Source organism: Stenella coeruleoalba (genome assembly GCF_951394435.1).
Source record: "Stenella coeruleoalba genome assembly, chromosome: 15".
In the NCBI taxonomy this organism is placed as follows: domain Eukaryota; kingdom Metazoa; phylum Chordata; class Mammalia; order Artiodactyla; family Delphinidae; genus Stenella; species Stenella coeruleoalba.
Window position 1 is genome coordinate 51,425,318 of NC_137161.1, and position 120,681 is coordinate 51,545,998.

At 52.3% G+C, this 120,681-nt stretch overlaps 6 protein-coding genes across 21 annotated transcripts in view; 4 read left to right on the top strand and 2 right to left on the bottom strand.

Annotated features, from left to right (window-relative positions):
• Positions 1–9,361, bottom strand: part of SRRM2 (serine/arginine repetitive matrix 2) — an 18,352-nt gene extending 8,991 nt beyond the window's left edge. The window contains exons 1-11 of one of the 3 annotated variants that reach the window (XM_079943670.1): positions 9,167–9,361; positions 5,710–5,983; positions 4,708–4,815; positions 4,368–4,532; positions 4,114–4,191; positions 3,610–3,672; positions 3,494–3,526; positions 3,224–3,274; positions 2,968–3,060; positions 2,113–2,311; positions 1–813 (exon numbers count right to left, since the gene is read on the bottom strand). The exon at positions 1–813 is cut by the window's left edge and continues 5,867 nt beyond it. Coding sequence is in view for 2 of the 3 variants with exons in the window: in XM_079943667.1 (XP_079799793.1) it covers positions 1–813; positions 2,113–2,311; positions 2,968–3,060; positions 3,224–3,274; positions 3,494–3,526; positions 3,610–3,672; positions 4,114–4,191; positions 4,368–4,532; positions 4,708–4,815; positions 5,710–5,951 (1,845 nt within the window). In the remaining variant the exon portion in view is untranslated. Of the gene's footprint in view, positions 814–2,112; positions 2,312–2,967; positions 3,061–3,223; positions 3,275–3,493; positions 3,527–3,609; positions 3,673–4,113; positions 4,192–4,367; positions 4,533–4,707; positions 4,816–5,709; positions 5,984–7,069; positions 7,091–8,516; positions 9,126–9,166 lie in introns of those variants that run through there. The other 2 variants (XM_079943667.1, XM_079943668.1) reach the window with 2 other exon arrangements.
• A 20,487-nt stretch (positions 9,362–29,848) lies between these two features.
• Positions 29,849–37,532, top strand: FLYWCH2 (FLYWCH family member 2). Of its 2 annotated transcripts, none has more exons than XM_079943904.1 (3): positions 29,849–29,979; positions 35,589–36,020; positions 37,228–37,532. In XM_079943904.1, exons 2-3 carry the CDS (start codon positions 35,690–35,692, stop codon positions 37,329–37,331), a joined length of 435 nt encoding a protein of 144 aa, XP_079800030.1. In that variant the 5' UTR covers positions 29,849–29,979; positions 35,589–35,689; the 3' UTR covers positions 37,332–37,532. The 2 variants fall into 2 exon arrangements, with proteins under 2 accessions (XP_079800030.1, XP_079800029.1); XM_079943903.1 differs by having other exon boundaries at positions 29,863–30,091.
• An 8,234-nt stretch (positions 37,533–45,766) lies between these two features.
• On the top strand, positions 45,767–68,151 carry FLYWCH1 (FLYWCH-type zinc finger 1). Of its 7 annotated transcripts, none has more exons than XM_079945766.1 (10): positions 45,767–46,180; positions 48,347–48,461; positions 57,723–57,824; positions 58,607–59,041; positions 59,305–59,766; positions 60,797–61,240; positions 61,414–61,677; positions 65,295–65,564; positions 66,506–66,778; positions 67,936–68,151. In XM_079945766.1, the coding sequence occupies exons 4-10, from the start codon at positions 58,708–58,710 to the stop codon at positions 68,010–68,012; spliced, it is 2,124 nt and encodes a 707-aa protein (XP_079801892.1). In that variant the 5' UTR covers positions 45,767–46,180; positions 48,347–48,461; positions 57,723–57,824; positions 58,607–58,707; the 3' UTR covers positions 68,013–68,151. The 7 variants fall into 7 exon arrangements, with proteins under 7 accessions (XP_079801892.1, XP_079801893.1, XP_079801887.1 ...); XM_079945767.1 differs by having other exon boundaries at positions 65,295–65,558; XM_079945761.1 differs by lacking the exon at positions 67,936–68,151 and having other exon boundaries at positions 66,506–67,098.
• Positions 68,152–86,595: 18,444 nt separating this feature from the next.
• KREMEN2 (kringle containing transmembrane protein 2) lies at positions 86,596–90,510 on the top strand. 4 transcript variants are annotated; one of them, XM_079944415.1, is made up of 9 exons: positions 86,596–86,821; positions 87,060–87,234; positions 87,973–88,064; positions 88,163–88,287; positions 88,488–88,641; positions 89,084–89,416; positions 89,484–89,606; positions 89,689–89,767; positions 90,012–90,510. In XM_079944415.1, exons 1-9 carry the CDS (start codon positions 86,728–86,730, stop codon positions 90,220–90,222), a joined length of 1,386 nt encoding a protein of 461 aa, XP_079800541.1. In that variant the 5' UTR covers positions 86,596–86,727; the 3' UTR covers positions 90,223–90,510. The 4 variants fall into 4 exon arrangements, with proteins under 4 accessions (XP_079800541.1, XP_079800542.1, XP_079800543.1 ...); XM_079944416.1 differs by having other exon boundaries at positions 88,605–88,641; XM_079944417.1 differs by lacking the exon at positions 89,689–89,767.
• Positions 90,511–91,559: 1,049 nt separating this feature from the next.
• On the top strand, positions 91,560–94,232 carry PAQR4 (progestin and adipoQ receptor family member 4). The gene is made up of 3 exons (XM_079945179.1): positions 91,560–92,011; positions 93,380–93,601; positions 93,785–94,232. Exons 1-3 carry the CDS (start codon positions 91,846–91,848, stop codon positions 94,216–94,218), a joined length of 822 nt encoding a protein of 273 aa, XP_079801305.1. The 5' UTR covers positions 91,560–91,845; the 3' UTR covers positions 94,219–94,232.
• Positions 94,233–95,129: 897 nt separating this feature from the next.
• PKMYT1 (protein kinase, membrane associated tyrosine/threonine 1) lies at positions 95,130–99,431 on the bottom strand (the record flags this gene model as incomplete). Of its 4 annotated transcripts, none has more annotated exons than XM_079945175.1 (7): positions 95,130–95,316; positions 95,376–95,437; positions 96,339–96,496; positions 96,582–96,754; positions 96,888–96,994; positions 97,697–98,190; positions 99,081–99,431. In XM_079945175.1, 7 exons carry the CDS (start codon positions 99,429–99,431, stop codon positions 95,144–95,146), a joined length of 1,518 nt encoding a protein of 505 aa, XP_079801301.1. In that variant the 3' UTR covers positions 95,130–95,143. The 4 variants fall into 4 exon arrangements, with proteins under 4 accessions (XP_079801301.1, XP_079801303.1, XP_079801302.1 ...); XM_079945177.1 differs by having other exon boundaries at positions 95,130–95,255; positions 95,351–95,437; XM_079945176.1 differs by having other exon boundaries at positions 95,130–95,255; positions 95,339–95,437.
• Positions 99,432–120,681: the final 21,250 nt, after the last annotated feature.

The window sequence follows — 120,681 nt, forward strand, 5'->3', positions numbered from 1 at the left end:
AGACCGAGACCTGCCCCTCCGGGCTGGTGTTCTAGACCGAGACCTGCGCCTAGTGGGTGTTCTAGATCGTGACCTCCGCCTGGCAGGTGTCCTAGACCGAGATCTGCCCCTCCGGGTGGGTGTTCTAGAACGAGATCTGCCCCTAGTTGCAGGGGATCTAGAGTGTGACCTGCCTCGTCTTGCTGACCTAGACCTGCCTCTTCTCTGTGTATTTCTGCTCCTGGACCAGCCTGGTCGCTGAGGAGACCTAGAGCGGCCACGTCGCTGGGGGCTCCTAGATCGTCCCCACCTCTGTGCAGACCGGGACCTACGCCACTGAGGTGACCGGGACCGAGAATGACCTCTCTTGGTAGGGGTTCGAGACCGAGACCGCCCCCTCTTAGTGGTAGGACTACGGGACCTCCCCACTCTATGAGAAGGAGTATGAGAATGTGACTTATCCCGTTTTGTTCGGCCATGTGAGCGACTCTTGGATGCAGGAGAAGAAGAAATATCTCGGCGGGACCCAGGAGCTGGTGTAGGTTTAGGACTTTCAGGGGAAGAGCTGGCATGCCGAGAAACTTTGGTAGGTTGAGGAGAGGGCGGGCAGCTCTCTGAAGAAGATTGGGGAGGTTTCTCAGGAGACTTAGGTGGTGAATGGCCCTGGGCTGGAGAAGCCTCAGAAGGGGGATTCACTGGCTCCTGACTTAAGGGGGTTGTTGCAAGGGGTTGTGGGGAGCCGCCATATTGCTCAGCAAGGAGCAGAGTGGGAGCAGGTAGTTCTGGCCCTGTGCTGCTCCTTTCCGGAGAGGGGCTAGGTTGAACTGCAGATTTCTAAGAGTGGAAAAAAGAGTAAGGATACGGGTATGTAAGCACCAAAACTTCCTATCACCTGTAAGATCCCAACACCCTTTCCTATGAAACTTTTCCTCTATGCACCCCATTATACCAACTGGTCCTTTTCCTCACCACAGGCAGTCACATTCATTCAATAACAAGAGATCACTATAAAACACAGTGAGAAACGTACGAAAACAGAATCTACAATCTTGAGTCTTCTATCCAGAGAAAAAACATAATGCAAACTAATGTACTATATTTCACAACAGACAACCATTACAAAATGCTGAGTGCAAAAAAGAAGGTATTTTTAAATGGAAAGATAAAGCAGTTTCCCAAAATGACTGACTTCACTCTTAAAAAATATCTATATTAAAATAAAAGGAAAAAAAACAAAGATTTGAGTACGTGACTTATGTGAGTAAGAAAGACCAGAATGAAGTACAGGGAAATACAGAAAGAGACCAAGTTATAAAAGCTTTAAATATTAAAGTCAAGAGCAATAGGAAGTAAATTAAATTTCTGAGATGATCCAACTTGCAGTTTGGAAAACCAACTCTGGGTAACATGGAAAACAGACAGGAGAGCTACAAATTTAGCAAAAAGCAATTTAAATTATACTGTGACTGTTGAAGTAAGAAAACATGATTAGAACTTGAATTTTTTTTTTTCCTTTGCGGTACACAGGCCTCTCACTGTTGTGGTCTCTCCTGTTGCGGAGCACAGGCTCCGGACGCACAGGCTCAGCGGCCATGGCTCACGAGCCTAGCCGCTCCGCAGCATGTGGGATCTTCCCGGACCGGGGCGCGAACCCATGTCCCTTGCATCGGCAGGCGGACTCTCAACTACTGCGCCACCAGGGAAGCCCTAGAGCTTGAATTTTAATAGCAAGTATAAAACAACAGGTACTGAATAGATCTTTCCAAAGTTGTGTTTTCAGACTGCAAGCAGCAACCCAGTGTGTTGCAAAATTTTAATGAGCCACAACCAGCATTTAATGAAACTGATACTAGAGACACTATAAGTAGTAAAGTTAGGTGTAGTTCAAAAAATTTTTTTTGTTCCAGTTCTATCAACTTGTAAGTACAAAGAAGACAGTGATGTAAAACTAGCACCCAGTAAAGTTTGAAAGCCACAATTCTAAAGGATTTGCAAATGAAAAAGAGAACTTTATGAATAACTGAGAGGAATGCAAAAAACAAAACCGGACCTTACTTCTCCCTTAACTTCACACACCTATCCTGAATCCACAGCCCTGCAAACCAAAGAATATCCATTAACTCAGGAACATACCTCCTTCTTGTCTTTATCTTTGTTTTCATAAGGGCTGCTAGGCTGCTTTGCAGAAGGCTCCGGGCTACTAGGCTGCCCTATGTTGGTGATACCTGGTTCCCTGGATGGTACATCTCCCTCCCCTCGACGCCCCGAAGCAGGGGAAGGACTTCGCCCAGTCAAGGTAGTTGTATGGGTTTTAGCTGCAGCACTTCGAGACCTGAGGGAGGTAATTGAGGATGGGAAGAGGAAGAAAATCAGTTCAGGGGAGAACAGAAAACCCCCTCCCCAGCTCCCATCCACCTTTCTTCAATATAACCCTCTTCCAAAGAACCTTCTCTTACTCACAGGATTCAAGTAACTCATATTGAAATTCAAGTCCAGTTCACTTTGCTCCTTCTCTTCTCAACATCAGTCCCCAAAAATGTTCTCCCTCTACCCCTTTATATTTACCTCCCCCAAACCTCCCAAAACCCTCCACCCAGTCCATTCCCTACCCGCTTCATTCACAACTCACCTCTGAGCCCACCTCCTTCAGGAAGCCTTCCCCGATTAAGGAAGCCAGGGTAAGGATTCCTTCCTCCCCCAGACACCACGAACAAACCACCACCCTCCCTATTCTGGCAGTCCATATATATCAGAACAAAACAAAATCACAAACAAAAGAAAACAAAAAACAAAAAACAAAAAAAAAAGAGAAGGGGAAATGTATATGTCTGTCCATCCTGTTGCTTTAGCCTGTCAGCTCCTAGAGGGCAGGGACCGTGTCTTCCGAATGGTCTGTGCAGCGCCTAGCACACCGTGGGCGCTCAATAAATATTAAATTGATTAACCCACAAGTCCCTCTCCCTCCCTTCCTCCTGGACCACCCCTTACCGACTGCGGGAAGTATCTGAAGAGGAAGCAGAGTCTGCAGAAGTTGAACGGTGCACCCGTCGGCTCTTGGGGGCTGGTGTTGTACTTCGAGACCTGAAGGAAGACCACCACCACAGCTCAGGGTGCTGTCACACCTGCACTGGGTTCCCCTTATCCACCCTTCAACCTTTTACCAGTCAGGGACGTGACTGATTCTGCCCTATCCCCAGGTGGCACTCATCTACTCACTAAGCAAATTCCCCTCTAATTCACTCACCGCTTCCTCTTCTTGTCCTTAGATTTACGTTTGCTCTTTGGAGTAGGAGACCTGAGAAATAAGGCAAAATTATTTAAAATAAAAATCATTTTTAAAAAAAGAAATAAAATGAAAAGTAAAATGGAAAGAACTGAGTTACTGACAGTAGGAGATCAAGGAACTGAGCTTTACCCCAAGGGAAAAAAAACCCTAAAGAGCCAGCAAGGCCATCAAGCAATGGCTCACTGCTCCATGTGCCACTATGTTCCCAATGCCACAAAGAGCTCTTACCTATGCTTCCTTTTCTTGGATTCAGATTCTGACCTGTTGGTAAAAAGTAAGTAAAATTATTATTTTTTACCTAGGCCTGGACTCACCAAACCTCTCCAATTGTTCCCAGCTCATACCTGTGCTTCTTCTTCTTAGAGCTCTTCTTCCTCTCTCGTCGAGGAGAGCTGCTCTCTGACCTGCTAAATGTGGGTTCAGAAACAGGTCATTCAGCCTGCCTCCTTCTCTGGCCCACCCACTTATAATCCATCCCCAAAAAAGCTTCTAAAGCACAGAACAACTCCAATAGCACCAATGTGCCGATCTAAGCCCAGAACTTATTTACTCTCCAAGAGGCGTAGGTACCTATTATATAGCAACAAACCCCAAAATGGAAAAAACAACATAACTCCAAAATGCTGCTGATCAGTTTTTCAGAGGTACAGAATCAACCCTTCCCCACTGAAGCAGCACACATTATTTCTTCTACCAGGTGAGACCTGAATGGTAACTCCCTCTTCCCTGACTTTTCTGACAACTCTCTCCTACTTCCTAGAAATAAGAATACTCTATTTCCAGAGAGAGAGAAAAAACATGACAGGTTTGGTCCTCTGGCTACTAGAATAGCTTTCCAACTAACTTACCGTCCTCTATCTTTCTTCTTTTTCTTCTTCTTTTGCTTTGGGGTTGGTGAGCGAGAACTGCTAGACTCCCGGACAAGGCTGAGGAAAGATGAAAAACGGCAGAGATGGGTGCTAAGACAAACTTTCTTAGACATTTCAACTTCAGAAAAACAAAATCTCAAGAATTTGAAAAGACATAGTCCACACACAAAAAATGGAGCAGAGTGCTTAGAATTAGGAAGAGAAACTGACACTGGCTTCTTGGTCTTGTGTACCTGTAAGGTTTGGGTGGCTCAGGAACTGGTTGTTTAGCTTCCCGAGCACGACGCTGAGGATCAAAAGAGCTGCCATCCACATAGGAATCACTGATGCCAAAGGCAGCTCGGAGTCTCTCGTTCTTCTTCTCATTCAATTCTGCCAACTGGTGAGTCTCAGTTACCCTAGAGGAGAAAAGGTCAAAGGTCTAAAGGAGATAGAGAACAAAATGCAGAGTCATATTCACACAAACAGCCATGAGAAAATGAAGACAAGAGCAGGGAGAAAGTCCAAACTAAACAGAGAGAACAACAAAAGCAGAATAAAGTCCAGAGAAAATCGAGAGAGGGAAACACTCACGCTGGCCTCTGCCCTGGGGTCTCCTCCTTGCCCCCAGGGTTCACATCCTTCTCCAGCAACATGAGTCGAAAGGTCGCCACTTTTTCCTGAATTTGCTGTTCCTCGTACCTGGAGAACAAAAGCCTTCAGGGTTAGAGGTTGACTAGACACTCTCCCCAGTCCCAGGTTTACAGTTCCCTCGTTCCCAGCAGGATCCCTTCCCTTTCCATGCACACATACAATTTTTCACTCACTGTCACCCAAAGGGCCCTTCTATTAAATCCTGCTCTTTTCCTGTCATCTTTCTTCCCTCCACTGACTACACCCTCTAGAACAGTGGATTTTAAACATGCTACACTCCAGGGGCCAAGAGAGGAAAGTTAAGCAGGCAGAGTTCCAGGTGTTCCTCCCCAAATCCAATCAACAAGAACAAGTCTTTCATTTCCTGGGATTCCAAAGGAACATGCATTATATGAAACGGGCGCCACTGCTTAAGTTTGAAAACCACTGCTCTAAAAGGTTTTCTACCTTAATAGGTTCCTTTTCCAAAATCTCAATTCCCTATCCAACCCATGATCCCTTTTATCCGGGTATTATTCCAATTCCTGTTTTCCTGCCTTTGCTACTGTCCAAGCCCTCAATCCTTAAATCCATTTATCTTCCTTTTCTCTACCAATGACAACACATATCAGCTTACCTAGCTAGCTCTTGTCTCTTCCCTGGTCTGCTTCCCCACCTCTCCCTTAAAGCACATATTTGCTTCTCAATGGCCCCCCTCTTTCCCCATGTGCCTCCATCTAAATACCTCATAAAAGGCTCCCTTTTATATCCCAGACACAGGTTCCTCACCTCTCACTTTGAACTGTCCCTTAACTCCTTTCAATCCGCTAGCTCCTTTACCTCCTCCCCTCCTACAAGTCCTCTCCAGGCCTCTTTCAACCAGCCCTAAGCTCCCTACATCCCACCTAACTCCCCCAGCTCTGCACTCACTCAGTGCTTGGCTCTCCCCCAGCCCTCCCTCACCCCTGCTCTTCCATCATCTCCTCCAGCTCGAGGCATCGCAGCTCCACGCGCCGCTTGCGCTCGTGGTCCAGGATGTCAGGATTAGGCCGCTTCACCAGGGCAGCCTCCAGGCGCCGCAGTTCCTCCTCTCCCTTGTAGTCAGGCCGCTCACCGCGGCGGCCCCGCACCAGGGACAGGTTGCGCTGGACGTAGCCGTTGGTGCCGCTGCCCCGGGGCGTCGGCAGCCCGATCCCGTTGTACATGGCCCCGTGCCCGGGGTGGGGCACCACCGCTCCTGAAGGGGAGCGGGGAGACACGGGTCAGGCCCCTGGCCCCAAACTAGCCACTTACCACCACCCAAATCCCTGCTCTTCTTCAACCCTACTTCAACATGTCTCTCCACACTAAACCTCCTTTAGCTGCATAATCCTCCTGGTCTCCTAAAAAAACCTGTTCTTCATCCTTCCAGCACTGCTTTCTTTCCACCAAATCATAGCCCAGCTCTTACAGCCTTTCCCCACAATGTGCAAGAGCCACTCTTGTTTTCACCTAGCTTTCCTGTTTCCACCCAAAACAAAGATCCCATTTCTCCCAAATTTCTCCACACACTCTCTTTATTCTCCTTTAGCCCCAATATACACAACTGGTATCTTCACCAACTACTCTAATTCCTAACCCTGGCAACTGACTGAGGCCTCCAAACAGGGCACAACAAACACCAAACGAAGATCTGTGGCACCCAAAGGCCTGCAGTCCAAGTCTAGACTCTTCAAGAACTGACCTAAGCATTTCAGGCTACCCTGAAGATAGCCAGAAATTATGAATACAATCTGACTGAACAGCCCCTAGATATCCAAAAGGTGGCCCAGGCTAAAGGCCAGCATGCACATCAGAAACACATGAACTTTGGATATGTAATCCTCTTATACTTCACCTCTTAAGTAAGGGGCCATTTCCAATCAACTATCCTGACTAATAACATATTCCTTCAATTTCCTTCCCAATAGGATTTCTCACATGGTTTGTGGCTCACCGAACTCTCACTAGCTCCTGTAAAATATTACATTTTCAACTCAATGCTCTAAATACACCAAACAAGCCTCCTCTGTTCCAACTGTCCCCATACCTTCTCTACATTCCTTCCCCTGCACTTACAAAACCCCCACTCTTCATACCTCACTTTCATTAACGTCAAACTGTCAACTTTCCCTAACAGTCCCGTTATCTCATTTCCTAGTTTTTCTCTTCCAGGCCGTCCTTAACCCTCTCATTATCACGTGCCTCCTACCAGGTTCTATCCTCTCAATCTGTCCCAACCCCAGCATGACTCTGAAGAGCCCTCTAACCCTAGTTTTACTGATTAGATTTCTTGGCTACGTACACTCTATTCCTTTCTCCAGCTACATGTACTCTGTTTTTTTCTCCAACTCATCCTGTCCGAGATAGTTTCACATGGGGAAATGTGTGAGGGAAAATGATCCCAGGAAAGAACCCAAGGAACAAAGTGGAGAGATTAGTGAAAGTAAAGGGGAAAAACATAGAACTGGATAAAAGAAAAGGCTTCATTTTAAAAATTCTGAAAGAAACATCATACAAATACCTGGAAGAATGTACTGAAGCCCCCCCCCCCACCCCATACAGGGAGATGCTGAATGAAAGGGAGCTAGGACAACTCTAGAACAGTTTGGAGCCCCTTACCCCCCAACTCTAAGGCTGGGTCCCTGCCCAATCCCAGTTGCAGACTCTAGAGATCTGAAAGCAAAACAAAACGAAATAACAATACTGGGTTAAAGGAGTGACAAATGATGCTAAATCTATGAAAGGCAAGTGGAACTGTGCAAAGAAATGAAAAATTTCTTTACAGCACAAGAAATTTTCCAACCCTCACTTTTATTTTCTCAAATTTTCTCCTCCCTATTCTAAAGCTAGGCCTTCTTTGGCTCTCTATACCCTACCCAGTTTCTGCTTCCCTTGCAGAACGCTTCTGACCTGCAATCAATTCTTCAGCTTAACCATTCACCCACACTTCCATACCACCTCACACAATAATCCTCCCACTCCCTGGAAAAGGATAACCAGCAGCTGCTAAGCAAAGGATATTAAATCACAACAGACTGGAGAACTTTTACGGAATGAGCCAAAAAAGAAAGAAAAACAAAACCCAAACAAACAGAAATACCACAGCATCTAAGACAGTGCTCAAAACACTAAAAGGATGGATGGACCAAAAAGTGTATTAACAACACAAACACAAATCACCAAAACCTAAATAAGGACACTTAAACTGGGGTCCAGGACTGTGGGTATGCAAAAATCACCCAAGCTAAAAGCTGACAGTAAAAGCTGCAAAAAAAAAAAAAAAAAAGGCGTTTTTTCTGTTGGAAAATTATCACGATGCCCAACTAACCAGGCAGAAGGGGGTCTTGAAATTCAGTATTATAGTATTCAAGAAAAAAAACGCACCAAAAAGGGAGGAGAGTGTGCAAGAAAATGGACAAAAGTAATAAGCACAACAAGCTCAGCACTGGGGCACTGTAGTAGCTGAGTAGACACTATGAAACCCCAGAAGCTAAAATACTAGCTCAGGAAAAGACCTAGACTCACACTCAAGAGGAAACACAACTCTTCAATTTTTGACCCAGAAGATATCTTAGAAAAGCGTCCGAGTGAAAACCAAGGCCTAGAAAAGTTGTGTGCGAAATAGTGACAAAAGTCCAGCGTTTTCTCAAGGAAGGGCTGGCAGCCTCCTCCCCAGCCGTAACACAACTTTGGGGGAGACGATGAAAAAGTGCAAGAAAGAAAGGAGTATGTGATCTGCCTTTACATACCTAAACCAAATACGTAAATTTTTTTTGAAACGTTTAGAACCCTTCTCTTCCTAATACCTCATGACACACAGTAATGAATCCAAACTGCCTAACTCTCCCGGACATCTAGTTCAAGGCCTTCTCTGCACTGGCTGAGCGGCCAAGGCCTATTTTCAGCCTTGAGAAATGGGGGAGGGGGCTGCGCGGCGCCCCATAGTATGGGAGGCTCCGGGCCCGACCCCAGGCCCCCGGGAGGGACGGGTAGGCCGGACGCCGGAGAAGCGCGGGGGAAAAGAGCCGGCAGCGGGCCCCGGACGCCGCAGCCCCCTCCTCGCCGAGAAAATGTCGGCAAAGACAGCTGCAGGAGAGCCTCCTCGCCGCACGCGTCAGGGAGGCGAGAAGCCGAGTCGCGCGCTCCCCCCTCGAGAGCGCGCGCGAGCCCGAGTGCAGTCGGCGGCGCGCGCCGTTGCCATGGGGGAGGGAAGAATAAAAGCCCGCGCGCGACAGGAACCGCGAGAAGGGGGGAGGGGAGGCAGACCAGCAAGGACGTCCGCGCGCGAGCTAGGGGCGGCGAGCGCGCGTGCGCGCGGCGGCCTGAGCCGTTCTCCGCGCGCTTTGGCCTTGCGCCGGGGCCGCCGCCCCTCCCCCACCCGGCTCGCGCGCTCTCTCACCCGCCGCCGCCGCCTCCGCCCGCCGCCTCCGAGGGGGAGAGGTGCTGCCGCTGCCGCTGCCGCTGCTCGAGCTCCTGAGTCCCTCGGGGCCTGAAGCCGCCGCCTTGCCTCGCCGGCCCGCCCGCCTCAGCCAACACCGCCGACTCCTCGCTTCCTCCGGGGCCGCAGCGGACTCCGACTGCGCCACTCGCACCCCGCCTGGGCCGCGCTGCACGTCAGCACGACCAATTATGTGCGTCAGCACGCAGCTGCGCGCGTCGCAGGGCCTGCCGGGAACCGTAGTACGCCCCCCGGCCTTGTGCGCAGGCGCCAAAACCGCACCGGGAAGTGTAGTTTCGTAAGGCCCGAAGGAGGTTCAACTCTGTCGTCGAAGAACTACGATTCCCGTCAGCCAGTTGCGAGGAATGCCTGGGGGGCGGACCGGAGCAAACAACGCATTCCAGAGACTTTCCACTAGGGGGCGAGAGGACACAGGGCCTAGCGACGCTAGCGCTCTCCTCGGCCTCCCGCCTTCCACCCAGGTCATCCTGGGAGTTGTAGTTCTAGCGTGGCATGGAACCCGTACGTAGCTTCGCCCTCCCTGCCCCCACACGACCGCCATTTTGTCTCCCCGTGTTGGGAGGCGATGAGCCCGAGCCCACTGATACAGCTGTTTGCAAGTGATCGCAGGCTTCCTGGGGCGAGCCCGGGGCCGCGCCGCACCCGTCCTTCTGCACCCAGGAGAACCCGCCCCCCAGACCCCGGCCAGCGGACACCCGCGGAACCCCAGAGCCCAGCTACAGGCCCAGGGCCTGAGCCAAAGGCTGAGCCAGGAGGCTGTGGTGTTCGCAGCTTCCAGCCGCTGAACCCGGCCGGCTGCCCCTGGGGAATGATTTTTTTTTTATGATCTCCGAGTAAGGCGCCCAGGCAGCGATGTGATTTTCGCCTACAGAACCTGGGACATGTTATATACGTCGTGGCCGGGCAAAAACGTTACAAACACCCTTAAATTTTTCACCCTTCTGCAGAATGTCTTAGGTTAATGGTTTTAGTCCGTTATCTTTGAGCCTGAGAACCAGCCAGTCTCCCTCAGAGCAGACTTTGAAGAAGCTGGGCTTCGCAGGCAGGCCAACATTTTAACCTGACCTTGAGCTCGCACTCAGCAGTCCTGGTTATCTCGAGGGTCTCGCACCCTAAACAGGACCCAGCACGTGGCAGACACATAATGAACTGTGGTCCGTTTGAGTTTGATTGTGTTTAATGTTAGTTTTCTTTGTAACCAGGGAAGGATAAAGTCATCTCAGACGCTGTAACTGGGCCACCCACCACTTGGCGTAGGAACTGTAGCTTCGGTGTACGGTGCTCGGGATGTTGTAATCTTGCCTCTTTGAACTGCGGCAAGTGCTTCCATGAGCTGGATGAACCTTTGGAGTAATTTATGGCAAAGTGGCAAAGCCTGTGTCTTTTCTGGGCCTAAGCTGGTGTTTCTGAGGTTGAGGGTGAAGGTGGTGGTTTCTTAAAACCCACCACCTTCAGTGAGACCCTTCCCTGTAATCAAATTCCCAATGATATTATTCCCTGTATTTACTGAATATTTTGTGCTAAATTCTGTACATGAATCACTGCAGTTAATAATGCTCGTGACAATCTCCTTTTCCTATGGGGAGAACTATGAATTCCTTTACATATCCACAGCACAGTTTTCAAAATATGAAAAGTAATGTGGAAATAATACTATAATCTACAAACCTTATATAGAGGTGTTATCAATTGTTCTGATAATATCCTTAATAACAAAAGAAAATTCAAAATCATGCATGTTGCATTCTTAGACTCCTTTAACATACTATAGATACTCTTTTGCACTTTACTGTTTTTCACTTAGCAATATATCCTGGAAATCATTGCATATCAGTTCACAGAGATGTATGGATGGACTTTTATTTAACCACTCTTATATATGAGCATCTAAATTGTTTCCAATATTTTCTAATTACAAACCATGCTGCAATGAGTAACCAGGAGCATATGTATTTTCATATTGTTAGGGGGTATATCTTCAAGGTAAATTCCTAGAAGTGGGATTGCTAGGGCAAAAGGTAAAGACAAATGTAGTTTTGTTAGTAAGGACAGAGTCCTCTCAGTAAGGGTTATACCAGTGTGCATTGGCAAAATATGGGAGGGCCTACTTTCCCACCACCTCACCAACAGAGTACATTTCTGTGCTTTTCCATTTTTGCTAACCTGATAGGTGAGAAATGGTATTCTAGTGCAGTTGTTTTGTGTGTGGTAAAATGCACATAAACATAAAATTTACCATTTAAACTATTTCTCAGTGTACAATTCAGTGGCATTAAATACATTCACAGGGACTTCCCTGGTGGTCCAGTGGCTAAGACTCCTCGCTCCCATTGCAGGGGGCCTGGGTCCGATCCCTGGTCTGGGAAATAGATTCTGCATGCATGCCACAGCTAAGAGTTCACATGCCGCAACTAAAGATCTGGCTCAGGCAAAATAAATAAATATTTTTAAAAAAATAAATATTTAAATACATTCACAATGTTGTGCAACCATCACCACCAACCATTTCCAGAAGTTTTTCTTTTTTTTTTTTTTGCGGTACGCAGACCTCTCACTATTGTGGCCTCTTCCGTTGTGGAGCACAGGCTCCGGACGCGCAGGCTCAGCGGCCATGGCTCACGGGCCTAGCCGCTCCTCGGCATGTGGGATCTTCCCTGACCGGGGCACGAACCCGTGTCCCCTGCATCGGCAGGCGGACTCTCAACCACTGTGCCACCAGGGAAGCCCTCCAGATGTTTTTCATCCCCCAAACTGAAACTCTGGACTCATTAAAGACCAGCTCCTCACTCCCCCCTCCCCCCAGCCCCTGGTAACCTCTATTCTATCTTCTGTCTCTATGAATTTGCCTATTCTAGGTACCTCATTGTATGGTCAGGCCACTCGAGATGGCTGTTCTCTTGCTCTCTGTATATTCCCCTGCCCGACCAGTGCCTGCTTCACCTATATCTTAAGCACATGACTGACCTTCCTACGTACTTGCCCCAGGCCCCAGCTAGTGCTTGTTCTTATCAAAGGGGCAGTGAGGGGCGTGCCCCTATAACTGGTAATCAAACCTCCCACCCCTCCCCACAGAGAAGACTGCCATTATGTCCTGCCCCACCCTCAGCTGCACACGGTGGGGAGCTGCTCCGGGACCTTGCTTCAGACATGTAAGATCCCCCCTATCCATTATTATTATTTGTGTGTGTGTGTGTGTGTGTGTGTGTGTGTGTGTGTGTGTGTGTGTAAGCCAGCTTTGTTTTTTGAATTTTATTTTTTTATACAGCAGGTTCTTATTAGTTGGTGGTGTGATGAATTAGGAGATTGAGATTGACATATATACACTAATATGTATAAAATGGATAACTATAAGAACCCCCTATCCATTAAACCATTGATGTCTGTGTTGATGAATCCGGGCTCTTTCTTTGTTCTTAAAGCTAGGCAAGTGCAGGCCTTGTAGGCCTGTTGTGTGTAGCCCAACACTCATAGGGTGGAATCATAAAATATCTGTCCTTTGGTATCTGGCTTATTGTACTTAGCATAATGTCTTTAAGGTTTATATTGTAGCATGTATCAGAATTTCATTCCTTACTATGGCTGAATAATATCCCACTGAATGTATATATACCACATTTTGTTTACCCATGTGTTCACTGATGGACATTTGAGTTGTTTCCACATTTTGGCTATTGTGAACAGTGCTGCTATGAACATTACTATGCAGGTCTCTGTGTGAACAAATGTTTTCCTTTCTAGACTCTAAAGGTGGACTCTTCTCCAGGCTCCCAGCCTCTGGGCTTCCCCTCCAACCTTCATGGGACCTCCAAAAAGATTTTTAAATTTTCCTTTGAAACTTTATTTGTATCCTACAGTGTGGTAGGTTGACTAGTGGCCCCCCAAACTTCATGTCCATCCAGAACCACAGAATGTGACCTTACTTGGAATAAAGGGCTTTGCATAGGTAACCAGTTAAGGATCTCCAGAAGAAATCACCATGAGTTTGGAGTGGGTCTTCAATCCAGTGACTGATGTCCTTAAAGGAAGAGGAGATGCAGAGATGCACAGGAGAGGCCATGGGAAGATGGAGGCAGAGATTAGAGTGGTGCAGCCACAAACCTAGGAATGCCAGCAGCCACCAGAAGTTGGAGGGTGGGAGGCTCTGCAACACCTCAATTTAGGACTTCTGGCCTCCAGATTGTGACAAATTCCTGTTGTTTTGTGCCATGCCGTTTGTGACATTTGTTATGGCAGCCCCGTGAAGCCTCATCCATATAGGTAAGCCATAGTCATTGTAGAAAACGAGAAAATACAGATAAGCGAAAAGTCAAACCGCACAGAGGCAATTCCCTGCCCCCAGAAACAACCACAGTTAACACTTTAGCGTCTGTGTCATCAGAGTAAGATTTCTAAAATGCAACCTTCTGAAATGCTTAAAGTTCTCCCAAATGCCTTCAGGATAAACTCCCAAACTCCTTAATAGGGCCTCAGAACCAGGCCTTTTTGTAGCCTCTTTTCCTTCTACTTGAAGAAGAATCAACGTGCACACCTGCCTCTGCTTGTTCCCCCAGGCAGACAGGCCTTGCCCGTGCCTTCAACCTCTGATTCCCTGGCCTCCTCGCAACACCCCAGTGGAAGCACTCCTCCTTCTGGAACTTAAGCTGCTGGACCACCGGAGCCTGAGGTGCTGGTGACCTCTGGGGCAGGGGTGAGTGGAGCCTCTCCCACCTCCACCTCTTGATTTCTGGACCCAGGAATCCTGGAGCTGCCATTCCACCCAAGGCAATACAGACCATAAACAAACAAATAATAGGCAATTACCAATCATGGGAACAGCAAGGAGGGTGTAAATGGGGTGGGAGGGCAGGAGGTCTAGAAAAGGATCTCACCCTCCCTTCCAGAGGGATACCAGGCCCCAGCAGGAGGGCAGCTCCCAGGGCTGATATTGAGGCACACTGGGCCAACTGTGAGGGTTTCCAACATGGTCTTTTGATCTGGAGGCCCCCAGTCCCAGCTCGCCCCCTCCAACAGGCCTGTAAGCATGGTCCTGGCCAGGCCTGGTAGCTTCCAGGCCCTGTGTGGGCTCGATGGCCTGGCTGGGACCAGGTAGCCTCAGCTCAGGTTGAGGGGGGCACACACCAGTCAGAGTGTCTGCCTGAGCAGCCTCCCAGCAGCACTCGGCCCCCGAAGAAACCTCGGATCCAAGGCCCTGGAAGATGACCCTGATCTTGTGCCCAGGACAGGACCCTGATAAGGGAAGCCCTTCCATGGACAACAAGGGTTGTCCTGGTCCCGAGCCTTCACAGGCACTGCCTCCTTCCCTGTGGCTGGCAGTCCTTGTGCAATGCGCCCTGGCCCAGGGCAGCACCGTGCTCCCCATCCCTTCCTTCTCGGGGTGGATGCTCTCCGTAATTTGGGGGTTTCTAGAGCTTTTAAAGCACTAACTTTATTTTGTTAGGACTGCATATTTAGTCTCTTTGGAGAGGTTAGCAGTTGAGGCTTTATGAAAATTCAGATGAATTATGACTGCCAGACGTGGCACTTTTTTTTTTTTAATTTTTGGCCATGCTGCATGGCATGTGGGATCTTAGTTCACCAACCAGGGGTCAACTGACATCCCCTACAGTGGAAGTGTGGAGTCTTAACCATTGGACCACCAGGGAATTCCCCGCCATTTTTTATTTTAAAAAATACTGAGGAAAAAACCCCCAAACACTGAAAAGTAAAAGATCAACCAAAATCCCATCACTTAAAAATTATAAACATATTTTATAAAAATATAAAGCGGTACTCCCCCAACTGGTACCCTCACACTGCAGAGCCCCCAGAGCCTTGGTGGGAGCCGCTCCCTGGAGGGGTCACAGAGTGCCGTGCCGCCTGAAGATCAGAAGGCGACATCCATGCATGCATAGTGTTGGCACAAGTTCATAATATGAAAAAAAAAGGGAAAAAGCTAAATACCCATCTATAGGATATTAGTTAAAGTAACGGTGAAACAACCTCATGTTAAGAGAGGAACTCTATTCTCCTGGTTGTCAAGGCACACGTGTCAGGCAGCCTGCATTCTCCACAAAGGTAGGTAGTTAGATGCAGAGATACAGGGATGGTGGGTGGTGGACGGCAGATGGTAAGATGAGTGGCATTTTGTATGTGTCAGGGACCCTGGGCCCCCCCCTGCAGGACCTGTCCCCAGGAAGCCTCAGTCTCCCTCCTGCTAGCCCTCCCCAGGACACCCCTTGGTCACTGCCCTCCCAAGCCCAAGTATCACCTCCTCCAGGAAGTCTCCCAGGACTGAAGGCTCCCAGCTGCGAGCTCCCAGGGTAAGCATCTCCTGCCAAAAATGTTGGCTCCAGGGATTCTAATGAGTATGAGCTGGGGGCTACAGACTGAGAGGGCAGGGATTGGACATAGGGGCTGTACTTAAAGCTGTGCTTACACAAGGAGCTCAGCCTCCTCTCCAAAGGGCTCAGAACTGTGGAGTCTTTGGCCCCACTTCCTGCAGCTAGTGGCCCAGTGCCTCTACATTCCTCCTCTACCAGCCACATGGGAAGCCTGCCCAGGAGCTGGGTGCTCCCTCTCCCCCTCACCTGCACCCACGGTGCCCTTAGTTGTCCCACAACTAGGTACATCTTAAACACTTTTATTGTAGAGCAGGTGAAAGAGAAAATGAAATGAACCATCATAGCCTCAGAAAAATGTCACGTGGTTTCAGTGAAGCCACTGTTTTTCTAAGAAGCCATCATGGGGACACAGGAGGGAGGAGCAAGGAAATAGCACGCCCAAGTCCATTTCCTGTCCTGGCCTAGCTATAGGCTAAGAGCCAGAGAGGAGAGAGCTTGGCTCTCTTCAGAAGGTGAGGACCTGGTGCCGGGCAGGGGACCAGGGTGGGAGAGCTGCCCCACCAGCATGTGGGGGTACCTTTGAACTGGCTAGGGAGTAGGGGGAATTGGGCAGGGAGTGTGAGTGGGGCAGGGGAGGGAGGGTGCCAAGCTGCTCCTTCCTCTGCACCCAGCAATCCCTGGGGTCCCCCACCCCACTGTCACCTGCCAGAGGACCATCCCCCTCAAGTCAGCTCCAGGCTCGTCCCATGGCATGTTCTCAGGACCAGAGGATCCTGCTGGGAGCAGTGAGATGGGGGAGGGGGGCATCAGGATCCTGAGCAGGAACAAAATTTCAAAATTGCCTGGTGGACATGAAGAGGGGCAGAGTGGGGGCGGGGGTCAGGGAGCTGCTGGTGGGTGTTCCCAGATGACATGGGAAGCAGAGGAGAGGGGCCCAGTGGCCAAGCCTGGGGCTGCAAGTTGGAGGGGGCAGCTGGAGGAGGCTGAGGAGGATGGGCAAGAGGAGAGGGCAGAAGGGAGGGGGCCAGACCAGCGGCTGCAGGAGCTCCCTCAGGAGACAGTTTCCTGAAGTGGGTCAGGGTACAGGTAGCCATGAGGGCTGACCCCAGGGGAAGCTGTCACCAACCATAGGCCCGAAGGGGCCCTGGGAGGAGTCCAGCCAGAGCTGTAGCCTAGAAGGAGTGAGGCCAGGAGCAGGAGAGCCACTGGCTGAGTGGGGCGAGGCAGGACATGTGACCCTCCTCCTCTCAGCTCCAGCCTTCTGCCGCTGCCTCCCCTGTCAAAACCAGAAACCAGAAACCAGAACTGCAGAGACCCAAGGCCCTTGACAGAGCAGGGATGTGGGGTGGGTGGAGGGAGCAGGCGCTGTGACGGCCCCTGGGGTGTGTTCCCTTTGCGGCTGGGGAAGGTGGCTCTGCAGGGCTGTGGGGAGGCAATGGGCCCCCAGCCCAGAGTCCTGAGGGGGATGTGAGCATCCCCAGGCCTGTGGAGGGACTCCTGAGCCCAAGGCCCTGGCCTCAGCCTCTGGGGAGGGGATCCCTGGGGGTCTTAGGGGAATCAGAGTGTGTGGGAAGGAAGATGACTAGGCATGTCCCCGCCCCACACACAGGGGTGAGCTCTGATACCTTGAGAAGATGGTGGCAGGAGAGATGCCCATGGCAATGGCCATCAACATGTTGAGAGACATGTCCCCCCTCGCAATCAGCCAGGCCTGACCAGGCCCAGCGGCCAGCTACCAGGACAAGAACAGGACCCTGGTTGCTTCCAGGACAAATAAAGTCTCCAGGGATGGGGGGAGGGGGAGGGGGCTGCTTCCCCTGGACTGAGACCCCAAGACATCCCCAGCTACAGGCCAGGAGCTTCAGGGGACCTGAGGGACCCCTCAGCCTCCATCCCCTGCCAGGGGTCCAGGCAGGTCTGGAGCCGTGCTTGAGGAGCCAGAGGAACCCCCTGCCCCCAGACCCTGGAGCCTGTACCTGGCTCACCTGGAAGCACTCCCTGCAGCCAGCCCTGTCCCAGGTGCCACCATATGTCCACTTGCTTCCTCCCACCAGCCCAGGGGGTGGAGGGTGCCATCTCCATGAGCTGTGAGGAGGCAGAGCTCCGAGGGGCCAAGTCACTGCCCTGAGGCCACCAGATTGTCACTACAGAGGGTGGGGCAAGGCTGGCATCTACCTTGGAGCCCATTCTTTCTGCTCAGCTGGGGAGGGGGCATCTCGAGTGTCCCTGTCTTTTCTCTGGTTCCTGCCCCCGTGTCAGCCTGGGACCCTGAGCCCTACAGTCCCCTTACTGTCTCCATCCTGTGGGGTCACCCTGCCCCGTTTCCTCCGGCCCTGAAATTAATGGCCTCCGGGTCGGCAGTGTGGCACACTGTGATAATAATGATTGACGGGATGGCCTTATACAGCTGGATGAAGAGCAGAGCAAGCTGGAGCTTGCACCGTGGGAGGTCCCAGGGTGGCCAGAAGTAGGGGTCAGGGAGTGCCTGAGTAAGAGGGAGGCCTGGGCATGGTTTGGGGGAGGCACAAGTGAGGTGGCGAGAGGGTAGTGGGAGACCCCCTCCCTTGGCCTGGCCGCCCCACCCAACTGGCCACCATTGTCCTCCTCCCATGGTCAATTCTGGGCCCTGCCTGACCCCACCCCCTTCTCTTGCAGGTAAAAATGAACAAGAAAAAGAACCCTAAAATGTATTGACAAGAATCCTCTCCAAGCCCCCTACAGACAGGAGAGCCCACCTTCCTGGGGATGGGAATGCTGTGAGGCAACATTTTACCATTGAGGTATGAACAAAGTCAACTTGTGGGCAAAAATAAAAATTCACTGAATGCACATGTATTCAGTGCCTACTGTGTGTGCCTGACTCTTTTCCAGAAGTGGGCTCCAAATCCCAGGATTCTGGGTCCTTTGAGGCCCAGCTCCAACCCTAGAAGCCCTGGGCCCTCCCCACCCCTAACTAGCCCTGACCTGGCCCTTCATCAGGGCTGTCTGGCCTGGGCCACCTCTCAGCCCCAGGGAGGCTCTATGGGGCCTCTGTGCCCTGAGGTCCTGAAAAGGGAAAAACACCCTGCTTTCCCTCTCCTACACTCACAGTCACACACCAACACTTCTCACACCAGATGTGTGGGATTTTTCACACCCACCAATTTTCCAATTTCCTGTGGACACCAACTAAGATTTCTATGACTTAATTCTGACACTGACAGAATTTAGCACTGACCCCACATTTTAAAGGCTCAGTCCTACAATACTGCTCCCACTTCAGATGCCAATCCCAGGTAGTGGGTCCCCAGATTACCCACAAACATCTGTCTGACTTGGCTACAGATCATGTGTTCCCATGACCCCCTTCTTGGGTTTAATAATTTGCCAGAAGGGCTCACAGAACCCAGGAAAACAGTTTCCTTACTAAGATACGGGTTTAGGGAGTTCCCTGGTGGTCTAGGGGTTAGGATTCGGCACTTTCACTGCCGTGACCGGGGTTCAATTCCTGGTTGGGGAACTGAGATCCTGCAAGCCCCAAGGTGTGGCCAAAAAATAAATAAATAAAATAAAATAAAATTGTTGGGACTTCCCTGGTGGCGCAGTGGTTAAGAATCTGCCTGCCAATGCAGGGGACACGGGTTCGAGCTCTGGTCCTGGAATATTCCCACAGGCTGCAGAGCAATGAAGCCTGTGTGCCACAACTACTGAGCCTGCACTCTAGAACCGGCGAGACACAGCTACTGAGCCCACGTGCCACAACTACTGAAGCCCGCGCACCTAGAGCCCATGCTCCACAACAAAGAGAAGCCACTGCAATGAGAAACTCACACGCCACAACGAAGAGTAGCCCCCACTCGCTGCAACTAGAGAAAGCCTGCGCGCAGCAACGAAGACCCAACTCAGCCATAAATAAATAAATAAATAAATTTATATTAAAAAAAAAGAATCCGACTTCCATTGCAGGGGACACAGGTTTGATCTCTGGTCAGGGAACTAAGATCCCAGATGCCGTGGGACAACTAAGTCCATGCACTGCAACTACTGAGCCCGCATGCTGTGACTAAGACCTGATGCAGCCAAAAAATTTAATTAATTAATTAATTAATTTTAAAAAAGACTGCTCCTTTAAAAAAGCAAATAAGTAAAATTGTTTAAAGGAAAAAATGGTGGATATTATGGCATGTGAATTAAATCTCAATTAAAAAAGAAAAAATGTGGGAGTTTGGGATTAGCAGATGCAAACTATTACATATGGAATGGATAAACAACAAGGTCCTACTGTATAGCACAGAGAACTATATTTAATACCCTGTGATAAACCATAACGTAAAAGAATATGAAAAAGAACATATATGTATAACTGAATCACTTTGCTGTACAGCAGAAATAAACACAACATTGTAAATCAACCATACTTCAATAAAACAAATTTGTTAACAATGAAAGGGAATTCCCTGGAGGTCCAGTGGTTAGGACTCCGTGCTTACGCTGCTGAGAGCCCGGGTTCAATCCCTGGTTGGAGAATTAAAATCCCACAAGGGGCGCAGCGTGGCTAAAAAAAAAAAAAAAGTTACGGGTTTATCATGAAGGACATGGCTGAGAAACAGCCAGATGGAAGAGATGCAGTAGACAAGGTATGAGGGAAGGGGCGAGGAGCTTCCATGCCCTCTCTGGGTGCACCAACCTCCCAGCACCTCTGGGTGTTCACCAACCCGGAAGCTCTCCAAATCCCATAGTTCACGGATGTGTATGGAGGGTTCATCACATGGGCGTGACTGATCATTAACTCAATCTCCAGCCCTTGTTCCCTCCCCAGAGGATGGGGCTGAAAGTTCTAGGTTTCTAATCAAGCCTTGGTCTTTCTGGTGGCAGCCCTCATCCTGAACCTAACCACTCAGAGCCACCACATTAGAACAAACGACACTCCTGTCACCCGGGAAATTCCAAGGGATTTGGGAGCTCTGTGTCCGGAACCACAGGCAGAGATCAAATATACTGTATAATTCTCTTTTTTAAAAAATAAATTTATTTTATTATTTTATTTTATTTTATTTTATTATTTTATTTTATTTATTTATTGTTTCTGGCTGCGTTGAGTCTTCATTGCTGCGTGTGGACTTTTCTCTGGTCGCGGCGAGCGGGGGCTACTCTTCACTGCGGTTTGCGGGTTCACGGGCTTACGGGCTTCTCATCGTGGTAGCTCCTCTCGTTGAGGAGCAGGGGCTCTGGGTGCGCGGGCTTCAGTAGTTGTGGCACGTGGGCTCAGTAGTTGTGGCTCGCGGGCTCTAGAGAGCAGGCTCAGTAGTCGTGGCACACAGGCTTAGTTGCTCCGTGCTGTGCGGGATCTTCCCGGACCAGGGATTGAACCCGTGTCCCCTACACTGGCAGGCGGATTCTCAACCATTGCACCACTAGGGAAGCCCTACTGTATATTTCTTGTTATGTCACAGGACCTCATACTCCTGGGCCCCCTCTACCTGGAAAACCAGCCACTAGGTAGGGTCCCTGAGGTTTCCCATTCCTGTGGTCCTTGACCCAAAAGGGGACAGTGGGACCTCCAGCATCACCTTCCCCTGGTGACCTCTTTTCCAGCCTTCACTGCCTCAGTCATTTTCAGTTCATAAGACCGTCCACACAGAAGAGAAATTTTACAAAGTAAACGTAAAGTAAAAGTACAGTCTTTCCGTCCCATTGCCCCCAATTACAGTTCTCATTTCTGGTGGATTGGACCTTGTCCCTCTGGATGTTTTGGTGCAGAGACAATCCGAAGTAGGTGTATCTGTTCTCTGGGGCTGCCACAATAAACCACCACGAACTGTGTGTCTTTTCTTTTCTTTTTTTTTTGGAACAAGGAATAACAATTTGAATCAGAAAGCTAGCAGACCCAGAAGATGGCAGACTAGCATCTAAAAAACAAAACAAAACAAAACAAAACATTTTACCTCAGTCCAAATTCCGACTCCTTTTATAGAGAAGAGAGGAAGAGGAGAGGCCCACTGTGGCGCCCACCAGTGGCTGAGCGGGGGTTGCTAGAGCAGCGAGGCTGCTATAGCTGGCGCCTGCCCCGCCCCTATTACAATTCTTCTCCCTCTCCCTCTTACACGCTGTTAGATGATTTTTCCCCAGGGGCTCAGACTCACCCTCCTGGAATTCAGGCTTCAGGTCATGATTCGGAGCCATTTACAAGCGATTCGCCGCCTCCTCCTCCTTCTCCTCACCCCCGACTACTGCCCCCTGCTCTCTATCCCACCCAATTCCGCGTCAGGCTCCCCGTCAGGCACGGCCAGCTCTACATCCTGGGCCCTATTTGCCAGCTCTGCATCCTGGGCCCGATTTACCAGCGCCCGCAGATCTCACAGCATCGCGACCCGCGCAGCCGCCGCTCCAGCCAATGAACTTTGTGTCTCAAAACAACAGAATTTTATTCTCTCTCACTTCTGGAGTTCAGAAGTCCAAAATCTGGTTGTCACTCCCTCTGAAAGTTCTAGGGGAGGATCCTTCCCTGCCTCTTCCAGCTTCTGGTGGGTCCAGCATTCCTTGGCTTATGGACACGTTACTCCAATCTCTGCTTCCATCTTCACATGGCCTTCTTGCCTGTGTCTCTCTGTGTGTCTGTGTCCCCATCCCCTTTCTTTGCCCTTAGAAAGACACCAGTCACTGGATTTACAGCCCACCCTAAATCCATGATGATTTCCGCTTGATATCCTTAACTTTTTACGTCTGCAAAGACCTTATTTCCAAATAAGGTCACATTCACAACTACTGGGGATTAAGACTTGAATGCATCTTTTGGGGGACACAATTGTACATTTTTTTATACACAAGTGATATCATATAATAAATGTGTATATTTCTACAGTAAAGTGTGGAGAAGACACATTTCTCTAACCACAAACTAGAATTTTTAAAACTTTGTCTTTTGAAATAATCTTATATTTAGAGAAAAGCTGAAAAAAAAGTATAGAGTTTTCCCATATATCCTCCACCCAGCTTTCCCTAATGTTAGCATCTTACATAACCATAGTAATCAACCATAGAAAAGAACATTGATACAATCCCATTAACTAAAGCCCTCAAATTTCACCAGATTTTCCACTAATGTCCTTCTCGGGTCCAGGATCTAACCCAGGATCCCAAATGTATTTCTCTGTCATGTCTCCTTAGCCTCCTCCAATCAGTGACAACCATCTAGAATATTTGTACAGCCATTAGTAATTTAAAATGTATGTATGATCCAAATTTTCATTAGTTCTACTTTATTTTAAAAATATGAACCATGGAGGGACTTCCCTGGTGTGCCAGTGGTTAAGAATCATCCTGCCAATGCAGGGGACACGGGTTCGAGCCCTGGTCCAGGAAGATCCCACATGCCATGGAGCAACTAAGCCCATGTGCCACAACTACTGAAGCCCGTGCGCCTGGAGCCCGTGTTCCACAAGAGAAGCCAATGCAATGAGAAGCCCGCGCACCACAATGAAGAGTAGCCCCTGCTTGCCACAACTACAGAAAAGCCCGCGCGCAGCAACGAAGACCCAACACAGTCCCAAAGCAGCCAAAAATAAAATAAAAAATAAAAAAATAAAAAATAAAAAAATAAAAAAAGTTTCAAGATATATTTATCCCAGGATTGAAACTGAAACTGAATACTTTAGAAATGAGAACCACCATCTCCTGTGGATACATGTGCCTAAGCATAGGGCACATTTGTAATTTGATTCCAATGGTACACTCGCTGGAGTACACATCCCTTCCTCACCTATGTAAAGGCCACTTCAACACTTACACCATCTGGTTGAAAAATGTACAGACAGTGAAGCCAGTATCCACTAACGCCAATGAGGGCAGGATCAGTACAAAACATATCAGTGATCTTTGCAAGTACTGTTTAAACAATGATTTTAATGTGAAAGAAGTTATGAATATAGGCAGAAAATGCGTGTCTAGAATCAAGGAACAAGAGATATTTTAGTTTCACTTTTTGGTATTTAAAATGAAATTATAGGGGTGGGATAGGGAGAGTGGGAGGGAGACACAAGAGGGAGGAGATATGGGGATACATGTATATGTATAGCTGATTCACTTTGTTATAAAGCAGAAACTAACACACCATTGTAAAGCAATTATACTCCTATATAGATGTTTAAAATCTTAAAAAATAAAGTGAAATTATATAAAGTAACTGAAATTATGGCTATGGATATACAAACCATTCTGAGGGAGCAGTTTTAATATATATGCCACTTTTTTAAAAAATTAATTAATTTATTTATTTTTGGCTGTGTTGGGTCTTCGTTGCTGCGCGGGGGCTTTCTCTATTTGCGGCGAGCAGGGGCTACTCTTCGTTGCGGTGGGCGGGCTTCTCATTGCGGTGGCTTCTCTTGTGGGGCACGGGCTCTAGGCACACAGGCTTCAGTAGTTGTGGAACGTGGGCTTAGTTGCTCCGTGGCATGTGGGATCTTCCAGGACCAGGGCTCGAACCCGTGTCCCTTGCATTGGCAGGCGGATTCTTAACCACTGTGCCACCAGGGAAGCCCCTATATGCCACTTCTTGATCCTTCATTTTTTATCTTTGTTTGTTTGTTTGTTTTGGCCGCATGGTTTGTGGGATCTTAATTCCCCAGCCAGGGACTGAACATGGGCCCTCGGCAGTGAAAGCCCTGAATCCTAACCACTAGACGACCAGGGAACTCCCGATATTCACCATTTTAGAGTGTACAATTTTGTGGCTTTTAGTATATTTACAACGCTGTGCAACCATCATCATTATCTAATCACAGAACATTGTCATTACCCCAAAAGAAACCCAGTCCCCTTTTAGCAGTCACTCCCCATTTCCCCCCAAATCTCCCAGCCACCGGCAATCACTAATCTATTTTGTCTCTATAGATTTGCCTGTCCTGGGCATTTCACATGAATGGAATCATGCAGTATTTGTCCTTTTGTGTCTGGCTTCTTTCACCAGAGTATGGTCTCCCAGGTTCCTTCGCGGTGTAGCAGATATCTGTATTTTGTCTCTTATTATGGCTGAACAATATTGCATTGCAGGGATAGCCCACATTTATTTATCCAGTCATCATTAGATGGACATCCGAGTTACGTCATATTTGTTTCACTGTTATGAATAATTCAAAAAGCCTTGAAGCTAAATCCGTGTCGCCTCAGCATAGGCCAAGTAGTGAAATTGCGATGAAACAACTATGTCAGAAGGATAAACAGGAGGTCTTCTAGTTATTCGGTAACGGGGGGTGGAGGAGGGGAGACCAGACAAAACACCCCTTCGCTCTGTGCACACGACCTCTGTGCTTTTCCTCGGTCAACGTGGAGAGCGGATTACGATCTCACCCATGTTTCCCGCCGTGGACAATGTATGGCTGATGCTCCTGGCGGCCGGGAGGCGGCGCGCGCGGACGCCGTCGGGTCCAGTGGACCCCGGAAGCCCACCCAGGCCCTTTTGAGACCTGGGCATCGGCTCTAATTTGCCTTCTGCAGGGGTGGCGGGGAGGGTGGCGTTTGGGCCAGGAAGGATTCCTCAGCAATGACCCGGCATTTGGCCCGCTATCCGAAGAATGCGGTGACATCCTTACTCCACCCCGAATTCCAACATAAATCGCAATACAAATTGCAGGCCCCCCTTTCGATCTCCTTCCTTCCTTCCTTCCTTCCTTCCTTCCTTCTTTCTTTCACAACGCTTTTTACAAAATCAATTTTCTTGAAATATAGTTGACATAGGATAAAAATTTCCCTTTGGAAATGTACATTTGCCATATACAAATATAACCACTGCCCCAATCAAGAAATGGAACATTTCCATAATCCAAAACATTCCCTCAGATAGCACAAACTATTGATATATAGCAAGGTATATAACTTTAAACAAACTATATAACTTGATCACTTATTATATCTATTTTATTATGTCTCCTCCATTGACCCTACAATATGGGTTCCTGGAGAGCAGGATCTTTATTTTGTTCACTGAGGTTCCCAAGTTCACAGTGCCGAGTAAATAGTAGCTATTGAACACACATTTGTTGAATAAATAAATTCCAGGGGACTTCACTGGCAGTGCAGTGGTTAAGACTCCGTGCTTCCACCTTCCACTGCAGGGGGCACAGGTTCGATCCCTGGTTTGGGGGGCAATGAGAAACTTAATTTTCAATCAATTAAAATTAGAGACAAGTCCCTAAGCAGTATCAGTATTTTGAAACGATTTGATAATATATATAAAAAAAATTTATTTATTTATTATTTATTATTTATTATTATTATTTATTATTATTTATTTATTTATTATTTATTCCAAAACATGAGAGAATCAAGTGGAAAGGGAGAAATTATCAAACCTTTAGAAAAAGGTAAAAGCAAATGCTATGAGTTGAATTATGTCCCCACCCCACCCCCACCCAAAGAAGTTTAAGTCCTAATCCCCAGTGCCTGTGAATGTGACCTTGTTTAGAAACAGGGTCTTTGCCGATGATTGAGTTAGGTGAAGTAATTAGGGTGGACACAACCCAAACGACAGGTGTCCTTTTAAAAAGGGGAAATCTGAACACGGAAATGCACACGGGGAGAACACTGTGTGCAGACAAAGCAGAGATCAGGGTAATGCACCTAGAAGCCAAGGAGAGAGGCCTGGAACAGATTCTCCCTCCCAGCCCTCAGAAGGAGCCCACCCAGTCCACACCTTGATCTCAAACTTCTGGCTTCCAGAACTGCCAGGAAAAATTTTCTGTTGTTTAAGCCACTCAGTTTGTGATACCTTGTTCAGCATCTCTGACAAACTAATACAGAAACTATCCAGTATTTATTCAAGTAAGTATGGGAAGAACTTGCTTAGGATAATTTTAAAAAACAGAGAAACTCAAATTGGAAAAGACCACTAGATGCAGCTGTGTAGGGAATTCCCTGGTGGTCCAGTGGTTAGGACTCTGTGCTTTCACTGCCAAGGACACGGGTTCAATCCCTGGTCGGGAAACTAAGATCCCACAAGCTGCGAGGTGCCGCCAAAAAATAAACAAACAAACAAACAAATAAATAAAGATTCAGATGTGTAAACACACACACCTATCATACACCTATTTTCCCAACCTCCTCCCCCACCAAGTGTAAATAATAAAATATTTCCATCACATGTGGAACACTAGGGTTAATCTGAGTTCAATAAAAATGTTTCTTAAATCAGTAAGAAAAAGATGAACAAGCTAATAGAAAAATGAAAGTGCAGCTGTTCTCAAGGTGTGTTCTGGTGGCCCCTGGGGGTTCCCAAAGACTTTTCAGAAGGTCCATGATTATTTTCATAGTAATACTGAGACAATGTTTGCCTTTTTCACTGTGATGACTTTGCACTGATGATGCAGAAGCAATGGTGACTCTTAGTGTGAATCAAGGCAGTGACACCAAACTGACAGAATTTATTGCCAATGATAAAATTCTAAGTCTTCTGGCAAAAAGTACAATTTTGGAAAACTTGTATGCCACCTTTAGCTTCACAGCTTCCCAATATTGCCAGACTTTTGTGTTGAGATTGGTGGCAGTATTAATGAATGTTATACATTTTATTTATACTGTATAATGAGATGTGTCAACATTTGCAAGATCTGTATAAGTCAATGAACAAATATTTTTGAAAAGACCAACACATGATTTATGAAATCACATGAGGGTAAAAGAGTCTTTCAAAATGCACGACAGATCAATGGATTTTCATGTAATAGAACACAAAAAGCTCACTGATATCATCTCAGATTCCATGTTGCAACTAACCTTCAAAAAACTACCATGTTTTGAGTGTTGGTGTAGTATCAGAGAAGAATATCTACAATTATCTGAAAAGGATATTAAAATATTCCTTCCTTTTCCAGTTTTTTATGTGTGAGGCTAAATTTTCTTCACGTACTTCAACCAAAGCAGCGTATCCCAATAGAGTGAAGGCAGACACAGATATGCAAACCCAGCTGTCTTTTCTCAAACGTGATATTAAATAGATTTTTTTCTTCTTTTTTTGGCCATACCACACGGGATCTTAGTTCCGCGACCAGGGATTGAACCCGGGTCCCCTGCGGTGGAAGTGAGGAGTCTTAACCACTGGACAACCAGGGAAGTCCCCAAACAGATTTTTTTTTTTAATGTAGAACATTGCCACTCTTCTCACTCATTTTTGGTTTGAAGATACAGTTATGCAGTGAATTTATTATTGCTATTTTAAATTCTCATGTTAAATTTCTGATATTGTAAATATTGATAGATGTAACCTACATAACCAAAAGCTCTTCAAGCTGCTCAATAATTTAAAGAGTATAATCACTCTTTAAAGGGGTCCTGAGACCAAAAAGCCTGAGAACCGCTGGACTACGGAATATAAATGTTGGAACCCACGACCCACAGGATAATACTCTGTGAATTCTCACAATGACTCCATGAGGTGAGTGATGTTATTATACCCATTTATCAGATGAGAAAACTGAGAGACAGGGGAAGCAGTTGCTTGTCACACAGCAAGCTAACGCCAGAGCTGGGATTTGAACACAGGCATCTGACTCCAAGCTTGTGCACTTCCTTGGGGACAATCTGGCAACATGTTTAAAAAGTTCTTATGGACTTCCCTGGTGACACAGTGGTTAAGAATCCGCCTGCCAATGCGGGGGACAAGGGTTTGATCCCTGGTTCGGGAAGATCCCATATGCTGCAACTAAACCCGTGTGCCACAACTGGTGTGCTTGTGCTCTAGAGCTTGTGAGCCACAACTACTGAGCCCTCGTGCCACAACTACTGAAGCCCACGTGCCTAGAGCCCATGTTCTGCAAAAGGAGAAGCCACCGCAATGAGAAGCCCGCGCACCACAACCAAGAGTAGCCCCCGCTCGCAACAACTAGAGAAAGCCCGCGCGCAGCAACGAAGAACCAATGCAGACAAAAATGAATAAATAAAAATAAATAATTTTTTAAAAAACTTATCAAAAATAAAATAAAAAGCTCTTAAGACATTTGCCTTCTTTTACTATTTTTTTGAAATTTCAAGAAAGGGGATAATCAGATGTCAGGAATTTAGATACAAAGATATTTATAACGTAATAAAATTAGAAACAACCAGTAGTCAGTGGATTATTAATAGATAATGGCAAATAAATTCATGAAGGCCTTTGAATGACTCTGAAGAATACCCAGGAAATGACCTGGCCCCTGGAGAAAGGATTGGAGTTCGGTGGAAGCCGTGGCTGCTGAACCGAGGGTGGTGATCAGGGATCTGCAGAGCCAGGGCGGCGGTGGCGGGGTGAGGCGGGGGAGGAGGGAGCTAGGAGCCTTTGTAGAGGCAGTTGCAGGTTCTGCTGATATTTGGACTTGAGGAGGAGGATACAGGAGAACGCGGGAGAACTGGAGGACACGGCGGATGCAGAAGATGCGGAGAACGTGGGACATGCCTGAAGTCCAGGTCAGGCAGGCCTCATGGCACCTGGACCTGCACCTGCTGGGAGCCCAGGAGCAGCTTTAGAGCAAGAGAAAGAAAGGAGGAGAAGAAGAGGGGTGTCCGGGGAGTGACGTTTTCTAGAGAGCAGCAGCGTCTTCATTCTGCCAACGTTAGGACGCGCAGCTAAAAGAGTGGGGGCTCTAGCGGGGCGAAGGGGGACGGGGGGAGGGCTGCGGAGGGTCGCAGTGAGCGGAGGGCCCGGGGCGCCGTGCAGGAGGGGTGGCGGGTGAGAGGCAGGGCGGGTGTCAGCTCGGAGGATGCTGGGCCACTCTGATCGCCACCCGCCAAGTGTCCAGGAAAGCAGCCCCCAGGCTCCGCAGCTCCCCGTGCGGGAGCAATCCCGGTCTCCACCGCCCAGGGTAGTCAGAGAATCAGTGTGCAGTGACTGTGTGCTGTGAGTGCGGGCTGGACCGATGGGCGAAGGCCGGGATGATGGACGAGGTCTGCACCTGTGGCGGGGGAGGGTCGGGGAGCACCAATAACGAGGGAGGGGCCAATGGCGAGGGCTGGACCGAGGGTCGGGGAGGGACCAATGGCAAAAATGCTGCGCCCTCAGGGATGCTGGGCGGAGCGGAATCAGTAGCTTTGATGAGCATACTGAAAGTTCTTCCCTCTGCTCGCTCAGAAGAACGACGGAGACGATCGAGGCCTTTAAACAAATGCTGTGACTTCCTCTACGTGGAGCCGAGGTCAAACGCTGGGGGAGGCCGTGTGGTCTCAGTTAAACCCACCCCCTCTTGTCCTGGGAGAGCCCCGCCCAAAACTCGAAGTCTGGCCACTGGAAGGCTGAACCCCGCCCCCCGGGGGCCACCGCCCAATAACGGCACGGTCCTGCCCCCTCGCGAGCCCTGGCTCCGCCCCCGCGCGGGATTGGTCAGGCCGCCAGTTCTGCCCCGCGAGGGGAAGACCCGGAGAAATCGAGTTAGCCCAAGGAATGGGCCCCCCACAAACCCTCTGCGCATGCTCGCTCCGTGACCCCAGCTTGAGGTGACTGCCCGAACCCAGACCGGGGCCCCAGGCACGGAGGCTGAGGGACCAGCCGCGGCTCGGTCTCCGGAGAGGGAGGGCCCCGCTGCCGTCGCCGCCCGGCCGGTGCCCGGTGAGGACGGGCCCCAGCGGATTGGGGAGGGTCTCGGGTCCCTGCCGGGCTCCTCTGGGGATCCCCAAGGGCTGCTGATGCTGGGGGGTGCCCCCCAGCTCTGCATCCCGGCGCTCAGGCCGCCTCCTTGTCCTTCACCAGCGATTCAGCTCTTCTCCTCGCTCGTCCTTCCCCAACCCACCCTACCCCAGGACTGAGCTCTCACACCCCAAGTCAGGGAGCCCCACATTGGTCTGCCTTTCCTTGACCGTGTCCGCCCCGCCCAGTACTGCCCCCGCGCTGCACCCATCCCCAGTCCCGTCCCATCCTTGTGGCTCTAGAGATGCTCGCAGGGATGGCAGTTGGAGGTCTGAGATGTTGGGGCGGGGGAGGCACTCCGGAGGCTTAGGAGGTGGCGGTAATGATGCGAGAGGAGAGAGGCGGGGAGCAGGGGCCATTTGGGCGCAGCATAGACAGGTCTTAGGACAAATTGCAGTGGGTAAGGAGGAGTAAAAGTAACTAAGATTCCAAGCCATGGTGATTAGGGTAAGGAGGTGCCATTACATGAAATTCCCACTTTGGGGAAGCTGTTCCCTGCACACTATAGAGTAGCAGTTCTTGACCCATTCTGGGTCTTACTGCTGCTTTGAAAATCTCCCTGTAAGGATGTGTACCTGCATATCTAAGTGGGTCCATCATCCCACCAGCAGCCCTCCAAGAACCACATGAGACAGCGATTATAGAAGGGGCATCTGTCAGTATCACTGGTAACTTGAAGACTTCACCCTTGCCTGCCTGCCTGCCTGCCTGCTCTTGAGAGCCCCTGCGAAGTTCACCACTACTCCCATTACATAGGTGAAACCAGCCCAGAGAGTGTAAGGGGTTGGCCTCTTAGCTGAGAATGCAGGTGTTGGTGGACATTGATGGTATTTCTTTCCCATACATATGAAGGTAATGGTAATTCTGTTAATCCATCATCAGTTTCCAGGCAATGATCCTGGCTTTCTTTTTTTTTTGGCCACGCCATTTGTGGGATTTTAGTTCCCCAATCAGGGATTGAACCTGCGCCCTCGGCAGTGAGAGCAGGGAGTCCTAACCACTGGACCGCCAGGTAATTCCCATGATCCTGGCTTTCAGAACCTCACCATCAAGGGATTGGACCTTGTATTAGTTACCTACTGCTGCCATAACAAATTACCACAAATTTAGTGGATTAAAACAACACAGCTTTGTAAAAGTCATGCAGTGCTGGAGGTCAGAGGTCTGACACGGGCCTCACTGGGTTAAAATCAAGGTGTGGGCAGGGCTGTAACCCTTCCAGGGGACTCTAGAAGAGACAGTCTGTTTCTTTGTCTTTTCTAGAGGCCTCCAGCATTCCTTGGCTCATATCCCCCTCCCTCCACCTTCAATGCCAGCAACATTGAATCTCTCCTCTCGCTGACCCTGCCTGCATCATCACACCACTCTTTCTGACTCTTCTACCTGTGTTTCCTGCTTTTTAGGATCGTTGTGATTGTGATGGAACCACCTGGACAATCCAAGATAATCTCCTAGTTTAGTAACCTTCATGCCATCTGCAAACTTAATTCCCCCTTTGCCATGTAAGGTAACATATTTACAGGTTCCAGGGATCAGGACCTAGACAGCTTTAGCGATGGGCAGCGGGGAGGCATTATTCTGCCTCCCAAGGTGTCTAAGAGGCTCCTGCCAGTTCTTAACATTGTGTGGTTTGGGGTTTACACTGAGCCATCTTACAATATCATGACAGCTGGCTAGGATAAATGGGTGACTGGAGACCCATAGCAATATCAAACCATCCGACTGGGGATGCAGGTGGAGGGTGTAAAGTGAGTGAAGTAAGGTAAACTATTAAGCCTTTTGATCTTTTTAATTCATTTCTGCTTCACTTCTAAAAATTCTGTTAATTCAATGAACTTTTATTGAGTAAAAATTTAATTTTCAAAATAGATAAATAGCTTAAATAAATAAATAAATAGCTTAAAATAGCTGCCTGTCAACTCTTCCATTCACATCTCAAAAATAAATTGCTAGAAGGTTAGGGATGAATCCAGAAAAGAGACTGATCCAGCCTGAGGAACTGTCCACCCCTGTACATGGAGTGGTGGAAAAACAGTTCAGCTATGAACTAGAAATTAGAAACTTCTTAAACAGAGGGCCCATGGCATCATCCATTTTTCACAAAGTATCAAATCAAATAGGGTAATGGTAAAAAAAAAAAAAATGTAGATTCTCAGGTCCCTCTCCAGACCCACTGAGAAAGAAGTCTGGGGGTGGAGGAGTCCAGAACTGTGCATTTTTAACAAGAATTCTGGGTGATTCTTAGGTATCATGAAGTGGGGAAACCACTGATTATAGACTTAATTTCTCTTTTCTCAATACGTAAGTTTTATTGAGATAATTTACATACCATGCAATTTACTCACTCACAATGTACAATTCAATGGCTTTTAGTAAATTCACCAAGTTGTGCAGCCATCACCACAATCAGTTTTAGAACTTTTTCATCACCTCAGAAACCCCATACATACTAGTATTCACTCCTCACTCTTCTGGTCCCCATCCCTCCCACCCCCAGCCCTAGACAATCACAAATCTACTTTCTGTCTCTATGGATTTTTCTACTCTATAGATTTTCTATAGACTCCAGGTCATTTTATAGAAATGGAGTGTATAATATGTGATCTTTCATGACTGGCTTCTTTCACTTAGCTAATCTTTCCAAGGTTCACCCATGTCGTGGCATGAATTTTTTAAATTATCAAATAATATTCCATTGTGTGGATACATCACATTTATTCATTTATCTGTTGATAGATATTTGGGCTGTTTCACTTTCTGGCATCTATGAATAATGCTGCTGCAAATATTCATGTACAAGTTTTTATGTAGACATCAGTTTCCATTTCTCTTGGGGATACACTTAGGAGTGGAATTGCTGGATCATATGGTAATTCTATGTTTAACCTTTTGAGAAATCATCAGACTGTTTTCCAAAGTGGCTGCACTATTTACATCCCCACCAGCAGGGTATGAGGGTTCCATTTTCTCCTCATCCTCACCAACACTTGTTATTGTCTGGTTTTTTTGTTTTGTTTTATTAGATCCATTCTAGTAGTGTGAAATAGTATCTCATTATAGTTTGATCTGCATTTCCCTCATGACTAATGATGTTGAACATCTTGTGCTTACTGGCCACTTGTATATTTTCTTTGGAGAAAGTCCTATTCAGATCCTTTGCCCATTTTAAAAATTGAGTTATTTGTCTTTTTATTACTGAGTTATGTGTTCTTTATAAATTCTAGATACAAGTCCCTTATCGGATGTATGATCTGCAAAAATGTTCTCCCATCCTATGGGCTGCCTTTTAATTCTCTTGATGGTGTCCTTTGACTCACAAAAGTTTTAAATTTTGATGAAGTCAAATTTTTGTGTTTCTTTTTTGGTTACCTGTACTTTTAGTGTCGTACTGAAGAAAGCTTTGCCTAATCCAAGGTCAGGAAGATTTACTCGTTTCTTATTTTTTTTAAGAGTTTTATCACTAGCTCTCATAATTAAGTCTATGGTCATTTAGAGTTAATTATTTTTATGATGTGAGAAAGGGGTCCAACCTCCTGGAGTTTCCTTCCTGGACCACAGAGGTGTGGGCTGCTGGCCAGTGTTGTACACCAGGCCAGTCAGGGTATGGAGGCAGGGTCCTGTGGGTGGGGCTTCCCACCATAACCCTTTCCTGCCCAGAGTGGTTCTCTGGGTTGGGGGGGGGGGGTAGGCAGTGTCTTTTCTGCTGGGCCCCATGTCCCCCCAGGTCCCAGGTACCACCATGTTGCCTGCCCTGTGAGGCAGGATGGGCAGAGCTGGGAAGGACCACATGGGAGGAGTAGGGGTTAGCTTATCCAGGGGCTGGACCAGGGACAGGAGGGATAATGAGACATCAATCCCAGGGGTGCCTGTGGTCAGGTGACTTGCTACCAGGAAGCATTTACCTGAGGCTACACCCCCTGGAGGTGGGGGTCCTCCTCTGTCGCAGTTGGGAGGTCTCTGCTTTCGTGTCTAGTTGTCTGGTCTCTGCTTTCATGTCTAGTTGACTGAGAAGGGGAGCTTGCAGGGGGCAAGGCACCCCAACCATGCACTGGCCTTGCACCTCAGGCTCCTCTCATGGATGAAGGGGTCTTCGAAGACTTTTGGGTGCGGGGCATGGACACCTCAAGCCATGTGCATTGGAGGCGCCCAGAGAAACACAACTAAAAGCCAGGTTGGAGAAACAGGTCTAGGGGGCCAAGTAAGAGTGTACGGGCCTTGGTGCTGCCTGAGTCCTGGACAGGGAGGGTGAGATGTCTGCCAAGGCGGCAATCTTGTTTCTGGGCCAAACTGGAAACTGAGAAAGACCCCGCCATCTGCCCACCACCCAATCACCCCCAACAGACAAAACAGCTAGCCCACACTGATGCCCCAGAGCCCCGGTCTCCAGGCCAGCGCTGCCCCTGTCATCCATTTTTTTCTTTTCTTTTCTTTTTTTTTTTTGGCCATGCCATGTGGCTTGTGGGATCTTAGTTCCCTGACCAGACATTGAACCCGGGCCCCCGGCAGTGAAAGTGCAGAGTCCTAATCATTGGACCACCAGGGAATTCCCTGTCATCCATCCTTTCTGCTTCTCCAGACCAGAAGCCAGGGAGCCCTCAGTGACCACAGATTCTCTGGACACCTCCACAGCCCTGTCCCCACTCAGCTGAGGCAGAGCCAGCACCAGCTCAGACACAAGGTCACTGCCCTCGTGGGGTCCTAGTGTTCCCTAGCACTGGGTGCCCTGGGGCCTCTGGCCTGGGATGGGGGCTGGATCTAGTTGTAAATCTGGAGAGCTCTGCCTCCCAGGGCCCAGCCCATGTTCCTGGTGACACAGTGTCAGGGTGAAGGGCACCGGGCATTCTGGGAGTATCAGTGACCTGAGCTCCTGTCCCCAAAGTACTTTTCCCTGAAGACTGGTGCTCAGGAAGATGGGTGTCCATTATCCTGGACAAGGTACCCCAGGTGCTGTACGGGCGGGCTCTGGACCCACCTTTACTGGACTCCCAGCTCTGCCTTCATGGCTGCATGCCTCAGTGTCCTCATCTGTAACCTGGGTCAATGAGAAAGATCAACTTTCAATAACATGGGGCTGAAGGTTAAGTGGAAAAACCTGTGGAAGCACTTCACCCCGTGCTCAGCACCTGTGGGCCTGGATTCCTAGTAACTTAGCTGTCAGCACCTTGGTCACCCCAGTAGCCCCTTGAGAGCCCTGTTTTGGGCACATTTTGTAGATGGGAAAGTGAGGTTTGGCTGGGAGAGGTGACGGACCCAAGGCTACCAAGGGAGCAGAAGCACCAGCCCAGGGTTCTCTGGCTCCATTCAGGTCCTTTCCTGGGGGCACCGAGGCAGCCCCATCTGCCCCAACCTCCAGCCCAGATTCTTCCTGAACCCAGGCCTAAGGGCACCTCCACTAATGGGATTTTGCCTCCTGCCTTAGGACGGAGCCCTTGAACTGCTGGGTTCCTTCCAGGGAGGTGGAGGAGAAATCCATCTGCTGGGGCCTGAGCGTGGCCTGGGGGCCAGGCCATCGGTCCCAGAATGCCCCTGCCCGAGCCCAGTGAGCAGGAGGGCGAGAGCGTGAAGGCCGGCCAGGAGCCCTCCCCTGAGTCCCCTGAGCCGGGCACAGATGTCGTCCCCGCAGCCCCCAGGAAGCCCAGAAAGTTCTCCAAACTGGTGCTGCTGACAGCCTCCAAGGACAGTGCCAAAGTGGCGGGGGCCAAGCGCAAAGGAGTGCACTGCATCATGTCCCTCGGGGTGCCCGGCCCCGCCACCCTTGCCAAAGCCCTCCTCAAGATCCATCCCGAGGCTCAGCGGGCCATCGAGGCCGCCCCGCAGGAGCCTGAGCAAAAACGCAGCAAGCTGGACACAGGTGAGGCCCCAGCCCAGCGAGCAGGGCGGGAGCAAGACCTTCCTGGGGCCGAAGTCCCCTGTCACCTGGGCAGCCAGGGGGACAGCAGGCTCGGCTGGCTCAGGGGAGTATGTGTGTGCTGTGAACATTTCTGCGTGCATCTGTCTACATTATCTCAGTGTGAATCTCTGCGGGTCTATAGGCCTCCGTGTGTGTGTGTGTGTGTGTGTGTGTGTGCGCGCGCGCGCGCGCACGCGTGTGTTTCTCTAAGGTTCTGTCTCCCTATGTGTGTATTTGCCTAGGAGAGTAAGTTTGTGTGGGTTCTTATATGTCTGTGTTCCTGGGCCTATTTCTCTCCGTGTCTACTCTTATGTGTTTTTCATGAGATAGGGGCATCCCCAGCCACAAGCCTAGAGTTCTCAGGGGACCTGAGGGACCCCCTCAGGCTCCATCACCTGCTGGAGTCAGGGACCCCAGAGCCTGGAGGCCCCTCTGCAGTGGGCCTGGCTCACCCTTGAGCCCTTCCACCAGCCTGTTCTGCTCCAAGTGCCTCCTCATGTCCACCTGCCTCTGCCCAGTGCAGAGAGGGTTCTGTCCTCAGTACCTGTGTGGAGGCAGGGCTCAGAAGGGCCAAGTCACCACCCTGAGGCCACCAGCTAGCTCACTGCAAAGGATGGGGGGGCCCCCTCTGGCTCAGAGCCCATTCTTCCAGCTGAGCTGGATGGGACAGGCCATTTCTACCCCAACTGAGACCTCTGCTCACTTCTCAGATCAGGCAGGCTCTGGGGCCATATGGACCCCACCCCATATGGCACCTTTGTGAGAATCAGGACAAAGTCACCCTTCCTCAGATGGAGAGATGAAGAGCGTAACAAGGGCTGCAGCTTGGCCCCATGGGCTCCCCTGGGCAGATGCTCATGGGCAGTCAACACCTCTCAACCTGCCTCTCTGTCTTTACCTCCAGACCTGTCCACGGCCCTCCCCACCTCCTGCCCCATCCTGGGCCAGGCAGCGGGGAGGGAGCAGCAGCTTCCTGATGCTCAGCCCAGATTTGGCCCAAAGTTTCCTGGAAACAGCCTCTGTGTCCCTGGGCCAGTGGCCTTTGGGAGCATGTCTCTGGAGTCAGCAATCCCTGCCCCTGCTCTGGCAGCTGGGACCCCCAGGTTTGCCCCCCACCCCTTCCCCCTTTTCCTTTGACAACAGCCTGACCCATCCCCTTCTCTTCCAGACGGAAAAGAAGATGGAAGGTTGGCAGGACAGCCTGCCCCCAGTCCCTTGGTGGATGGGGAGGAGTCCACCATGGGCCCCATCGTGTCCAGGGAGGACCCGTAGCCCTGACAACTGAGGGTGCATCCTGGCTGGGTCAGTGAACTTGGCTGCAACTTCTACACGTTCCACTGGGCTTCTGCCTGCGGCCCAGCCGCTGGGCTGATTTTCACTTTCAACGTTGTAATCTTTTTCTGATCAAGCATAATTTACTTTTGTAAGCAGAAAAAAAAATTAAAAAGAGAATAAAAGAAGCTGTACACTAGATCCCACCATGGGTAGGTTTTTAAAATTCCATGATTCTGGGTCCTTTGAGGTCCCAGCTCCAATCCCCACCCCCCTGCTCCTGAGCCTCCCCAACCCCCACCAGCCCTTACCTGGCCCTGCTCCAGGGCTTCCTGGCCTGGGCCATCTCTCAGGCCCAGGAGGGCTCTCCAGCGGCCTCCATCCCCCAGGGCCTCCTCAGCCTGGAAAACCCGACCACTGACTCAGAGACTAGGTGGAGTCTCTGAGGTTTCCACTTTCTGCTGCCTTTGGTGTCCAGCCCTGAACCCCTGGGAAGCCAATCCTGCCCCTCCCTGGCTCTCCTTCCAGGGCTAGTTCCCAGGAGGCTTCAGCCTGCTTCTTCCTGCTGGACCCTCATAAAGGCCACCTCCTCCAGGGAGCCACACAGGACTGACAGCCCCTGTGCACAAGGGCCCTGATGTCCACGGCAGCCCAAGGTTCTGCTGAGGAGGTGAGCCTGCGGTGTGAGGGGGCACGCCTGACAGAAGTGTATTGTGCCCCTGCCATGTTCCTTCTGGGTGGTTTGGGGGCTGAGGGAGATTCCTGGGAGCCTGAGCCCCTCCTCAGGTCCCCTGGGTGCTGCCCTGCTGGAGGGAAAGATGAAGAAACACTGTTCCCCTCCTTCAACCATAAGTCGGGGTCCCCTGAGAAAAGGCATCGGCCTCAAGTTGCTTCAGCCCACGTGTTCCTCATCATTTGAAAACTGCCTTTGGGCAAAAGGAAATGGATTACTTTTTAAAAGTAGAGTTTAGAGGACTTATGTTTTCAAACATTTTCCAAATTTAATCAGTATCTGTTGACTCCCTCTTGGGAAAAGTGAGTTACACAGCACATCCGCAGCGCCCAACTCTCCATTTTGCTGTTATTTTTACAGCATAGTTGTCTGTAACAATTATATTCTGCAACCATAACTTGAAAAGTTGTTTTGTCTGAATTCTATATTTAAATAGATTCCCATCCCCCACAAGATTTCTCCTTTCCTGAGGCTCTGAGTCATCCTGGAGGGCTGGTTCTGTCAGTTGAGGAGACTGCCCGAGGGCTTGCTCTGGTTTAACATTTGATGGTGGAGGAGGCATGGAGTAGAGGAGGTGGGGAGAGGGACTGGCCAGCCTCGACCCCTGCCACTCATCCTGGACTCCAGGCAGTCCTGGCCTGGGCAGGGTCACTGCAGGCATCCACTCCCCTGCATTTTGCTGTGGCACCATCGACCCCTTCTGCAGCTGCCATGGGAGCCTGGGGCGGGGGTGGCACTTGGGTCCCCAGTGAGGGGGCCTGGTTGACTAGGTGGCCCCTGGAGGCTGGGTGGGGGCACAGGAAGGGTGCACCTCCCTCCGGGGGCTCAAGCGGCCTGTGGTGCCTGTCATTTGCCAGGAGGGTGGGAAGCCACTGCCAAGCCAGGCAGGGAGCTCATACACTGGATCCGGAGGTGTTAAGCTTTTCTTATTTTTTAAATTTTGAAACATTTCAAACTCCCATAAAAGTTGAAGGAACATGCAGGCAACACCACATATCCCTCACCTAGATTCACCCTCCCTCTCCCTCCTAGTCCTGCCGCTTTCTTGCCTCATCACTTCTTGAGGACCTTAATGTCTGCTACACAGGACCTAGTGGTAAACAGGTCACAACCCCAGCCTCCCAGAGGTAGACAGGAGACACAGGACTTCCTGCTGATGAGTCCATGAAATCTGGGGCTAAGGGCTGCCCAGGAGAGGACCAGGAGCTCCTCAGCATATGACAGGTGCCTGAGGAAGCCCCGTGGAGGGAACTGAAAGGTGAAGAGGGCGGGCTTAGGAGGAGTGAGCCCAGACGGAGTAGGACAGGAAGGCCACGAGGCAGGAATGGTTGGCAGAGGCTACTGGCCCAGGGCCTTGAGGCCACAGGTGGGTTCCAGGCTCATCACGGGTAGTAGGAGGTTGGGACGGATTTATGCAGAGGAGGAATGTGATCAGTGTCGTTTTACAAAACTCCCTTGGTGCCCTGAGGAGAACAGACTGGAGGGGGTCCCAAGTGGGAGCGGAGAGGCTGGTGAGGGCACCACCACAGCCCGGGGGAGAGCAAAGGGAGGGGAGATGGGAGATTCTAGAAGGGGACTGAGAAGGGCTCAGTGTAGGCCTCTTTTGGGGGACAGTATTTGAGGGAAGACTGGCCTGCCCAGCCCGGGATGACAGTGCCATCCACCAGGAGGAGAATCCAAGGGGAGAAGGCAGCTGGGGGCAAGTGGCCTTCCAGTTCACACAGTTGGCATCCTGCTGGACGGGTGTGTTCCTGTTGGTCAAGAGTGGTTCCCACCAGTGTCAACGGAGCAGAAATCCCTCAGAAGTGGCAGATTGATACAAGTTCTGAGTCTCTGCACTCAGTGAGTGGGTGGGTGGGGGCATTAATTATGATGGGGATAAAAAGTAAATAGGATGACTACTGTACACTTATTTTTTAAATATTTATTTATTTGGCTGCACCGGGTCTTAGTTGCAGCACATGGGCCCCTTAGTTGTGGCATGAATGTGGGATCTAGTTCCCCAACCAGGGATAGAACCCGGGCTCCCTGCATTGGGAGCACAGCGTCTTATCCACTATGCCACCAGGGAAGTCCCTACACTTACTTTAAAAAAATATCTTGCATTGGTCTTTCCTTCAAGCTAAAAAACAAACAAAAAAAGGTAATTCATGTTCATGAAAATAAACAGAAAATACTGATTATGAAAAAATATTACAAAATCTACAATAATTCCACCATCTAGAGATAAGTCTATGATAAATACTTTTTATATTCAGAAAATTGGGGTGATAAAGTGCCTTTTTTTTTTTTTTTTTTTTTTTTTACCGCACTGCGTGGCTTGCGGGATTTTAGTTCTCGACCAGGGATCAAACCCCGACCCCGGCAGTGAAAGCACGGAGTCCTAACCACTGGACCACCAGGGAATTCCCTATTTTTTTCTTAATGTATTACAAATGTCTCTCCAGCGTCCATTTTACAACGTACCACTACAGGGGTGGATCATTTATCCAACCAGTCCTGATTGTTGGACGTATCCGTTGTTTCCAGGTTGGCAACAATCCTTTCAAAAGCCTTGGGTGAGATTCCTGCACACGGATTGGACACAGCCACTATCATTCCACCCGCGGCCCGTGAATACCCGGCTCTCAGGCATCCTTGCAAACATCCGGTAATATCATTAAGAAGAAAATATTTAAAAAAAGAAGAAGAAGAAGAAAATATTGATAACGCCCCCCGCTTCATCTTGTATGCACAACCTCTGCGTGCTTTTTCCTGGGGGTTGCATTTTCCTTGGTTAGCTTGGAGAGCTGGTCCAGGCACGCCCCCGTTCCCCCAGCCGCCGCCAGGCTCAGTGTGGCTGATTCTCCTGGAGGCCGGGAGGAGGCGCGCGCGGACGCCGTCAGGCCCAGCAGATTCCGGACGCCCACCCAGGCCCTTTGAGGCCCGGGCACCGGCTCTAACTTGCCTTCTGCAGGGGCCAGGGATGATTCCTCAGTGACAATCCGGCAGATGGCCGGCTATCCGAAGAACGCGGGTGAGATCCGTACTCCTCGTCATCCTCAGACACTCCAACACAAGTCGCAGCCCCTCCTCCTCCCAGTCTGATTGCCCCACAGCAAGTACCTCTTCTAAGAGCCCATGTGACTCATTGTTTATTATTATCTATTGCTTCTCCCCAACCCACCCCCCATAACGTAAGCTCAACGCCACCACGGCAGGGGTCTTTGTGGACTTGGGCTCCTAAGGTGCCCAGGGTGGAGACCTGGCAGGGGAGCGGGCGGAGAGGCGCAGGGTGCGGATGGGGTACGGCACTCGGAGCCCAGGCAGGGGCAGAGGTGCGGGGATCCAGAGCGCGCAGTCGGAGTTGGGCGGAGCGTAGGTGCGAGAGGAAGGCGCGGAGGATGAGGCAGTGGGAGGCGGAGGACTGAAAACAAGGATGGGAAAGGGGGCGGGAGAACGCGGGAAGGAGGTGATTCGACGGAGGATGCGGAGAACGTGGAAATGCGGAGCGGGCGGGGGACCAGGGCAGGAGGGCCCCATGGGACCTGAACCTGCACCTGCCTGGAGCCCAGGGGCAGGGGGGCGGCGGGGACTTCCAGCAGCAGCTTTAGAGCGAGAGGAGGAAGGCGGAGGGGAGGGGTGTCAGGGTAGTGGCGTTTTCTAGAGAGGAGCAGCGTCTTCACTCTGCCAACTGGGAGACTGGGGGCTCCGGCTGGGCAAAGGAGGGCGGGCGGAGGGAGGAGTCCGCGGGGCTGCGGAGGGTCGCGGTGAGCGGAGGGCCCGGGGCGCCCTGCAGGAGGGGAGGCGGGGGCGTCGTCGCGCCTGGGCAGGCGAGAGGCAGGGAGGGTGTCCGCTCGGAGGATGCTGGGCCGCTCCGGTCGCCACCCGCCAAGTGTCCAGGAAAGCAGTCCCCAGGCCCCGCAGCTCCCTGCGCCAGAACAATCCCGGTCCCCACCGCGCAGGGTGATCAGAGAATAAGTGTGCAGTGATTGTGCGCTGTGAGTGGGGGCTGGACCTATGGGCGAGGGCTGGATAGATGGGCAAGGGTTGGACCAGTGCAGAAAAAGATGCTTTCCCCGCACGGAATCCCCTCAAAGGGGCAGATTTTTTTTTTCTGACGTTTTATTTTGACATAATTTCACACCTACAGAAAAACTGCAAGTGTACAAAGCATGCCCATATACTTTTCACCCAGGTTCCCCAAAAGTTAGGAATAAAGCCAGCCACAGCAGCAATAGTGAAATTTAGAAACGTGTCCACAACTGCTGAGCCCGCGTTCCGCAACTACTGAAGCCCACGCTCCTAAAGCCCGTGTTCCGCAACAAGAGAAGTCACCACGATGAGAAGCCCGCACACCACAATGAAGCGTGGCCCTCACTCGCCATAACTAGAGAAAGCCCTCACGCAGCAACGAAGACCCAACGCAGCCAAAACTAAATTAATTAATTTAAAAAATGCTTAAAAATTTTTTTTCTTCAAATTGAGTTGGAGGATTCTTCTGGTTAGAAAATCTATATCAGATCATGTGATCTGAAAAACGTTTAAATGTTTCCCCTGAATTTATATGATGTATTATGATGGAAAAAAATGAGATCTGGGCATCTTATAAAATACATTTGCCTGTAAAAAAAAGAAACTAGTGTCTAATAGGAAAATAACTAAACTATGTAGCCAGCCATATGTAAATACGGTTATAATATGGGGGCGGTGAGTTTTATAATATACAGTTAGGTGGAAAAAGCAGGAATACTTGAAAATAATTGCCATGGAGTGTGTTTGCAATGATGTAAAATTTAAAAGAAGATTCATTTTCAAAAAGATTGACAAGAAAGATGACAACTGGAAACTCAAGAGACCCAAAACGAAAGGGAAAGAACGAAGTTGGAGAATTCACACTCTCTGATTTCAAAACTTACTGCAAACCAACAGTAATTGAGTCAATGTAGTGCTGGCACAAAATAAACACAGACCCATGGATAGAATTGAGAGTCCAGAAATAAACCCTCACATTTATGGTTAATTGTTTTTCAACAGGGGAGCCAAAATAATCACAGAGAGGAATTAACAGTCTTTTCAACAAATGGCACAACTCAGATATCCGTATGCAAAAGAATGAAATCAGAGCCCTACTTTGCCCATAAAAACAAACAAACAAACAACTCAAAATGGGTCTAAGTCCCAAATGTAAGAACTAAACTATAAAACTTTTTAGAATACATACAGGTAAATCTTTGTGAACTTGGATTAGGCAGTGGTTTCTTAGATGTGACATCAAAAGCACAAGCAACAAAAGAAAAAACAGATAAATTGGACATCATCAAAATTAAGAACTTTTGTGCTTCAAAGGACACCATCTTAACTGGGAGCAATAAAGTGAAAAGACAACCCACAGAATGGGAGAAAGATTTTGTAAATCATATATCTGACAATGGAAGTGTATCTAGAATATAAATATAAAGAATTTTTAGGCTTAATAATAAAATGACAACTCAATTTTAAAATGGGCAAAGGATCTGAATAGACATTTCTCCAAAGAAGATAGGCAAATGTCAAATAAGCCCTTGAGAAGAGGATCAACATCATTAGCTATCAGGGAAATGCAAATCAAAACCACAATGAAAAGCCACTTCATATCCATTAGCATGGTTGTAATCAGAAAGACAGATAATAACAACTGTTGACAGGGATGTGGAGAAATTGGAACCCTCACACACTGCTGGTGGGAATGTAAAATAGAGTAGACCCTGTGGAAGACAATCTAGTAATTCCTCAAACGGTTAAACATCGACCCAGCAAATCCAATTCCAGGTGTATACCCAAAAGAATTGAAAACATCTGTCCACACAAATTTGCACATAATGTTCACAGAAGTATTAGTCATAGTAGCCAAAAAGTGGAAACAATGCAAACGTCAGTCAACAGATGAATGGATAAACAAATTGGGGTATATCCATACAGTGCAATACTATTTGACGATAAAAATAATGAAATACTACTGGCATGCTACAACATGGATGGACTCTGAAAACACTAGGCTAAGTGAAAGAAGCCACACACAAAAGATATATGATTGTATGATTCCATTTAAATGAAATGTCCAGAATATGCAAATCTATAGAGACAGAAAGATTAATAGTTGCTTAGTGTGGGAGGATGGGGGACTTGGGGGTGATCGCTAAAGGTTTCTTTTGGAGTGATGAAATTGTTCTAAAACTGAGTGTGGTGATGTCCGCATCTCTGTGAATCTATTAAAAACCATTCAATTGGTACACTTTAAATGGGTGAACTGTATGGTATGTGAGTTATATCCAATAAATCTGTTACCAAAAGATACAATAATAAACCCTTTATGTGTTAGCATAACATATTTTTATGAAAATCACTATATTTTCCAAATCAAAGAAATTTTATAAGAATGGCGTTGTTCTTTTTTTTTTTTTTTTTTTTTTTTGCAAATCTCTTTAATGTAGGCTTAATGGAGGACTACAGGTTCTCATCTGTGCTTTGGCATTCAACCTGTTACACGTCATGTAACCTTTGGAATATCCCACAGGGACTTCCAGGAACCCCAGACTACACTTTGAGGACCATTTGCCTACTGTAAAATTCATATTTTTCCTCTTGTAATTAATAAATGTATTGTGGGGAAATATGTACTTTGGGAATATGTAAATACTAGTTCCTTGTTAAACTTCCACCCTCCGGTCTTAGCGGCCATTGATAATTTTTGCCCGAATCAATTATTACTTACGATGGTCGCCAAAGGGTGATTTTCCGCATCCTTCCTTCTGCATTTATTAGCTGGCATTCTACTGTAAGAGCTTTCCCATCTCCCCATTTACTTACTTACATCACTATCGATCATGGCTTCTTATTTTACTCAGTTATAATCTGTTATTATCATTATTTAGTTTGAATCAAATTGACCCAGCTTTGGGGTAGGTCATTTTAAAGTATCTGTGAAGTCCACAGGAAATTTCCTTCCGCTGGCTAACGAAAGTGACGGGCCTAATGATGCATTTAAATGACCGCTTCCGTAGTAAGTCAGAAAGAGAAAAACAAATATCGTATATTAACGCATATACGTGGAACCTAGAAAAATGGCACAGATGAAACGGTTTGCCCGGCAGAAATAGAGACATAGGTGTCGAGAACAAACGTATGGACACTAAGGGGAGGAAGTGGCAGAGGGGTGGTGGAGTGGTGGTGGTGAGATGAATTGGGAGATTGGGATTGACATATATACACTAATATGTATAAAACAGATAACTAATAAGAACCTGCTGTATAAAAAATAAATAAAATTTAAAAAAAATTTTAATGACCGCTTCCGGGCTTCCCTGGTGGCGCAGTGGTTGAGGGTCCGCCTGCCGATGCAGGGGACACGGGTTCGTGCCCCGGTCCGGGAAGATCCCACATGCCGCGGAGCGGCTAGGCTCGTGAGCCACGGCTGCTGAGCCCGTGCGTCCGGAGCCTATGCTCCGCAACGGGAGAGGCCACAACAGTGAGAGGCCCGCGTACCGTAAAAAAAAAAAAAAAAGACCGCTTCCGCTCAGTGAGCTCAGACTCAAATCCTGGATCAGGTCTGGGGTTCTCAAGCCCCCCAAATCTCTTCTTCTCTGAGGGTCCACCGCCCCGGAGGCGACCCCCCCACCCCCGCCGTCCAAGCCTCAGGTCAGATCAAAGCTCGGTCCCCGGCTGCCGCAGCCCAATCCTGGGCTTGCCCCGCCTCTTTCTCCAGCCCTGGCCCCGCCTCCCAGCGCCGATTGGTCCGGCCGCCAGCTAGGCACCGCGCACGGAAGACCCGGAGAAGTGGGGTTTGCCCAAAGAATGGGCTCCCCGAGGCCCCGCTGCGCATGCTTGCTAGGAACCCTCTAGTGCGCTCCTAGAGGCCGGCTCCCCCGCGGGGCGGTGCGCGCTCCCTACGGCCAGCGGGGCAGCGCGCGCGGCACGGAGCTCGCTCCCGAGAGGGCAGGTGGGGGCGGGGAGTGGGCACCCGGGTTGCGGTGGCCGGAGGGGCCTGGGCCGCGAGGTCGGCGCCTGTGGCTGCGGCGGCCCGAGGCCAGAGGACCCGCCGCGGCTCGGTCTCCGGAGAGGGAGGGCCCCGCTGCCGTCGCCGCCCGGCCGGTGCCCGGTGAGGACGGGCCCCAGCGGGTCAGGGAGGGTCTCGGGTCACTCGGCGTGGCCGCGCCCCCAGCCGGGCTCTCCCGGGGGTCCCCAGGACTGCTGATGCTGCGGAGGGGGGTGTCCCCGGACTCTGCATCTCGGCGCTCAGGCCGCCTCCTTGTCCTTCACCTGCAATTCGCAGCCTCCCTTCTCCTCGTTCCTCCTCACCCCCCTCCACCCACCCGACCCCGGGACTGAGCCCTCACACCCCAAGTCAGGGAGCCCCACATGGGTTTGCCTTTCCTTTACCGTGTCCGCCCCACCCAGTACTGCCCCCGCCCTGGCATTCACCCCAGCCCCATCCAGTCTTTGTGCCTCTGGAGGTCCCAGTGACCTTGCACTTTTTGCTGTCGTTACACCTACTTCCACTCCTGCATACCTAGATTACCTGTTGGGGCTTTCAAACTTTTTTGACTCAACCTACAGTGAGAAATATATTTTACACGCCTGTAGATGCAGATTACTGAGCGATAAGTTTAAAGGGAGATTTTTACCCCAATCTCACATGACGCAGCCAGATCTACTCTACGTGGGTTCTAATTCCAACCTATCCTATCCTGTCCTGTCCTGTCCTATTCTATTCTATTCTGTTCTGTTCTTTCCATTCCAAAAGTCTGTTGCTAACCCATTAAACTGATTTCAGGACCTAAAGAGTCTGACCACAGTTTGAAGCCCTTGCTTTAACGACCAGTCTTTTACTTCCGTTACCCCTTACCTTTGGAGGATGCAGAGGTCCAATAACAGATAATCATGTGTAAACTTAAATTCCAAAGAAAGGGTATATTTTTATTATTTTGACATTAATGCTTTTCGGGGCCAAAATCATCTCCAGGACTTGGTGCGATTCAGGCAGGTTTACCTTGTTCCTCTTCCCAAAAGCTCCTAGTCGGACTCGGGGAAGAGTTCGTATGTGGAGGCTAGATTATAGAGCGTTTATAATGGAGACGGACACTACTTTTATCGGAGAGGGAAATGTTTCAGCTTTAGGAACTCAGCACTGCGTAGGGAGAATCGGAACAGCTGGATGCCGGGCAGAAAAGCCATTTAGGAGGTGGTGGGTATCAAAGCCTTGAGGTAATGTGGGGTGGGAAGGCGTGGAAGATGGTGTGACCAGGTGCCCAGAGATGTGAGGACGAATTAGGCCTGATATGGGAGGCATGGAAATAGCCATGATTGTGCTCTAGGGGCGTTGGGGGATCTGGGGCTGGGAGTACTATTAGCTGGAATCTCCCTTTCTGTGTCCTCTGCCTCTAAGTTGCTTTGGAGCAGTGGTTCTCAAGCGACATGCAGCAATGTTGGTTGTCAGGATTTGGTGGCTGCTACTGGCATCTCGCAGGCAGAGGCCAGGGATGCTGCTAAACATCCTTCATTTCACAGGACAACCCCCCACAACAAAGAATTATCTGGTGCAAAATGTCAGTGGTGCCAAGGTTGAGAAGCCCTGCTTTGGAATAGAATTATTATTTTATTTTATTTTATTTATTTATTTTTGTCTGCCTTCGGTCTTCATTGCTGCGGGTGGGCTTTCTCTAGTTGTGGTGAGCGGGGGCTACTCTTTGTTGCAGTGCGTGGGCTTCTCATTGCAGTGGCTTCTCTTGTTTTGGAGCACTGGCTCTAGGCACACGGGTTCAGTAGTTGTGGCTTGCGGGCTCTAGAGCGCAGGCTCAGTAGTTGTGGCGCACGGGCTTAGTTGCTCCGCGGCATGTGGGATCTTCCTGGACCAGGGCTCAAACCCTGTCCCCTGCACTGGCAGGCAGATTCCTAACCACTGCGCCACCAGGAAAGTCCCTGGAATAGAATTCTTAATCTTTAGGGAGATCACTGCCACCTTCACCTCTCCCAGGACTAATGCCTGTATGCACACTCAGAGACTTTGCACATAATGGTAGGAGGGTCCATGAGCCAATCAGTGTGCACCTCTAATTTTCATAGCTTGCTGGGGGTGGGGGGCGGGGCAGCTTTTGGAATCATCCAGGAGCTTTTTCAAACATCAGGATATTCGCTCCTCCCCGTTCCACTATTCAGAACCTCTGCTGGGCCTGGACAAAGTACTCCTTGTTCTTACATGATGATTCACAGTTTATGGAAGAATTTCACATACAGTATCTCATTTGCCACTTTTCCTGTTTCACAGATGAAATCAGCCCAGAGAAGTGATGGGATTTGCCCCAGGTCTCCCACCCAGCAAGTCAGCGCTAACGACGGGTGTTGGCGGACAGTGATGGTGGTTCTCACTCTTGTGTATGAAGGTAATTCTGTTGATCCGCCATCAGCTGCTGAGCGAGGCTCTGCCTTTCAGGATCTTAGGGCTTGGACCCACTGGTGTCTGAGAGGCACCTAACAATTTGTAATATTGTGTGTGTCTTGGGTGTTGGGTTTATTTGAGCAGGCAGTCTGAGTATTGCACTCAGATTGCTCTGTACCTCAATTTTGGGGGAGGGGAAACAGCATAAGAGAATGACCAACTATAAACTGTGAGGCTCTCCTACTTTCCATTTACATGTGCCTGACTTAAAAATATTCTAGCCAACTCAATAAATCTTTACTGAGTAAAAATGGAATATTATGAAAAAACACATTAGGGCCCAAGTATTTACCTCAAAACAATGATCATCCAAAAATTAAAAAATACATTTAAATCCACCTAGAACAAATATATAAATTTATTGCAAATAGAAGTTTCATAAAATAATGCTCATTTCTGTTACACACAATGCAGATTGGTTATTTCCTATGTAATTTTTGAAATTGCTGCCTGGAACCCAAAGATTATAAGAGCAATGACCAGGGAGATTTGAAAAGCAGAGGCTTAGACCAAAACAAAGAAAATAAAACTCTTTCATACAGATACTAAATGAACACGTGTGTAAGCTTTTACTTAACTCATCAATCAAGGAAGCAGTAAGATCTTACAACCAGTTTGCAGGAGACTCCAAAAAAGATTCTGGAAGACTGTAGATTAGGAATATTGACATGAATGTGCAAATGGAGGCAAAACCAGAGAAGTTACTTACTTATCTGTATTTATTTACATGGCAAGAAAGAGAGAACGTGTCTACAGAATAGAATTATTTTACCTTGTTCCGTTATCTGTGCAGAGCTGCAGAAGTAGCTCAAAGGCAGCAACAGGCTAGAATCGTATAACCTGAAAGGCTGTGTTCTAGACAAAACCCAGTTCTCCATTGAAGCACAAATTTTCCCTATGGCCTCATAATCTCAATGAAAGATATTTTTTGCATGAAATAAGGCTGGTCCAGTAAGATTGGGCCTGATTATTTACATAGGTGCGGCAGGCATGCTAATTCACCTCGTAGGCCATCTTGAGTTTGTTTTGCTGGAAGTCTCTGTGAGGAACCTCAGATTGGATTTCTAAAAGTCTGGTATTTGTTATCCCAAGGTACTAAAGCCATGCCCAATGAGCTTTCTCCCCCAGATTTCACCTGTACTACTTAAAATTTGGACAAATTCCACTCTTCTTGAGGTCCCCAAAATATCTTAAGGTGTCTGAAACTTGTTAAATTGTTATTAAAGGATCATTTAAAAAGATGCAATCATGACTCTCCCACCGATATAAAATAAACAAATGTTAATGATTCTGTTTAATGCATTAATGAGGGAACCTGTACAATGTGACAGATTAAACGAGGTAATGTATGTGAAACACTTCATGTGTTGCCCTGCATAAAGAAAACCTCAAATCCTTATTAAGTTGGTCACTTAGCCTCTGGCCACCTAACCTCAAGGGCATCTATTCCAGTGTTTCTCAAAGCCAAGTCCATGATCCACCAGAACCAGGGTCTCAGGGGGTACTTGTTAAAAATCCAGATTCTTGAATTTTGCTCCAGACTCACCATCAGAATTTTGGATGGGAAATCCAGGCATCTGATTTTTTTTTTTTAATATCAGAGAAAGGGTTATTGCAGGGCCAAGCAAGGAGAATGGGTGGCTTGTGCTCAAAACCCCCAAACTTCTGATGATTTTCAGGGAAAAGTTTTTATAGGCAAAATTTGGGGTGAGGCTGCAGGGTATGTGATTTTCTTCTGGTTGATTGGTGGGGAGGTAACAGGGAGGGGCTCCAGGAATCCTGTGCTCTAAGCATCTGCATTTTTACCAAGTGCCCCGAGTAATTCTTATGGAGACCAGAATTACGTATACAAATAATTGAAATAAAAGCTTCATGAAAACTGTACTTAACCTCAGTATATGGGTGCACTCTTTCTGTTCTGTTTTATTTTTCAAGCGCTGCTTTTAAGCAGGTTTCTCAACCTTGACCCTGATGCTATTTTAGACCAAATCCTTCCTGGGGAGAGTGGGGGTGGGGGGCTGCCCTGGGCACTGTGGGATGTTGAGCAGCATCCTTGGCTCCCACCTACCAGATGCCAGTAGCCTGCCCCACCCCCTAGTTATGACAACCAAAAATGTCTCCTGACCTGGCCAGATGTCACCTGGTGGGCAGATCACCATGACTAAGAACCACCAGTCTTAACCTACTGCGTTGATTCCTATGGGTTGGAATCCTCAAATTGAAAAGAACCATTTTAACTTATATTAAGAGTTTAGGCCCTGAAAACAGACACAGGAGTTTTGAATGCTGACTCTGTCCTTTAGTGGCCTGGCTCTCGGTCACAGGAATCTAAGAGTGAGCCTTAGTTTCCTCCTCTGTGAATGAAACAACAGCAGGCCTAATGGATGAGGGTATTTGGGAGATAAAATGGAATAAAGCATGCAAAGCCCTCGCCTAGTGCCAGGCACCTCATTGGTATTTGGTGAACATGAAATGTGTGATCACAGTCCTTCGGACTCTTGAAGCATGTGTGATCAGAAACCGTCTGGGAAAACAGAAACTACCGTAAGGTTTCACTGGGAATTTCATTGCTCTCCCTGGTGGTGGAAGAGCTGAGAAGACACATGGGACATGGTGAGCGACCCAGGGATTAGCAGTGGTGGGATGCCACCCCCACAGCGAGGCCCGGCAGAGCAGCCAGGGTGGCAGGCGGGACCCAGCAGAGCTGGAGCAGCCACCCCAGGCAGGTCGCTTCAGGGACACCCTCCAGTCTCCCATGGTGCCTCCGGTTGGCCAGATCAGCTGGAAGCCACAGTGCTAAGCCATAACATAGCTGGTTTGTAGGGCTGATCAATGCAGCTCTGAAGGCCTGACTCTCACTACCCGTATGGTCCTGGGCCACTCGCTTCAGGCCCGAGCCTCAGTTTCCCCAGAAACAGAGCGGGGATGATGGTGAAGGGAGATTGTTGGGTCCCCATACTTGAGGTACACGTGATGTTATAGGATTTTTGTTCCTGGCTCAGGTGCCAGCTTGAGGACCAACCACATGGCTCTGGGTCAGAGAGTATCCCTTTTGTGTCCCCTCCTCTCCTCCCCCACCCTTCCACCCAGGAGGCCTATGGGTCATTTATTTTCTCTGTCAACTTCCATTGTGTCTGTAAGTTTGAAACTTGGGTTTTCAAAATCCTTTTATTTTGAGTTAATTTTAGACTTTTTTAAAAATTGCAAAAAAAAAGTACAAAGAATTTTCCTATACTCATCACCCAGTCTCCCTGAATGTCAGCATCTTACCTAACATTGTGCAGTGAGCAAATCTGGGAAATCCACGTTGGTACAAAACCATTAACCTAAACTATTGACAGTATGCAAATTTCACCAGCTTTTCCCCTAATGTCCTTTTTCTTTTCTGAAATCCCATGTTGCATTTTGTCCTTGTGTCTCCTTAGTCTCCTCCAGTCTGTGACAGGCCCTCAGCCTTTCCTTGTCCAAGATGACCTTGACACTTTCAAAGTGTCCTGGTCAGTTTTGTAGAATGTCCCTCCATGTGGCTTGGGGGTGCCACATGGGGGTGTGCGTTCTGGGCAGGAATATCACAGAGGTGATGCTGTGCCCTCCTTGGTGCATCTTATCAAGGAGGTCATGGTGTTGATGTGTTTTATTACTGGTGAAGTTGACCTTGAGCACTTAAGGCTGTGTATGCGAGATTTCTCCCCTGTCAAGTCATTATCTTTCCCTTTGTGGTTAATAAATATCTTGGGGGAAAGGTCTTTGAGGCCATGCAAGGCCCACAACACAGACTGCAAGGTACTTGATTTTCACTTGTTTTTTTGTCCCATTATCTATATTACTCTTTTTTTTTTTAATTTCTTTGGATTTTATTTTATTTTAATTTTTTTTGGTGGTACACGGACCTCTCACTGCTGTGGCCTCTCCTGTTGCGGAGCACAGGCTCTGGACGCGCAGGCTCAGCGGCCATGGCTCACGGGCCCAGCCGCTCCGCAGAACGTGGGATCTTCCCGGACCGGGGCATGAACCCGTGTCTCCTGCATCGGCAGGCGGACCCCCAATCACTGTGCCACCAGGGAAGCCCTGGATTTTATTTTATTATTTTATTTTATTTTTTGGCTGCACTGTGCAGCATGTGGGATCTGAGTTCCCTTACCAGGGATCAAACCCATGCCCCCCTGCATCGGAAGGGTGGAGTCTTAACCATTGGACCATCAGGGAAGTCCCCTGTCTATATTACTCTTTATTTTCCTGTATGACACATCTTGCATAGGACTGGAATCCCTACTTTTCCTGAGAGTTATGGAGTTAAAGAAAAAAATTACCAAGCAAGGAGATGCAGCTTATCTTTAAAGTGTTTACTATTTTCCCACTGTAAAGTGTTCATGCACCTTGTAAACAATTTTGAGAAAACAGAAGAAATTTAAGGGAAAAAATTAATTGCTTTCCTTACTAGTTTTAACATTTTGAGATATTTCCTCCCAGTTATTTAAGGTTTTTTTAAAGTCACAAATACATACAATAAAGTTAGTCGATAAACAACAAATGTGACCAGACTTGAGACTTGAGTTGAGACAGAAGAAATGAAGTGGATTGAGGTCTAGAGGCAGTGTCATGGTCTAAGGAATATTTTGGTTTTTTTTTTTTTAAACCTTAGCTTAGAAAACATAGTCTTCGCCGATATGTTAACTGGATTTTGCTTTCTACGTAATATATTTTGTAAATACAAACGTTTTCAGAAGTCTTCCTGAATTATTTGTCTGATATGGAAAAACTCCCAAATTCTAGTTTTTAAACGTTGTGGTACATCTAATTCTACCAGGGATGCTTTACGTGCATTTCAAGGAGCAAGATTGCCATCTTGTGGTCATCTTTTGGTATTACTGAGGATTTAGATTTGTGTTCATGTTAGGGGCCTGCGTTAGGTAATGCTTTGGTCCTTCACAAGGGCTCCATCTGGTCTGCAGGTGCGGGCTTCCCACTCTAAAGAGGAATAAAATAGCAAACATGTTGAACACATGTGTGTGCAACAGAAAATTACGTGTATATTAAAGGCACTAATACAAGAATGGAAACAGCTGTGCATTTGAGTGGCAGGCTCGTGGGTGATTTATGAGTGTCAGTTCTCAACATTTTAAAATGTTTTTTATGTAGTTTTTACAATATGATCTTAGCAACTTACAAAATATCTCAGTATATAGTCCATGCCACCCCTCTCCTTTGGTGAGGAAACCAGGCCCAGGAGTGAGAAGCCTGTTTCTGATGGAGAAAACTGTTTTTTATCCAAGTGACCCTGGGGACATGAGTCATACCTATGAGGATTTTTTGTTTGTTTGTTTGTTTGAGATCTTAGTTCCCTGATCAGGGATTGAGCCTGGACCCTGGCAGTGAAAGCACCAAGTCTTTTAACCACTGGACCACCGGGGGATTCCCTATAAGGTTTTTTGGGGTTTTTTTTTTGCGGTACGCGGGCCTCTCACTGCTGTGGCCTCTCCTGTTGCGGAGCACAGGCTCTGGATGCGCAGGCTCAGCGGCCATGGCTCACGGGCCCAGCCGCTCCGCGACATGTGGGATCTTCCCGGACCAGGGCACGAACCCGTGTCCCCTGCATCGGCAGGCGGACTCTCAACCACTGCGCCACCAGGGAAGCCCTTATAAGGTTTTTTTAAAACAACCTTATTAAGATATGATTCACATAGCATACAATTCCCCCAACTAAAGTGTATAATTCAATGTTTTATTGTATTCACAGCCAATTTTATAACATTTTCATTACCCCAAGAAGAAACTCCACACGCCTTAGTATCACTCCCTAATCTCCTCCTCCCTCCCCTCCAGCCCCTGACAACCACTAATCTACTTTCTGTCCCTATGGATTTGCCTCTACTGGACATCTCACTTAAATGGAATTATACCACATGCTGACTTTAGTGTCTGGCACCTTTCACCGAGCCACACTGTCTTCAAGGTTCATCCACATGGTAACATGTATCAGAACTTCATTCATTTTTATGGCTGAATAAATTCCACTGCATGGATAGACCACATACAGGCCAGAGCAGGTACTTCAGAGGGAAACACGGATTATGGATTGACCCAGCAGGTGCTGATCCTGCACGGTGGCCCAACAGGAGAGTGGTGTCTGCAGAGTTGGGGGGCAGCTGCCAGGAGGCCTGGGTGAGAAGGAAGGGGTATGGACTGTTCCTGCAAAGTCTAACTGTTGAGGGAAGGAGAGAGTCTTGTGAGGTTTTGTTTTAGGATATAGGAGACCTAAGAAGATTAGGACCTGAGAACCCTAAATGCAAAGACCCAGAGGAGGCAGAGAGGTTTGGAGACCAGAGAGAGCAGGATATGAATGATGGAGAAAGGGCCCCCGGGGGGTGGAGTGCCAAGGGGACTGGACGGGACACTTCATTTACCAAATCAGGATAAAAATTGTATGCTGTCTTTATCCAGGCAGTGATGATGAGTCATTAGAGCTTAGGCAGCATCCATCCTCAGTGGATAAATTGTGAAAGAGAGAGAAATTGTAAAATTCAGAATCATGGAGGGATAACTTTAGTTAATCAGAAATCTGCATTGTATGGAGAACCTCATTCACCAGTATGGTAGGTGGAGCATTACTATGTATGGTTTGTTATAGTTGGGTTTTTTTGGGTTTTTTTGTTTTTGTTTTTTTGCGTGTCTGTTAAAATATACCTTACAAAAATGTACTAGTTTGATCATTTTTTAAAAAAAATTTTGGAGTATAGTTCCTTTACAATATTGTGTTAGTTTCTACTGTACAGCAAAGTGAATGAACTATACGTATACATATATCCCCTCTTCTTTGGATTTCCTTTCCATTTAGGTCACCACAGAGCACTGAGTAGAGTTCCCTGAGCTATACAGTAGGTGCTCATTAGTTATCTATTTTATACATAGTATCAATAGTGTATATATGTCAATCCCAATCCCCCAATTCATCCCAACCCCCACTTTAATCATTTTTAAGTGTACAGTTCAGTGGCATTAAATACATTTGCACTGTTGTGCAACCATCACCACCATCCATCTCCAGATCTTTTTCATCTTCCCAAACTGAAACGCTCCCCACTAAACACTAACTCCCCATTTCCACTCCCCCCAGCCCCTGGCAACTACCATTTGACTTTCTGTTTCTATGAATTTGACTACTCTAGGTACAACATATACGTGGAATCATACAGCATTTGTCCTTTTATGTCTGGCTTATTTCATGTTACAGACTTTTTAAATAAGTAATTCTCATTTGCTATCCTCTATACTTAATATTTTTATTCCTTTCACTGGGTTACCAGCCCTTTAAATGTGATAATCTGAGGGATTTAAAATTTGTGTAGCATGGCCCCTAGAGTTCAAGCGTTCAAAAGCACTTTGATATTGGATATTTCACAACCATTAGTATTAATTCATCTGTCAAAAAGCCAAAACTGACTAGGTTCAGTCACTTGCCAAGAATATCAGTTACTGCTGCATAACAAATGAGCCCTGATCTTATTGGCTTAAAATAACAGTAGTTTATTATTGATCAGGGTTCCATGGGGTGCCTGGGCTTGTTTCCCCAGGCTCCTTCTTGTGGCTACACAGAGCTAGAGGGTCTGCTGGACTGGACACTGGAAATGGCCTCCCTCCATGCCTGGCAGTGCCTCCATCCCTTGCATGTGGCCCTTCATACAGCTTCCTTCTCTGGCAGTCTCAGGGCCCCTGTCCATGAGGGTGAGGGCATCCAAACCCCCACAGCGAGCTTCTGCCACTCTCTATTGGCTACGGCAAGTGACCAATGTGGGCTGGAGACCAGTCCAGATTCAAGACGACATGGCAAAGGGGCCTGCATACCTTATGGGAGGATCTGTGGTCATTAAACAGTCTACACTTTAAGGCCCTTTAATGGTTGAGAATGGGAACCGTCAATCGAATCGAAATTCAAGCCCACTGGCAAGGAGCCAAGCCTATCCACAGTCTGTAGTCAGCCACAGTTCAAGGTCTTTTGTTGCGCTGGAACTTGTTCCATATCCTTTGAGGTACAGAGATTTTAGTTGAGAGAATTACACTGACTCGGGGTACACATGACTCTGGGTACAGTTTCACGGGAATGTGGGTGTTCTCTGTCATGCCAACCCCCAGTGGCCTGAAGGAGGCCGGGCTTCGACATCTGATCGCTTGAGACTGAGGCCATTGGTGTGTCGGGGTCCCTGCAGCCTCAACTCCTGTCCCTCTGCACGGCGGGGACCAACCGCATGGTCCTGTAGGAACATGCATGCTGGGTGGACAGTGACCGCAACGTTTTGGGGGCTTGAGTTGTCTGAAAGGCCTGTGGAAGGGAGGGCCAGTTTCTCTGCGCCCTCTCGCCGCGTTGAGGAGAGGACGCCCGGTGGAGATCAAGTTCATTCGCCCGGCAACCCGGAGCGCGCAAGCCCCGGAGGCGGGCTGCCGGCGGAGGGACGTGGGCAGAGACCAATCAGCGAGCGGGGGCGGGGGGCGTGGCTTCCCGCGTAACCCTTTCCCGCCCGAGCGGCTCTGCACGCGGAGGCGCCGGCGCTGTCTTGCTGCGGCCGGTCCCCATGTACCCGCAAGTCCCCAGTACCACTACATCGCCCTGTGGGGCGGGATGGGCAGAGCGGGGAGGACTGCACAGGAGGAGCAGGGGTTGGCTTGTCCGGGGGCCGGAGGAGGATGACGCTGGAGGACAGACCTGGCCGGGTACTCCCAGTCCTGTGTCCCGTTACCTGTTATCCGGATTTCCTAGAGTCTCGCCCCTCAGGACAGGGCTTTGGTGCTGCCCGGGGCTGGGCGTGCAGGCGGTTTGGGAGAGGTTGTAGGGGACACGGCGCCCCCTGCACCTTCGGCCTTGGCTCCGTCTCCACGGGGACCCAGGAGCCCCGCGCTTGGGCTGACAGGCCTTGGGGAACTGAATGTGGGCCCCAGACCAGGAAATGGCGGAGCAGGAATGGGGGACCCAGGTATTAGAACCGTAGAGCTTGGGATGGGGATGACAGCTCACAGGTGGGGAAGCTGAAACGTGCTGGGAGGCCGCATCCTGTTTCTGGGCTAGTACTGATAGATGGGAAAGACCCTGACATGCACCCACCACCCAGTCCCCCAGGAAGACAAAACGGCCACTTATGCCCCCACACTGATGCCCCAGGGTCCCGGTCTCCAGGCCAGCCCTGCCTGTCATCCATCCTTTCTGCTTCTCCAGACCAGAAGCCAAGGAGCCCTCAGTGACCACGGATTCTCTGGACACCTCCACAGCCCTGTCCCCACTCAGCTGAGGCAGAGCCAGCACCAGCTCAGACACAAGGTCGCTGCCCTCGTGGGGCCCTGGTGTCCCCTAGCACTGGGTGCCCCGGGGCCTCTTGCCTGGGATGGGGGATGGATCTAGTTGTGAATCCAGAGAGTGCCTCCTCCCAGGGCCAGGCTCCTCCTTTGGGGTCTGCAGAGTGCCAGCAGGGGCCCAGCCCATGCTCCCAGTGACACAGTGTCAGGGTGAAGGGCACCAGGCATTCTGGGAGGGTTGGTGACCTGAACTCATGTCCCCAAAGTGCTTTTCCCCAACGCCTGGTGCTCAGGAAGACCGGTTCCTGTTATCCTGGATGAGGTACCCCAGGTGCTGTACGGGCGGGCTCTGGACCCACCTTGACTGGACTCCCAGCTCTGCCTTCATGGCTGCATGCCTCAGTGTCCTCATCTGTAACCTGGGTCAATGAGAAAGATCAACTGTCATAACATGGGGCTGAAGGTTAAATGGAAACACCTGTGGAAGCACTTCACCGTGTGCTCAGCACCTGTGGGCCTGGATTCCTAGTAACTCACAGCTGTCAGCACCTTGGTCACCCCAGTAGCCCCTTGAGAGCCCTGTTTTGGGCACATTTTGTAGATGGGAAAGTGAGGTTTGGCTGGGAGAGGTGACGGACCCAAAGTTACCAAGAGAGCAGAAGCACCAGCCCAGGGTTCTCTGGCTCCATTCAGGTCCTTTCCTGGGGGCACCGAGGCAGCCCCATCTGCCCCAACCTCCAGCCCAGATTCTTCCTGAACCCAGGTCCAAGGGCACCTCCACTGATGGGATTTTGCCTCCTGCCTTAGGACGGAGCCCTTGAACTGCTGGGTTCCTTCCAGGGAGGTGGAGGAGAAATCCATCTGCTGGGGCCTGAGCGTGGCCTGGGGGCCAGGCCATCGGTCCCAGAATGCCCCTGCCCGAGCCCAGTGAGCAGGAGGGCGAGAGCGTGAAGGCCGGCCAGGAGCCCTCCCCTGAGTCCCCTGAGCCGGGCACAGATGTCGTCCCCGCAGCCCCCACGAAGCCCACGGAGTTCTCCGAACTGGTCCTACTGACAGCCTCCACTGAGAATGGGGATGGAGTGGACTCCCAGCCCAAAGCAGTGCACTGTGTCCTGTCCTTGGAGATGTCTGGCCCTGACACCCTGGCTGGGACCCCCCAGATCCTGCCAGTAGAGGAACAGCATGGGGCAGTCCAACCAAGCCCCCAGGCCCAGGAACTGAAACACAGCAAGCCAGACACAGGTGAGTTCCGGGCCAGCTGCCCCTGTCTGGCCACTTTTGTGGCCCTGCATGCTCAGACTTGGGCTTCGCATACTCCCCTTTCCAGTGAGGTGACCTTAGCCATCTCTTCCCTGCTCTGAGCAGGGCCTCCTGGACCTTGACCCAGGCTGGTGTGATGATCGCAGGACGTCATCCAAGGGCACCCCAATCCCTGTGTTCCCATCTGTGCCCCTGGCTCAAGCCTTGCTCTGTGTCAGCTGACCTGGCCCTCCCCTTGCCTTCAGCAGCCCCCCAGCCCCTGGAGTTCCTGAGGACCCCATTTGGGGGCCGCCTGCTGGTGCTGGAGTCCTTCCTGTACAAGCAGGAGAAGGCTGTGGGGGACAAGGTATACTGGAAGTGCCGCGAGCACACCGAGCTGGGCTGCCGGGGCCGGGCCATCACCCGTGGCCTAAGGGCCACGGTGATGCGGGGCCACTGCCACCCGCCCGATGAGGAGGGCCTGGAGGCCCGGCGCCAGAGACAGAAGCTGCCCAGCCCAGCCCTGCCCGAAGGCTTGGGGGATCCCCAAGGCCCCGGCGGCCGAGTGGAGGAGCCCCTGGAGGGGGTGGGCCCGTGGCTGTGCCCCGAGGAGCCGGAGCCGGCCCCGGGGCCAGTGCTGAGCAAGCCAGCTCCCGAGGAGGATGAGGGGCTCCGAGCCCTGTCGCTGCTGAGCTTGCCTCCCAAGAAACGCCCGACGCTGGGGACCGGTGAGTGCCCCCCCACCCCGGCTCTACTCTCAGGCAGGTGGGAACCACAGCCCTTTCCTCTGCCCAAAGATAAATGTGGGTCCCACGTGGCTTCATAATGTGCTCAAAGTCAAAACGATTTTTAAAATATAAATGTGTCCAAGTAATCATTAAGCCCAAGGGGTAGAACTAATGCTCGTGAGCCAGGCAGCCTAGGTCCTTCTGGAGCTTCCTGATGCAAAAACCTGAGGTTTATGGACCCCACGTGATTCTGGTAACCTTTGAAGTTTGGGGAGATCGGCCTGGTGGGAGGCTTGAGCCTTGTGCCCCAGGTTCAAGATCCAGCTCTGCCTCATGTAGCTGGGCAGCCTTGTTGAAGCACTGCAGGTCAGGAGGTCGCTCCTAAGATGTGTGATAGCCTCGCCATTAGGGGATCTGGTGCTGCAGTGCCAGCCCTGGTCCAGTGTGTGTTGTCACTGAGTAACTGGTAGATGGAGTCTTTGCAGAGGTTCTTATTCTTTGTTTGTTGGGTTTTGTTTTGTTCTTTGTGGCAGTTTTTATTACCAGTAACTGGGAGGTGGGCTTGGTCCCATAGGCTGGGTGCCTCCAGACCTGGAGAGGATTGAAGGATTTAGGGATTTAAGGCGGCTGCTGTGCTGGGTGCCGGGGGCTGGGTGAGAAGGACTTGTCTTTCACTGTGTATCTTTTGGTCCCATTTCATTTTATGGCGTGTGCATGTGTTATTCGATAATTAGATACAATTTTCAAACAAACCCTAAGAAAAAGTATGGCCGGGAGTGACTGAGCAGGCAGGGTGTGGCATCGGAGGCAGCTTGGCCCTCTCCAGTGTGTGACCTGGGACGTGGTGCTTGACCACCCAGAGCCGTGGCCTCCTCACCGGCCACCAGGAGAGGAGCCACACAGCCTCCTTGGGGCACTGGGTGGGCAATCAGTGGGGATGCATCCAGGGCCCTGACCTGCACGGTAAACTAAAGGAGCAGAGCTCTGCCAGCCTGCACCTGCCCAGCCCCCTCTCCACTTCCTCCTCCAGGAGGGCCCCCGCCCCTGGAGTTCCTGAGAACCTGCTACGGGGGCAGCTTCCTGGTGCACGAGTCCTTCCTCTACAAGCGGGAGAAGGCTGTGGGGGACAAGGTGTACTGGACGTGCCGGGACCACACGCTGCATGGCTGCCGCAGCCGGGCCATCACACAGGGCCAGCGGGTGACTGTCATGCGTGGCCACTGCCACCCGCCTGACGTGGAGGGTCTGGAGGCCCGGCGGCAGCAGGAGAAGGCCATGGAGTTGCTGCGGGCCAGGCCGGGCGGCCTCGGGGGCCAAGTGGACAAGCTGCTCCAAGGCGTGGACAGCCTGTTCTACCGCAGGGGGCCGGGCCCCCTGACTCTCACCAGGCCCCGGCCCAGAAAGCAGTCAAAGGCCAAAGATCAGGACCTCCTGGCCCAGCCGCAAGGCGAGGAGGACCAGGACGAGGACCTGGGTGAGTCCACACCCGCTGCCCTGGCGCTCTGCCTGCACTCCAGTCTTGCTCCCCGAGGTCCCAGGAGGTGGGAGGGGGGCGATGCCAGGCCTGGCCCAGCCCCAGGCCCTGCTCCGGCTCACACCCCAGCTTCCAACCTCCCTCCCCTGACCCCCTCTCCCATTTTTCCCCAGGAGGCCCTGAGTTCCTGAGGACCCCTCTGGGGGGCAGCTTCCTGGTGTATGAGTCCTTCCTCTACAGGCGGGAGAAGGCGGCCGGGGAGAAGGTGTACTGGACGTGCCGGGACCAGGCCCGCATGGGCTGCCGCAGCCGAGCCATCACCCAAGGCAAGCGGGTGACAGTGATGCGAGGCCACTGCCACCCGCCCGACCTGGGGGGCTTGGAGGCCCTGCGGCAGCGAGAGAAACGCCCTGGCACGGCTCAGCGAGGGAGCTCTGGTAGGCCAGACCGGGGAGCGGCCTCGGGGGACAGTCAGAAGACCCAGACTGCCCACCCCGTTCCCTCTTGACCTCCAGCAAGCATCCCCCCCGTCCTTACTGGGGACCCTCTGGAAGGTTACAGCTCCCTCCTGTCTCATCTCCCTACCCCCACACCCCCTCCTGGTCCACCTCACCTTATCCCCAAGTCGATTAGGTGACTTGGGGCATCACCCTTTCTCTTGGGCAGTGGGCCTCACTCTCCTGCTCAGACCAGCCCAGAATCTCTGCAGCACTTGATCAACCCAGGCTCCCTTTCCTCCTTCTCATCCTTTCTTTTTTCTTAAGAATGTATAGGATTCATAGAGAAAGCTAATTGCACAAGCTAGTTTCTCATTTTTCCAGTGTGGGTGGCTGACACCGTGCCCAGTAATAAGCACGTCCTACAGATGTGGCTTAAGGGCTGAAGGTGACCCGTTCCTGTCATTGACTTCTGTTCTCCTCCAGCTGTTCTGCCTGATCATCTACCATCGTCCCTCTGGGCTCTATGACGAGGGTCACAGCCCCCCTCCTCCCACCTTTGTCGGCCCCACAGTGCTTATGTTTGACTCTCGTGGCCACAATAACGTGCATATTCCGGCTCATCTTGCTAAGAGCAGCCTCGGCCCAGCCTTCTCTGCTCCCTGCTCTCCCTCGGGGGTTCCCAGTCCCATACTTTCCTGAGTCATCTGAGTCGCCTTTAGAGCCTTTTTGGCCCTAAAATTCTCTCAAACTCGAGATCTCCGATTTTTTTTTTTTCTAACTCTTTTTATCCCATTTCCTTATAACTTCTATGTACCTAGGGATGATCTAGCCTCGCCCCGTCCTTACCCCCAACTCCCACCCCAAATAACCACTCAGCCATGGTTCCTTTTTTTGTTTTCTTCCTTCCTTCCTTCCTTGCTTCCTTTTTTAATTTTTTGGCTATGCAGAACGGCATGCAGGACCTTAGTTCCCCAACCAGGGATTGAACCTATGCCCCCTGCAGTGGAAGCGCTGAGCCTTAACCACTGGACCACCAGGGAAGTCCCCTTTCCGTTGTTCCTTAGGGCATCTGCTGCCCTCTTCCCTAAAGCGTGCTTCCTTCCATTGCTGTCAACTGTTTTTTTATTTCCTGTTGACTTCCGACCAGAGACGGCAAGGACCCAGCAGTTACCCACTGCCCCCTCCTCTCGAGGCAGCTGTTGCACCTTTTTTATTTAATAAATTTATTATTTATTTATTTATTTTTGCCTGCTTTGGGTCTTTGTTGCTGTGTGCAGGCTTTCTCTAGTTGTGGCGAGCAGGGGCTACTCTTCATGGCGGTGTGTGGTCTTCTCATTGTGGTGGCTTCTCTTGTTGTGGAGCACGGGCTCTAGGCACGCAGGCTTCAGTAGTTGTGGAACGTGGGCTCAGTAGTTGTGGCTCGCAGCTCTAGAGCACAGGCTCAGTAGTTGTGGCTCGCGGGCTTAGTTGCTCCGCGGCATGTGTGATCTTCCCGGACCAGGGCTCGAACCTTGTCCCCTGCACTGGCAGGCGGATTCTTAACCACTGCGCCACCAGGGAAGCCCCACTGTTGCACTTTTGTTCTATAAATCTGTCCACGGCTGAGTGGGAACACACTGCAGTGGAGGTGTGGCTGTTTGTGGCTCCTTTTCCATGGTTGTCTGGTGTTTGTGCTCGAATGACTGCATCTTTCCAAGGTGCATACAGGGGGTCTTTGCTTGAAGGTATAGGGTCGTGTCTCCAACCCTGTGGTACCTGGCTCTGCTGGGGGCACTTGGGGCCTTTTCAGGCCGGAAACCATGTCCTTCACTTGTAAAAATTTTCTCATGTTCAATGACTTTCGAGTCCCCATTTTTCTGACATTTCCTTGATTTTGCTTTCCAGTCCTTCTATTTAATTTTTAACTTTCACTCTTGTATTTGAACTCCTTTGCATTCCATCCTCTGAGGAGTGCAGCGGCCCTGCCATCCAGCCTCTGGCAGTGGCCTTGTTTTCTCCAACTACCTTTTCTGTATGAGTTTCTTTAGTCTCTGCCATTCAGGGTGAAGCTTCTCTCTTTTTTTTTTGTCAACTGGTGAAATTTTCCAGCCAGGTACATGCCATTCAATTTTCTGTCGATCACACAGTTGTATAAAGCAGCAAAACTAAAGGGGGAATGATTGTTGTACACACTTTAAATTGCTTTGCATGGTCTCATTTGTGATGCTTGGTGTAAGAGTCTTGACTTTTTCATCATGTAAGATGGTATGAGAACCTTTGACCCACGTGGCCAGTGGTCCTTAGCCAGGTTTAAGGAGAGACCCACACGCTCTGTATGTGGGTGCCGACCAGGCGACCCTCGAGACCCCAGGCCTCAGAGCCCTAGGACCAACCTCCTGCAGCGATTTCAGCCTGGCTGCCGGCTCCAGGGACTTGGGCAGGGAAACAGGGAGTTTCATGTCAGTGCAGACTTCCTCCTCCTCCCCCACACCCCAGACTCTTCCTCCCCCAGGGCGGGCACCTGTCTTATTGCTCTTCACGCAGACAGTCCTTGTCAGTCCCCCTGTTTGGGGCCTGCCCTAGACCCCTACTTCGGAGGGACCTTGGGCCTCCCTAGGTTTGGCCACTGGACTCTGCTTGTTCTGAGAGTCACCCCCTGAGGCTGGGCGAGCTCTTGCTTTGCCAGGTCTGTGACCAGGTGACCCCCTTTGCCCAGCGTCTAACCTGGGTCAGCATCTCTGCCATCTCCTCTCCTCTCTGAATTTCTGGCCTCACGCCCTGTGCCTTTTTCATCCCTCAGTGAACATTTTCATTGGGTGCTGGGGGAGCAGAAACATGCCCCACATCATATACCTCCCCTTCGGCCACTCACCCCCCACCCTGGCCCCCCCTTCTCCAGGGCATTCTCACCAACCCCCCACTATGGCTGCCATCCCTGCTGCTGTGCTGATGGACCCCCGAATCCCCCTCCACCCCTCCTGTGTGGTCCTGGTGCCTGGGCAGCGGGAAGGGAGTCCTCAGAGCAGAAGGGCGTGGCCACCTTCCAGGTCCCCCCTCTCAACACGTCAGGACAGTGGCCCAGGCCGCTCCCTGCCTCCCCTTCTGCCCTCAGGTCAAAGCCCACCCAGCCTGGCTCCCTGGGTGAGTGGACCCTTCTACAGCCCCACTGCTCACCACTCACAAAGGGCTGCACGCAACTCCCATTTCGCTCCTGGTTGCTTATCCCCCGTAGGGCCTGTCCACTAATTCCTCCAATTTAGCAGGGGCGAGAGGCCCTTGTGCCATCCCATTGCCGGCACCTCAGATAAGACACCGCCTTCCTGCAGGCGCCGCGAGGTGGAGGAGACGGACTCTGCCTTCAGCGATCTCCACCTCACCAGTCTCCCGCCTTCCTTCTCTCCCAGGCTTGGGAAAGGAGCCCTGGGAGCTCAGGCTAGGCTGAGTCTGGGGGATGGGGGGCCTGTGTCCTGGGCTGTGAGGAGGTAGATGCAGCGTGGGGTGGGGTCCGTGGGTCTCATGCCAGGAGCCATGCTGCTCTAGGCTCTGAGAACGGGGTCACGGCCCCCCTCATTCCTCGGCTCCAGGCCTGGCTCCAGGCTCTTCCTCCCCCGACCCCCTCTCCCATTTCTCCCCAGGAGGCCCTGAGTTCCTGAGGACCCCTCTGGGGGGCAGCTTCCTGGTGTACGAGTCCTTCCTCTACAGGCGGGAGAAGGCGGCCGGGGAGAAGGTGTACTGGACGTGCCGGGACCAGGCCCGCATGCGCTGCCGCAGCCGAGCCATCACCCAGGGCCAGCGGGTCATGGTGATGCGCAGACACTGCCATCCGCCCGACCTGGGGGGCCTGGAGGCCCTGAGGCAGCGGGAGCAGCTCCCCAGCCCAGCCCAGAGGGAAGGCTCAGGTGTGGGTGAGAGGGGCGTGGCACGGGCCGGGCCCCGGTCTCCCTGCTGGCCCAACAGCCCCTGGGGACAGCTCAGAACACAGGCTGGAGGCTGCCTGCTGGGACATTCCTCCTGTGGCCCATGTCCAGTGGTGTCTGTCCTCCTGGTCTGTGGGCTCCCTTAGGGCAGGGGCCACATCTGGACTCCACACTAATGGCACTGGTCCTCATCTGGGATGCGCTGTCAGTGGGAGAAACCCACTCGGACCACTGGAGAAAACGGGGCCAGGGGCTGCAGTGGCATTACTGGCAGCTGCAGGAAATGCTCGGCACCCATTTGTGGGGCAGTGCTCCTGGACCTGGGGGACCCTCTGTCTCCCCTCTCCCTCCCCACCCCGGCCAGTGCCTTCAGCCACCCCAACCCCAACATGTCAGGAGCTTTCAGTTCAGATTCTTAAAAGTCTCAAAAGGGAGAATTTGATTGGTTGCCAGCTGGCCAAGGGGAGGGTGAACAGGGAGCCGGGAGGCCCCTAGTGCACTGTCCAGACCAACCATGGCCCTTCCAGAGTATTCCATTTCAGCCCAGCCCCTGCCCTGGGGTGCTTGCTTGCCAGCCAGCATGAAGGCCGAGCAGGGTCAGGAGAGGCCCGCAGGAAAGCTCAGTGTTTGGGCGGCTGCAGGGCCAGCCTCCCCGATAGTACTACAGCCATCAGACAGACAGCCAGTCTGCACTCCAGGGCATCAGGGCCGTGGTGGCTTGAGCTTCAGTCCCGAGGGCCCTGCAGCACAGGCTGGGGTGGAGGGCAGGGACCAAAGAGGGACCTGCGGGGGTTGGGGGGTCTGCAGTTTCCTGGCTGGAGCTGGCTGGTGGGACAAAGGAAGCAGTCTCCATCCCTGGCACCCAGGCTCTGTCCCCTGCTTCCAAGGCCCGGCCCAGGCACCCCACTCACACGTCATGTTCCTTCCAGAAACCCTCCAGCCCCTGGAGTTCCTGAGGACCTCTCTCGGGGGCAGGTTCCTGGTGTACGAGTCCTTCCTCTACAGGAAGGAGAAGGCGGCCGGGGAGAAGGTATACTGGATGTGCCGGGACCAGGCCCGCTTGGGCTGCCGCAGCCGGGCCATCACCCAGGGCCAGCGGGTGACCATCATGCGCAGCCACTGCCACCTGCCTGACCTGGCGGGCCTGGAGGCCCTGAGGCAGCGGGAGCGGCTCCCCAGCACAGCCCAGCAGGAAGACCCAGGTACAGACAGGAGTGGGGGCGAGAGAGCTGTGGGTATCTTGGTCTCTGCCAGCCCAAGGTTCAGACACCTCAGGCGACAGGCACTGTCTGGGGACCTTTGTTCCCTGGTCTTCCTGCCTTTCCAGTCTTCTAACCTTCCTCTCTACTGGCTCCTTCTCCTGAGCCTAGAAACACACCTAAATTGGTCCCATCCTTAAAACCAACTCCCCTTGTAACTGCCATTTTTTTCCTTTCTTTTATACTAAGAGGTCCTAACTTTTTATGGGTGGTAGTATCTTTTGAAAATCTGATGAAAAAATATAGACCACCCTAGAAGAATATACTAATGTGTGTGCACACGCAAACATGAGTGCTCCCGTGCGTGCACACACACACGTAGTTTTGCAAATAATTAACGGTATCAAACTGAAAATGGGTTCCCTTCAGATAAACAGAATGTAAAATCAGTCTTTTTTTTTAATTTTTGAATTTTATTTTATTTATTTTTTATACAGCAGGTTCTTATTAGTTATCTGTTTTATACATATTAGTGTGTATATGTCAATCCCAATCTCCCAATTCATCCCACCACCACACACCCCCCGCCACTTTCCCCCCTTGGTGTCCATACGTTCTCTACATCTGTGTCTCTATTTCTGCCCTGCAAACCGGTTCATCTGTACCATTTTTCTAGTAAAACCAGTCTTTAGAAAGCATTATGTGTCTCATATTAATTCATGGAAATATTAAAGGGCACATCTTATAAAATACGGGAATGAATCCAAGTTGTATCAAACAAACAAAAGAAACTTGATTTCTGTTTAAAAAAATTTTTTTTTCCATGAGAAAGCCACTGTTCAGCTTAACCAAGGAGGAGGCGCTGTGGTTTGCCTTTGTTGGGGTGAAGGGCGTGCCATCTTTGAGATTGTTGCCTCCCAGTCTTTTTGGTGACAAGGTGAAGACTGACTCAGGATCTCCAGCAGTTTATTTTACCGGGCATAGGTAGTTTTGGCATCAGAAAACCAGAATTCCCCTAATGACTCCCCCAATCAGAGTCATTCCACCTGGTTTTCATCCTCAAGGCCTTGAAGTCATCGTTCCAGGAGGTGTGCCTTTGCCTCTGGCAGCTTCAACAAGAAAAGAATTATTAATCCATGTTTTCAATGTTTTTTACTCAGAAAAGACAAAACTTCTGCCTGAAGTTCAACTGTGCTTCGAGACTTGTGCTCCTGAAAGCCAACAGAGCTATGGGTAACTGTATTACCATAATCACAAATTACACAAAACTTAGTGACTAAGAACAATAAATATTTACTGTCTGTCACAGTGTCTGTGGGTCGAGATTTCAGGAGTGGTTGGGTGGGGTGGTTCTGGGGTTGAAGGAAAGATGTCAGTGGGGGTACACCCATCTGAAAGCTTGAGTGGGGCTGGAGGAAGTGCTTCCAAATGGCCTGTTCACTCACATGGCTGTGGGCTGGAGGCCTCAATTCCTCACCATGTAGACATTTCCTTAGGGCTGTTTGAGTGCCCTCAAACATGACAGCTATCTCCCCCCAAAACAAGTGATCCAAGAGATCCAAGGGAGAATGCAGAGCAAGAAGGAGGCCACCACCTAAAGCAGAATTCACGTCCTTCTCAAGCACATGTGGGACAGTCCCCAGGATGGATCATATCTAGGCCATAAAACCAGACCCCACAAATTTTTTTATTTATTTTAAATTATCTATTTATTTATTTGGCTGCACTGGGTCTTTAGTTGCAGCATGGGGGATCTTTGTTGCAGCATGCAGGATCTAGTTCCCTGACCGTGTACCAAACCCAGGCCTCCTGCATTGGGAGCGCAGAGTCTTAACCGCTGGACCACCAGGGAAGTCCCCAGACACCACAAATTTAAAAGGATTGAAATCATGCAAAGTATTTTGTCTGACCACAGTGGAAAGAAATTAGAAGTCAATGACGAAAAAATTTGGGAAACTCACAAATACATGAAAGTTAAACAGCCTACTTATAAGTATTACCAGTGACTCAAAGAAGTTACAAGGGAGATTAGAAAATACTTTGAGGGGCTTCCCTGGTGGTCCAGTGGTTAAGACTCTGCACTTCCATTGCAGGGGGCACAGGTTCAATCCTGGTCGGGGAACTAAGATCCCACATGCTGCATAGCGCAGCCAAAAAAAATTTTTTTTAATAAAAATTAAAAATAAAGATCTTGGGCTTCCCTGGTGGCACAGTGGTTATGAATCTGCCTGCCAAAGCAGGGGACACGGGTTCGAGCCCTAGTCCAGGAAGATCCCACAAGCCGCAGAGCAACTAAGTCTGTGCACCACAACTATTGAGCCTGCGCTCTAGAGCCTGCGAGCCACAACTACTGAAGACCGTGCACCTAGAGCCCGTGCTCTGCAACAAGAGAAGCCACTGCAATGAGAAGCCTGTGCACCGCAAGGAAGAGTAGCCCCCTCTCGCCGCAACTAGAGAAAGCCTGCACACAGCAACGAAGACCCAACACAGTCAAAAATAAATAAATAAAATAAATTAATTTTTAAAAATAATAAAAAAATAAAGATCTCAAGTCAATAACTCAAACTTACATGTTAGAAAAAGAATGCTAGGAAAAGAAAAACAATGTAAACCTAAAGCAAGCAGAAGGAAGGAAATAATAGCTATTAGAATAGAAATTAATGGAGTAGAGAATAGAAAAGTAGGGACTTCCCTGGTGGTCCCGTGGTAAAGAATCCGCCTTCTAATGCAGGGGACACGGGTTCAATACCTGGTCGGGGAACTAAGATCCCACATGCCACGGGGCAACTAAGCCCGCATGCCACAACTACTGAACCCACGCGCCTCAACTAGTCAGCCCACATGCCGCAAACTACAGAGCCCATGCACTCTGGAGCCCATGCACCACAACTAGAGAGATGCCTGTGCGCTGCAATGGAGAGCCCACGCACAGCAACAAAAGGTCCCATGTGCTTCAACAAAGATCCTGTGTGCCGCAACTAAGACCCAACGCAGGCAAGAATACAATAAATAAATAAATAAATAAATAAATAAATAATATATTTTTAATGTTAAAAAAAAAGAAAATAGAGAAAACTAACAAAACCAAAAGTTGTTTCTTTGAAAGGATCAACAAAATTGACAAACCTTTAGCTAGACCAGAAAAACCAATTATAAGGAAATACTGTGAACAATGGCATGCCAACAAATTAGATAACTTAGATGAAATGAAAAAATTCCTAGAAACCTACCAAACCTGATTCATGAAGAAATAGAAAATCTGAGTAGACTTAAACCAAGTACAGAGATTGAATTAGTCATTTTAAAACTCCCCACAAGTTAAGACTCTGTGCTTCTGCTGCAGGGTACACAAGTTTGATCGCTGGTCAGGGAACTAAGATTCCCGCTTAGGCCTAGATGACTTAATTGATGAGTTCTACCATATATATATGTTATATATATATATATAATATATATATTTATAGATATAATATATTATTTACATACTTATATACTATATAGATATAGATAGATAGATAGATAGATAGATAGATATTCTTTTTTTTTTTGGCCACGCGGCCTGTGGGATCTAGTTCCCTGACCAGGGATCAAACCCGGGCCCCCTGCATTGGAGGCATGGAGTCTTAACCACTGGACCAACAGGGAAGTTCCAAGTTCTACCATATATTTAAAGAAGACAGATACTCTTCCCAAAAATAGAAGAAGAGGGAACACTTCCCAACTCATCCTGTAAGGCCAGCAATACCCTGTTATCAAAACCAAGCAAAGACATCACAAGAAAAGAAAACTAGGGACTTCCCTGGTAGTCCATTGGGTAAGACCCCATGCTCCTAGTGCAGGGGCCCTAGGTTCGATCCCTGGTTGGGGAACTAGATCCTGCATGCATGCCACAATGAAGAGCCCATGTGCCTCAACTGAGATGTGGCAGAGCCAAAATATATTAATTAATTAATTAATTAATTAAAAGAAATAAAACTATAGAGCAATGTCTCTTAGGAACATAGAAGTAAAAATTCTCAACAAAATGCCAGCAAACTGAATCCAGCAACATAAAAAAGGATCATACACCATGACCAAATGGGACTTGCGGCGAGCCGCTTCTGACCAGCAGAATGACGAGTCACCACACGCAAGATTCTTCTCGTATCACACTTTATTGGAGCACAGCTTGGTTAAAGAAAAGATGGAAGGAAGACGCTACGCAGCAGAATATGGCAGGCTTTATACTGGCCAGCAGGTCCACACAATAGCCCTGGATTGGTGTGTGTCAGTACATGTGACAATATATTGCTACGCCTACAATCCACGGGATGCACGCGTGGCGCCTTACGCGGCACTCCCGGGTAGTGCAAGCAAAATGCAACAATGTAACTTCGCCTTCCTCTGGACCAAGAATCCAGCTCCTTCCTGGCGGCGTCCCACATCTCCCCCTTTTTGTTTAAGTCCTTAGACCACACGACGGTCGCCCGTACAAGTCTTGCCCCCAAGGGGACATGGCTGTTCAAGGGCTATTGTCATGGGCGGCAGAAATCACCCTCCCATAGTGTAATGCTGCTTACAGCGCGGGGTGCAAGGGCTGATTTCGCAGAGGCTCCCACTAGGAGTGCAATGGCTCATGGCCATCCTGTGCAGGGGCAACCACTAGGACTTATTTAGCAGGGAGATCCAGGCACCGGCAGGCTGGCCGTTTTCAATGGCCACCAAGGCTTGTATCAACATGATCTTCTGTGTGTGTGACTTACGTTTCAGACGACACACCAACCACAGGCAGAGTGTGATCCCCACTGCACAAAGGATGTCAAAAGCCCTTATGCCTACCCATTCTTTAAAGAAAAGAAAAGTAGAGGATAGCCATGAAGCAAAATTCCCAAAAGAGACAGGGTGTAACTCAGTAGTATTAAGATGAATAATCTGTAATCGTTGTTCAAACAGCAGTCTCTCTGCTTTTTTGGACCAATTTCCTTTTAAATATTCTCCAATCAATTTACTTTGGTTCAAGCGTCCTATAATTTTATAGGGAGTAACACAAAGATGATTAAATTTAGCAACACAACCAAGCTGAAGCATATCATACAATTCTTCAAAGGCATCCTCCAGCAAATCCATCCGTTGATTCAAAGATAAAATGCCAGCATGTAAATGTGTATTAAAGCGATTTTGATTTTCTAATGCTAGCGACGTTTGCTTTACTATATCGTTAATTACAGCAGCTGATTGTACCTGATTCACCATTGCTGCAGCAGCAGTGGCGGCCGCCGTCACAGAAGCAGTTAAGGCAATTATAAGTGCAGCAGTAATCCCAAAATCCCGCCGTTGCCTCACCAAATTAACTAATGGAAAAGTAGCGGGATCTGCCTTAACTGGAATGGGAACAAATGTAGGTATACGTAGTACTACAGCAGTCTGCACGATTGTTCCATTCCAACATTGTGAAATCCAGCAAGAAACGCCCTTATTACATCCTTCTGTATCATTAGACAATAAAAACATAAAAGGGGGTTGTACACATATCATAGCTGCAGGCTTGGAATAATTATGCAAAGAATTTAGTATATTACGTATTTTCAATTTATATATTTGACTTTTATTAGCTACCTTTAAATTAGCTAATTTAATTTCCCCGCTTACATTATACAAGGTGCCATTACTAGAATGAATCATGGCCAACGCAGAAAGATCCATGCTAGCGCCAGCATCATTAGTCACAACCCAAGAATAAAACGGCCACCCTTCAGAATACCAGGTAACATTAGGAGCATTACATTCTTTTCTGCCCGCAAAAGACTTTATATTAAATGATAATCGAAAACCATGGGCAACTTGCAACGATGCAAAATCTTTACCAGCACAAGATGTAAATACCGGAGGGAACCTAACATTTGGAACACAGGATAAAAAATTTAACGTATTATTTCCCCTGGTCTGATTAACTTTTTTATTCCTTACAGGAATCACTCCATCATGATAAAATAATAAAGTAGTCACATTCATTAACTCTGAGCCATTTGCTCCATCACCTGAGCCAGATTGAGCACCTAAAGATATTTTGGATAAGGCTTCAGACAGCATATTAAACGGCATTGGATTATGTTTCAATGGATTATCCCAGGCAACAAGTCTTTTCCATAACAAACCTATACAGCTTACATTTAAATCCCAACTAAAACAAAGGGTTCTATTAATTCTAACAGAACTGCCATTATATGATATCCAATCCATATTCTGTGGATCTATACAAGGAGTATACATAGAGCAATCACTAGCATATAAAATTGGGAGTACTCGACTCTTAGCATGGACTGTATTCATACTTTAATATCCTTTCCTTTAAAAGGTGTAATGGCTCGGCGGCATTCTTTTGTACATTGTTCATAAACAAGTTGTTTCACTAAAGGCATCGCCTCATTCACATTACCAAAAATTCTTCCCGCCGCTTCTATCATCCGGGCTACAAAATCAGAAAATGGCTCTGTGCCTCCCTGTATTATTTTTGTTAAATTCCTTGACATTTCCCCTTTATTTGGGAGGGCTTGCCAAGCACGCATATTAATCTCATTTATTTGATTATAAACTTGTACAGGGAACACAGTCTGGTTATTTATCCACTGTCCTTGGCCTAGTAACATATCTACATTCCAGGCAGGCTGCCCATTTGCAGCATTTTCCCTTGCTTGACTGTGAGCCAAATCAGAAACAATGGACTTCCAGTCTAAATATTGCCCCATCGTTAAACACGCACGAGCAATATCTTGCCAGTCAGTAGGGGTCAAGGCATTCCTTGTAAGCCGTTGCAAAAGCATAATGGTATAATTAGCAGAAATGCCATCTCGTTTGGAAGCTTCTGCAAGATCTCTAATTAATTTATGATCTATCATATCATAATATCGCTGGCGTGTAGCCGGGTCTTCAAATACTGGAAATGCATTGGACAAAGAAGAAAAAGGAACTTGGTACCAAGCCTCGCGGGGAATAAAAGTACTTTTCGGGGGAGGAATGGAAGGCGCAGAACGCCTAGGTTGAGCAGCATTCCCTAAGGCAGGGGACAAAGCCCCAAAAGGGCCATATTGCTCCTCCTCATATTTTGCAGCAGCTTCTGCCAACTCTGCAGCGTCAGCAGGATCCAGCTCCTCATCCTCTGATAAATACATGGCTTGCAAGCCAGACAATAGTGGATACAATGTTTCTCGCCCAGTCTCTTGGGCGTCTGGTTGTTTAGATTTTAACTTTTTCTTAACACACACTTTCTCGTTATTATCTACTAATTCTTTTTTTGTAGGCCTATCATCTGTAGCTTTATGACTGCCTGCTTCAGAAGCACTATCTTGATATGACCGCAAAACTTGCGTCGCTTGTTTCACTATGTCTGTACACTTTCCCTCCTTCAAACAAGATCTAACTAAATTCCACAAAGGGAAAGTCCCACAGCACAGCTTACCCTCCACATGAAAACGGTGCAAATCCTTTCCTAATTTCTCCCATGAAGGGATTGTCAAAGTACCTGAAACTCCAAACCATGGCGCTGCTTGATCTATATCATTCAGTAAACGGCCAATAGTCTTGTGAGATAACGTCAACCCCCGATCCCGTAGAAGTAGCTGTATCGGCTCATAAAAATTTGCCGTGGGGTTAACAGGAGTATTCCCCATCATGTACTTTTACTGACCTTCACTAAAAGATTAACACCATTACACACAACAAGATAGTGCAAGGCACAGAAGCTACGTACCGGCAAAATTACCGGTTCACTCCGTGTGTCGAGTTCTGAATCGGTCCTCCATGCAGGGCGCGAAGTTCCCGGGTTTCGGCACCACTTGCGGCGAGCCGCTTCTGACCAGCAGAATGACGAGTCACCACACGCAAGATTCTTCTCGTATCACACTTTATTGGAGCACAGCTTGGTTAAAGAAAAGATGGAAGGAAGACGCTACGCAGCAGAATATGGCAGGCTTTATACTGGCCAGCAGGTCCACACAATAGCCCTGGATTGGTGTGTGTCAGTACATGTGACAATATATTGCTACGCCTACAATCCACGGGATGCACGCGTGGCGCCTTACGCGGCACTCCCGGGTAGTGCAAGCAAAATGCAACAATGTAACTTCGCCTTCCTCTGGACCAAGAATCCAGCTCCTTCCTGGCGGCGTCCCACAGGGACTTATGCCAGGAATGCAAGATTGCTTTCCCAGCTGTAAATCAATATCATACAGCTTGTGTACAGAACAGATTTAACACAGCAGGCCTGCAACTTCTGTCCTTAGAACAACCTGCTTGCAAGGCTGACCCTTAGCTTCCAGGGTCCAGGTCAAGGATGTTTCCAGGACTTGACCCTGATACTATCCCTAAGTGATAACAATTGCTCATTTTTACCTTTTTGTACAAAAAAAGCAGCCACAACTACTGAAGCCCATGCTCCTAGAGCCCATGCTCTGCAGGAAGAAAAGCCACTGCAAGGACAAGCCTGTGCACCACAGTGAAGAGAAGCCCCCATTTGCCACAACTAGAGAAAGCCCGCGCGCAACAATGAGGACCCAACGCAGCCAAAAATAAAAAAATTTAAAAAAAAACAAACTTTAGTGCTTCAAATAATACCATCAAGAAAGTTGGAAAAGACAATCCACAGAATGAGAGAAAACATTTGCAAATCATATCTGTTAAAGGACTTGTATCCAGAATATATAAAGAATTCTTAGGGAATTCCCTGGGAGTCCAGCAGTTAGGACTCAGAGTTTTCACTGCCAGGGCCTGGTTCAATCCCGGGTCGGGGAACTAAGATCTTGCAAACCACAACAATAAAAAGACAAATAATCCAATTAATACGTGGACAAAGGATGTGAATAGACAGTTTTTATTTCAAAGATTTTATTTTTTTTATGAAGTTCAAGATATACTAATGGCCAATAAGCACAATTAAAGATGTTCAACGTCATTAGCCTTAGGAAATGCAAATCAAAACTACAATGAGGGGCTTCCCTGGTGGCGCAGTGGTTAAGAATCCGCCTGCCAATGCAGGGGACACGGATTCGAGCCCTGGTCTGGGAGGATCCCACATGCCTCGGAGCAGCTAAGCCCATGCACCACAACTACTGAAGCCCACGCACCTAAAGCCCATGCTCCGCAACAAGAGAAGCCACCGCAATGAGAAGCCCACGCACCGCAACGAAGAGTAGCCCCTGCTCACTGCAACTAGAGAAAGCCCATGTACAACAATGAAGACCCAATGCAGCCAAAAAAAAAAAAAAACTACAGTGAGCTAGCACTTCACACCCACTAAGATGGCTAAATCAAAAAGACAGACAATAACAAGTGTGTACAAGGATGTGGAGAAATTGGAACCTTCATACACTCTTGGTGGGAATGTAAAATGGCACAGCTACTTTGGAAAACAGTCTGGCAGTTCCTCAAAATGTTAAACAGGGATTTCCATGGCGGTCCAGTGGTTGGGACTCCGCACTTCCAGTGCAGGAGGTGAGGGTTCAATCCCTGGTCGGAAAAACTGCATGCTGCGTGATGCAGCCAAAAAAAAAAGAAAAGTTAAACATAGAGTATTTGTTCACCCAGTAATTCCACTTCTAGTTGTACACCCAAGAGAATTGAAAACATGTGTCCATAAAAAACTGTACATCAATGTTCATATCAACATTAAACATAATAGCCAAAAAGTGAAAACCCAAAATATCCATTAATGGTTGAATGAATAAATAAAACATGGTTCATTCATACAATGAAATATTACTTGGCCATAAAAAGGAATGAAGAACTGACACACACTACAACACGGATGAACCTCAAAAACGTGATGATAAGTGAAAGAAGCCAAACACAAAAGACCACAACTTGTATGATTCCATTTCTATGAAATGTCCAGAATAGGCAAATCTATGGAGTTAAAAAGTAGATTAGGGACTTCCCTGGTGGTCCAGTGGTTAAGAATCCGCCTTCTAATGCAGGGGACGCAGGATTGATCCCTTGTCAGGGAACTAAGATCCCGCATGTGGGGGCACAACTAAGCCCGCGCTCTGCAACTGCAGAGCCCATGCACTCTGGAGTCTGCGTGCCACAACTAGAGAGAAGCCCATGCACTGCAACGAAGAGCCCACACTCCGCAACGAAAGATCCCACGTGACTCAACTAAGACCTGACGCAGCAAAACATAAATAAATAAATAAATAAATATTTTTTGAAAAAAAGAAACTAAATTAGTGGTTGCCTAGGGTGAGGAATGTTGGGGGGTGTAGCTAAAGGTTATGAAGTTATTTATTTATTTATTTATTTATTTATTTATTTTGGCCACACCGCATGGCCTGTAGGATCTTAATTCCTCCACCAGGGATTGAACCTGTGCCCTTGGCAGTGAAAGCTCGGAGGAAACCATAAACAAGACCAAAAGACAGCCCTCAGAATGGGAGAAAATATTTGCAAATCAAGCAACTGACAAAGGATTAATCTCCAAACTTTATAAGCAGCTCATGCAGCTCAATATCAAAAAAACAAACAACCCAATCCAAAAATGGGCAGAAGACCTAAATAGACATTTTTTAAAAGAAGATATACAGACTGCCAACAAACACATGAAAGAATGCTCAACATCATTAATCATTAGAGAAATGCAAATCAAAACTACAATGAGATATCATCTCACACCAGTCAGAATGGCCATCATCAAAAAATCTAGAAACAATAAATGCTGGAGAGGGTGTGGAGAAAAGGGAACACTCTTGCACTGCTGGTGAGAATGTGAATTGGTACAGCCACTATGGAGAACAGTATGGAGGTTCCTTAAAAAACTACAAATAGAACTACCATATGACCCAGCAATCCCACTACTGGGCATATACCCTGAGAAAACCATAATTCAAAAAGAGTCATGTACCAAAATGTTCATTGCAGCTCTATTTACAATAGCCCAGAGATGGAAACAACCTAAGTGTCCATCATCGGATGAATGGATAAAGAAGATGTGGCACATATATACAATGGAATATTACTCAGCCATAAAAAGAAACGAAATTGAGCTATTTGTAATGAGGTGGATAGACCTAGAGTCTGTCATACAGAGTGAAGTAAGTCAGAAAGAGAAAGACAAATACCGTATGCTAACACATATATATGGAATTTAAGAAAAAAAAATGTCATGAAGAACCTAGGGGTAAGACAGGAATAAAGACACAGACCTACTAGAGAATGGACTTGAGGATATGGGGAGGGGGAAGGGTAAGCTGTGACAAAGCGAGAGAGAGGCATGGACATATATACACTACCAAACGTAAGGTAGATAACTAGTGGGAAGCAGCCGCATAGCACAGGGAGATCAGCTCGGTGCTTTGTGACTGCCTGGAGGGGTGGGATAGGGAGGGTGGGAGGGAGGGAGACGCAAGAGGGAAGAGATATGGGAACATATGTATATGTATAACTGATTCACTTTGTTATAAAGCAGAAACTAACACACCATTGTAAAGCAATTATACCCCAATAAAGATGTTAAAAAAAAAAAGAAAAAAAAAAGAAATTAAATTAGTGGTTGCCTAGGGTGAGGAATGTTTGGGGGTGTAGCTAAAGGGTGTGAAGTTATTTATTTATTTATTCATTTTGGCCATACCTCATGGCCTGTAGGATCTTAGTTCCTCCACCAGGGGTTGAACCTGCACCCTTGGCAGTGAAAGCTCAGAGTCCTAACCACTGGACCACCAGGGAATTCCCAATCTCACGTTTTAAAGGAACTGCTGTGATGCATGTATATGAGTGTGTATAAAAATGATCTGGTTGATGGTGATCTCTAGGGGAAAGGGATTACAGGAATCCTTAACTTTCTTGATTATCTCTTTCCACCACGTTTGGATTTCATGGATATCATGAATGTGTGTTTCTTTGTCATCAGGAAGGTGGAAGATACACATCTGGACAGCGAGTCCCAATGAGGCCAGCCTCCTCCCGGACTCAGCAGAGGAACCTCACGTGTCACCTGCGTCAAGGATGCTCCAGGTCCACACAGAACCCCGGCATCTCCCACCACGTTAGATTTTGCTCGACAAAACCTCTTTCACTCTTCCAAAGCATCCACGGCCTTCATATTTCCTCAAGAGGCCTCCCAGGAGGAACACTTCGATGGTGTCTCCCTGCCGACAAAGAAGAGCCCCAGGAGCTGGTGGCCCACAGCTGTGTGTGACGTGGAGTGACGTGGGGAGGGCCACGGCCACCAAAAGTTCTGAGGAAGGAAGCATCGTTCACAAAGACACCTGCCCCTGCCCTGGTGCAAATACCCATCTGTTTTCAGAGCCCACGGCTTTGCCAAGGGCTTTCCTGTTGGGTGTGGTCCTGCTTCAGCTCCACAACGTGGAAAATCATCATGGAGGCCACTTCAAGACGAAGGTGGGGCACGTTTGGGGAAGTTCCTGCTTCCTCAGGCTGAGCTGCCCCTGCGGTTCCAGCCGCCCCAGGTGTTTTCCGGGCAGGTGCCAGGTGGGCCTTCATGCTCCTTGGCCATCTGCTGCCGGGGTGTGGCTGTCCCATTAACAGAGCAGGCCGAAACCAGAGGCCTTGCTACACCCTCTGTTAGAGTTCCCTTTGCTGTTTTCCAACTTAAATTAAACCCAGTGTCCACAATCCCCAGGGCAGGTGTTGTTCAGGCCCTGGAAGCCAGCCTGACGGCTGCAGGAAGCCAGCACTGGGCAAACTCCACCGGGGTCGCCCACGTTCACCTGATGCAGGAGGAGAGGCAGACCCCGATGACAGCAGGTGCAACCCCTTCTCCTGTCTGATGGCACGGCAGGGAGACAGCCTGCAGGGAGCAGTGAGCCCATGTTCCCCACGAACTCCAGAGGCTGCTGCTTGCTAACAGGGCCGCATCCTCCCCAGCGGGCTCCTTGAATTGCAGGGGGAGCACATGGTGCAGGCTTCCTCCCACCAAGCTGGCCATGCAGCCTGCCGTCCAGCCATGGGACAGTGACAGCTCAGACACCCCCCACTGTCCTTCTGCCTATACATTTCCTGCAATAAACCTGATTTTATATCTTACTGTGTAGAGCTGCTGTGCGTCCACATGCCCTTTGCAGCAACAGATGGCCACCAGAAAGGCATACACTCCACATGTCTCAGTGCCACGTGGTAGGAAGTGATGGAGTTTGGCTGGGCAGAGGGAAGCCTCCACACCTGGGGCAGAGTCTGGTCACCTGGCCCAGGTGCCCGCTGGACTAGGACCCACCTAGTCCTAGTGGTGGGAGTCCTCGGAAAGGTTGCTGAGGGGTCTGCTCCCAGCGCACGGGGGGACAGTGCAGCTTCTGCTGGCCATTCCCCAGCCCCCGTGGAGCTGAAAGAGAGGCCTTGATCCTCTGCTGATTCATCCCAAGTCCTCCCTGACTTGTTTTCATAAGCTGTGGCAAGCTTGAAGTGGAACTGGCACCCCCAAGCCAGGGCAACCTTGACCCCCAAGACCCTGGCTACCTTCCCAGGCAGGTAACTGTCCCATCTCTTGACCCGACTACCGGCTCCATGGGGCCCTCACCCACCAGCCTGGCCAGCAGTCATGGAGATGGTCCAGCAACGTGACAGCCCACCTCCCAGGTAGGAGGCAGGAACCTGCCAAGAGACCCATCATGCTGCTGGCCGCCTGCAGTGGACACACAACACAGGGGCTATGTTTCGGGCAGTGCTCTTGGCCATGGAGCACGCTGCCCCGAGAGAGTGAACTGCCCATGGCCAAGGCCAAAGACAGCCCTGTGGGAACAGATGCACCCCAATCCCAGACCCACAGATGTGCACATCCACGGGAGGTGACCACACTTATAGAACGGCACCTGAACTTAAAAGGACAGTCAAGTCTGTGCCAGCACCAGCTGGGTCTCTGCTCAGTCCCACACAAAGAGGAACCTCACACAGGCCTGAAGTGCCCGGAGAGAAGCACCGAGTCCCAGCAGCCAATGTCACCCAAACGCCTGCAGGGTCACTGGTTTCCCACCCTCCACAGTAGGGCTTCCACGGGGCGCAGGGTAGGCGACTCCAAATCTCGAGTCCCATGACTGTCACCTTGGCTGGGCTCCAGGCCCAGAGTCAGAGGAAGGACTCAGGCTTGTCCCTCTGCCCCCATGCTCACATTGACCAGGGCCCAGCCACTCATTCTCATCTCTGCACCTGCTTTGACCTTAGAGGGCAGGTGGATGGTCCATGTTGCTCGGACCGAGGACTCCCCAATGGACATGAATTTGGATACTGCTGCCGCCTTGGGTAGCCCCATGGCCACTCACCACCCACCACCAAGCCCCAGAGGCTCCCCATCATACAGCCACTTCCTCCACGGTTCCAGAGCCAGCAAGATGTCCCCTGCCCTATCCCTGTCACAGAGCAAAGTGCACAGAGGCAAGTCCCTCTTGGAAGCTGGCCCCTGGTGGACAGCGACAGCTGGGCGTGGTCCTGCCCTCCTCCTTCCCTATTTCCACTCTGCTGCTAGTTCCCCCAATAAACCCTGTTTCATTATGTCTGCACCACGTGGAGCCACTAATATATCTCTGTGTCTCTTTGGGTGATGGCACAACAACATCTCAATTATGAAATCTGAAATAAAAAGTTCATAAGGAGCAGCGAGACTGCCAAAAAGTTACTCAAATTTTAAAAATGGGCCAGCGGCTGGCTCTAGGGTCCCCAGCCCTCAGTCTTGTCCCTGGGGTTGTGAGGTGAGCGTCACTGAAATGCTTCTCCTGGCCCAGCTCCCCCTGCCCACCCAGCCCAGCCTCCTGTCCCCATGTCCTCTGTCGAGATGGCTCCTGCTGGGTAGCACCAAGGACTTCCTTGTCACTAAATTCTAGCACCAAGGACTTCCTTGTCACTAAATTCAGCGGGTGCATCTCAGAGTTCACCGCCTGCACTGACTGCCCCTCCTTAAGCCCTGCAGACCTGAAGGTGGCTCCCAGGTTCTCTGCATCTCCTTTGAGGGCTCCTTGGTTCCCACCCAACCGATAAGCAAGGTGGTTGGTGTTCTGGGGACTGGACCTCAGCCCTTTTCTGAACAGCCATTTTCAGGGTTCACAGTTTGTCAATCTGCAGCCCCAGCTCTGCCCTCCCTTCTGCAACCAAACCTGTGTGTCCAGCTGCCCCCAGGACCTTGACCCTGGATATCCCACGGTCACCAGCAGCAAAGGTGGAGAAGGGGAGTGTCCTCAACATCCCCCTCCTCTGACAGCTCCACCACATAAGTAGAAACCCAGAGCCGTCCTTAACACCACCCTGCCTGTCCCTAGGTCCCGTCAGCTATCAGTGCCACAAGTGCCACCCTAGTTCTTTCTTTCTTTAGTAACAGCTTTATTGAGATACAATCCACACACCATAGAGTTCACCGACTCAAGTGTACGATTCAGTGACTGTTAGTACATTCAGAGTAGGGCCTCCGTCACCTCTATCTAATTCCAGAACATTTCATCACCCCGAAAAGAAACCTCAGACCCATTAGAAGTCACTACCTCTGCGGTTTCTTTCCCTATGTGTTAAGGCTGATGGGGTTCCTTCCTCTGGTGCTGGGAGAATTTGGGGAATCCAGGTGTCTTAGTCCACTCAGCTTGCCATAATATACCATAGGCCCCAGAGGGGGGATCTTAAACAACAGACATTTATTTCTCACAGTTCTGGAGGCTGGAATTGTGAGGTCAGGGTGCGGGCATGGTTGAGTTTTGGTGAGAGCTCTCTTCCTGGTTTACAGTTGGCCACCTTCTTACTGTGTCCTCACATGGGGAGCGGAAGGGGGGTAGGCCTAGCTAACTTTCTGGCCTCTTCGTATAAGGCACTAACACATCATGAGGGTTCCACCCTGACTGGAACACCTCCCAAAGGTCCCACCTCTTCATGTTATCACATTGGGATTAGGGTTTCAACATGTAAATTTGGGGGGGACACAAACATTCAGTCCATAGCACTAGTAAGGCACACATATGGTAAAGAAGACTGTTAGTCAATCCTTGTATTAATAAACATCCCTGGGCTTCCCTGGTGGCGCAGTGGTTGAGAGTCCACCTGCCGATGCAGGGGACACGGGTTCGTGCCCCGGTCTGGGAAGATCCCACATGCCGCGGAGCGGCTAGGCCCGTGAGCCATGGCCGCTGAGCCTGCGCGTCCGGAGCCTGCTCCGCAATGGGAGAGGCCACAACAGTGAGAGGCCCGCGAACCGCAAAAAAAAAAAAAAAATAGAAAAATAAACATCCCCATCCCTAGGCCCCTGAGTCACCTAGAGCCCCAACCCTTCACCTTTGTGACCACTGCAGCATCCAGTGTCCCCTCTGCAATCTGTCCCCATGATAGCCAAGGGCTTTTCTAAAATGCAACCCCAGCATACAACACCTGCCCCAGGTGTTCTCTCCCAGGTGTCCATATCAGGTGTGATTACCTGGTTCAAGGACCAGAAGCCAGAGGTACCCAAGGGAGTCTCTGGAGACAAAGGGCAGGGCGGCTGCCAGCCTCAGGCTGCATCCTCATCACAGCTCTGCAGAGCCCAGCCTCTCCTGGCTGTCCACCCTACTGTTCCCCTGAGGGCTCCGAGGGCACTAGAACAGCCCCTCAGCCTTCTCCCATTAAAAAAAGGCTCTGGCTGCTGGAAGGGCTGTTCAGGGTAACCATGGGGAGTTGGACCTCAGTTGAGAGAGCTATTAGTCCAAGTAGGAGATGGTGGTGGCTCGGACTAGAGAACTAGCAGCAAGGATGGAAAAGTGACAAGAAATAAGTAACATGTTATGAGTTGAATTGTGTCCCCCCAGAATTCACATGTTGAAATCCTAACCCCTAGTACCTCAGAATGTGACCTTATTTGGAAATAGGTCGTTGCAGATGTGATTAGTTTAGACGGGATCCTACTGCAGTAGGTTGGGCCCCTAATCCAACATGACTGGTGTCCGTATAAAAAGGGGAAATTCAGACACAGACATTCACACAGGGAGAATGCCATGCGGAGGAAAGGCAGAGACTGGGGTGATTAGTGGCTTCTAGGAGCCAGGGAATGCCAGTGACGGCCAACAAGGCACCAGAAGCTAAATGAGAGGCATGGAACATTCTCCCTCCCAGCTCTCAGAGGAACCAGCCTTGGAGACAAGAACTGTATGAGGGTGGGGGGAATGTATTAGTCCAGGTAAGTTGTGCCAGCTGCTGTAACAAGCAAGCCCCTGATCTCAGTGGCTTAACACATAGATATTTATTTCTCCACTCATGCAGAATCCCATGCTGATACTTCTAGTTGGTGGGCTCCTTCTACAAGGTCGCTAGAGAATCTGGCTCCTTCCACCCTCCCCTAGGCCCTAGGTATCCCCTCCATCTAGTTGGTGAATGAAGGAGATAGAAACTGAGGCTATTGTAGACCAGACCTGGCTGGGGTCTACATCAGTGCTTTTCAAACTTTAACACCTGGGGATCTTGTTAATGCAGGCTCTGATGAAGGAGGCATGGAGTGGGGTATGAGAATCTGCATTTCTAACAAGCTCCCTGGTGATGTCAGTGCTGTTGATCTGGGCCCTTGCTTTGAGAATTGAGGAGTGAGAGGCATCACTCCTGCCCATGCCTCATAGCCAGAGCTCACTCCTGTGGCTATACCTAATGCAAGGGAAGCAGGGAAATGAAGTTCAGCTGTTTGTGCAGGAGCTGGAGGAGCCAGGGTCAGTAAACAGGCAGGGGGCAGGTAGGGGCCAGGCAGTAGGGACCCAGCCCTCCCACGACAGTGGTACCATTGCTGCGGGGAGACCAGGGGGAGGTCCTGCCTGAGACCATGGGCCCCTCGGCAGGCAGCCTTTCTGAACTCCCTGGAAGTGGTGGGGGCGAGAGCCCAGGCCTTCCTTAGTTCAAGGTTCTGTGAGCCACCTGGGACTGGAGCTTGCAGTGGGGATACTGCCTCTCATCTTGGTGCCTGAGTCCTGGAACTGAGCACCCCCTTCTTTTCATCCAATACCCCTTTTGCAGGAGATCAGCCTGGCAGTGGGGGCCCAAAGTACAGTGGACCAGATGGACAGCCCTTTTTAATCAACCCTCCTGCCAGAAAAGGGGTCAGTTCTTCCTCCACTCCACCACTGACCTTCCTTCTGCACGAGGGGTCCTGGTCGTCTTTGTCCTCCACCCCGCCCTTTTCTCAGGTGACTCCTGGGAGCAAGGCTCCCCATGCACCCCCATCACCCAGGCCTGCTGCACCAGGATGCTGTCCCTGGGCCAGAGCCTAGGACAATGCCACGGAGCCACAGCAGCCCCCAAGCTCACAAGCAGAAGGGAGAAGGGGGCCAGGTCCATGGGTTTTACTACTCCCTCTTTAGATGGGTTCCCTGCGCTGGGCTAGCCTGCGCTGGTGAGACTCCCAGTCCATTGCTCAGCAGGGCCAGGAAACTGGGAGGTGATCCCGGGCCAGCGTGGCAGCTGAGAGGGTCCCCCCAGGAGGCAACCTGGGCACTGGCCTCCAGCCTCAGCCAGCCAACTGCGTTGGGATAACGCCCCCCCCACACACACACACCTCCCCCCAGCCTGTGTATGAGGCACAGGCTCATTCGAAGCGAGGTCTTCGCGGGTCCAGTCACCACCACCAGCACTGTGGCTTTCCTAGAATCTTCTCTGCGCCCCCGATCTGGGGCGGGGGAGGAGTACGGCGGGTACTGACAGAGCGGAGACAGGTCCTTGCAGGCTGGACAGCCTGGTGGGGGACTGGTGAGGGGTGGGCAGGCCGGACTGGGAGGCAAGATATCAGGGCCGGGCGGGCCGCTCTGGGCCCCAGGCCACCACCCATCTCCTTCCCGGTCCCCGCCCCCGCCCTCCCACGCACCTGCGCTGGCCTCTCCCCAAGCCCTGGGGGCAGCCGGCGGGCGCTGCTGGGAGATCAGAGGACTCGGAGGAGTCGGGCCCAGGGGGAGGGGGCGGGGAATTTCCCCCCACGCCTGCCTGGGCCTGCTCCCCCTCCCCCTTCCCCGCCAGGTGGGGGGGGCACCGCTAGGGGAATTCCACCGCGCTGCGAGGGCTCCGGCGAGCCTGGGCTGGGGGTCCTAGGGAGAGGAGGAGGAGAGGAGGGAACAGGCTGGGACCAGGGGCGCAGCTGCCTTCCTCCCCAGACACCAGCTGCCCCTGCCTGTCCCAGACTGAGCGGCCACCATTCCAGCCCGTGGGGCGGGTGCGGGGGCAGGGAGTGGCGCTTCCTCAGGCCAGAGGCGTCGGGACCTGGGAAGGGAGAGGCGTGAAGATCCGAAAGAGGGTGTGCGTGTGAGCGTCTCACAATGAATGGGTGACTGAGTGGGAGAGCGTGCCTGCACTTCATTCAAGGGTGTCTGTGAGCTGGGGACTCCGGGTGCCCCGGGGACGTGTGGCCTCAGGAGAGGGTCCTGTGTCTCCCCCATTAGGGTCGTTCTGTCTACCAGCCTGGCCGGGCCTCCTCCACACGCTCCCGCAGGAACCTTCACCGACCCTGAGAGGAGGAAGGGAGGGGAGGCGCGCTCCGGGACACAGAGGGTCCCGGAGATGGGGGGCGGGCGTGGGAGGCGTCTGGACCTGCTGCCTCCGCTCCAGTCTCGGGCGGGGCTTCCCTGCCTCGGTGGGGGGGGGGGGGACCCGTGGGGAGGGACGCCAGGGGGGCAGGAGACAGCGCGTCGGAGACCTGGGCGAGGGAGACTCAGAGAGCAAGAGGCAGAGGGAGGGGGCGGGTGTGGAAGCCGAGGCAGGACCCCGAGCCCGGAGAGGCAGAGACGGAGAACATCCCTGGCCAGAGATCGTCCCCCCGGGGAGACTCCCAGTAGGGGCCGGGGCAGAGAGACGCCTTCAGGGCCAGAAACCCTAGGAGGCAAATACCCCTGGGAGATATTACCGCCACCCCCCGCCCCAGATAGAGAGCGCCTCGCAGAGCGGGGACGAGGACAGACTGTCAGAGGACAACGCCCCCCAGGCCTCCTGGGAGACCCCGGAGCAACCCCAGGGGCGACAAGGGCCTTGTGAGGGCCAGGGCGACCTCTTCTTGGTTGGGGGCGATGGGGACACGGGCCCCGCAGGGCCTCCTCCTCCTTCTCTTGCTCCGGCTGCTGCTGCCACGCGGGACCTCAGCTGGGAGCCTGCATAACCCAGGTGAGTCGCGGCCCGGCGACTGGGCCGAGGTCACCATTCCCTCCTCGGCCTCCGCGCCTAGAACCCGAGTCCCACTGGCGAGGGGGCAGAGCAGGTGGTGGCAGCAGCTGAGCAGCCCGAGGGCCCCGTGGGCGCCGGGGGCGCTGGCTGGGGAGCTGGGTGGGAGTTGGCATCGGAGTGTGGGGTGAGGATGCCCGGCAAGGGTCAGGACCTCCCAGGCCCCGCCGTCGCCGTGCAGGCCTGTCCGAGTGCTTCCAGGTGAATGGCGCAGACTACCGCGGCCACCAGAACCGCACGGGCCCGCGCGGGGCTGGCCGCCCGTGCCTCTACTGGGACCAGACGCAGCAGCACAGCTACAGCAGCGCCAGCGACCCCCACGGCCGCTGGGGGCTGGGCGCGCACAACTTCTGCCGGTGAGGGGCGGGGCCTTCGCTGGGGCGGAGCTGGGTGCACTATTACAGGCGTTGGCCCGGAGCTGGGCCTCGGCATGGGCGGAGCGGAGGTCTCTGCTGTGCCGGCACAGGGGCCATCTCGAGGGCCTGGGGGCGGGGCTTAAGCGTGGGGTAGAACCTTTTCTGACCTGGGTCGGGCCGTAGGCGCATAACTTCTGCAGAGCCTCAGGTCAGGCCTGGGCACTCAAGGCGCCCATAAGGGCGTGGCGTAGTCAGAGGGCAAACCCTGGAGTGAGGGGCCGGGCCCTTGGCTCACATCTTCTTTTGAGACACATCTACTGGTGGTGACGGAGGGATTGGGGGTTCAGAGCCACAGTTTCGGTCTGAAGCGGCAGGGACCGAGCTGCGCGGGACGACACTTCCCTGCTGAACCGCAAAGCTTAGGGCTCATCACTTCTGCTTTAAAGCAGGATTCCAAGACAAGGGACTTGGCTGAGGCCCATGGCTGGGTGGAGGACTAATACTACAAATGGCCTCAAAGTCTTCATAGCCTAGCAACAGCTGAAGACCTAAAATCAGCCCCCAGGGCCCTTTAATGACTTCCCAGCGTACACTCGGAAGTCGACATCCATTCTGGTGGGCAAACCAGAATTTGCTCGAACACACACGGTGGCCATTTTGAGAATAAGCCGTGGGTCAGGGCTGGAATTTGCCATTCTTGGGACAGGAGGATCCCAACTATTTCTCCTGTACCAACAGTAACCCAGATGGTGATGTGCAGCCATGGTGCTACGTGGCCGAGACAGAGGAGGGCATCTACTGGCGCTACTGCGATATCCCCACGTGTCATAGTGAGTGGGCCGGGATGGACAAGGGTGGAAGCCGGGCTGCCTGGGCAGAGTTCGCTTTTGGAGGCGCCTCACTGAGCCTGACTCTGCTGCCCCCTCAGTGCCTGGGTACCTGGGCTGCTTCGTGGACTCCGGGGCACCCCCGGCCCTCAGCGGCCCCAGCGGCACCTCAACAAAGCTCACTGTCCAGGTGTGCCTTCGCTTCTGCCGCATGAAGGGCTACCAGGTATTGCCCACCTGCCCAGACCGGTGGTGACCCCTGACCTTGACCTCAGGACCAAATCAACTTCGAACTCTGAGGCCAAACCTTGACACTAATTTCTGAACCCCCAGCCCGATTCCCACTTCCGACCCCAACCCCTGGCTCCCACTACCCCACCCCCACCCCAGCCCCTGTCTCGGTGGTCACCCAGTCTGTGCTCCCAGTTGGCGGGCGTGGAGGCTGGCTACGCCTGTTTCTGTGGCTCTGAAAGCGACCTGGCCCGGGGACGCCCGGCTCCGGCCACCGACTGTGACCAGATCTGCTTTGGCCACCCGGGCCAGCTGTGCGGCGGTGATGGGCGCCTGGGCATCTACGAAGGCGAGGAGTGGGCAGGGATGAGGGGCCCGGGTGAGGGGAAGAGTCTGAGTGAGACTCAGCGATGCCGTGACAGGGGGCGGGATCTGGGAAGGGAAGGCGGTAGGTTGGGGGCGGGGCTTAATAAAGGGATTGGGTTGAGGACTGGGCCCGAAAACGGGACTGGGCTGAACCTGGGGCCAGGGGTCTGGGTCTGAGGACGGGACCTGAGAAAGAAATTGTTTGAGGGCGAGACTTGAGGAGGGAATTAATAGTTTGACAGCGGGGCCTATGGAAAGGGTTAGACGGGGTCGGAGGAGGGAGTTGGGCTGAACCTGGGGTGGAGGCGGGGTCCGAAGATGAGGCTGGTCTGTCTGGGGCGGGGCCTAGCTGGGAAGGGGCGGGGCTCTATGTAGAAGGAGGAGCCCGCCGGTCTCCGGGTTCTGACCGCCGGCCCCGCCCACAGTGTCCGTGGGCTCCTGCCAGGGGAACTGGACTGCACCTCAAGGTGTCATCTACTCCCCGGACTTCCCGGACGAGTACGGGCCGGACCGGAACTGTAGCTGGGCGCTGGGCCCCCCGGGCGCCGCGCTGGAGCTCACCTTCCGCCTCTTCGAGCTGGCGGACCAGCGCGACCAGCTGGAGCTGCGCGACGCCGCCTCGGGCAGCCTGCTCCGCGCCTTCGACGGCGCCCGCCCGCCGCCGCCGGGGCCGTTGCGCCTGCGCTCCGTCGCACTGCTGCTCACCTTCCGCAGCGACGCTCGCGGCCATGCGCAGGGCTTCGCACTCACCTACCGCGGTGAGGCCCCGCCGCGTCCCCCCTCAGCCCGCTCCCCCGCCAGCCTGCCTCACACCCCTCTCCGCAGGGCTGCAGGACGCTGACGACCCTGCGCCCCCCAAGGGCTCGGCCCAGACCCCTGCAGGGCCCCCCGACGGGGCCAACGTGAGCTGCAGCCCCCGGCCTGGAACTCCAGAGGCCGCGATTGGGGGTGAGACGGGCGTGGGAGGCGGGAGAGAGTTTGGGGAACAGACCCTTCCAGCCCTGTCCTCACCGCACTCGTGTGCTCGCAGCCCAGGTCTTCTTGACGGTGACGGCCGTCTCAGTGCTGCTGCTGCTGCTGCTGTCCCTGCTGCGCCTGCTGCGCGGACGGTGCGCGCTCTGGGGCAGGACCTGAGGGCGGACCTTGCCGGGAGCCTGACGCCCCACCCCGGTGCCCCGGGGCGTGGGGGGCCCTGGTGGGAAGCTAGGGCCCACGACGGGAACAGGGCTGGAAGGAACTCCTGGGTTCGAGGGACGAGGATTACGCGTTCGAGGGACGCGTGGGATCACAAGCGAAGCAAGGTGCTGGAGTGAGGTTGGTTGGGGGTTCGGCTGACGTCTGCTCCCTCTCTAGGAGCTGCCTGCTGGCTCCGGGTAAAGGGCCCCCAGCGTTGGGGCCTTCCCGGGACCCCGCAAGAAGCTGGGCCGTTTGGTACCGCCGGCCTCGAGGGGTCGCCCTGCCCTGTCCTCCCGGGGACCCCCAGGTTGAGAGTCTAACCGCGAGTTACCGGCCATTGAGCGCCTCCAGCCAGAGTTCCCTGCGCTCACTCATCTCTGCTCTCTGACTCGGGACCCCCAGGGTCCACTGGACCCTCCTGCAGCGGGATAGACTCCTGAGACCCTTTGCCACACACTGCCTACCTTGGCCTTCTGCCCCTTTGAAGTTTGGCAGCTCGGCCTCTAGTCATCTCAAGGAGGCCAGACGTTGGACAGGAAGCATCTGGTGCTATTATTGGGAACTTCACCTGACCCTCGGGGTCCAGATGGTCAAGGCAAAAGGGCAAGAGGAATTCGACTTCCCTCATAAACCTGGATACCTGGGTCTTTGAGCCCCTTCTGGGGTGGTTCTGGACTGCTGCCCAAAGTGAAATGTGAGAGGTCAACAAAAGTGGTCAAAAGACTAATCATAGGTTTTGAATAAAAGACCTATTTTGGTACAGGGCTCCGGAATTTCTTATGTGTGGGAAGAGCTATGAGGGTACAGTGCCAAGAGTGGTTGTGTACATGCAAGTTAAAGGCGTTCATCGCAAAGAGTTTCATGTAGCAGCCTGGAATGCAGAGGAACCGCGGAGGCGGAAGGATGAGTGGGCGGGGTCCTGGAGAAGGGGAGGAGGTGGAGGCCGGTTGTCAGCAGGGTTAAGCAGAAGAAGGGATGCCTTCGTAGACCTGATTTAGGATGAACCCTGGTGGGGACCGAACTTTCTTCCCTGGCCTCCTGCCCTCTCTCCCTCTCCGTTTCCTGCCCGTCCTGGGCGGGGCCGAAGATGCGCCTTTGGCTTGAACAGTGAGCGACTTTGGCCCAGACCAAGCTCGAAGAAGCCTGGCCCGAAGGGCAGGGCCTCACTGGAGGGCTCCGGGCACGTCAGGCACACCCCTAGAGGCCCGGGCATCTCGGCACGCCTTGCTGCGCTCCGGGGAAGTCGGGCGAGTGGAGATATCACCCGTGGAGTAGGGGCGCGCCGGCTCTAGACCTGGCCCGTCCGAAAATCCCGGGTCGGCAGCACCTTGGACAGAGACCGGGCTGTGGGGTGCTGCAGGGTGGAGGGGCTGTGCCCGGGAGGGTGAAGGCCCAAGGGTGAGTCAACCTGGGGGTAGCGCGAAAAGCCCGGGTGCAAACTGCAAGGGAACGCGAGCCACCGGGACCCAGAAAGTCGGGTCCCAATCCAACAGGAACCCCATGCAAATAAGACTGGGACCGCATATATTATGCTAAGACGCTGAAGGTCTGGGCGGCTGCCGGGAGGAACCTCCCAGTCGGCCGCGCCCATTGGCCCTCGCAGCCGCGACGTCAGGAGCCCAGAGCGCGAAACCCTGGCGGGATGGCGGGGGCGAGCAGCTGGGGCGGAGCCTGGCGTCCCCTCCCGCGTCCGGCCGCGCCCGTCCTCCCGGCAGCCCAGAGACTACTGGCCGCTGCCGCCGCCACAGCAGCCGCCGCGAGCTGTCCCTGCACAGCGCCTGCCAGCCGCACTGCGCTCTGGATTCCTGTGCGTCCCCGGCCTCCGCCCAGGCGTAGGGTCGCGGGGCCCGCGCGTGCGCAGCGGGACACGGGCCGGGACCCCCGGACCAGCGCGTGCGCGGACCGAGCACTGGGAGGTGGGCGGGCGCAGGGATGAGGCTCCGGGTGCTGTTGGCCCGCTGAGGAGACCCGGGGGCAAGAGGAGCGCGGACCGACTTCGCCCGGCCGGGCCATGGCGTTCCTGGCCGGGCCGCGCCTGCTGGACTGGGCCAGCTCGCCGCCGCACCTGCAGTTCAACAAGTTCGTGCTCACCGGCTACCGGCCGGCCAGCAGCGGCTCGGGCTGCCTGCGTAGCCTCTTCTACATGCACAACGAGCTGGGCAACATCTACACGCACGGTGAGCCGCGCCCCTCATCCCCCATCCGCGGCAGCCCTGCCCGCGCCGGACCGGGGGCCCGAAGGCCGAGGAGAGCCCCAGCGCCCAGGTCCTGGGCTGCCCCGGCCCTGGCACGGCCAGGAGCCGTGGTGACAAAGCTGCCATTGTGCCGATCGTCGCTGCCCGCGTCTGCTCCCCCGGCGGGGCCCCCGGGGCAGGCTAGGGAAGCAGAGTCGGAGACCGAATCCGCTTAATCCCTCTGAGCCCTGGGAATAAGGAATCTGGTTTCCGGCCGCTTCGTAATCCCTGCGCCCTGGCACCCTCTACCGCCAGCACCCGTCCCGGAGATGGGTGTTGACTTTGGCGAGGAGGGGCCCAGGAGGAGAAGCTAGGCCCCGGCCGCCCTGCCGCCCCCGCCCGCCCATAGCAGCCCAGCCGCCGGGCTCCGCCTGGTGGCGGCTCCTCCCCCCTCCGACCCCGCCCCGGGCCCCTCCTCCGCGGCCCCGCGGAACTGTGCTGACACAGCCCTGCCCGTCCTTGGCCTACCCGGGTGGATAGAGGTGCCCTGAGTGCGCTGGGACCAGCCTTGGTACCTGCCCCCAGGGGGACTGTGGCCTGGCTAGACCCTGCCAAGAGTGGGCAGTCAGCGGCCACAGCCTGCCAGTGCCGACCTTTGACCCATGTGAGGGCAATGCCAAAGTGCCTGCAGGAAGTGGTAGGAATGGTTCTGAAGACCTGGACTGGGAGGACTGGAACTCCCTGAAAAGGTGCCTGGGTAGAAGATGGAACAGGGTTCTTTCAGCCCCCTGCCCTGCCTGGCCTCACCTGCTCTGGTGGACAAAAAGGCCCACAGCCTCCATCTGTCTGGTCCCTTCTGGAGAGGAGAGGACATAGGGATTGGCAGGAGCAAGATAAGTGGCCCTGGGATCTGTTGTCATTGCCTACATGTCGGATTCAGAACTCACCTTGAGATCATGCCCCCTCTGGCTTCTGCTGATATATACCTAGGCCAGATTGGGGAGTGGGGGCCCCCTGCTTTCCTGGGAAGTGGTGTGGTGGCTGCAAGGGTGAGACCAGCTTGGGAGTCAGACTGCCCAGGGCTCTGTGCTGCTTCATTGCTTACTGCTGGGGTTCCCTGGGGCAGGTTACTCAGTTTCCTCACCTATAAAGTGGGAATAATGGTCTCCCCTTCCCAGAACTATTGTGAGCTCTGCTAAATAAAGTTACTGAAAGCCCAGAGCCTGCCTCTGTCCAGGGCCGGCCAAGAGTTGGCCAACAGCCTTGTCAGGACCTGTCTTGCTCCCATCCCTCTAGCGTGTGGCCTCATTGAGGACATGACTTGTCCTCACTGCTGAAGCTGTCTGATGGAAAACTGTCTCCCTCCCCCAGGGCTGGCCCTGCTGGGCTTCCTGGTGCTGCTGCCCATGACCTTGCCCTGGGGTCAGCTGGGCAAGGATGGCTGGCTGTGGGGCACACACTGTGTAGCCTGCCTGGCACCCCCTGCAGGCTCTGTGCTCTATCACCTCTTCATGTGCCACAAAGGGGGCAGCCCTGTGTACACTCGGCTCCTTGCCCTGGATATGTGTGGGGTCTGCCTCGTCAACACCCTCGGTGAGCCAAGGGATGGGGTGGGGGGCGGAGGGCTTGAAGGATGGGAGCTGGGGGTTGGGTACACTCACATGAGCCTGAGATAGAAAGGGCAGGTATCAGGGAAACTGGAAGAAAAAAAAAAGGGACAAGGGCAGGTGGATCCCCAGACTGATGTGCCCTCTCCTGCCTCTCTCCTCTGTGCAGGGGCCCTGCCCATCATCCACTGCACCCTGGCCTGCAGGCCCTGGCTGCGCCCAGCTGCCCTGGTGGCCTACACCGTGTTGTCGGGTGTGGCAGGCTGGCGGGCCCTCACCGCCCCCTCCACCAGTAGCCGGCTCCGCGCTTTTGGCTGGCAGGCTGGCGCCCGCCTCCTGATGTTTGGGGCCCGGGGAGTGGGGCTGGGCTCTGGGGCTCCAGGCTCCCTGCGCTGCTACCTGCGCATGGATGCACTGGCACTGCTTGGGGGGCTGGTGAACGTGGCCCGCCTGCCAGAGCGCTGGGGACCGGGCCGCTTCGACTACTGGGGTAACTCACACCAGATCATGCACCTGCTCAGCGTGGGCTCCATCCTCCAGCTGCACGCTGGCGTCGTGCCTGACCTGCTCTGGGCCGCCCGGCACATCTGCCCCCTGGACTGAGCCACCTCCCGCCCGCCATGCCGGCCTGCTCACAGTCTTCTAGGGCCAACAGCACCATGCTGGCTCCCTGGATGCTTCCAGCAAATGGGACTTCCTAGCGGGGAGCCCTCGTCTGTTCATCCATTCTTCCCTGTGGACTAGCCTCTTTTACTCACACGTTGGATCTCCACTTCCCCTTCCTGCCTTCTTCCACGGGACTTATAGGCTGAAAGGAAACCTTCCCTTCTCTGGGCCTGTTTTTACCCTCTGTGACCTGTGAGGTTTGGGCCAAAGGGACAGTTGGGATCCTGCCAGCCCAGAGCCATCACCCACCCTGACCCTCACATAAGGCACCTCACAGCTGCCTAGCCCAGCCTCCTGCCCTCTGTCTGTCCACCCTGCATGCTGGCCCTCCCAGCAGCCCGTTCTCCCTGCTGTCCAGAGACTGGAATGAGGGGTCTGGACAACAGGACTAGCCTCTTATCCCAGGACCTAGGGGCAGGAGGGTGGTGGCTGCTGCTTTTTCCAAGCAACTGGCACAGAGATGTAAAGAGCTGAATGGCCCCGGACCCAAGCCCCACTGGACTGAGGGCACCCTCCACCTTGAGTGCTCTGAAAGCTTGACCTGCCCAGCAGGGACATGCCTGCTCAGGAAATCTTTGCTCCACACAGTGGGTGACTCCCAGCTCCAATCTGCCAGCCTGGGGCTTGGGGCCTTGCAGCAGAGCTCAACCTTGGGCCGTCGCAGGGGCCTCAGACCCTGGGCAACGTCAGTAAGCGCCGTGTTGCCATGCAAGCAAGCTTGGTTACTCCCAAGATTCAAATACCTTTTATTAGACACGGCCAGGCAGAAGGGCCCACTGGAGTTTCCAGATGGACCCCAGCCTCCAGGAGGATGGAGGGAAGGGGCTAAGAGGTTAAAAGTGCTGAGCCTGGGCCTGTGGGCTCAGGTTGGGCCCAGTGAGTCCTCAAACAGGCTGAGGAGGTTCCGAGGCTCAAAGGCGGGGAAGGTGCCCTGTGGAGGCTCTGAGTCAATGTCACTTAGGTCCAGAGAATCCCTAGGGGGAGAGAAGAAAGAGAAATGACTCTCAGGATCCAAAAGCTGCCCCCTCCCACCCCCTGGGACCCTGGGCCCGCTCACCTCAGCGTGTACCTGCCCCGGGAGGCAGGGGAGCCACTGCAGGGGGTGGAGGTGCTCCCGGCAGCACTGGCCAGGATGGCCTCTGGAGAGAGCGAGGGCCTGCGGGGGGTAGGCAAGACAAGCAGGGTGTTGAGGGGAAGGGAGGAGGCCACGGCTGGGTGGGAGCAGCAACACCAATCCTGACCCTGTGCGGGCTCCGAGCTCCTGCCTGACACAGGCAGGTGCCATTCTCGGACAATGGGCATTGGTGGACATTGAAAGAACACTCTGACAACTTCTAAAGTCTACCTGACCACACTCAAATGCCACCTCTGTCCCTTTTCAGAACACATGGGCTCTGACTGAGCTGACTTTGAAATGACCTTGTGGTATCTGAAGCTCATCTGGCACTTTGCCTGCTATAAAGCGCCCCCATGGCAATGGGGTGACATTCTCGTAAGGAAGGGGTTAATGGCGTGATTCCTTCTGAGAACTGTCTGCCCTGAGCTTGTAGTTTCCTTTGCAGTAGTTTCTTAATTACAGCCTCTCACTTGGCCACCAGGCACGTGGGACTAAGGAATTCCTCCCAGGGCGGGAGCTCACCAGGCTCTGGGGGTTTTGCGCCCTAAGAGGAAGGATAACACCTTGCCCTTGGGTACTGGCAGCCTCTGGGGGGTGAGGGCTGCACCGCCTGCCTATCCCAGCAGGTGCTGTGGCCCCTGTGCTGCTCCCCAGCATGACAGCACCCTCACTGTGAGGTTGCCAGTTCGCCCTGCTCCGTACGGCCCCTGGTCCACACACTGAGATTAGAAGAAACAACTGCATTCAAACTAGGCCAGGCCGCACCCCCACCAGCCTTGGTTTCCTTCCCGGCGTTTGATGGGGGCCAGGTTTGTGGGAGGAATGCCGGTTCACTACTAATTCCCGTGGGGCTGGGGCCTGGGCCTCGGGCATGGGGTTTGGCCATGCTGACGGCCCGTCTCCCCCAACTCCCAGCCGCCTGCCCAGAGTCCTCACCCACCCTATGCTGTCGTCATCCCAGTTGCTGGCGAGGCTGCTGTCCAGGAGGAGGCTGCAGGGCGGCGAGCCAGGTGGGGTGGCCGGCGGACCCAGGGGCTGCAGCCAGCTGGCAGGGTGTGCCAACCCGTGCCAGAGCCAGCATAGCAGGGAAAGCAGGGCCTGTGGGGACAGGGGGCCGAGGGAGGCTAGGTAGACCCTGGGCCAAGGAACAGAGCAGGGCCGCCCATCACCTTCCCTGGCTTACCTGCCACAGGGCCCACCCTCGACTGAGGGCCTCGGCAGCCATGTACCACAGGACGGTCCAGGGCCGCGGCTGCCTGAGCATGGGCAGGGCCAGCAGGGCCTCGGCTGTGGCCCGCAGCTTGGGGTCAGGTTCCAGCATCATGGTGAGGACAGAACGCAGCTCAGAAGACAGGCCTGTCCCCGGGGCAGGGCCACATCAGAGGTGATGGGGCCTTGAGCCTGGCAGTCCCTTGCCACCAGCCACCCCCCATGAGAGCCTGCCCTCCCTGTGGCAGTGCATCCCCTCCAATCCTCTCCTCCCACTCACCAGCAGTGAACTCAGGGGGCAGGTAGCCCTGGCGCAGCTGCTGCCAGCCCTCCCCACCATGGGGCAGCTCCATGTTGCACGCCACCTCCAGGATGGTGAGACCCAGGCTGGGAGGGACAGGGACAGAAGAGGGGCAGGGTTGACTTCGAGACACAGAACCCAGAGCCCCAGGCTACCCCCAAGAAGAAGGGTAGGAAAGGGATGCTATCTTCCACCATGAGCCAGGGAGGTGGGGAAGGAGGGGCTGGGGGCCCTAAGAAGGTCTCGGCAGGGCTGATGATGGGGACTATATCATGGAGCACAGACCCCGGGCCCAGCGTAGCTCACACACCACCTACCCCCCCACCCCGCCCCAACAGGACTGGCACTCTGGTCGCTGTTGTTAACAGTGATGTTCTCATCATCCTGTTGATGTGACTGGATGCTGCTGTCAGAAGCAGAGCAGTGGTGACCAGCATGGACCTTGGAACCCAGCGCCTGGTCCAGGCCCAGCCTCACCACCTGCTCACTGTGGACTGGGGGAAAGTCCCTTAACCTGCTGTGCCCAATTCCCCTGTGAATGGAGTAATAATAGTCCCTCCCTTGGAGGTGTGGTGAGATGAGTGAAGAGACAAGTGAATCAGGTAAAGTGGCTCCAGAGGGTTCTCTGATTAGCTTAACTCTCCAGACCCCTCTCAACTAGACGGCGGGACCCCCAACCCCTTGGGGAAGCATCTCCCAGCAAGTCTTCCTGACTTTGGGCTAGGATGGTGACCCTCTGCTGACCACTCCCCCGCCCACCAGGAAGAGCCTCCCACGTCGAGCCCTACCTGAACACATCTGCCGCTGTCCCATAAGCGCCTTGAAGCAGCTCGGGGGCCATGTAGCGAGGGTCTCCCTCCTGGGCCTCGCTAGCTCCGGATGCACCCAGCTCCACCAGCAGCCCAAAGTCACCCAGCTTGCAGCGGTCCCGGGGCCCCAGGAAGATATTGGAGGGCTTGACGTCAAGGTGGACCAGGCCTTGGCTGTGCAGGTGGGCCAGGGCCAGCAGGATGTCCCGCAGGTAGCCCCAGACCTGGGCCTCGGGCAGGCTGGCGCCCCAGGCCTCACAGTGCTGCTGTAGGCTGGGCCCACACAGCTCTGTCTGCAGGTATAGGATGCCGCCCTCCTCCCAGGCTTGCTCCAGCCGCACGCAGCATGGGTGCTGCCCCACCTTCTCATGGCCGCCGACCTCGGCCAACTTGCGGGCCCGGTCCTTGGGGCCCCGGAAAGGTGACATGCAGCGCTTCACGGCATAGAGCCGGCCGTCTTCCTTGGAGCGCACCTGGAAGCGAGGGGGAACAACCACTCAGGAGGACAACCCAGATGATTCTGTTAAGATTTCACGTGTGCGGAAGGTATGGCATGGCAGCTACCTTAGAGTGACCCCCACGTGTGCAAAAGCAAAGCTGGACAAACCTCCACCCCAGGTGCTGGTTTGCTGGAGACCCAGCGAAAGAAGAGACAGGGCAGACCTCTAAGTACAAGCCCAGGAGAATGCGTTAAGTAAAAAAGCTGCCTACAGAACAGCACAGGCAGTGTGGTCTGCCATGCGGCATATGAGATGGGTTTGTTTCTATCTGGTCAATTCCAGAGAAGTACAGAGAAAAGTCTGGAAGGAAGAACGCCCACCTGAGAATCACCGTGGTTTCCCCTGACCTAGGGGCCTCTGTACTTTTTAACAAAATTGTCTTCATGTAATACTTGTGTAAGGAAAACTACCATTTTAGAGGAAATATACATAATTGGAAAATATATTTTAAGAAACAAAAGGTGGCATGGAGGTGTCGCCTGAGTGCTTGCAGCAGGAGGGAGGTGGGGTGGGCACTGCACTGGGGGCGGGAGGTGGCCTGGCTCTGGGGCCTTGTGGAGCTTGCCAAGACCCCCACACGGCTGGCACCAGGCAGGAGGAGGTGGCAGGTGGGAGCCATCGCAAGGCGTGCCAGGCTCTGGACAAGGGGAGAGTATGTACTGAGGGGGCCTCAGAGGGGCCTGCATGTGGGGTTATGAGAAAGCGGCCAAGTCCAGCACTGAGGGGAGCCTGCCAGCCCAAGAGGTGGGCCGTCAGGGGAAAGGAGGGGAACAGGCTTCCCAGGACACTGTCCCATCCCAGCCAGGGTGGCGAGGCGGCAGGGGGTTACCCCAGACAGGCCTGGGGAGCTGTCACTGACTCACCTTGAAGACCTCTCCATAAGAGCCGTGGCCCAGGCGGCCGAGCCTGTGGAAACTCTGCTGGAAGAAGGACTCCGGCCGGCTCGGGTCATACCCGGGGCTCTGCAGGGGCTCGGAGGCTCGGCCTTGGAACGACACCCGCCGGGGCTGGGGCTGGTGCCAGCCTGGGGTCCGAGGAGGGAAGAGGCGGCTGATGGGGATGCTGCCCTTGGCAGGGGGCCGGGGTGGGAGGCTCCGACTGAGACCCCGAGACCTCTTGAGGGAGAAGCCAGGTTCTGCATGGCGGAAGTAGGCTGGGACCGGGACGGGGGTGCCACTCAGGGGTGGCGGGGTGCCCTCTTCGGGCACAGGCATGTCCAGCACAGGAGCCCCCAGAGTTCAGAACAGTGTGTCACTCAAAACAGCACCTGGTCCTATGGCCCCAAAGAGGCTGCAGAAGAGAGCCGAGTCTACGCCACACACACACACTCTGCTTTAGGCATGGAGGCGGTGGGCACAACAAGCACCTGGTGGAAAAAGGTATACAAATGTATGCACGCCTGCAGGTGGTCACCTGCACCTTGGGGGTTAGAGACACATAGACTGAAAACCACAGGGTCGTGTCCTGGAGGTTCCCACAGTCCAGCAGAGGTTAAACCAAGGCATGTTCTGGAGCCAGACCATACCTGTGTGCACATCTCTGCCTTGTTTGGCCCTAAAATATCCCACCTTGGGGAATTCCCTGGCGGTCCTGTGGTTAGGACTCGGCACTTTCACTGCCATGACCCAGGATTCAATCCCTGGTTGGGGAACTAACATACCGCAAGCAGGGTGGCATGGCAAACAAACAAACAAACAAATAAATAAAACATGGCCAAAAAACTAAATAAATAAAAATTAAAACTTAAAAAGAAAAAATCCAGGGACTTCCCTGGTGGCACAATGGTTAAGATTCCGCACTCCCAACACAGGGGGCCCGGGTTCAATCGCTGGTCAGGGAACTAGATCCCACATGCATGCCACAACTAAGAGTTTGCATGCCACAACTAAGGAGGCTTCTGGCCGCAACTAAGACCTGGTGCAACCAGAAAAAAAAAAAAATCCAACCTCTTCCAAGACTGTAAGGTAGAAATATTAACACAGGTCTGCTATCCTTTATCTCCAATTCCAAAGGAAAAAAGAAAGTCTAGGGCTTCCCTGGTGGCACAGTGCTTAAAAATCCACCTGCCAATGCAAGGGACATGGGTTTGATCCCTGGTCTGGGAAGATCCCACATGCTGCGGAGCAACTAAGCCCATGTGCCACAACTATTGAAGCCCGCGCACCTAGAGCCCGTGCTCCACAAGAGAAGCCACCTCAATGAGAAGCCCGTGCACTGCAATGAAGAGCAGCCCCCGCTCGATGCAACTAAAGAAAGCCCGCGTGCAGCAACGAAGACCCAATGCAGCCAAAAATAAATAAATAAATAAATTTATATATTGAAAAAAAAAAAAAGGGCTTCCCTGGTGGTGCAGTGGTTGAGAGTCCGCCTGCTGCTGCAGGGGACATGAGTTTGTGCCCCAGTCCAGGAAGATCCCACATGACGTGGAGCGGCTAGGCCTGTGAGCCATGGTAGCTGAGACTGCGCGTCCGGAGCCTGTGCTCCGCAACGGGAGAGGCCACAACAGTGAGAGGCCCGCGTACCGCAAAAAAAAAAAAAAAAAAGAAGAAGAAAGTCTGAATTTCAAATTTCTTTCTTGCTTCCTTTTTCGTAGTTAAGGTGCTAAAACTCAGTTAGTGGGGTTTCGCTTCCAGCTCCATGTAGCAGAGGCTAAATTTCAGCTGAGTGTAGCAGAGAGGCTGGGGGCTTCCTCCTTTCACCAGCCCCTACTCAGAGAGACAGGCACCACTGTCCCTGTCCCCAGCTCCAGAGCTGTGGCTCAGGAGATTCTGCCCGGGGAGAGGCAGGTCATGAAACAGAGAGCTCCAAAGCTCTCCCTGCAAAAATGTGACTTGATTAGAAGTAGAGTGTGAGAAGTTCAAGCCTAAAGGCCCTCTCAAAATCAGTGGAGGTTTTGGTACTAAGCAATTAGGAGGAGGCCCGATACCTCCATTTGCACTACAAGTGAACCACAGGACAACTAGTTTACCAGAGAGAACTGGGGAAAGAGACAGCTAAGAAGAGGCTTCCTGAGGTTAGAACAAACCTTAAACACTGAACTCCAAAGCTACCCCTTTAGGGACTTCCCTGGTGGCACAGTGGTTAAGAATCTGCCTGCCAATACAGGGGACATGGGTTCGAGCCCTAGTCCGGGGAAGATCCCACATGCACCACAACTACTGAAGCCCATGCACCTAGAGCCTGTGCTCCACAATGAGAGAAGCCACGGCAATGAGAAGCCCAAGCACCGCAACAAAGTGTAGCCCCCGCTCACCACAGCTAGAGAAAGCCCACACGCAGCAACAAAGACCCAACGCAGCCAAAAAAAAAAAAAAAAAAAAAAAAAGCTATCCCTTTAAAGCCCAAATTTGACTGGATCAGTCTATGGAGCAATTGATGTTCCAGGGCATTGTCAAAAACAACAGAGCAATCATCCAGCAATTGGTGGGGCCTGACAGCTGGGTATGATCAGGGAGAAGACAAACAGAGCCCCCCTAAAACCACTAGTGTCCCAGGGTGACTGTGCACATGCCCAAGGCTGGGCCCTCTGAGGAGCAAAGTCAAAGGCTTCACATTGTTTAGGAAAGAGACATCACTACAGTGGTCCAGCCACTTTAAACAAGCAAAAACAATCCCAAGCCCCCAGGGGTAGGGTGAGGAACCAATATTCACAGTTGCTACAACATACTATCTAAAATGTCAAAGAAAAATTACAAGATATGCAAAGACGCAGGAGAGTGTGACCCATACACAGGAAAAAAAACATACAGCAAAAACTCCCTGTAAGAGAGACCAGATGTCAGATTTAACAGACAAACTTCACAGTAGCCACTATAAATATGTACAAAGAACCAAAGGAAACCACACTTGAAGAAGTAAAGGAAACACAATGACAACATCTCATTAAATAGAGAATATCAATAATGAGATAGAAATTATAAAAGAACCAAATGCATAGTTGAAAAGTACAATGTCACTGAAATGAAAAAATTCACTGGAGGGGTTCAACAATAGATTTGAACTTGCAGAAGAAATAATCAGTGAACTTGAAGATAGTTTGATAGAAATTATGCAATCTGAAATACAGACAAAGAAAAGGGAACCAAATCTCAGAGAAATGTTAGGACAGCATTAAGTGAATCAACATATGCATGATGGGTACACCAGAGGAGAGAAGAGAAGGAGCTGGAAAAGTATGGATTAAAACTTCCCAAATGTGATTTTAAAAATATTAACATAGCCAAGAAGCTCAATGAACTTCAAGTAGGATAAATGCAGAGATCCACACAGAGACACACCATATTAAAACTGCTGAAAACCAAAAACCAGGGGAAAATCTTGAGAGGAGCAAGAGAAAATGACTCATCACTGACAAGCCCCCCCCATAAGATTAACTGTTAACTTCTCAAAAGAAACAATGGAGGCCAGAAGGAAGTGGGATGACATATTCAAGCACTAGGGGGAAAATTTGTCAACCAAGAATCCTATATCCAATGAAACTATCTTTCAAAAATAAAGGCAATAAAGAGGGCGTCCCTGGTGGCGCAGTGGTTGAGAGTCTGCCTGCCGATGCACGGGACGCGGGTTCGTGCCCTGGTCTGGGAAGATCCCACGTGCCGTGGAGCGGCTGGGCCCGTGAGCCATGGCCCCTGAGCCTGCGTGTCCGGAGCCTGTGCTCCGCAACAGGAGAGGCCACAGCAGTGAGAGGCCCTCATACTGCAAAAAAAATAATAAATAAAATAAATAAAGGCAAAAAAGAGATTCCCAGATAAACAAAAACAGAAAGAATGCATTGCTAGCAGACCTGCTTTACAAGGAAAACTAAAGGAAGTTCTTCAAGCTGAAACAATGTGATCCCAAACAGTAATTCAAACATACATGAAAAAAAGAAAGAGCACCAGTAAAGGTAATTATGTAATATAAAAGACAGTATAAACGCATATTTTTCTCCTTTCTTCTTTTAACTGATTTAAAAAGCAACTGTATAAACTATGTATGTAACTGTATTGTTGGGCATATAATATATAGAAATGTAATATACTTGCAAATAACAGCACAAAGATTTAAGTGTGTGGGAACAAAATTATATTGGACTAGAAAATGACACCAGATGGTAACTCAAACCCACAGGAACAAATGAAGAGAACCAGAAATGGTAAAAAAGAAGGTCAATGTAAAACAATTATACATATACACTTGCTTTTCTTTCTTCCCCCAATTTCTTTAAGAAATTAAAGATGATCTAAATAAATGGAAAGGCATTATATGTTCATAGATCCAAAGACAATATAAATAAAATGATAATACTCTCCAAATTGATCTACAGACTCAGCACAATCACTGTCAGAATCCCAGGTAGCTTCTTTACAGAAATTGGCAAACTGATCCTAAAAATCATATGGAAATTAACAGGACCCAAAAGAGTCAAAACAAAGTCGGAGGACTCACACTTCCCCATTTTAAAACTTACTACAAAGCGGGACTCCCCTGGTGGCGCAGTGGTTAAGAATCCGCCTACCAATGCAGGGGACACAGGTTCGATCCCTGGTCCGGGGAAGATCCCACATGAAGCCCGTGCACCACAACTACTGAGCCTGTGCTCTGGAGCCCACATGCCACAACTACTGAAGCCTGTGCGCCTAGAGCCCACGCTCCGCAACAACAGAATCCACTGCAGTGAGAAGCCTGCGCACCACAATGAAAAGTAGCCCCCCTGTCGCAACTAGAGAAAGCCCGCACACAGCAATGAAGACCCAACAAAGCCAAAAATAAATGAATAAAAATAAACAAATGAATTAATTAAAAAAACTTACTACAAAGCTACAGTAATCAAAACAGTGTGGTACTCACATAAGGATAGACATGAAGATCAACGAAATAGAATTGAGAGTTCAGAAATAAACCCTCACATTTATAGTCAATTGATTTTGACAAGGGTGCCAAAACAATTGAGCAGAAATAAAACAGTCTTCTCAACAAATGGTGCTGGGACAACTGGATATCTACATGCAAACCTCATTTAGCAGAAAAATCTGACCTGGCCTATTCTTCCCTCTAAGTGTAAAATAATAATATATTTCTTGACAGAAATATTAATGTGTTTGATTATGAAATGATGTCCCAGACACATGAATGGACGGTGTTACATATAAATGTTACACGTACCCTATTAGCTTTCTAAAATGGGAGACATTTTGAATTCTGAAACACACCTGGCCTCAGGGGTTTGTGGACCTGTAATGCTAACTTCATGGAAGCCTTAGTCTAGTGTCTGGCATGCAGATCCCTCAGTAACTGTTATATAATAAATAATATATAATAAATAACGCTCTGAGTAGTAATTGAAAGAACACACAAAATACAGTGGTCCCACGGGTGTAAGTGACTTTTGTATTGGAGCAAAGAGGGCTGCTGTGTTGCTATAATGTTATAATTGAAAGAATAACAAGAGGAAAAAAGGAGAGAAGTCCAATTTTAAGAGGAGCCACAGTGTATCAAAAGATTCCATACTTAGCAGGGGGTGAGTCAGTGACTGAAACTGGAGGGAGCAGTCATCTGAAGGGTACTCTCCAGTGCCTAGGAAAGTGAGGCATGAGGGGAGGGACCCCACAGGGGCCTGCATGGGAAGACTCACCCTACAGCCAGCCTGTGAGTACCCTCCCTCTGCCTCTATGCATCTCAGGAATCCCATCCCAGAGTTTCTCAAAGTGAGGGACCAGGGTGTCAGGAACCTCTAGGGTGTTGGTTAGAAGTAGAGCCTCCGGGCCCAGCCATATCACATTCAGGGACATTGGGCACCTGTATCTTAAACCAATTCTCAGATCATCCCAATGTCACTTACGTTCTAGCACCATTGGCATGGCCAAACAGCTTTGGGGGTGGGATGGGGAGGGAGGAGAAGCAGGGGCTCCCGGTGAATCCAGGGTGGCCCTGAGCAGAAGCCAGGCCGGGATGAGCTCTGCAGCTTTCAGGGGCCTCACCCTCTCACTGGGCAGGACACATCTGCTGACCACGGTCTATCGCACTAGACTGTGAGTTCCTCCTGGTCAGGGCCACAGCTGATTCACCTCCGCGGGCGTGGGGAAACCCTGGCGAATAAAGTTGAGCAGACCAGCTGTCACGGGGGAGGGGCTGTAGATGGAAGGTCGGTGGGGGCTTTTCCTGGGAAGGGACGAGTAAAGGGGGAGCAGTCGCTGTGGAAGGGGGCTCCCAGAAAAAGAGGGAGGCCGGGAAAGGAGGAGGGCAAGGACCGTCTAGGGGCAGGAGCGCTAGAGGGGAAGTGGGCGGAGCCGCCCGCGGCAGGGCTGGCCCAGGGAGGGGTGGGGCTGTCGGAGAGGTGAGGAAGGAGGCGGGAGGGGTTGGGGGTGAGGCAGATCCGGAGAAGGACTGTCAGGGGGCAAGGAGTTGCTCGCGAGGAAGGTAGAAGGGAGGAGAGGGCGATCCCGCCCGAGAACCTTCAGGGCCGGGTATGGGCTCACCTGGGGCGGGAGGGCGGGACGCAGCTCAGCAAGGTCCCAGATTCCGGGTCGGCGGAGGGCACAGGAGCTCTCGGAGCGGTCCGGGGTCTTCGGCCCACCGCTCCCCAAGCCAGGGCGGGAGGATTCTCCGGAGGGGGAACGGCCCGTGAACGCGCGCGGACACGGCTCGCGCCAAAAATTCCAAACCGGCCTCGAGGCCCCGCCCAGGAACGCCTCTTACCCCCGGTGCAGCCTGTCAGAGGCGCACAGCCTGCTGGGGCTCCGCCCCAACGTCCCTGCGTGCGCGCCTCCGACCCCGCCCCGCCGGCTCCGCGGCCGAGCGCTCTCACTGCGCAGGCGCGAAACCTTCTCTGTGCTGGCCCAGGTCGGGTGTGGCTACGCGGTGCCACCTAGAGGCTGAGGCGCCACACTGGGTCTGAGCCTGCTCTTGGGTACTCCCGCCTGGTTCCCAGGACCCCGAACGACCTCCGGGCGTCGACCGACCTCCAGACCCAGGTGCCGGCACCCACGGCCCTCGCTGGGCTGCCTTAGTTTTCGCATCTATAAAGGGAATGGTCACTGCGTTTCGCCCCGGAGGTGTAGCCCCAAGAGGCGGTCACTTGGGGCTGCACAGGAAGTCGCTGCCGCCTCCGGGGTCCCGGCGAGGTGGAATGCCCTGGGCTCAGTGCTCCCTCCTCATGCCTGCCTTGCACCGTACTGGGGATGCGGTGGGGATCACACACACACACACACACACACACACACACACACACACCCTCCACCTGCGGAACGCGCGACACACACACACACACACACACACACACACACACACCCTCCACCTGCGGAACGCGCGACACACACACACACACACACACACCCTCCACCTGCGGAACGCGCGACACACACATACGCGCGCACACACACACACACACACACACACACACACACACACACCCTCCACCTGCGGAACGCGCGGCTTCGTGAACCAGAAAATTATGCCTTTTCCAGGAAGCCTCCCTGTCTCCAGGCCTCGGCCACCTCCGAGGCAACCATTCCCATTCTTTGGATCTGAGACTTAAGCACAGCTCAAACCTCCCTCAGCCCCTTCCTGGCTGAACGACCTTGGGAAGGCCCTGGGCCTTTCTGAGCTTCAGACTAGTCTCCTCTCCTGTAAAAGTGGAGCTGATTATGCTTCCTTCACCGAGCTGGAGGTTCAAATAGCATGATCCCCTTAAATTTCTTAGCAGGAGGGTTGCTTCTTCCTCCATCGGAGGGGACTTTTTATCTGTTTAACAGGATCGAGGGGAGTCACTCTTCCAGGCCACCCTCCCTAGAAAGCTCCCCATCTCATCACGTCTCCTTTCCCACCTTCTTTTCTTCTTTTTTTTAAAAATTTTATTTATTTATGTATTTTTGGCGCACTGGGCCTTTGTTGCTGCGCGTGAGCTTTCTCTAGTTGCAGCGAGCGGGGGCTACTCTTCCTTGCTCGGGCTTCTCACTGCCATGGCTTCTCTTGTTGCAGAGCACAGGCTCTAGGTGCGTGGGCTACAGTAGTTGTGGCACGCAGGCTCAGTAGTTGTGGCTCATGGGCTTAGTTGCTCCACAGCATGTGGGATCTTCCCGGACCAGGGCTGGAACCCGTGTTCCCTGCATTGGCAGGCGGATTCTTAACTGCTGCGTCACCAGGGCAGTCCCCCACCTTATTTTCATATAGCATTTATCTCTATCTGAAATTCTATCGTCTATCAGTTTATTTGTTGATCATCTGTCTCCCCAAGTCTCTGAAAGGTCATGGACTGCAGGGCTCCCAGTTCACTGTGGTGCTTATACCTTCAGGGAACACTCTCCACTGCATGGACCAGTGCTGGAGGGCCTGGAATCCTGGGTTAGGCCCAAGACCCAGAGCTTTTCTGGGGGCTGCAGCACCCCCTCCGTGTGCCCTTCTTTGCATTAGCATATCTGGTAGCCACGGGCCAGCCCCTGTCACTCAGGCTGAATCCTTGTTAAAGACCCCAGGCTTGTCCCCAGGAGACCCAGGGAGCAGGCAAGCCCCTCTCCAGCTGCCAGCCCCTCTGCCAGTCCCATCTCCGGGAGTCCTGGGCTCAGGTCCGAACGTCTAATTCACAATGACTTAAAAAATAATTTTTTAGGGACTTCCCTTGTGGCACAGTGGTTAAGAATCCACCTGCCAATGCAGAGGACACGGGTTTGAGCCCTGGTCTGGGAAGATCCCACATGCCGCGGAGCAGCTAAGCCCATGCGCCACAACTACTGAGCCTGAGCCCTAGAGCCCATGAGCCACAACTACTGAGCCTGTGTGCCGCAACTACTGAAGCCCATGCGCCTAGAGTCCGTGCACTGCAACGAAGAGTAGCCCCCGCTCGCCGCAACTAGAGAAAGCCTGTGTGCAGCAACAAAGACCCAACACAGCCAAAAACAAATAATAAATAAAATAAATAAATTTTAAAATAATAATTTTTAAATTCACAAACATGCTTTAATATAAAGTTAAGTACAGATAGCAGGTAAGAGCATCGACCATGGAGTCAGGGAATTTAAGGCTCTAACCCAACTCTGCCACACAGAAGCTGTGCAATCATGGGCAAGTTGCTTTATGTCTCTGGGCCTGTTTCCACATTTGTAAAATGAGGATAATAATAATAGTTCATTCCTCCTTGGGGTGTATGAGCAGTAAATGAGAAAGTGCATGTGAATAAAGGACAGGGTCAAGCACACAGTAGGAACTTACTCACTTTTTAATAATAGTAACACTCCCTCATGCATATAGTGTTTTGCAGTTCTTAAAGCACCTGCCTGGACCTAAAGGAGGCCCCTGGAGAAGACTCAGACCCAGGACCTCTGCACCCACCTGGGGGGGTCACAGGTTTGAGACCAGAGCACTTGGCAGAGGCTCGGTCCAGGAGGAAGCCCCCCAACCCCTGCCCAGGCTCTGGACTCCCCGGGTCCTGGCCGCACATCCAGGTGATAGCCAGCTTGAACAGCGCGTCCCCGTGTGACCTGTCACAGAAATAGCACCGCGGGCCCGCCAAGACCGCATTCACCACTCACCAGGGATGGGGCCACAAAATTGGACTAATGTGACTTTAGAAAGGCAAGGGACTTCCCTGGTGGCGCAGTGGTTAAGAATCCTCCTGCCAATGCTGGGGACACAGGTTCGAGCCCTGGTCCGGAAAGATCCCACATGCCGTGGAGCAACTAAGCCCGTGTGCCACAACTACTGAGCCTGCACTCTAGAACATGTGAGCCACAACTACTGAAGCCCACGCTTCTAAAGCCCGTGCTCTGCAACAAGAGAAGCCACCGCAATGAGAAGCCCGCGGACCACAACAAAGAGTAGCCCCTGCTCTCCACAACTAGAGGAAGCCCACGAGCAACAACGAAGACCCAATGCAGCCAAAAATAAATAAATAAGTAAGTAAATAAATTAACAAGAAAGAAAGAAAGACGAGGAAAAGACGGCCACATGTGCAAACATGGCTACCCTAACAGGAAAGAAGCGATTGTGATGGACACTTCTGGGGAGCTGGCTGTGTTCTATTTCTTGACCTCTGTGCTTTATAGGTACTTATTATACTGTATGTTTCTGTCTTGTGCACACTTTGCAATGGCATAAGTTTTGTTTGTTGGTTTTGGCCATGCTGCACGGCTTGTAGGATCTTAGTTCCCCAACCAGGGATTGAACCCGGGCCCATAGGCTGTGAAAGTGCTGAGTTTTAACAACTGGACCACCAGGGAAGTCCCTGGCATAGGTTTTTTTAAAAAAATAATCTGAGGGCTTCCCTGGTGGCGTAGTGGTTGAGAGTTCGCCTGCCGATGCAGGGGACACGGGTTCGTGCCCAGGAGCGGCTGGGCCCATGAGCCATGGCCGCTGAGCCTGCGCGTCTGGAGCCTGTGCTCCGCAACGGGAGAGGCCACAACAGTGAGAGGCCCGCGTACCACATTAAAAAAAAAAAAAAAAATCTGACAGGTAGGAGAGGGAGTTAATAGAAGTCAGCTTTGCACAGTGCACGTGCTTGGGAGTGACAGAGGTGTCCTAGAGGTGGCCAATACAGGGATCTGGGCTGAAGTCACCAGCACCTCCCCCTCTGCCCCCCCCACACACACACGCTGGGCTGCACCCTTGCTGCTCGCTTCCCACAGGAGGGCCTGCTCATGGGAGCACACTCACATGAGAGCACATGTGATGTGACTATGCCTGGGGCACCCACCTCCCCCGCACAGACCCACCCATGAACAAGACCCCTCTGTTCGAGCTGGGTCCCCTCAGCCAGGCACCCCAGCACAGCACCCCACAGGCCCACCTCCTGCCCCACCTGGCAGGTAGCCAAGACCTGGAGTCCTGGAGGCTGGACCTTTACTGGCTGCTGGGAAGGGCTCAGGGGTGGCCCCTGGCCTCAACCACTCCTGACAGCCGGGGGCAGCTGGGATGGTCCACTCAGGTTCCCTGGGGAGGGCTTTCCTGCCAGACCACCTGCTCTGCCCCATGGCCACAGGCACCGGCTCCCTGGCCCACTCACGGACGGTGACCAAGTGGCCTATGATTAGCCGACTGGGCGCTGGGTTCAGATGCAGATCGGGTTCACATACCAGCTCCATCTGGCTGGGAGCTTGAGCAGAAATCCCACTTTCCTGAGTCTGTTCACTCTCCTCTAAAATGGGGGAGCTACTTCTCACCCCATTTTGCAGATGGGGAAACAGAGGCAGAGAGAAGGGACTTGGCACAGATTTTACAACTAAGCAGCGGGGCTGGGATTTGAGGCCGGGCAGTACACAGGCCTCCGCCCTCTGCTCATCCACACACTTCTGGGCAGCAGCAGCCGCTGTTACCTCAGATGCCACTTCGCTGTCTGCCCACCTTGCGCCAGTCTAGGCCCAAGGTGTCTGCTTCAGACCTGGGATAGCTGAGGGCCCCCTGCACAGACCCAGACACACAGACACATGGCCCACCCTGCAGGGCGCCAGGGAAGCTTGGCCCAGGAGGAGGCAGGCGGGGAGACTAGGAGAGGCCTCGCAGGAGGTACAGTCTGGGCGCCTGCTTGGCCACTGCCAGAGGGAAAGCCAGTGCCCGCCACCACTGCCAGGCTGCCTGGGTGCTGGCATGGGCCTGTGAAAAATGCCAACCAGTCTGGGGCTTTGGGCCAGCTGACTCCGCTCAGGACTAGGGCCTGGCCCAGTTGGGCACCTCCGGCCCCTGCAATGCCACCACCCCGACCCCCGGCAAGGCCAGTCCCCTCAGCTTACCCCCAGCCCCACCCTGGCAGGACAGCCTGAGAGCACATGGACCACTTAGAGTGGGTTGAGAGAGCCCCTGATGGAGCTAGGTCCTGGGCTACCTTTTGCCCCTAGGTGTGAGGGGACATGGCCCAGCCTCCGAATAGAGGAGCAACTTTGAGGCGCCAGAGCTGGGAGCCCAGGGCAAGGTGACAGCTGGGGTGTCGGAAGTGCAAGTTGGAGGCCCAAGGAGCGCATCGCCTAAAATGGCACAGCCCGTGTCAGTAGGCTCCCTGCCAACTGCTCACAACAGCACCACCTGCCAGGGTGGGAATTTGGGGGAGGCCAGTTGAAGGGAGGCCAGGCACCTGCGGGTCAGACATCTTCTGAACATGCAGCTGTGCTAAAGGCCCCTCAAGCCACCCCCTCAGCCCTCTACCTGGGCTGGGGTCCAGGCCCCAACTCCTGGCATTTCCCAGGCCTACCTCTCTGGGTCTCCCGTGCTTGGCTCCCCACCAAGCCCCCTGCGCCCAGGCCCCAGCTCCAGGCTCATCCGCCCACCTGAGGAATGGAGAGTGCTTACTAACCTCCAGGTACCCTTTTTGCACTCCTGCCCCCACCGCACCCTAAGCAGCTCCCCCTCCCCCAGATTCTGTCCCTAAAGTTAGAGTCAGTGCAGATGGAGCAGAGCAGGAGATGGAGGTGAAGCTGGGAGGGACTTGTGCAGCAGGTGGACCCTGGCTGAGCCTTCAAGAAACAGCAGGGACTCTTGGACAGGCTGAACATGGGGTGACCCAACCCTGTGTGTCACCATCCTTCATGGAAGGGAGGCTCAGTCCCACTCTTGCAAGCCCAGACTCAGTTGGGGTCAAAGGGCTGTCTCCTGGTGTGATCACTGCGGTCTCCAGGGTTAGATGGGTTAATAGGCCAGCTCCTCTTGTGGACACGCCTGCCTGTGGGATACAGTGATACAGTCCTGATACAGTCTGCTACACTGTCCCCTGGCCACTTGCCTCTGTAATACTGTCTCCTTCCTGTAACATAGTAACTCATTCAGAGCCTCCCCTGCCAGCCACGCCCACATTTCTGGGCCTGGCTCACCCCCACCCCCACCCCCAGCTGTGTTTAGGCTGGGCCTGGGGTGCCTGCCTGCCCTCTCCAGCTGCTGGGGGGAGCAGCTGAGCCCTCCAGGCCTGGCGCCAGGGCCCCAGTCCCTGACAGGGGTGGAGGAGCCTGGGGGGCTAGGTGGGGGCCTGTCCCGGCTGTCAGCACCCATGATGGATGAGGGGTGAGCAGGGAAGAGGCCTGAGGGGGCGGGCGGGGGCTGCCCCCTGGGGTCTGCCAGCCCAGCGGAGCCTCTGCTACTCACAGTGGGGGGAAGTGGATGTGGGCCCCCACATAGCAGAGGTGTTTAAAGGCCCAAAACGTGGGTGTCCTCTCACTCTGCCCTCATCATGAGCACCTGGGCCTTCCCCTCCACCCTTTTCCTGCTCTGCTTGACTTCGGAAAGCCTGCAAGGCTGTGAGAGCAGGCAGCAGGGCTGCTGGCGGGTCTGGGCAGCTGAAGTTGGGGCTTGGAGTGTAGGTAGAGCATTGGGCCAGATGCTGGGGCTCCAGAGAGAAGGAGGGGAGGGTCTGTGAATCTGGGCTGGGCAGGGCTTTGGGAGACTGGGGGATAGATGCCTGGGGTCCCTGCCCTGAGTCAGGACCCCCCTTCCTCCCCTAGGGCTACCTCCATTGTCTCCTAGCCTGGGGAAAGGTAAGTGGATCCTCCAGGCTCTGGGGTCAAGGAAGAGGGCCTGGTCTTCCCCTCGCAGGGGTCTGGGAGTTCTCTGGGGGAGCACCCCAGATGTTCCCTGCTCTGGGATCCAGATCTGGGGCCCAGGAGAACACAGGGTCATCCGTGTCTTCCTGGCAGGTGACCTTGTTCACGTCAGCTCAAGTGTGAGAAACAGACAGCTCGCACCCTTGGAACTGAGTTGAGATGGGGCAGAATCTCAACCCTGGGTGTGAGAACATCAGGGCTGGAGGAAGGCCTGGAGTTGGTTTTGCGGGGTGGGGGTGGGGCAGATTGCGACAGGAAAGGGGAAGGACATCGCTGGCAGTGACACAAGGCAAAGGCGTGGAGGTAGGACAGGAAGGGAGGAGACAAGGCGAGTTGGGGCGGGGCCAGGGGTGGGGTGTCCGGAAAGGTCTTCCCTCCAGGGACCTGTGGGGCCCTACAGGTGGGAGAGGGGCTTCCTCCTGAGACCTGACACAGCTAAGCTGCAGGAGAGAGACTTCGGGGCTGGGGGACGAGGATGGGATTTCCAGGAAGGGAGGAGTTCAAGTAAGAATGGAGGCCAGAAGTGCAACTGCCCCTGGAAGAGGGTACAGGGGGATCTGCTCCCAGGGGTATGGCCCAGACGCCTCCCTCCACGCCAGGGACTCTTCCACTTCTCCTGCCCCTGCCACCAGTCTGCTCACCCTCCAGTGACCCCAGGGCACCTGAGGCCCAGAGACGGGGGTGTGCTCTCTTGCTTTGCAGGGAGCATCCAGATTCAGCTCTTTGCTGCCTCCTAAGTCACCCTCTCTTCCTGACCCCACAGGCTTAGGAGGCTTGAATGGCTATCCATCAGGTAAAGCTGGCTGAGGGGTGGCGGGCGGGGCAGTTCTGTGTCCTCGGAATAAGAGCAGGGCACCCAGCTCCTGGCCCCTCCTGCCCCCCAGGCTCAACTTCCCGTTTCCCCCACAGGCTATGGCCCCCCCAGTGGTCTAGGAGCAGGTAAGGCATGGGCAAATGGGATTTGGGTCTGGGGGAGACAGCCATCTCAGAAACACTTAAGGACCACACTGCTGCACTTTCCCCCCCCACCCCAGCCCTGGGTGGAGAAGCCCACCCACCACCCTTCCTGCAGGCCTTGTCCTTTCCCTCCTACATACCTCTCCCCTGCCCTAGGAATCCACCAAGGCGGTTCTGTTGTCTCACCATGTACACGCCTCGGGGGTACAACTCTTTCCTGTCCCTGCTTGTTCCCCGGTTGCCCACAGAACCCAACTCCAGGGCGGGCAAGCCCGGCTCACTGCAAGGCCCTGGGCCAGCTCAGAGCCAAAAGAAGGAAGGAAGGGGAGTGAGCTCCCAGGAGCCAGGGCCCCTCCTGTGTCCCCCACCCTTCTTGGGAAGAATGGACTGGAGCTGAGTTCCCACAGGCCCTGGCTCAGAATGGCTATGGGGTGGAGGGTGTCCTGGGTCTCTCACCGGCTCACTGGGTCTCCCCCAGGCTTCCGAGAGGGTGTTTAACCTCAGAAGCCAGGTGGGCCCTGCTTGGCCCTGGCTCTCTCTCTGTCTCCCCACCCTTCTCTCACACCCCTCACCTCTATCTCTTCTCCCAGGATTCCGCACTGGGCATGGGCTAGAAGCCCAGCCAGGTGAGTGGTGGAGCTGGGCATTGCCCATCCCCCTGCTCACTCCCAGGCCTCGGAGCAGAGGGCAGGATTTGTGAATGATTCCAGGGGGTGAAGGGACAGACAGAGAGCCTTCAAGTTTGCTGTTTCTGGTGCGGTCCAAGGGTCCTGCACCCTCACCCCAAACCCACCCAGTTCATGGCTTTCTCTCCCCACAGGTCCTCCAGCTCCCAATGGCTAGGGAACAGGTGGAGGTGGGGCCAGGATTCTAGGGGCACCCCTGACATGGGGTCTCCTGAGACCCTCAGTTGACCCCCATCCCCCTCTCAGGCATTGGAGGGGTCGTGAAACCCCAGAAGTCCGGTGAGCCTCGCCCTACCTGTCTCTCCTCATCTCTCTGCCCCTCTCCCTTACCCTCTCCTGCCCTGTGTCCCCAGGTGTCTCTCCAGAGTTTAGGAACGGGAATGGGCTGGGAGTCAGGGCCTTCCCAGGTGCTGCCACCCAGCCAGGTGAGGAGGTTCCGGGAAAAAGATGGGTTTGGATATGAGGGGTGGGGAGGATACCACTGGGTCTTCCCCCAGGCTCCCTCAGGGCACAACTGGTGACTCACTGGAGGCAAAGGGAAAGACCAAAACTGTTCCAGTTGTCTGGTTTGGGGAATGGAGACCAAGGGCACCCCTGCTCCACCCCTACCTCAGCTGGGACCACAAATGCCCCCACCTTAGCCCTCAGCTCATGGAACCCCAGGAAGAGGCTGGTTCCCTGGGGTGCCCTCATCTACTGCATCTCTCTCCCCAGGCTTTTGAAGGGGGGTGAAACCCCAGAAGCCAGGTGAGACCTGCTCCATGACCGCCCCTCTGCCCACCTCTCCATCTACCTGCCCTTTGAAGCCCCAGCCCCTCCCCCCATCCTTCCCTCTGGCTCTGTCTCCCCAGGATATGGAAATGGGCTGGGAGCTGGTGACTTCCCAGGGCCGGGAGCCCAGGCAGGTGAGGGCACCTGGGGCACCACCCTGTGGTCCAGGGAGGGGGAAGGCGTGAACAGAGCTGGAATCAGGGAACCCAGAGAGAGTTGCGTTCTGGGGGGAGGGCAGGGGCTCAGCCTGGGAGGAGGCATGAAACCTCCGAAGCCAGGTGAGCCCTGCCCTGCCCATCTTGGCACTCTCCCCACCCATTTCTATCCTGGCCCCTTCTGCCTGCTCCAACCTGCCAGCCCACAGCCAACAGTGCCACCTCTGTGTCCCCAGGATTTGGGAGCAGAAATGGATTCAGCATTGGTGCTTTTCCAGCCAGGGGGCTGCAGGGAGGGGCAGGCAAGCGGGGTTCAGGGTCCTGGCCCACACTCTTAGGAGAGGGGCTGGTAGGGGTCAGTGTCAATCTCTCTGCCACTCCCCAGGGCTGGGAGGGGGCATAAGACCTCAGAAACCAGGTGCGGGGGAGACCTCTCACCCTGTCCCCAGCCCTGCCACTCTGCCACCCTCCCAGGGACTGCTCCCTTCATTAGCCGCTGCTGCCACTCCTCTGGCTTGAGCTGTGGTCTTGGAGAGGCTCTTCCAGACTTCCAGTTCCCTCTCTGGGCATGCTCCAGGGGAATAACTTTTGGGGGGCACAAAGGTTGTGGGGTGAGGACACCACAGGAGGTGTGGGCCCACCCAGCACTGGCTGGGCTCCAGCCTCTACCCTCCTCCTCTCCACAGGCCCCATGGCTCAGAATGGCCAGGGACCAGGTAGGGGAGGGGTGGGAGGAGCTGGAGGCACGTGCTTGGGTTCGGGGTTCACAGGAGCTCTAGGCTCCCTCACCGAGTCTCCGTCTCTTTCTCAGGAATTGGAGGGAGCGTGAAACCTCAAAAGCCTGGTGAGCCCCACCCTGTCCCTATGTCCCTGTCCTCTGCCCCCCATCGTCCCTCCACCCCCACCCCTGCTCCCCTTACTCACTCCTGCTCTGTCTCCCCAGGACAGGACTCAGCAGCAGGAATGGGCTAGGAGCTGGGGCCTTCCCAGGAGTTGGAGCCCAGCCAGGTGAGGGCACCTGGGGTCCTAGAAAGGAGGGAGGGGGAGGGCAGAAACTTGATTTCTTGGGGGAGAATAAGGGCTGGGAGGGGTCCACATTGCATGTGGCTCAGTTCTTCTTTCCCCAGGCTTAGGAGGGGGCATGAAACCTCAGAAACCAGGTGAGACAGAGACCCTGCCCTTCCGTCCCACCATCTTAATTCTGTCCCTGTCCATCCCTGTCCTTGTCCCCATCCCAAGTCCTCCCCCAATCCACTGCTCACATATGGCTTTTCCTCTCCAGGACAGGGCATGGGCCATGGCCTGGGGGCCCAGCCAGGTGAGGGTGGCTAGGGCCCAGGCTGCTGGGGGAGGGAGAGATCACTGCTGGCCACCACTCTGGGCTCCTAACAGGGGGCCTCTTAGAGGCTCACTCATTCCACCAACTTTCCCAAGTGCCTGCCTGAGCCCGACCTTGGCTGCACACTGCAGACCGAGCCGGTCAACCCTGACCTGGCTGCAGACCCGCTGGGCCCAGTGCCCAAGCCAGGACCCCCAGGTGCTGTTGCAGGCTGTGGTCAGGACTGGGGGACAATCCACCAGAGGTGGAAAGCCAGAGGACACAGCCCGAGGCTGGAGGCCTGGGGGGACTTGAACCTGGCAGTGGGACACACCTTTGTGGTTTTAAGCAGGGAGCAAAAGACCTTGTCTACCTGGAGTAGGCAGGGGTTGGAGAACTTGGGGAGAAGTCTGCTGGCGTTTCTGGGTGGGAGGTGGGCTTGGGTCCTGGCATCCAGAGAGGGAGCAGGGAGGAGCGAGGATGTTAAGACCCCAGGAATCTTCTGGGCCAGAGAGATGGAGGAAGGCTGGATCTGGGATCCCATCTCTCAACCGCCTCAGTCTCCCCAGCCCTTTTCCTATCACAGGTCCCCCCAGTGAGCTCCCCACCCCTCTTGTGAACCTAGCTAGGTTGAATGGAGGGATGTTGAAGGGGAGGGCAGGGGTCTGGGTAGGCGGGGAGGCTGGGGCTCACTCTCACTTCAGTGCCATCCAGATTTCCTGTGTCACACCCACCCCCCCATAGGTCTCATAGCTCTAAATGGCTTTGGACCAGGTAGAGAGGGGACCAGGGCTGAGTTGGGGGGGCGGAGACCCAAAGGTGGGGGTTTCTGGAAAGGAAAACGCCAGAAGCTAGGTGAGCCATGCTCTGCTCTGTTGGGCTCTGTCTGTCATCTCTGCATCTGTGCTCCTGATCTCTCAGGAGTCCTGAGACTCCTGATCTCGTCTGAGTCCCTGATCTCTCCTCAGGCCTCTTGCTCTGTCTCCCCAGGGTTTGGGACCGGGAATGGAGCCCAGCCGGGTGCGACCCCAGAGCTCTAGGGGTGCAGGGCTCACCGAGGGGGTGGCTGATGCAGGGGTGGAGGTGCTGTCCCTAGCTCTGAGGGGACGGGGATCCGGGTGGACTCACTGGACAGTCTCCTTCTCTTCCCCAGGCCTCTGAGAACTGAAATCTCAGAAGCCAGGTGAGACCCGCCCTCCCATCTGGCGTCACACAACAAATACTCCTTCAACAAACATCCCCAGGGCAGCCCAGCCAGGTGGGGTGGCAGGCCTTCCCGAGCCTGGGCAGCAGGAGGAGGCAGGCAGGAAAGAAGCGTGAATGTAACGGGGTCATATTCTGGGGAGGTGGAGGCAGAGGCGGGGGCCCGCTGGCCGTGCCCCACTGAAAATCTTGAGCTGGGGCATCTGAGAGAGGACCAGAGAGGGTACAGGCTCTGGAAATGGCTGGGGGCCAAGGAGGCGGGAGCTCATGCCCAGAGCAGAGCATGTGGTTGGTAAGGGGACGTCAAGGTGTCCACCTTCCTGGCTGGTTGGTGTGGGTGGTGGTGGTGACACCAACCAGACGGGACTCAGGCAGCTGGGATGGCGTTCAGGCTCCACAGGGAGGCTGGACCCCGGGAGGAGGCCGAGGGCCCGGCTGGGGGTGGGGTGGGGGGGGAGAGCTAAAGGACCTTTCTTTGTGCAGGGGCCTCAGAGAGGCTGTACCCAGAGCCCCTGTCTCCTGCCCCCAGGCCCTGCAGCTCAAAATGGCTATGTAGCAGGCAGGGGTGGGCCTGCCTGGAGATGCTAGGGAGGTCCAGGGATGGGGCCAGGAGCCCTAACCTGCCCCCCGTCTCTCCACCAGGCTTCGGAGCTAGTGTGAGACTCCAGAAGCCAAGTGAGCCTTGTCCGGGCATGTCTCTCCACCTCCCTGCAAACCCTAATCTCCCCTCCCCCTATTCACACACCCGTCTCCATCTGTCCCCCCAGGATTTGGGAATAGCTACAGGCTGGGAGCCCAGCCAGGTGAGACTGGTGGGCTCTGGGGTGTGGTCCACATCTAGGCATTCTCTCCCATCTCCCAGGCCTTCAAGAGGCAGGACTGGTGAAGGATTAAGAGGGGGTCGGGGAGAGCCTCCAGGGTTCTGGCTTGGCTCTGTACGGGGGATCACAAATCCTTGCCTCTAACTTAGCCAGGGTCCCCAACCCCCTGCTCATCCCTCCATCCCTCACAGGCCCCCCAGCTCAGAACTGAGGGGTTGGGAGAAGCTGGAGGCTGGGCGAGGAGGAGAGAGGAGGGGGCAAGGTGGTCCCCACCCAGACTCTGTTCTGAGGGTCCTCTCCTGGGCTCCTTGGAGAGGGCAGAGTTGGTAATGGAATGCAGCAGAGGAGGCTCCAAGTTTTCTGGTCCCTAAACTGGGAGGAAAGGGAAGCCCAGTTTCTGGCCTCCTGTGTTCCTCAACCCCTCCCCACCCCCTGCACCTCCTGCCCATGCCCACAGGGTCTGCGGTTCCCATGCTACGGACCAGGTACAGGAGTGGGTGCTGGGGGCAGATGCCAGGGTTCTGGAGGAGAGGCTCAGAGGGGGGTCATGGGTCCCTTACCTGCTCCCATCTCTTTCTTCTCCAGGCATTGCTGAGGCCATGAAGCCTCAGAAGCCAGGTAAACCCTCACTTTCTCTCTTACCACCCTGTGATATTGTGATTTATAAGAAGAAATATGTATGTTTAATCTTCCTCACATTCCTGGCACTGTGCTCCTGAAAGCGTTGGAATTTCCTGGAGAGAGGAGAGAGAGAGAGAGAGAGAGAGAGAGAGAGAGAGAGAGAGAGAGAGAGAGGGAGGGAGGGAGGGAGGGAGGGAGGGAGGGAGAGAGAGAGAGAGAAGGAGGGAGGGAGGGAGAGGGATTTGTCTTCTGTTATGTTAATGAGGTGACTTTTGGAAAGCCCCTAGGTCATCTGAGGGTGGGGGCTGGTTGCCAGGAAAAGCAACCATGTGATTGGAAGGTTGGAACTTTCAGTCCCACTCCATGACCTCCACGGAGGGGAGAGGGGCTGGAGGTCAGTCACCACTGGTCAATGATTTAATCAATCATGCCTATGTACTGAAGCCTCCATAAAACCCCAAAAGAACAGGATTTGGAGAGCTTCTGGGCTGGTGAACACCTGGAAGTGCTGGGAGGGTGGCTCTTTGTGCCTTCCCACGTGCCTTGTCCCTTGCATCTCTTTTAACTGGCTGTTCCTGAGTTATATCCTTTTATAATAAATCGATTATCTAGTAAGTAAAATGTTTCCCTGAGTTCTGTGAGCCGCTCTAGCAAATTAATCAAACCCAAGGAGGAGGGGGTGGTGGGAATCTCTGATCTACAACCAGTTGGTCAGAAGCACAGGTGACAACTTAGACTGGAAATTGGTGCTTGAAATGTGGGATGGGGGTGGGGGGAGAAGTCTGAGCCTTTGACCTGTGGGATCTGATGCTGTCTCCAGGTAGACAGTGTCGGACTTGAATTAAATTGTAGGACACCCAGATGGTGTCTGAGAATTGCTTGGTGGTGTTGGAAAAACCCCAGAATTGGACTTGGTGTCAGAATTGGACCCCCCACTTCTCTTACCCCCAGAAACTGTCTACTGCCCCCACTTTATTCTTCCTCATAACCCCCCACTCTGTCTCCCCAGTTTATAGGAATGGGCTGGGAGTTGGAGCCTTCCCAGGTGAAGGGCCCCAGCCAGGTGAGGGGGGCAGGGTCAGGCCCTGCAGTTCCGGGAGGTGGGGAAGAGGGGGCACAGGGCACACTGGGCAAAGAGGAAGAGAAGGGGCAGGGTGGGGTCCACCTGTCACTCAGCCTCTGTCTGTCTCTCCCCAGGCCTGGGAGGGGGCTTGAGCCCTCCGAAGCCAGGTGAGTCCATCCCTGCCTCCCTTCTGCCCCTTCTGAAGTCTCCCCCACCCAGCCCCTGCCCTCATGCCCACATTTTCTCCCAGCATACATATCAGGGAATGGGCTGCAGCTCCCTCCAGGTGAGCTCAGTGGTGGCCTCAGTAGGGGAGACAGAGGGCTCCTTTCTGGGGAAGGGCTGGTCGGGTCTGAGGCAGCCTCTGTCTCTCCTGC

Coding starts and splice junctions, on each gene's coding strand:
- FLYWCH2 (XM_079943904.1), top strand. CDS start 35,690: ATGCCCCTGCCCGAGCCCAGTGAGCAGGAGGGCGAGAGCGTGAAGGCC. Junction 36,021..37,227: donor ACGCAGCAAGCTGGACACAG/GTGAGGCCCCAG, acceptor CTTCTCTTCCAG/ACGGAAAAGAAGATGGAAGG.
- FLYWCH1 (XM_079945761.1), top strand. CDS start 58,708: ATGCCCCTGCCCGAGCCCAGTGAGCAGGAGGGCGAGAGCGTGAAGGCC. Junction 61,241..61,413: donor GGACCAGGACGAGGACCTGG/GTGAGTCCACAC, acceptor ATTTTTCCCCAG/GAGGCCCTGAGTTCCTGAGG. Junction 61,678..65,294: donor GGCTCAGCGAGGGAGCTCTG/GTAGGCCAGACC, acceptor ATTTCTCCCCAG/GAGGCCCTGAGTTCCTGAGG.
- KREMEN2 (XM_079944415.1), top strand. CDS start 86,728: ATGGGGACACGGGCCCCGCAGGGCCTCCTCCTCCTTCTCTTGCTCCGG. Junction 87,235..87,972: donor GGCGCGCACAACTTCTGCCG/GTGAGGGGCGGG, acceptor CTGTACCAACAG/TAACCCAGATGGTGATGTGC. Junction 89,417..89,483: donor CTTCGCACTCACCTACCGCG/GTGAGGCCCCGC, acceptor CCCTCTCCGCAG/GGCTGCAGGACGCTGACGAC.
- PAQR4 (XM_079945179.1), top strand. CDS start 91,846: ATGGCGTTCCTGGCCGGGCCGCGCCTGCTGGACTGGGCCAGCTCGCCG. Junction 92,012..93,379: donor GGGCAACATCTACACGCACG/GTGAGCCGCGCC, acceptor TCCCTCCCCCAG/GGCTGGCCCTGCTGGGCTTC. Junction 93,602..93,784: donor CTGCCTCGTCAACACCCTCG/GTGAGCCAAGGG, acceptor TCCTCTGTGCAG/GGGCCCTGCCCATCATCCAC.